This window comes from Rhinoderma darwinii, unplaced genomic scaffold (assembly GCF_050947455.1).
Source record: "Rhinoderma darwinii isolate aRhiDar2 unplaced genomic scaffold, aRhiDar2.hap1 Scaffold_927, whole genome shotgun sequence".
NCBI lineage: Eukaryota > Metazoa > Chordata > Amphibia > Anura > Rhinodermatidae > Rhinoderma > Rhinoderma darwinii.
This window is the reverse complement of record NW_027464500.1, coordinates 463-131,963: the sequence shown is the minus strand read 5'-3', so window position 1 is coordinate 131,963 and position 131,501 is coordinate 463. Positions and strand designations below refer to the sequence as shown.

Below are 131,501 nucleotides of genomic sequence, written 5' to 3'. Positions count from 1 at the left end.
GGTGTGAGGGGGTTTATATTTCCGGTGATTGCGCGGTGTGGGGGGGTTTATATTTCCGGTGATTGCGCGGTGTGAGGGGTTTATATTTCCGGTGATTGCGCGGTGTGAGGGGGTTTTATATTTCCGGTGATTGCGCGGTGTGAGGGGGTTTATATTTCCGGTGATTGCGCGGTGTGAGGGGGTTTATATTTCCGGTGATTGCGCGGTGTGAGGGGGTTTATATTTCCGGTGATTGCGCGGTGTGGGGGGGTTTATATTTCCGGTGATTGCGCGGTGTGAGGGGTTTATATTTCCGGTGATTGCGCGGTGTGAGGGGGTTTTATATTTCCGGTGATTGCGCGGTGTGAGGGGTTTATATTTCCGGTGATTGTGCGGTGTGAGGGGGTTTATATTTCCGGTGATTGCGCGGTGTGGGGGGGTTTATATTTCCGGTGATTGCGCGGTGTGAGGGGTTTATATTTCCGGTGATTGCGCGGTGTGAGGGGGTTTTATATTTCCGGTGATTGCGCGGTGTGAGGGGTTTTATATTTCCGGTGATTGCGCGGTGTGGGGGGTTTATATTTCCTGTGATTGCGCGGTGTGGGGGGTTTTATATTTCCGGTGATTGCGCGGTGTGAGGGGGTTTATATTTCCGGTGATTGCGCGGTGTGAGGGGTTTTATATTTCCGGTGATTGCGCGGTGTGGGGGGGTTTATATTTCCGGTGATTGCGCGGTGTGAGGGGGTTTATATTTCCGGTGATTGTGCGGTGTGAGGGGTTTTATGTTTCCGGTGATTGCGCGGTGTGGGGGGTTTATATTTCCGGTGATTGCGCGGTGTGAGGGGTTTATATTTCCGGTGATTGCGCGGTGTGAGGGGTTTATATTTCCGGTGATTGCGTGGTGTGAGGGGTTTATATTTCCGGTGATTGCGCGGTGTGAGGTGTTTATATTTCCAGTGATTGCGTGGTGTGAGGGGTTTATATTTCCGGTGATTGCGCGGTGTGGGGGGTTTATATTTCCGGTGATTGCGCGGTGTGAGGGGTTTATATTTCCGGTGATTGCGCGGTGTGAGGGTTTTATATTTCTGGTGATTGCGCGGTGTGAGGGGTTTTATATTTCCGGTGATTGCGCGGTGTGAGGGGTTTTATATTTCCGGTGATTGCGCGGTGTGAGGGGTTTATATTTCCGGTGATTGCGCGGTGTGAGGGGTTTATATTTCCGGTGATTGCGCGGTGTGGGGGGGTTTATATTTCCGGTGATTGCGCGGTGTGAGGGGTTTTATATTTCCGGTGATTGCGCGGTGTGAGGGGTTTTATATTTCCGGTGATTGCGCGGTGTGAGGGGTTTTATATTTCCGGTGATTGCGCGGTGTGGGGGGGTTTATATTTCCGGTGATTGCGCGGTGTGAGTGGTTTTATATTTCCGGTGATTGCGCGGTGTGAGGGGTTTTATATTTACGGTGATTGCGCGGTGTGAGGGGTTTATATTTCCGGTGATTGCGCGGTGTGAGGGGTTTATATTTCCGGTGATTGCGCGGTGTGAGGGGTTTTATATTTCCGGTGATTGCGCGGTGTGAGGGGTTTTATATTTCCGGTGATTGCGCGGTGTGGGGGGGTTTATATTTCCGGTGATTGCGCGGTGTGAGGGGGTTTTATATTTCCGGTGATTGCGCGGTGTGAGGGGGTTTTATATTTCCGGTGATTGCGCGGTGTGAGGGGTTTATATTTCCGGTGATTGCGCGGTGTGGGGGGGTTTATATTTCCGGTGATTGCGCGGTGTGAGGGGTTTTATATTTCCGGTGATTGCGCGGTGTGGGGGGTTTATATTTCCGGTGATTGTGCGGTGTGAGGGGGTTTATATTTCCGGTGATTGCGCGGTGTGGGGGGGTTTATATTTCCGGTGATTGTGCGGTGTGAGGGGGTTTATATTTCCGGTGATTGCGCGGTGTGGGGGGGTTTATATTTCCGGTGATTGCGCGGTGTGAGGGGTTTATATTTCCGGTGATTGCGCGGTGTGAGGGGGTTTTATATTTCCGGTGATTGCGCGGTGTGAGGGGGTTTATATTTCCGGTGATTGCGCGGTGTGAGGGGGTTTATATTTCCGGTGATTGCGCGGTGTGAGGGGGTTTATATTTCCGGTGATTGCGCGGTGTGGGGGGGTTTATATTTCCGGTGATTGCGCGGTGTGAGGGGTTTATATTTCCGGTGATTGCGCGGTGTGAGGGGGTTTTATATTTCCGGTGATTGCGCGGTGTGAGGGGTTTATATTTCCGGTGATTGTGCGGTGTGAGGGGGTTTATATTTCCGGTGATTGCGCGGTGTGGGGGGGTTTATATTTCCGGTGATTGCGCGGTGTGAGGGGTTTATATTTCCGGTGATTGCGCGGTGTGAGGGGGTTTTATATTTCCGGTGATTGCGCGGTGTGAGGGGTTTTATATTTCCGGTGATTGCGCGGTGTGGGGGGGTTTATATTTCCGGTGATTGCGCGGTGTGAGGGGGTTTATATTTCCGGTGATTGTGCGGTGTGAGGGGTTTTATGTTTCCGGTGATTGCGCGGTGTGGGGGGTTTATATTTCCGGTGATTGCGCGGTGTGAGGGGTTTATATTTCCGGTGATTGCGCGGTGTGAGGGGTTTATATTTCCGGTGATTGCGTGGTGTGAGGGGTTTATATTTCCGGTGATTGCGCGGTGTGAGGGGTTTATATTTCCAGTGATTGCGTGGTGTGAGGGGTTTATATTTCCGGTGATTGCGCGGTGTGGGGGGTTTATATTTCCGGTGATTGCGCGGTGTGAGGGGTTTATATTTCCGGTGATTGCGCGGTGTGAGGGTTTTATATTTCTGGTGATTGCGTGGTGTGAGGGGTTTATATTTCCGGTGATTGCGCGGTGTGGGGGGTTTATATTTCCGGTGATTGCGCGGTGTGAGGGGTTTATATTTCCGGTGATTGCGCGGTGTGAGGGTTTTATATTTCTGGTGATTGCGCGGTGTGAGGGGTTTTATATTTCCGGTGATTGCGCGGTGTGAGGGGTTTTATATTTCCGGTGATTGCGCGGTGTGAGGGGTTTATATTTCCGGTGATTGCGCGGTGTGAGGGGTTTATATTTCCGGTGATTGCGCGGTGTGGGGGGGTTTATATTTCCGGTGATTGCGCGGTGTGAGGGGTTTTATATTTCCGGTGATTGCGCGGTGTGAGGGGTTTATATTTCCGGTGATTGCGCGGTGTGAGGGGTTTATATTTCCGGTGATTGCGCGGTGTGAGGGGGTTTATATTTCCGGTGATTGCGCGGTGTGAGGGGTTTTATATTTCCGGTGATTGCGCGGTGTGGGGGGGTTTATATTTCCGGTGATTGCGCGGTGTGAGTGGTTTTATATTTCCGGTGATTGCGCGGTGTGAGGGGTTTTATATTTACGGTGATTGCGCGGTGTGAGGGGTTTATATTTCCGGTGATTGCGCGGTGTGAGGGGTTTATATTTCCGGTGATTGCGCGGTGTGAGGGGTTTTATATTTCCGGTGATTGCGCGGTGTGAGGGGTTTTATATTTCCGGTGATTGCGCGGTGTGGGGGGGTTTATATTTCCGGTGATTGCGCGGTGTGAGGGGGTTTTATATTTCCGGTGATTGCGCGGTGTGAGGGGGTTTTATATTTCCGGTGATTGCGCGGTGTGAGGGGGTTTATATTTCCGGTGATTGCGCGGTGTGAGGGGGTTTATATTTCCGGTGATTGTGCGGTGTGAGGGGTTTTATGTTTCCGGTGATTGCGCGGTGTGGGGGGTTTATATTTCCGGTGATTGCGCGGTGTGAGGGGTTTATATTTCCGGTGATTGCGCGGTGTGAGGGGTTTATATTTCCGGTGATTGCGCGGTGTGAGGGGTTTATATTTCCGGTGATTGCGCGGTGTGAGGGGTTTATATTTCCGGTGATTGAGCGGTGTGAGGGGTTTTATATTTCCGGTGATTGCGCGGTGTGGGGGGTTTATATTTCCGGTGATTGCGCGGTGTGAGGGGTTTATATTTCCGGTGATTGCGCGGTGTGAGGGGTTTATATTTCCGGTGATTGCGCGGTGTGTGAGGGGTTTATATTTCCGGTGATTGCGCGGTGTGTGAGGGGTTTTATATTTCCGGTGATTGCGCGGTGTGTGAGGGGTTTATATTTCCGGTGATTGCGCGGTGTGAGGGGTTTATATCTCCGGTGATTGCGCGGTGTGAGGGGGTTTATATTTCCGGTGATTGCGCGGTGTGAGGGGTTTTATATTTCCGGTGATTGCGCGGTGTGAGGGGTTTATATTTCCAGTGATTGCGTGGTGTGAGGGGTTTATATTTCCGGTGATTGCGCGGTGTGGGGGGTTTATATTTCCGGTGATTGCGCGGTGTGAGGGGTTTATATTTCCGGTGATTGCGCGGTGTGAGGGTTTTATATTTCTGGTGATTGCGCGGTGTGAGGGGTTTTATATTTCCGGTGATTGCGCGGTGTGAGGGGTTTTATATTTCCGGTGATTGCGCGGTGTGGGGGGTTTTATATTTCCGGTGATTGCGCGGTGTGGGGGGTTTATATTTCCGGTGATTGCGCGGTGTGAGGGGTTTTATATTTCCGGTGATTGCGCGGTGTGGGGGGGTTTATATTTCCGGTGATTGCGCGGTGTGAGGGGGTTTTATATTTCCGGTGATTGCGCGGTGTGAGGGGGTTTTATATTTCCGGTGATTGCGCGGTGTGAGGGGTTTATATTTCCGGTGATTGCGCGGTGTGGGGGGGTTTATATTTCCGGTGATTGCGCGGTGTGAGGGGTTTTATATTTCCGGTGATTGCGCGGTGTGGGGGGTTTATATTTCCGGTGATTGTGCGGTGTGAGGGGGTTTATATTTCCGGTGATTGCGCGGTGTGGGGGGGTTTATATTTCCGGTGATTGTGCGGTGTGAGGGGGTTTATATTTCCGGTGATTGCGCGGTGTGGGGGGGTTTATATTTCCGGTGATTGCGCGGTGTGAGGGGTTTATATTTCCGGTGATTGCGCGGTGTGAGGGGGTTTTATATTTCCGGTGATTGCGCGGTGTGAGGGGGTTTATATTTCCGGTGATTGCGCGGTGTGAGGGGGTTTATATTTCCGGTGATTGCGCGGTGTGAGGGGGTTTATATTTCCGGTGATTGCGCGGTGTGGGGGGGTTTATATTTCCGGTGATTGCGCGGTGTGAGGGGTTTATATTTCCGGTGATTGCGCGGTGTGAGGGGGTTTTATATTTCCGGTGATTGCGCGGTGTGAGGGGTTTATATTTCCGGTGATTGTGCGGTGTGAGGGGGTTTATATTTCCGGTGATTGCGCGGTGTGGGGGGGTTTATATTTCCGGTGATTGCGCGGTGTGAGGGGTTTATATTTCCGGTGATTGCGCGGTGTGAGGGGGTTTTATATTTCCGGTGATTGCGCGGTGTGAGGGGTTTTATATTTCCGGTGATTGCGCGGTGTGGGGGGTTTATATTTCCTGTGATTGCGCGGTGTGGGGGGTTTTATATTTCCGGTGATTGCGCGGTGTGAGGGGGTTTATATTTCCGGTGATTGCGCGGTGTGAGGGGTTTTATATTTCCGGTGATTGCGCGGTGTGGGGGGGTTTATATTTCCGGTGATTGCGCGGTGTGAGGGGGTTTATATTTCCGGTGATTGTGCGGTGTGAGGGGTTTTATGTTTCCGGTGATTGCGCGGTGTGGGGGGTTTATATTTCCGGTGATTGCGCGGTGTGAGGGGTTTATATTTCCGGTGATTGCGCGGTGTGAGGGGTTTATATTTCCGGTGATTGCGTGGTGTGAGGGGTTTATATTTCCGGTGATTGCGCGGTGTGAGGGGTTTATATTTCCAGTGATTGCGTGGTGTGAGGGGTTTATATTTCCGGTGATTGCGCGGTGTGGGGGGTTTATATTTCCGGTGATTGCGCGGTGTGAGGGGTTTATATTTCCGGTGATTGCGCGGTGTGAGGGTTTTATATTTCTGGTGATTGCGCGGTGTGAGGGGTTTTATATTTCCGGTGATTGCGCGGTGTGAGGGGTTTTATATTTCCGGTGATTGCGCGGTGTGAGGGGTTTATATTTCCGGTGATTGCGCGGTGTGAGGGGTTTATATTTCCGGTGATTGCGCGGTGTGGGGGGGTTTATATTTCCGGTGATTGCGCGGTGTGAGGGGTTTTATATTTCCGGTGATTGCGCGGTGTGAGGGGTTTTATATTTCCGGTGATTGCGCGGTGTGAGGGGTTTTATATTTCCGGTGATTGCGCGGTGTGGGGGGGTTTATATTTCCGGTGATTGCGCGGTGTGAGTGGTTTTATATTTCCGGTGATTGCGCGGTGTGAGGGGTTTTATATTTACGGTGATTGCGCGGTGTGAGGGGTTTATATTTCCGGTGATTGCGCGGTGTGAGGGGTTTATATTTCCGGTGATTGCGCGGTGTGAGGGGTTTTATATTTCCGGTGATTGCGCGGTGTGAGGGGTTTTATATTTCCGGTGATTGCGCGGTGTGGGGGGGTTTATATTTCCGGTGATTGCGCGGTGTGAGGGGGTTTTATATTTCCGGTGATTGCGCGGTGTGAGGGGGTTTTATATTTCCGGTGATTGCGCGGTGTGAGGGGGTTTATATTTCCGGTGATTGCGCGGTGTGAGGGGGTTTATATTTCCGGTGATTGTGCGGTGTGAGGGGTTTTATGTTTCCGGTGATTGCGCGGTGTGGGGGGTTTATATTTCCGGTGATTGCGCGGTGTGAGGGGTTTATATTTCCGGTGATTGCGCGGTGTGAGGGGTTTATATTTCCGGTGATTGCGCGGTGTGAGGGGTTTATATTTCCGGTGATTGCGCGGTGTGAGGGGTTTATATTTCCGGTGATTGAGCGGTGTGAGGGGTTTTATATTTCCGGTGATTGCGCGGTGTGGGGGGTTTATATTTCCGGTGATTGCGCGGTGTGAGGGGTTTATATTTCCGGTGATTGCGCGGTGTGAGGGGTTTATATTTCCGGTGATTGCGCGGTGTGTGAGGGGTTTATATTTCCGGTGATTGCGCGGTGTGTGAGGGGTTTTATATTTCCGGTGATTGCGCGGTGTGTGAGGGGTTTATATTTCCGGTGATTGCGCGGTGTGAGGGGTTTATATCTCCGGTGATTGCGCGGTGTGAGGGGGTTTATATTTCCGGTGATTGCGCGGTGTGAGGGGTTTTATATTTCCGGTGATTGCGCGGTGTGAGGGGTTTATATTTCCAGTGATTGCGTGGTGTGAGGGGTTTATATTTCCGGTGATTGCGCGGTGTGGGGGGTTTATATTTCCGGTGATTGCGCGGTGTGAGGGGTTTATATTTCCGGTGATTGCGCGGTGTGAGGGGTTTATATTTCCGGTGATTGCGCGGTGTGAGGGGGTTTTATATTTCCGGTGATTGCGCGGTGTGGGGGGGTTTATATTTCCGGTGATTGTGCGGTGTGAGGGGTTTATATTTCCGGTGATTGCGCGGTGTGAGGGGTTTTATATTTCCAGTGATTGCGCGGTGTGAGGGTTTTATATTTCTGGTGATTGCGCGGTGTGAGGGGTTTTATATTTCCGGTGATTGCGCGGTGTGAGGGGTTTTATATTTCCGGTGATTGCGCGGTGTGGGGGGTTTTATATTTCCGGTGATTGCGCGGTGTGGGGGGTTTATATTTCCGGTGATTGCGCGGTGTGACGGGTTTTATATTTCCGGTGATTGCGCGGTGTGGGGGGGGGTTTATATTTCCGGTGATTGCACGGTGTGAGGGGTTTTATATTTCCGGTGATTGCGCGGTGTGAGGGGTTTTATATTTCCGGTGATTGCGCGGTGTGAGGGGTTTTATATTTCCGGTGATTGCGCGGTGTGGGGGGGTTTATATTTCCGGTGATTGCGCGGTGTGAGGGGTTTTATATTTCCGGTGATTGCGCGGTGTGAGGGGTTTTATATTTACGGTGATTGCGCGGTGTGAGGGGTTTATATTTCCGGTGATTGCGCGGTGTGAGGGGTTTATATTTCCGGTGATTGCGCGGTGTGAGGGGTTTTATATTTCCGGTGATTGCGCGGTGTGAGGGGTTTATATTTCCGGTGATTGCGCGGTGTGAGGGGTTTATATTTCCGGTGATTGCGCGGTGTGAGGGGTTTTATATTTCCGGTGATTGCGCGTTGTGGGGGGTTTATATTTCCGGTGATTGCGCGTTGTGGGGGGTTTATATTTCCGGTGATTGCGCGGTGTGGGGGGGTTTATATTTCCGGTGATTGCGCGGTGTGAGCGGTTTATATTTCCGGTGATTGCGCGGTGTGAGGGGTTTTATATTTCCGGTGATTGCGCGTTGTGGGGGGTTTATATTTCCGGTGATTGCGCGTTGTGGGGGGTTTATATTTCCGGTGATTGCGCGGTGTGAGGGGGTTTATATTTCCGGTGATTGCGCGGTGTGAGGGGTTTTATATTTCCAGTGATTGCGCGGTGTGAGGTGTTTTATATTTCCGGTGATTGCGCGTTGTGGGGGGTTTATATTTCCGGTGATTGCGCGTTGTGGGGGGTTTATATTTCCGGTGATTGCGCGGTGTGAGGGGTTTATATTTCCGGTGATTGCGCGGTGTGAGGGGTTTTATATTTCCGGTGATTGCGCGGTGTGAGGGGTTTATATTTCCGGTGATTGCGCGGTGTGAGGGGTTTATATTTCCGGTGATTGCGCGGTGTGAGGGGGTTTATATTTCCGGTGATTGCGCGGTGTGAGGTGTTTTATATTTCCGGTGATTGCGCGGTGTGGGTGGTTTATATTTCCGGTGATTGCGCGGTGTGAGGGGTTTTATATTTCCGGTGATTGCGCGTTGTGGGGGGTTTATATTTCCGGTGATTGCGCGGTGTGAGGGGGTTTATATTTCCGGTGATTGCGCGGTGTGAGGGGTTTATATTTCCGGTGATTGCGCGGTGTGAGGGGTTTATATTTCCGGTGATTGCGCGGTGTGAGGGGTTTTATATTTCCGGTGATTGCGCGGTGTGAGGGGTTTATATTTCCGGTGATTGCGCGGTGTGAGCGGTTTATATTTCCGGTGATTGCGCGGTGTGAGCGGTTTTATATTTCCGGTGATTGCGCGGTGTGAGCGGTTTATATTTCCGGTGATTGCGCGGTGTGAGCGGTTTATATTTCCGGTGATTGCGCGGTGTGAGGGGTTTATATTTCCGGTGATTGCGCGGTGTGAGGGGTTTATATTTACGGTGATTGCGCGGTGTGAGCGGTTTATATTTCCGGTGATTGCGCGGTGTGAGCGGTTTTATATTTCCGGTGATTGCGCGGTGTGTGGGGGGTTTATATTTCCGGTGATTGCGCGGTGTGGGGGGTTTATATTTCCGGTGATTGCGTGGTGTGTGAGGGGGTTTTATATTTCCGGTGATTGCGCGGTGTGGGGGGTTTATATTTCCGGTGATTGCGCGGTGTGAGGGGGTTTATATTTCCGGTGATTGCGCGGTGTGAGCGGTTTATATTTCCGGTGATTGCGCGGTGTGAGGGGTTTTATATTTCCGGTGATTGCGCGGTGTGAGGGGTTTATATTTCCGGTAATTGCGCGGTGTGAGGGAGGTTTATATAACCGGTCGGCGTCGCGCAGTTTCTCCGGAGGACAGAGGAAGCCGCGATCTCTAACTGATCAGATGCCGCGGTCACTATTAATCACGAGGGGTTAAGGGGCCGGGATTGCGCTGTCTCTGATCTTGGCGGTTGCCGGCTGCTGTGAGAAGCCGTGTACGGTGCAGGCTCCGCTCCTTCTAGTGTGACGGCGCACGTACAGCATAATACTATAGATCTGATGTCACCAAGGGGTTAATCCCTCCTGTATTTTATATTTACACCACTTAAAATAAATAATAATAATTACCAACACTGTGCCAGACAAAAACGCACCAAAACCGGACAGAAATGACCTCATGTAACCTTACTACTGCATCATGGGAAATCTCCTGACTGATAACAGAGAGAACACTAAACAACAGCGGTGACCGGAAGTCACGTACACCCGACCAGCGCTGCTCTCTACATCATACATGGAAAGGACCTCTGATGACGTCACCACCATGTGACCGGGAGAAGAGAGGCGGAGCTTATAACTGGAGAGGAGTCATAGCCCCACCCCTCATGTGACGTAATCATGAACGCTTCTCAACATAGCACAGGAGACCGGACCACTCACAGAGCTCCGCCCCCCACATGTCACGTGATCAGCTTCATAGGTCTTTCCTCCACCACTTTTCTCATATGATAAGCTCCACCCGTCCCAGTCACGTGGTAGTGATGTCATCACAGGTCCTTTTACCACAACACATTATATTTTGCACTGTTATGACCGATCACTCCTTCATCGATCATATGATGCTCAGGACCCCTCATGTCACTTGATCATCACACAGGTCCTTCATACATCGCTCAAACCTCTAAGCTCCCCGCCCCTGATGCCGCGGTCACGTGACCTTGATATCCAAGGTCCTTCCACCTCCGCCTCTCTCCACTAATAGGCTCCGCCTTTTCCTGTCACTTGGTGGTGACGTCATCACAGGTCCTTCAGCTGTTACGTGATGAGGTAGAGAGCAGCGCTGGTCGGGTGTTCTCTCTGTTGTCAATCATTGACTGACCCCGCCCACTGGACTCCTAGCCCGGATTTAACCCCTCCAGTGCCGGCCTCTTTGGGGTAAGTTGTTATTTCTGGTCTTTGTAGTGCTCGGATGGTTTGTGGGACGAGTCGTGTTTTGTAATGACATAATATTCGGGACTTACAACTTATTCACTGACTTTTAAACATTTCTTGTTAATGTCGTTCACCGTGCGGTTTAAGGGAATGTTCACACGTAGCGAATACGACCCACAACACGCAAGGAAATCACCCCGAATATTCACCCCAAATGGTGGACGTATAATCCCCCTGAATATCTACTACAGAAATACAACCAGGCCGATCCTCACCGCTCCGAGCGTTACCATAGCAACACGTCCCTGCTCTTCCGGCTGTGTCCAGGTGACCCCTATAATGACATGTGACCTCTCCGGCCTGTGATTGGCTGCAGGGGTCACATGACGCCTTCTTTTTTATATATGTGTAACCTGCAGCGTTGCTGTGAACACGCGGTGGAGCCGCAGAGGATTCTGGGAACAATGGCGGTTGTTGCGGAACTTGACTTTCCATTTCACTTAATGGGGAAATTCTGCAACAAATGCGCAGCGAATCCGCGGTATAAATGCGATATCCTGCGTGTCTATAATCCGCACCGCAGGTTAACCCCTTAATCACCAGGACGGGTTTAGTTGTGCCCTCAGATCTATTTCTTGTTTATTTTTCTGCCGGTCCCGCGGTGCGAGGATTACATTCTGCCGGACGATACCAAATTTCTATGGTTTTTTTCATGATGTGCGATATTTACATAGAAATAACTTTTTGTTAGAAAACAATGTTATTTAGTGTCGCCATATTCTCATAGTGGCCAACAGTCCTGAATTTGCCGGGACTGTCCCAAATTTACAGAGACAGTCCCGGCAAATAACTGTCCCGGCCATTTTCAATTGTATTTGCATCCTCAGGACGCAGGTACTACTGAATACTGTGGCGGAGCAGGAAACTCTCCGCTCCCTGCTCTGCCATTCACTCCTCCGGGAGCGGAATACCCGGCCAGAGCGTCGGCAACCCTCTGACTGGGGATTCTACACTTAGCCTGGGCTCAGCCACTGACACATTAACGTTACTGAAGTGTTTAGACAGTGAATAGACATTCCTTCCAGCCAGGACGCGATGTCTATTCACAATCCCGACACTTCGGTAACGTTTCTGTGGTACTTACAGCAGAGCAAAGTGTAATCTCGCGAGATCTCGCTGTTAATGACCGGTTACAGGGAGATTACGCTTTGCTCTGCTGTAAACGTTAGTGAAGTGTCGGGATTGTGAATAGACATCGCGTCCTGGCTGGAAGGAATGTCTATTCACTGTCTAAACACTACAGTAACGTTAATGTGTCAGTATAAGACAGCAGATCGTGAACAACGCAGTGTCACTATGCACTGACTAAATGAATGGAGAGAAGTGCATGACGCTGATTGGTCAGTGATTGGTCAGCGTGATACACTCCTCTGTACAACGCCCACTTGGTCTAAAGTAAAAACACGCCCACTTGGGCATTAAGAAACTCATTAGCATAAATGTAAAATCGCTCCTAACGTGTTAAATATAGAACGTTTTTCTAAATATAAAGCATTACTGTCACCGACATTACAGCGCCGATCTCCTGATGTAGGAAATGGGGCACTTCTGCCAATTAACCCTAAGCCCAGAAAATGGCAATAAGGCATCTAACAAGCGGACAGCGTGACCAAAAGACTCATGAGGGCTGCGCAGGAAAAGGACCTTCTCGTCAGCGTACAGGCCCACCACAGCAGACCCTCCCTCCCACTGCACACCAGTTACCATAGGGGTGGATCTCAATCTAATAGCTATAGCTTCAATGGCAATAGCAAATAAAAGCGGTGAGAGGGGACATCCCTGCCGCGTACCCCGTGCCAGAGGAGAAGAATCAGAGGGGATGCCATTGACCACCACAATAGCCATAAGGGATTTATAGAGAAGTTGGATCCATGAGATAAATGTAGGAGCAAAGCTGTGAAGGCCGGCCAGAAGGAAGGAGCACTCAACAGAGTCGAACGCCTTCATAGTATCTAATGAAGCGACAGCCCAAGGCAAATGCCGCATTCTACCCATCTGCATAAGTGTCTGTACACGTGTAATGTTTATAGATGTAGATTTACCGCGCATGAATTCAGTTTGGTCAGGGTGAATAATTGTTAGAACAACTTGATTCAGTCGCTTTGCCAGGATCTTAGGTAGGATTTTATAGTCCACGTTAACTAGGGAAATTGGTCTATAAGAACCTCAATCAACAGGGTCTTTATCCGGCTTCAGTAGCACAATGATAGAAGCATCATCAAATGTAGAGGGAAGTGAGTGGCTGAGTAAAGCCTGGTTAAGAGTATCTAACAACATGGGGCCCATATGTTCCCGATACCTCCTATAACCTTCAATAGGGAGCCCATCAGGACCTGGGGATTTATGGAGAGACATTTCCTGAATAGGGGAGTCAAGCAATGTAACCTGCGATGAAGGGAGGGTATCAGCAGGGAAACCCCTCTAGAATAAAAAGTGTGAAAGGAGTGGCACGCCCATTGTATCCAAGGTTTCTTAAGGTAACTAGATCTTTCACTAACGAGGTGAGTCTCCTGTAAACAGATTAGGTGGGGACGGGATCGCCTAATATGAGGGAACACCGAGGCCCGTCATCAAGGATCAATTGCCAGTCCTGGGCAGTACAGCAGCATACAATGGATGAGCAGAAAAAGGTATGGACAGAGTTATCAGAGTCAGTGGCATAGACATACACATGAACAACAATCAAACATAACAAAGTAACCGAGGAAAAGAACCCAGAAATGTCCCCACCAAGAACCATAGGTAGGGCAGACATTTGGGGTAGAAAAATTAGATTGGGGAATACTCGACTACGTCTTGGTCAGGCATCCATCCTGGCATCAGTAAGCATATAAGAAAAATGTTCTGGGTCTTTTTGTTTGTTTTTTACCAGTGAATCAGATGAGAACAATATATAGAAAGGAGAGAGATCCCCCTCTGGATCAACTGACCTGAATAGCCAATGGTAGATATAGCGACATAAGGTACGGTATAACATCATAAAATATACAACATATCACCCAGTAACGTTCATCATGTGAAGAATGTCAGGCTGATCAACGGAGCATTCTCGAAGGGCCCACAGGTGAATGCTGAAGAGTCACTCAAGCCACCGGAGGATGCATCTGGAGCCACTCTCTCGCCGGGCTATGCAAGAAGACCACTTTGTCATCATAGGCAATTCGGAGACGAGCAGGGTATGCCATTGAGTATGGAATGTTTCACTCCTTAAACTTTCTTTTGACCTCCATAAAGGTGGCGCGCTGCTTCTGGAGGTCTGCAGAAAAGTCAGGGAATATGGAAATAGTGGAATTGTTGAATTTGAATGGAGCTTTCAACCTGGACTGACGCAAAGACGTGTCTCGATCTCTGTCATTTAGAATCCCAACCAGGAATTGCCGAGGGGCTGCACCTTGAGGCGGCGGCTTAGCCGGAACACGATGTGCCCTCTCAACCACAAAGCAAGGGGAAAAGGCTGACGCCTCTAAGTTACTCTTGAGCCATTGTTCAATAAACGGTTCAGGAGTTTTGCCCTCAGATTTTTCCGGTAAGCCAATTATACGTAAATTATTACGACGCAGTCTATTTTCAAGGTCATCCGTTTTGGATTGACAAGCATCCGCCTTCCGTGTAGTAGCAGCCAGGGTAGTAGCAAGAGGACCAATCCTGTCCTCTACTTGAGAAAGTCGCCCCTCCATCTCTCCCATACAGCCTTTCAGGTTCTGCATGTTGTGAAGGAGCAAACTGACATCAAGGTTTATCTCATCAATCTGGCCTGTTAAAGAAGTTTTGCAAGCATCAATGGCCGATAGAAGTTGCAATGAAACCTGACGTAACGTAGGTTTAGGCTCAGTGTCGGAATCCATGCCGCCACTCGGTCGGGCATCGTCCTCTTTATTTTTGAGGTGAGTAGATCACGTTTTACGTGGAGAGGAATTATCTTCGTCCTGATCAGTACGAGCAAAATCTTTTAGCTTATCCACTGCAGACTGAGGTTTAGATTTACGCATGGTGCACAGTATAGCTGAAATAGGTAGGTCGCACCCCACCAATAGTGTAGCAGGAAAAGTAAGGCAGCAGATACAGTCTCCTTTTAACAGAGTATGGCACACTGGTATGAAGTTATATATGGTAAGTAAGCTCTATAGACAAAGAACCGGGTAGGCAGGCAGTCCCAGAAAGTATAGTGAGCAGGTGAGCCAAATCAGTGACATAGATGTATAACATGCATATATGCAAAATGGCTCCGTTAGGCCGCAACTCACCACCCAGATACTGGTAACAATGGAATCTCAGGGTCTCGCCTGAGAGAAATCAAAACTGTCGTCCCCAACTGAGCCTGAGGTCTGTACCTTCACCGACTGTCAGGGGAGACAGATAAAGAATGTTTCACCATGCGTGCCTTGCAGACACAGACAGGCCGCCATTAAACACCAGCCGCCACGAGGAACAGAAGCCCATGCAACCAGGACCACGGAGTCTGACAGAGAGGACCAAAAGACACCTGGGAGAAGCAAGAGATGTCGGGCATAAACAGTGTACCTCCGATGCAAGTGGATGCAAGTCCTTCGTTGTCTCCTGGGCTGGGTTAATATCAAGTGGAAGTGCGTCGAGTGCAGGCTGCAGCAGAACACCAGGCCGTCGTGCACTGTTTCCGTCCGCAGGGCCGACTAAGTCACCGAAGAATGTCCCCGGGTAGCCTGCGAGGGGTAGAGGTATGCCCAGAGTTTGTCTGGTCCCAGTAAAAAGATTTACCAGCCAGGATGACAGGATAATCAGCAGGAGAAGTTACGGTCCCCGGGAGCTCAGCTCAGATACGACTATCCATGCTGCTTGCTGGCCACGCCCCAAAAATAATAATAATATTTAATAATATAATATATTATTACCCCTTTAAGGACACAGTATTTTGTCCTCTAATTGTGCCCACACAGTGTTTTGCCCCCTAAGTGCCATACACAGTAGATTTCCCCCTGTAGTGCCCTTACACAGAATAATGTCTGCTTAGTGGCCTTCACACAGTATAATGCCCCCCTCCCCTCGCTGGCACACACACAGCCCCCCTTGTAGATAGTGCCCCCTGTAGATTGTGCCATACAGCCTCCCTGTAGACTGTGCCATAATCCGCCACCCCTCCTTGTTGACAGTGTCATACAGCCCACCACCTCCCCCTTGTAGACAGTGCTGTTCATTCCCCCACCTCCCCCTTGTAGATCGTGGCATACAACCCCCCACCTCCCCCATGTAGACAGTGCTATACAGAGCCGCAACTCCCCCTTGTAGATCATGCCATATAGCCCCCCACCTCCCCCATGTAGACAGTGCCATACAGCCCCTCACCTCCCTCTTGTAGACAGTGTCATACAGCCCCCCACCTCCCGATGTAGACAGTGCCCCAAACACAAAAAAATTGTACTCCTCTAGGCCCCGTTCCCAAGACGAACTGAGCTGCTCCGCGACGGGATCCTTGCGTAGGCCGGCGTGATCCTGTAGCCTAGTGCAGAGTTTCCCAACCTTTTCGGACTCGAGGCACCACTGGAGAAATAAAATTTCCTCAGGGCACCCCTACCAAAAATTGTTTCGAGAAAGACAGAAAACAGCTAAAAACAAGCACTACACTGAGAATATGTTCACACAGCGTTTTTTGTAAGGCAGAAAATATCTTCCTCAAAATTCCTTCAGGAATTTTATAATGCCCCCCTCCCCTCGCTGGCACACACACAGCCCCCCTTGTAGATAGTGCCCCCTGTAGATTGTGCCATACAGCCCCTCACCTCCCCCTTGTAGACAGTGCCATACAGCCCCCCACCTCCCGATGTAGACAGTGCCATACTCCCCCCAAAATTCCTTCAGGAATTTTAAGGCAGATTTTAAATTGACAGCGTTGTTTGACTTTTTTTTTAAGCCGTTGAAGCTAACGGAAAAGACGTAGGCAAAGAAAGCTCCAAACGAACGCCACAGGTATTTTCTGCCTCCTATTAACTTTAATTGGAGGTCAGAGGTGAAAACCACTTGAAGACCATCAGCCCGCCACTCTCACTTAAATGACCATCAGCCCACCACTCACAGATTCCCCTGTAGATAGTGCCACACAGCCCCATTGTAGATGATAGAACCCCCCCCCCCCCTTCCTGTACATAGCGCTACTGTAGCTCCCTGAAAGAGCGGAATCCCCCTGTGGCTGGAGATTCCGCTCCTGGACGGAGCACTTGATGACTCTGTCTATTTATGGACAGTGACGTCAAGGGCCTCTACTGAAGTGGAATCCCCGGTCACTGCATCGGCAACGCTGTGGACGGGGATTACGCTTCAGGAGTTGCCCCTGATGTCACTGTCCATATATGGACAGAGACATCAAGCGCTTCATCCAGGAGCGGAATCCCCAGCCACACAGTGGCGCTAGCAGATAGCAGAGCTGGGAGATACCTTCCTGATTTGCTATAGTATTTAATAGTACCTGTGTACTGATCACGCAGACACTATTGAATGTGGCGTTGCTACAGCTGTAGCAGCTGCTAGCGGTGCTGCCGGCCATGGGGGGCCGATCCCGACTGGCAGCATGGGCGTCCTCATTCCCGGTGTCGCCGCTATGGCCGCTATGGGCGGAAAGGTGGATGCTGAGTCACCGGTCACCGGGCGCTTCTGAAACAAGCAGGGGAAAGGTAGCCAGTGCAGCGCCCCCTTCCACCTGCTAGAGTGATGCACCCAGTGCAATGGCACACCGTTCTGGCCGGCCCTTTGTGGCACTATGTACAAGGGGGGTGTGGCGCTTTCTACAAGGGGATGTTTGTGGCGCTATCTACAAGGGGGGTATGTGGCGTTATCTACAAGGGGATGTGTGTGGCATTATCCACAAGGTGATGTGTGTGGCTCTCCCTACAAGGGGGCTGTGTGTGGCGCAATCTACTGAAGGGCTGTGTGTGGCGCAATCTACAGGAGGGCTGTGTGTGGAGCAATCTACAAGGGGGTGTGGTGCTTTCTACAAGGGGGGGTGTGGTGCTATCTACAGGGGGGCTGTGTGTGGCCCTATCTACAGGGGGGCTGTGTGTGGCCCTATCTACAGGGGGGCTGTGTGTGGCCCTATCTACAGGGGGGCTGTGTGTGGCCCTATCTACAGGGGGGCTGTGTGTGGCCCTATCTACAGGGGGGCTGTGTGTGGCCCTATCTACAGGGGGGCTGTGTGTGGCCCTATCTACAGGGGGGCTGTGTGTGGCCCTATCTACAGGGGGGCTGTGTGTGGCCCTATCTACAGGGGGGCTGTGTGTGGCCCTATCTACAGGGGGGCTGTGTGTGGCCCTATCTACAGGGGGGCTGTGTGTGGCCCTATCTACAGGGGGGCTGTGTGTGGCATTCCCTACAGGGAGCAGTGTGTGGCATTCCCTACAGGGAGCAGTGTGTGTGGTAATATCTACAGGGAGCAGTGTGTGTGTGTGGTAATATCTACAGGGAGCAGTGTGTGTGGTAATATCTACAGGGAGCAGTGTGTGTGGTAATATCTACAGGGAGCAGTGTGTGGTAATATCTACAGGGAGCAGCGTGTGTGGTAATATCTACAGGGAGCAGTGTGTGGTAATATCTACAGGGAGCAGTGTGTGTGTGGTAATATCTACAGGGAGCAGTGTGTGTGTGGTAATATCTACAGGGAGCAGTGTGTGTGTGGTAATATCTACAGGGAGCAGTGTGTGTGGTAATATCTACAGGGAGCAGTGTGTGTGGTAATATCTACAAGGGGCAGTGTGTGTGTGGTAATATCTACAGGGAGCAGTGTGTGGGGTAATATCTACAGGGAGCAGTGTGTGTGTGGTAATATCTACAGGGAGCAGTGTGTGTGTGGTAATATCTACAGGGAGCAGTGTGTGTGTGGTAATATCTACAGGGAGCAGTGTGTGTGGTAATATCTACAGGGAGCAGTGTGTGTGGTAATATATACAAGGGGCAGTGTGTGTGTGGTAATATCTACAGGGAGCAGTGTGTGGGGTAATATCTACAGGGAGCAGTGTGTGTGGTAATATCTACAGGGAGCAGTGTGTGTGGTAATATCTACAGGGAGCAGTGTGTGTGGTAATATATACAGGGAGCAGTGTGTGTGGTAATATCTACAGGGAGCAGTGTGTGGTAATATCTACAGGGAGCAGTGTGTGTGGTAATATCTACAGGGAGCAGTGTGTGTGGTAATATCTACAGGGAGCAGTGTGTGTGTGGTAATATCTACAGGGAGCAGCGTGTGTGGTAATATCTACAGGGAGCAGTGCGTGTGTGGTAATATCTACAGGGAGCAGTGCGTGTGTGGTAATATCTACAGGGAGCAGTGCGTGTGTGGTAATATCTACAGGGAGCAGCGTGTGTGGTAATATCTACAGGGAGCAGTGTGTGGTAATATCTACAGGGAGCAGTGTGTGTGGTAATATCTACAGGGAGCAGTGTGTGTGGTAATATCTACAGGGAGCAGTGTGTGGTAATATCTACAGGGAGCAGTGTGTGGTAATATCTACAGGGAGCTGTGTGTGTGGTAATATCTACAGGGAGCAGTGTGTGTGGTAATATCTACAGGGGGCAGTGTGTGGTAATATGTACAGGGAGCAGTGTGTGTGGTAATATCTACAGGGAGCAGCGTGTGGTAATATCTACAGGGAGCAGTGTGTGTGGTAATATCTACAGGGAGCAGTGTGTGGTAATATCTACAGGGAGCAGTGTGTGTGGTAATATCTACAGGGAGCAGTGTGTGTGGTAATATCTACAGGGAGCAGTGTGTGTGGTAATATCTACAGGGTGCAGTGTGTGTGGTAATATATACAGGGAGCAGTGTGTGTGGTAATATCTACAGGGAGCAGTGTGTGTGGTAATATCTACAGCGAGCAGTGTGTGGTAATATCTACAGGGAGCAGTGTGTGTGGTAATATCTACAGGGAGCAGTGTGTGTGGTAATATCTACAGGGAGCAGTGTGTGTGGTAATATCTACAGGGAGCAGTGTGTGGTAATATCTACAGGGAGCAGTGTGTGGTAATATCTACAGGGAGCAGTGTGTGGTAATATCTACAGGGAGCAGTGTGGTAATATCTACAGGGAGCAGTGTGTGTGGTAATATCTACAGGGAGCAGCGTGTGTGGTAATATCTACAGGGAGCAGTGTGTGTGGTAATATCTACAGGGAGCAGCGTGTGTGTGGTAATATCTATAGTGGGCTGTGTGTGGCATTATCTACAGGGGGCAGTGTGGTGATATCTACAGGGGGCTTTGTGTGGCATTATCTACAGGGGGCAGTGTGGAGCACCATCTAAAACGAGCACACCATCTACAGTGTGACACTATCTGCGCTGGTATTTACGCTGCCAGTAGTGGTCAGCACATATCACCTCGCCCTAGTGATAAAGTGAGACATCACCTGCCTGTAAACAACCAGATAACCAGAGAGAAACCGGCCACCATAGTGGTTGTCAGCCAAACTAGTGCAGACGTTTTTGTTTGCTTATTTGGATGCAGAAATTCTGGGAAGAAAACCATGCCCCATTAGCCAGACCCATGAGATAAACCACGCCCCATAAGACACCCACCGAAGAAGCCACACCCTAATTGTCCTTGGAAATTTTTTTTAAAGTTCGCGACTATGTATAATCAGAACCAGAATTTTTTTTATTTTTCCGTGGATGTAGCGGAGTGAGGGCTTATTTTTTGTGGGACGAGCTGCAGTTTTTGATCATTTTATAATATTTTTTATTTATATTTTTAGAGCTGCTAGTGTTTTTTATTTTATTTTATGTTTAAAAATGTTTTTTACGGTGTTCACCGTGCGGGTTAAATAACATTATATTGTAATAGTTCTGACTCTTACGGATGCGGTGATACCAGTTATGTTTATGTTTTTTACGGTGTTCACCGTGCGGGTAAATAACATTATATTGTAATCGTTCTGACTCTTACGGATGCGGTGATACCAGTTATGTTTTTACGGTGTTCACCGTGCGGGTAAATAACATTATATTGTAATCGTTCTGACTCTTACGGATGCGGTGATACCAGTTATGTTTATGTTTTTACGGTGTTCACCGTGCGGGTAAATAACATTATATTGTAATCGTTCTGACTCTTACGGATGCGGTGATACCAGTTATGTTTATGTTTTTTACGGTGTTCACCGTGCGGGTAAATAACATTATATTGTAATCGTTCTGACTCTTACGGATGCGGTGATACCAGTTATGTTTATGTTTTTACGGTGTTCACCGTGCGGGTAAATAACATTATATTGTAATCGTTCTGACTCTTACGGATGCGGTGATACCAGTTATGTTTATGTTTTTACTGTGTTCACAGTGCGGGTAAATAACATTATATTGTAATCGTTCTGACTCTTACGGATGCGGTGATACCAGTTATGTTTATGTTTTTACGGTGTTCACCGTGCGGGTAAATAACATTATATTGTAATCGTTCTGACTCTTACGGATGCGGTGATACCAGTTATGTTTATGTTTTTACGGTGTTCACCGTGCGGGTAAATAACATTATATTGTAATCGTTCTGACTCTTACGGATGCGGTGATACCAGTTATGTTTATGTTTTTACGGTGTTCACCGTGCGGGTAAATAACATTATATTGTAATCGTTCTGACTCTTACGGATGCGGTGATACCAGTTATGTTTATGTTTTTACGGTGTTCACCGTGCGGGTAAATAACATTATATTGTAATCGTTCTGACTCTTACGGATGCGGTGATACCAGTTATGTTTATGTTTTTTACGTTACTTTAGAGAAAAAATGGGAAAAGGATTTGTGGAGGTTTTTTTTTACATTTTAAATAATTTTTATTCATAAATGAAAACTTTATTTACTGTTTTTTCTAAAAAAAATGTATTCCTGTTCTGGGGGACTTGAACTAGTGATGATTAGATCTCCGGTACAAATCACTGTAATACTAATGTATCGCAATATATCGTGATTAATATTAAGGGGTTTATAGGAGCAGAAAGATGGCGGACATTCATTGCCCCCCATGCTGCCATGACAACTGATATGGAAGCCTGGACTTCTATCCTCCATTTTGTATATTATTCTCAAGTTTTAAAACTACTGATACAGTAATGTAATACTTTAACCTTTGTTCTTCCTTTTAGATGTCTCACCGCGAGCTAAAATGATCCTTCCTCTTTCTTAGACAGATGATGAATCTGCTGGCATAGCTAAAATATAGAATGTCTGAGCACGAAGCTAAAAAATATGCTGATTACCAATATTACAAAACATGTGATATAAATTGATACAATGTGATATAATGTATACGTGTTCTTTTATGATAAACTGCCACGTGATTTAGAGGCGGAGGAGACCTGGTCAATATTGATTGGATAGACTGAAGGCCATGGCCCCTCTTATGTGATTGGAGAGGGAGACATGGCCAACACCCCTTTTAATGATATATAATCTATGTATTGTTTGCTAATAAACTAGAGAATCTGATTGCACTTACAATATGTGTGAAGTGTGTAGTTTCTCTCCGATGCATCGTCAAGCTCTCCCACATATTTGAAACCAGATAAGAGACATCGAGGTCCAGTTGATGACCTGCCTAAATTGATGACCCTTAACACAACCATCCATCGTGTTGCGTGGGGACTATGAGCTGTCAGGGAGGACCCCCGTCTTTCTTACAGCTTAGTTTCTGCAGTCGCTGTTGACCACAGAATCTAAGTATATAAATGGCCTTAATCACAGTTCTCTCAGGTTTCCAGCCTTTGCAGGTTTCCAGCCCAGGGTGTCAGGTGTTCCCTATGTCGGTAAATGTCCTGTTCAGGAAGGGGTTAAATGAGTAAAAAACAAGTTTATACTGAATCTTATTCCACAAAACAATGTATCACTCTGCTCTGCTCCACCTGCGCTATAACATGATGATAAGAGATCACACTGCATGTTTCCTTTATATATAATGTCACCTCAGCTGCTGCAGAACCTCACAGTTCATATCAAAACACTGACTGCATAGTGTGCACCACGTCTTGTGCGATGTCAGCAGTGTCTCCCCAGTATCCGCCATGTGTCAGGTTGTCAGGAGTCAGGTCTTCATTGTCTGGGGGGGGAATGTCTTCATTTTACTCTTCTCATCTGAGAGATATGCTATAAATGTCTGATATATGGGGGTCCCACCTCTATGTGGAGAACAGAAAATCTACATCTTATCAGCCCCGTGTGCACATACCCTTAAAGTGACACGTCAGATTTGAGCAATGGATCTGTCTTAAACAGGTCAAAAATAGGCCATGGATTCCACTCCCAGAGGAGTCCCTGTCTTGACTGTCCATATATGGACAGAGACGTCAGGGGCTCCCTCTAGGATCACAATTCCCAGCCAAGTTGACGGCAACGCTCTGGCAAAGCATTCTGCTCCTAGTGGGAGCTTCAGTGGCGCTATCTACAGGTGCTGAGGTGCTATCTGCAGGGGTTTGGCATATAAGTTTGATTAAACTAAGGGGGAGATGTGCCAGCACTTGTGGAGAGAGCCGGCGGACAGGAAAGTGCAGCGCTGCACACATTAAACCCCTTTCCATTCTGCCAAGGTTTATTTATGTGACAACTGCCCGGGGCATCAGCGGTTTGAACGAATATTGCCGTATGGCCGTTGTGAAGGGGTTAATAAAAGCGTATAGAAAATATTGTCTATAAAGGTGTACACAGCCTTTAAGAGGCTAATAAGCATTTGACACACTCACAATTTTTTTGGGTTGCAGGGCACTCTCAAAATAGAGGCCCCTGTGTCCCGCCACTTTCATTTGTATTTTTGTCCACAGAGCGCAGATACAGGTAAATACTATGGTGGAGCAGGGAGCCAGTTACGCCCCGCCGTACGCTCTGGTAGGGCACAGTCTCCTTTAGGCCTGTGGCTTACAAGGTGCAGGGACCTCGACACCGGTAGTGAGGACCTCAACATTGTAATTCCGGCTCTGATCAGTAAACATAGAAGTGTAGAGAGAAGTGTCTGATATATAGACAGATATACAGTAGTCATGTATTCAGTCCCTGTGTGTTTCCTACAGATGGATCCAGTAGGAGAAATCCACCAGAGAGATGTCCCAGTCCTCTGTATTCCCAGGACTGTCCAGAGGAAAATCACAATGTCCCAGAGAATCATCAGGTAGATGAAGCTGAGCCGTATACCAGATCTATATAGGGGTGTGGAGGTTTTTGGTCCTGCGGTCATAGATGTGGTCATAGATTTTGGTGGTTTCTTATGTTGATCTGTTAGATTCTTCGCACTCTCTGCTGTATTGTACTGAATTGTTACATTTGTGAAATCAGGGGGAAGATCTGACTGATATTAAAGCGGAGGATGAAGCAGAAGAAGAGCGGGTGAGGGGCGATCAACCGTGTAAGAGTGAAGTGGAGGAGGAAATTCCAGGAGGTGTTACCAGAGGTTAGTAATAATGAATTTAGAAAGTGAATTGGGAGGTTTGTTAAGGTGGGGTTCCTCCTTAGTTCTACATTACAGTAACACGTCAGACAATGTGTTATACATAGTGCAGGACCTGAGGGAGCTGTGACTGCACATAGAAGTTCTCTACAAGGTGTTCTATGGATCCGGTCATGCACTAGGCTTAGTGTCAGATTTTGGAGGCACCAGCTGCGATTAACAGCCGGGATCTGAGGAAACTCCGTTTAACCACTTATAGGGCGTGTGTCATCAGAAAATGACCTATTGTTTAAAGTTTTTATGTTAAAAATATTTTTACGATTTCTTTTTTTTTTTAAGTCATCTTTATTTAAAAATAATCCTAAAATCTTGCATTTTTCCCTCTGGCCACTGAGTCTTAGGGTATGTGCACACACACTATTTACGTCCGTAATTGACGGACATATTTCGGCCGCAAGTACCGGACCGAACACAGTGCAGGGAGCCGGGCTCCTAGCATCATACTTATGTACGATGCTAGGAGTCCCTGCCTCGCTGCAGGACAACTGTCCCGTACTGTAATCATGTTTTCAGTACGGGACAGTAGTTCCACGGAGAGGCAGGGACTCCTAGCATCGTACATAAGTATGATGCTAGGAGCCCGGCTCACTGCACTGTGTTCGGTCCGGTACTTGCGGCCGAAATACGTCCGTCAATTACGGACGTAAATAGTGTGTGTGCACATACCCTTATAGTAGAATTATCCTTCCTGTTCTGTAGAGATCAATTCTCAGCATACATCTCATTATCATTACATGCTGGATTACACTGACAGGTAACACCTATATATAGATATCACATGATCAGGACTGGCCTTAGGTTGGATGGCGCCCTGTGCGGGACTCCCTGTTGCCGCCCCCTACACAAACCAAATATGAACCACATATATAGACACGCACATACTGGAACATCTATACTGTACATACATAGAGACAGATATTTAGACATACAGGCAATTATACATACATACAGGTAAATATGTAGGCACACAGACACACACACACACACACACACACACACACACACACACACACACACACACACACACACACACACAGGCAGATAAATACACAGACAGGAACATATACAAATACATAAAAGGCACAAAGACACATTCACAAACAGACCCATATATACCCAGTACAGATAATGTAGCAGATTTCGCATGCAGTCCTATGTAACACAACAGATAATACAGTGATAACATCCACTACATTATCTGTACTCTGTTATCACTGAATTATCTGTTGTGTTACTTAGGACTGCAGGTAACATCTACTACATTATCTGTACTCCGAGTTATCTACAATCCTATGTAACACCACAGATAACACACAGTGATAACTCTCTGAGTACAGATAATGTCGTAGATGTTACCTGCAGTCCTATGTAACATCACAGATAACACAGTGATAACTCTCTGAGTACAGATAATGTCGTAGATGATAACTATACCCATAGACACATATAAACTCACCCACACACAGAGGCATATTTATAAGGGGCAGCAGAGTATATAAGGGGAAGCAGGGTATATAGGGGGCAGCAGGGTATATAAGGGCCAGCAGGGTATATAGGGGCTGCAGGGTATATAGGACGCAGCACAGATATCTTCATTTTATCTGTTCTACTTTAATATTGAACACACACTTTTACAAAGAGACATAAACACATACAGGCGCACACACACACACACACACACACACACACACACACTGTAACATATACACACATACACACACACACAGAGACACATAGATTCTCACCATCTCTCCTTGCTGACAGGATCACAGGTTTCTTGCAGGACAGGCTGTGGGCGGAGCTTCCTCCTTTTCTCTTGCTCCTCGGCTCTATTTACTCCGTGTGTGTAACTAAGAGAAGAGCACAGAGTAGAGGCAGAGCCCAGTGGCGCCCCCTACATGCTTGGAGGGGGCAGCACCCTGTGTGCTCGCGCACCCCTAAGATCGGCCCTGCACAGGATACACCATTCACAATAGACTGACACTTGCAGTTCTGTAGAGATCACTTCTCAGCAGTCATCTCACTTTCATCACAGGCAGGATTACATAAAGAGGAAAAAAAATTTAACCCCAATGTTGCCGTTATGTGCGGAAAATGAAGGGGGGAATTATTAATGTGAGGCACAGAGTCTTATGAATTTTGAACCTCGACGTGCCTCATATTAGTAGTAATTAATCCCATCATGTACCTCACACATTAACTCATGTAAGGAGAAAGAGGCAGCACTCTAGGCTGCCTCTTTCTCCTTACATTTGTATACCATTGGGGATTTACAAGTCGGATCCCTGGAGGCCGGCACCCTTATGCCCTGGAGGTTTTTGTTCTACTGTGCTGCCCATACACCTTCTCTCGCACATTAACTCAATGTTGCCCATTATGACTGTGAGCTACATAATGGGATTAATTACTATTAATGGAGGTTCAAAATTCATAAGACCATGAGGCTCAAATCAGAAAGTGGAAGGACTTTTTCTTTTTGTGCGTTTTTTTTATTTATTATTATTGTTAGCAAAGTATCGTTTTGGTATTTCAAATTGCAATTCTACACGAAGTATCGGTATCGAAGTCCAAATTCTGGTATTGTGACAACCCTATTGTAGAAATCGCTTCTCAGAAGTCACCTCATTATCATCACAGGCAGGATTACACTGACAGGTAACCCCTATATATAGATAACACAGGATCCACCATTTATAAGAGACTGATCCTTCCTGTTCTTTAGAGATCGCTTCTCAGCAGTCATCTCCGTATCATCACAGGCAGGATTACACTGACGGGTTACACCTATATCCTCAACACTAAAATTGCAACACCAAGGAGGAAACGTTTTGGAATTGTGGAAATCACAGGCAGGACTACACTGACAGATAACCCCTATATATAGATAACACAGGATCCACCATTTATAAGAGACTAATAGACCTCCATTCCATCCTCCATTGCCGTCTTGCTGTGCACCATGATAGCCTTTGAGAGCAGTGGTGTGTAATCTCTGGAAATATACACCCCCACACCGCGCAATCACTGGAAATATAAAACCACTCACACCGCGCAATCACCGGAAATATAAACCCCCTCACACCGCGCAATCACCGGAAATATAAAACCCCTCACACCGCGCAATCACCGGAAATATAAAACCCCTCACACCGCGCAATCACCGGAAATATAAACCCCTCACACCGCGCAATCACCGGAAATATAAACCCCTCACACCGCGCAATCACCGGAAATATAAAACCCCTCACACCGCGCAATCACCGGAATTATAAAACCCCTCACACCGCGCAATCACCGGAAATATAAACCCCTCACACCGCGCAATCACCGGAAATATAAACCCCCTCACACCGCGCAATCACCGGAAATATAAATCCCCCACACCGCGCAATCACCGGAAATATAAAACCCCTCACACCGCGCAATCACCGGAAATATAAATCCCCCACACCGCGCAATCACCGGAAATATAAACCCTCTCACACCGCGCAATCACCGGAAAAATAAAACCCCTCACACTGCGCAAACACCGGAAATATAAAGACCCTCACACCGCGCAATCACCGGAAATATAAAACACCTCACACCGCGCAATCACCGGAAATATAAAACCACTCACACTGCGCAATCACTGGAAATATAAACCCCTCACACCGCGCAATCACCAGAAATATAAACCCCTCACACCGCGCATTCACAGGAAATCTAAAACCCCCTCACACCGCGCAATCACCGGAAATATAAACCCCTCACACCGCGCAATCACCGGAAATATAAACCCCTCACACCGCGCAATCACCGGAAATATAAAACCCCTCACACCGCGCAATCACCGGAAATATAAAACCCCTCACACCGCGCAATCACCGGAAATATAAACCCCTCACACCGCGCAATCACCGGAAATATAAAACCCCTCACACCGCACAATCCCCGGAAATATAAAACCCCCCACACCGCGCAATCACCGGAAATATAAACCCCTCACACCGCGCAATCACCGGAAATATAAACCCCTCACACCCCGCAATCACCGGAAATATAAACCCCTCACACCGCGCAATCACCGAAAATATAAAACCCCTCACACCGTGCAATCACCGGAAATATAAAACCCCCACACCGCGCAATCACCGGAAATATAAAACTCCTCACACCGCGCAATCACCGGAAATATAAACCCCTCACACCGCGCAATCACCGGGAATATAAACCCCTCACACCGCGCAATCACCGGAAATATAAAACCCCCTCACACCGCGCAATCACCGGAAATATAAACCCCACACACCGCGCAATCACCGGAAATATAAAACCCCCCACACCGCGCAATCACCGGAAATATAAAACCCCTCACACTGCGCAATCACCGGAAATATAAAACCCCTCACACCGCGCAATCACCGGAAATATAAAACCCCTCACACCGTGCAATCACCGGAAATATAAACCCCTCACACCGCGCAATCACCGGAAATATAAACCCCTCACACCGCGTAATCACCGGAAATATAAAACCCCTCACACCGCGCAATCACCGGAAATATAAAACCCCTCACACCGCGCAATCACCGGAAATATAAAACCCCCTCACACCGCGCAATCACCGGAAATATAAACCCCCCACACATCGCGCAATCACCGGAAATATAAAAGCCCTCACACCGCGCAATCATGGAAATATAATCCCCCCCCCACACCGCGCAATCACCGGAAATATAAACCCCTCACACCGCGCAATCACCGGAAATATAAAACCCCTCACACCGCGTAATCACCGGAAATATAAAACCCCTCACACCGCGCAATCACCGGAAATATAAAACCCCTCACACCGCGCAATCACCGGAAATATAAAACCCCCTCACACCGCGCAATCATGGAAATATAATCCCCCCCCCACACCGCGCAATCACCGGAAATATAAACCCCTCACACCGCGCAATCACCGGAAATATAAACCCCTCACACCGCGTAATCACCGGAAATTTAAAACCCCTCACACCGCGCAATCACCGGAAATATAAAACCCCTCACACCGCGCAATCACCGGAAATATAAAACCCCCTCACACCGCGCAATCACCGGAAATATAAACCCCCCACACATCGCGCAATCACCGGAAATATAAAAGCCCTCACACCGCGCAATCATGGAAATATAATCCCCCCCCCACACCGCGCAATCACCGGAAATATAAACCCCTCACACCGCGCAATCACCGGAAATATAAAACCCCTCACACCGCGCAATCACCGGAAATATAAACCCCTCCACACCGCGCAATCACCGGAAATATAACCCCCCCCCCACCCCGCGCAATCACCGGAAATATAAACCCCCTCACACCGCGCAATCACCGGAAATATAAAACCCCCCCACATCGCGCAATCACCGGAAATATAATCCCCTCACACTACGCAATCACCGGAAATATAAACCCCCCACACCGCGCAATCACCGGAAATATAAACCCCCCCACACTGCGCAATCACCGGAAATATAAACCCCCTCACACCGCGCAATCACCGGAAATATAAAACCCCCCCACATCGCGCAATCACCGGAAATATAATCCCCTCACACTACGCAATCACCGGAAATATAAACCCCCCACACCACGCAATCACTGGAAATATAAACCCCTCACACCGCGCAATCACCGGAAATATAAACCTCTCACACCGCGCAATCACCGGAAATACAAAACCCCCCACACCGCGCAATCACCGGAAATATAAAACCCCCCACACCGAGCAATCACCGGAAATATAAACCCCTCACACCGCGCAATCACCGGAAATATAAAACCACTCACACCGCGCAATCACCGGAAATATAAAACCCCTCCCACCGCGCAATCACCGGAAATATAAAACCCCTCACACCGCGCAATCACCGGAAATATAAACCCCCTCACACCGCGCAATCACCGGAAATATAAACCCCTCACACCGCGCAATCACCGGAAATATAAACCCCTCACACCGCTCAATCACCGGAAATATAAAACTCCTCACACCGCGCAATCACCGGAAATATAAAAACCCTCACACCGCGCAATCACCGGAAATATAAAACCCCCTCACACCGCGCAATCACCGGAAATATAAAACCCCTCCCACCGCGCAATCACCGGAAATATAAAACCCCCTCACACCGCGCAATCACCGGAAATATAAACCCCCTCACACCGCGCAATCACCGGAAATATAAAACCCCCTCACACCGCGCAATCACCGGAAATATAAACCCCCTCACACCGCGCAATCACCGGAAATATAAACCCCCTCACACCGCGCAATCACCGGAAATATAAACCCCTCACACCGCGCAATCACCGGAAATATAAACCACACACACCGCGCAATCACCGGAAATATAAACCCCTCACACCGCGCAATCACCGGAAATATAAAACCCCTCACACCGTGCAATCACCGGAAATATAAACCCCTCACACCGCGCAATCACCGGAAATATAAACCCCTCACACCGCGCAGTCACCGGAAATATAAACCCCTCACACCGCGCAGTCACCGGAAATATAAACCCCTCACACCGCGCAGTCACCGGAAATATAAACCCCTCACACCGCGCAGTCACCGGAAATATAAACCCCTCACACCGCGCAATCACCGGAAATATAAACCCCTCACACCGCGCAATCACCGGAAATATAAACCCCTCACACCGCGCAATCGCCGGAAATATAAAACCCCTCACACCGCGCAATCACCGGAAATATAAACCCCTCACACCGCGCAATCACCGGAAATATAAAACTCCTCACACCGCGCAATCACCGGAAATATAAAGACCCTCACACCGCGCAATCACCGGAAATATAAAACCCCCTCACACCGCGCAATCACCGGAAATATAAAACCCCTCACACCGCGCAATCACCGGAGATATAAAACCCCACACCGTGCAATCACCGGAAATATAAAACCCCTCACACCGCGCAATCACCGGAAATATAAAACCCCTCACACCGTGCAATCACCGGAAATATAAACCCCTCACACCGCGCAATCATCGGAAATATAAACCCCCTCACACCGCGCAATCACCGGAAATATAAACCCCCCCCACACCGCGCAATCACTGGAAATATAAAACGTTCTGTCTTTCAAAATGGCGTCGCAAAACTGTTTTCTATTCTTTCCTTGTCGGAGATAAATCTATACATTTGGTGTCGTCGTAATCGTATTGACCCGGAGAATAAAGGTAACAAGTCATTTTCACCGCATGGTGAACGCTGCAAAAACGAAACCTAAAAATCAATAGGATTCACTGCGTTTTCCGCTATTCCAGCCCACAATTGTTTCCTCTTTCCCAGCACATTATAGGGGACATTAAAGGGGTTTTCCACGATCGGACAACTGATGACCTTCACCAGATAGGTCATCGGTATATGATCTGTGGGGGTCTGACACCCGGACCCCACACCGCTCAACTGCTCCGGCTGCCTCCGGGCACCAGACGTCCATGCTGAAAGCAGATGCTCCGGTCACGGAATAGAGCGGTCGTGCTGCAGTGTTAAAGTGAATAGGAGCAGAGCCTTTAGTTCTGCAGAACGGCCGCTGTTCAGTGGTCGGAGCCATTTGCTTCCGGCTCCAACTGCTGCATACCGTTCAAAACATCCGGCAGCCGGAGCAGCTGATCTGTGCGGGGTCCGGGTGTCGGACCCCCACCATCATATACTGATGACCTATCCAGTGGAGGTCATCCGTTGTCTGATCGTGTAAAACCCCTTTTAAAATTACTTCACGTCCAGCACAAGACATGTTCTCATACGGCTATGTCAACGGAAAAACAAAAAAGTTCTGGCTTTTGGAAGGAGGGAGGAAAAATTTGAATTGGCTGCGTGTCCAAGGGGTTAAGTACATAAGAAGAGACAAACATTAATGAATGACAGACTGGTCCAGAGGGAGAGAGACCCTGCCCTCGTAGACTACTAGGGGAAGCACGGGAGAAATCTAGACGATGATGTGAGGAACAGATAAAATGAGAACAAAGAAGGTCTTGTGAGGACCGGAGATTAGGTGTGGGTAGGTATTGGGAGATTAGGGCAGAGATGTATGGAGGGGATGGTTTGTTGACAGCCTTGCATGTTATTTTTAATATGTATAACTTAATTTAGTAGGTAATGGGTGGCCAGTGACCGCAGAGGTGGAATGAGGGGAGTGGTAGATTTACCCTTGCAGCTGAGTTGAGAATGGGTAGGAGGGGTGCAATAGTCTTAGATGGGAAGCCACAGAGAAGGATGTTGGAGTAGTCTAAACAGTAGATGATGAGGACATATATACTGGCATGTTTGTCTGTTCGAGGAAAGACTGACTTCAAGAGAGTTTATGAGGTTGAGGCAGCAAGAAGTGGTAAGCGCTTGGCTGTGCTATTTGAAATTAAGGGTTATCCCAATGCAGCGGACCTGTGAGACCGGGAAATGTGTGGAGCCATTAACTGTGATTTGATAGTTCTGGTAAGGGGGTTGAGTGAAATGGGGAAAAGATGATTCCGTTTTCTCCATGTTAATCTTAAGGAAGCCGGAGGAGAAGGAGGAGATAACTGTTAGACACTCTAGATAGCAGGGAGGTAACATCAAGACCAGAGGTAAATTTGACCAAAGATTTAGATGGAGAAGAGTAAGGGATCCAGAACACTGAGACCCATAAGGGAGCGATAGTAAATCTTAAGTTGGTAAGGTATGAGTAGATCAAGGAGAGGGCCAAGTCTGTGATGTCAAGGGACTAGAGAATTTGTATCAGGAGGGTGTGATCGACTGTGCCGAAGGTGGTGGACAGGTCTAGAAGGAGGAGCACAGAGTAATGTAGAAGCAGAGGACAGGTCTAGAAGGAGGAGCACAGAGTAATGTAGAAGCAGAGGACAGGTCTAGAAGAAGGAGGAGCACAGAGTAATGTAGAAGCAGAGGACAGGTCTAGAAGGAGGAGCACAGAGTAATGTAGAAGCACAGGACAGGTCTAGGAGGAGGAGCACAGAGTAATGTAGAAGCAGAGGACTGGTCTAGAAGGAGGAGCACAGAGTAATGTAGAAGGAGAGGACAGGTCTAGAAGAAGGAGGAGCACAGAGTAATGTAGAAGCAGAGGACAGGTCTAGAAGGAAGAGCACAGAGTAATGTAGAAGCAGAGGACAGGTCTAGAAGAAGGTGGAGCACAGAGTAATGTAGAAGCAGAGGACAGGTCTAGAAGGAGGAGCACAGAGTAATGTAGAAGGAGGAGGACAGGTCTAGAAGAAAGAGGAGCACAGAGTAATGTAGAAGCAGAGGACAGGTCTAGAAGGAGGAGCACAGAGTAATGTAGAAGCACAGGACAGGTCTAGGAGGAGGAGCACAGAGTAATTTAGAAGCAGAGGACCGGTCTAGAAGGAGGAGCACAGAGTAATGTAGAAGCACAGGACCGGTCTAGAAGGAAGAGCACAGAGTAATGTAGAAGGAGAGGACAGGTCTAGAAGAAGGAGGAGCACAGAGTAATGTAGAAGCAGAGGACAGGTCTAGAAGGAAGAGCACAGAGTAATGTAGAAGCAGAGGACAGGTCTAGAAGGAGGAGCACAGAGTAATGTAGAAAGAGGAGGACCGGTCTAGAAGAAAGAGGAGCACAGAGTAATGTAGAAGCAGAGGACAGGTCTAGAAGGAGGAGCACAGAGTAATGTAGAAGGTGGCAGACAGGTCTAGAAGGAGGAGCACAGAGTAATGTAGAAGCAGAGGACAGGTCTAGAAGAAAGAGGAGCACCGAGTAATGTAGAAGCAGAGGACAGGTCTAGAAGGAAGAGCACAGAGTAATGTAGAAGCAGAGGACAGGTCTAGAAGGAGGAGTACAGAGTAATGTAGAAGCAGAGGACAGGTCTAGAAGGAGGAGCACAGGGTAATGTAGAAGCAGAGGACAGGTCTAGACGGAAGAGCACAGAGTAATGTAGAAGCAGAGGAGAGGTCTAGAAGGAGGAGCACAGAGTAATGTAGAAGCAGAGGACAGGTCTAGAAGGAGGAGCACAGAGTAATGTAGAAGCAGAGGACAGGTCTAGAAGGAGGAGCACAGAGTAATGTAGAAGCAGAGGACAGGTCTAGAAGGAGGAGCACAGAGTAATGTAGAAGCAGAGGACAGGTCTAGAAGGAGGAGCACAGAGTAATGTAGAAGCAGAGGACAGGTCTAGAAGGAGGAGCACAGAGTAATGTAGAAGCAGAGGACAGATCTAGAAGGAGCACAGAATAATGAAGAAGTGGGGGAACAGGTTTAAAAGGAAAAGCACCAAGTAATGTAGACGATGGAGGACAGGTCACGCTTTACAGAAGTCTGTGTGTAAGATGTGACTGCTAAGTGATAAGATGATGCAGAGATCCTGCACACACCGCACAATACATGCTGCTTCCTCACACTAAACTACCAGGACCTTCCATAGATACACACTGGACTGGCGGGACCTTCCGCGCCTGCACACTGGTCTGGCGGGACCTTCCTCGCCTGCACACTGGTCTGGCGGGACCTTCCGCTCCTGCACACTGGTCTGGCGGGACCTTCCGCGCCTGCCCACTGGTCTGGCGGGACCTTCCGATCCTGCACATTGGTCTGGCGGGACCTTCCGCACATGCTCGCAGGACTGGCCGGACCTTCCGCACATGCTCGCAGGACTGGCGGGACCTTCCGCACATGCTCGCAGGACTGGCGGGACCTTCTGCACATTCACACGTGACCGCCGGTTCCCATTAACCATGGTTAGTATCTGTCTTTCAGATGTGAATAAAGTTACTATCCGGTAAAATAATCTACAAGGAAAAGGGGAATACTATAATAATTAAGAATTTTAGATGTCTCTGAAGATCCAGGATCTCTGAGGTAACTTCTAATATCTGTAAAAACTTATATTAGGGGTGTATTCATTCATAAAGGGCATCTGTCACATTGACCACCCGTCTGATCTGTTGGCAGCAAATTATATAGCAGGAGGACCTGAGCAGATTGTGTCTCTCCATTCACTTCTATAGGAGCTACGGAAACCGCCTAACAAGGCCACCCAGAGGTGGAGCCGCATCTATCAGACATTTCCGGCATATCCTGGGGAGAAATGTCCGTGTTGGGAATACCCCTTTATTCCATGTGGTGACGGCTCTGAGAAGATGTTTCTCTCAATGATCAATAAGTGGGGTTCTGTATGTCACACATGATGTCCCCTGTATGATTTCCATCTTCTCCTTTCTTCATAAAGACATCTGCAGTACTAGATCCTCCAGTTCCTCCAGTTTTCTCATCTTCTCCTCCACAACGTTCCTTCTGCTGAATGACCCACCAAGGATGGACAAGGACAGGAATGAGATGAGCAGAAGAATATTAGACTTCACCTTGGAGATCATCTACCTGTTGAGCGGAGAGGTAAACTTTTCTACATTATAGAACAAGTCCCACATAGGGAAGGGACAATACATAATAGGAGGAATCCAGTGTCCTGTATAACAACGTCCAGATCTTCCAAGTGACGTCAAGAAGCTGAAGGTCAGCCACCAATATGGTCAGTTATGTGTCATGTCACCAATGCAGCAATAGTAATGTAGAGCAATGAGAATGACCAGGAACCAGGAGGATCAGGATGACATCTATATAGAAACATAGGAGATGATGGCAGGAGGAGAGCACATGGTCCATCTAGTCCCCCAATATTATTTCCTTTTTAGTTTTGGCCTCGTTCTATTTTCTCAATGTCTTTTTGTAGGTGAGGTCTCCAGTATTACAGATGTGGGGTCACTAGAGCTCTATACAGCGGGGTCACAATCTCCCTCTTTCTACTGAGGGGGGAATACTGTGTTCAGTTCTCTAAGTGTCTCTCTCCATACACAGGAGTACACAATAGTGAAGAAGACATCGGGTGACTGTACGACTCCCATCATCCATGAGTCAGGAGGATGGAGCAGTAGTCCCATCACAGAGCCTCCCCCTCACTCCCGGATACATGAGAAGATCTTAGAACTGATCTACAAGATGACGGAGCTGCTGACTGGAGAGGTGACACTGCTGGGAATGCTGGGAAATTCTACAGTAACAGCACTGGAGGTGTCTGGGTAATGACTGTATCATTGTGTGTGTCAGGTTCCTATAAGGTGTCAGGATGTCACTGTCTATCTCTCCATGGAGGAGTGGGAGTATCTAGAAGGACACAAGGATCTGTACGAGGAGGTCATGATGGAGGACTACCGGCCCCGCACATCACAAGGTGAGAAGAGACAGATCTATATTGGCATTACTGTGGGCACAGGCTGGACTGGCGGTCATGTTGAGGCCTTAATACCGTCATGTGCAGTACATATACACGTGTGTACAATGACATGTAATGTAGGAGCTCCACAATTTCGGCTCCTTTTACATGACATTAGATCCCTGTGTTTCGTGCTGCCGGCTGCTCATAACTCTGCATTACAGGTCACATTACATTGTACAGCGCTGGCGGCCGTTCTGGATACAGGAGCCATGAAGACGAGCAGGACGCGCTGTCTCCTAATGCAGAGTTATGGGCAGCCGGCAGCGAGGACTATGGGCAGTCGTGCTGTAGTCAGAAGTAAACCTGGTAATACAAGTCATGTAGAAAGACGATTATCGGCACACTCCGGCAGTATAATAGTTTCCTATATAATGTCAGTATAATCGGAGGTTCTCTTTAATATTACAAGTTATGGGCACTAGATTCTGGAGATGGGACGCTGATCCAGTAGGAGAAATCCACCAGAGAGATGTCCCAGTCCTCTGTATTCCCAGGACTGTCCAGAGGAAAATCACAATGTCCCAGAGAATCATCAGGAAGATCAAGCTGAGCCGTATACCAGGTCTATATAGGGGGTGCGGAGCTTTTCGGTCCTGCGGTCATTAGGGATGTCACGATACCAGAATTTGGACTCCGATACCGATACTTCGTGTAGTATTGCGATTTCGATATCAAAACGATACTTTACCAACAGTAATAAAAAATAATAAAAAAGTTCTTCCGTTTTCTGATGTGAGACGCGAGGTGCGATGATGAATGTAACCTCCATGTACCTCATTAATAGTAATTAACCCCATCATGTTTCTCAGTCATAATGGGTTAATGTGTGAGGTACATGAAGGGGTTAATTACTATTACTGAGGTACATGGAGGTTAAATTCATCATCGTACCTCGCGCCCCACAATAATAAGTGATAGAAATATATACTGATAGTACACAGGCATATATCTATATACTGATAGTACACAGGCATATATCTATATACTGATAGTACACAGGCATATATCTATATACTGATAGCACACAGGCATATATCTATATACTGATAGTACACAGACATATATCTATACACTGATAGCACACAGGCATATATCTATATACTGATAGTACACAGGCATATATCTATATACTGATAGTACACAGGCATATATCTATATACTGACAGTACACAGGCATATATCTATATACTGATAGTACACAGGCATATATCTATATACTGATAGCACACAGGCATATATCTATATACTGATAGTACAGAGGCATATATCTATATACGGATAGTACACAGGCATATATCTATATACTGATAGTACACAGGCATATATCTATATACTAATAGTACACAGGCATATATCTATATACTGATAGTACACAGACATATATCTATACACTGATAGCACACAGGCATATATCTATATACTGATAGTACACAGGCATATATCTATATACTGATAGTACACAGGCGTACATCTACATACTGATAGTACACAGGCATATATCTATATACTGATAGTACACAGGCATACATCTATATACTGATAGTACACAGGCGTCTATCTATATACTGATAGTACACAGGCATATATCTATATACTGATAGTACACAGGCATATATCTATACACTGATAGTACACAGGCATATATCTATACACTGATAGTACACAGGCATATATCTATATACTGATAGTACACAGGCATATATCTATATACTGATAGTACACAGGCATATATCTATATACTGATAGCACACCGGCATATATCTATATACTGATAGTACACAGGCATATATCTATATACTGATAGTACACAGGCATATATCTATACACTGATAGCACACAGCCATATATCTATATACTGATAGTACACAGGCATATATCTATATACTGATAGTACACAGGCATATATCTATATACTGATAGTACACAGGCATATATCTATATACTGATAGTACACAGGCATATATCTATACACTGATAGAGCACAGGCATATATCTATATACTGATAGTACACAGGCATATATCTATATACTGATAGTACACAGGCATATATCTATACACTGATAGCACACAGGCCTATATCTATATACTGATAGCACACAGGCATATATCTATATACTGATAGTACACAGGCATATATCTATATACTGATAGTACACAGGCATATATCTATATACTGATAGTACACAGGTATATATCTATATACTGATAGCACACAGGCATATATCTATATACTGATAGCACACAGGCATATATCTATATACTGATAGTACACAGGCATATATCTATACACTGATAGTACACAGGCATATATCTATACACTGATAGTACACAGACATATATCTATACACTGATAGCACACAGGCATATATCTATATACTGATAGTACACAGACATATATCTATATACTGATAGTACACAGGCGTATATCTATATACTGATAGTACACAGGCATATATCTATATACTGATAGTACACAGGCATATATCTATATACTGATAGCACACAGGCATATATCTATATACTGATAGTACACAGGCATATATCTATATACTGATAGTACACAGGCATATATCTATACACTGATAGCACACAGGCATATATCTATATACTGATAGCACACAGGCATATATCTATATACTGATAGTACTCAGGCATATATCTATATACTGATAGTACACAGGCATATATCTATATACTGATAGCACACAGGCATATATCTATATACTGATAGTACTCAGGCATATATCTATATACTGATAGTACACAGGCATATATCTATATACTGATAGTACACAGTCATATATCTATATACTGATAGCACACAGCCATATATCTATATACTGATAGTACACAGGCATATATCTATATACTGATAGTACACAGGCATATATCTATATACTGATAGTACACAGGCATATATCTATATACTGATAGCACACAGGCATATATCTATATACTGATAGTACACAGGCATATATCTATATACTGATAGCACACAGGCATATATCTATATACTGATAGCACACCGGCATATATCTATATACTGATAGTACACAGGCATATATCTATATACTGATAGTACACGGGCATATATCTATATACTGATAGTACACAGGCATATATCTATATACTGATAGTACACAGGCATATATCTATATACTGATAGCACACAGGCATATATCTATATACTGATAGCACACAGGCATATATCTATATACTGATAGTACACAGGCATATATCTATATACTGATAGCACACAGGCATATCTATATACTGATAGTACACAGGCATATATCTATACACTGATAGTACACAGGCATATATCCTTCAATGGACCCTGGGCTGTCTGCCCATATATGGTATGTCCCTCAATCGCGTAACAGGGATTCCTGTGACGCGATCCAGGGGCATCCCCCCTTCACATTTTCCCCTGAATGCTGCAGTCCGCTGTGATCGCAGCATTCAGGGGAATAGCGGCGGAGATGAGAGGTTTCTCTGATCTCCGCCGTTATAGAGGGGGGCTGTGGCTGTGTAATACAACCATTGCCCCGCTCCTGACAATAAGTGAGAGCGCGGTCAGCATGAGGTGATGCGGCCGGTGCAGACACTGAAGACAGAACATGGGGTTGTTTTGCAGCGCGCCTGCCATGTTCTGTCTTCAGTGCCGGCAATCATTAGTGCAGCGCTGGCCGCATCGCATCATCCTGACCCCGCGCACTCGTCATGACTCAGGAGCCGGGCAATGACTATCACACAGCCGCAGCCCCGCTCTCATACATTCATGTGTTACTATACTGAGCTGTGCGGCCGCACAGCCAAGTATCGAAATACATGACATAACGGTATCGAAACAGTATGGAAGTTTCGAGGCATCGTGCATCCCTAACGGTCATAGATGTGGTCATAGAGTTTGGTGGTTTCTTATGTTGATCTGTTAGATTCTTCGCACTCTCTGCTGTATTGTACTGAATTGTTACATATGTGAAATCAGGGGGAAGATCTGACTAATATTAAAGTGGAGGATGAAGAAGAAGAAGAGCGAGTGAGGGGCGATCAACCGTTTAAGAGTGAACCGGAGGAGGAAATTCCAGGAGGTGTTACCAGAGGTCAGTAATAATGAATTTAGAAAGTGAACTCCGTGGTTTATTAAGCAGGACCTGCTGTGTTATTTGTTGTTGTTTTTTTAACCACATTCCTCCCCTTATACTTGGCGTCCTCCAGATTCCAACGCTGTCTTTTTCTTTTTTGCCCCCCTCCATGTTGTTCCACTACAGCCCTTACTCCGTTTTGCACCTAACATATGCGTGTTGTAATTAAAGGTACAAAGAGGAGACACCATCTCTCCTCAGTAGGCGTTGCCTCACTTTTTGTTGTGACGCTGTCCAATCAGAGCGGACCGCTTCACAGCGATGCAGAAAACCTGCTGATTTTGAGAAATTTCCTGCAGGTCTTTTGCATCGCTGTGAGGCTGTCCACTATGATTAGATAGCGTCACAGCAATGAGCGAGTCAACATCTACTGAGGAGAGAAAAGGTCTTCTCCTTTCTGTTCTCTTTAAGGTGGGGTTCCTCCTTAGTTCTACATTACAGTAACACGTCAGACACTGTATTATACATAGTGCAGGACCTGAGGGAGCTGTGACTGCACATAGAAGTTCTCTACAAGGTGTTCTATGAATCCGGTCATGCACTAGGCTTAGCATCAGATTTTGGGGGGCAGCGGCTGCGATTAACAGCTGCACTCTAGGCCGAGGTCTAGGAAAGCTCAGCTCAACCACTTACAGAGAATGTGTCATCAGAAAATGATCTATTCTTTAAATCAAGTTTCTGTTAAACATATTTTTTATGACTTTTTGGTGGTTTTTTTTAATATTATTTTTTTATGTCTTTATCTAATCTTGCAGTTTTCCCTCTGGCCAATGAGTCTCATAGTAGACTGCTCCTTACAGTTCTCAGCAGTCATCTCATTATCATCACAGGCAGGATTACACTGACAGGTAACATCTATATATGTAGATAACAAAGAATCCACCATTCATAATAGACTGACCCTTCCTGTTCTGTAGAGATCATTTCTCAGCACTCATCACATTATCATCACAGGCAGGATTACACTGACAGGTAACATCTATATATGTAGATAACAAAGAATCCACCATTCATAATAGACTGACCCTTCCTGTTCTGTAGAGATCATTTCTCAGCACTCATCTCATTATCATCACAGGCAGGATTACACTGACCGGTAACATCTATATATAGATAATACAGAATCCACCATTCATAATGGACTGACCCTTCCTGTTCTGTATAGATCACTTCTCATCACACCTCTCATTATCATCACAGGCAGGATTACACTGACAGGTAACATCTATATATGTAGATAACAAAGAATCCACCATTCATAATAGACTGACCCTTCCTGTTCTGTAGAGATCATTTCTCAGCACTCATCTCATTATCATCACAGGCAGGATTACACTGACAGGTAACATCTATATATAGATAATACAGAATCCACCATTCATAATAGACTGATCCTTCCTGTTCTGTAGAGATCATTTCTCAGCACTCATCTCATTATCATCACAGGCAGGATTACACTGACAGGTAACGTTTATATATAGATAACACAGGATCCACCATTCATAATGGACTGATCCTTCCTATTCTGTAGAGATCGTTTCTCAGCAGTCATCTCATTATCATTACAGGCAGGATTACACTGACAGGTTACACACACACATATATATATATATATATATATATATATAGAACAGGGTATAGGAGCAGCACTGTGTAGATAGCCAAGAAATGGTTGGTGCTAGCTTCAAAAATTAAGGAGTGACGTACTCCTCATACATATATCCAAGAAAAGAGACTAGAAGCAGCACTCAGCAAAAAATGTGAATTTATTCACCCAACACAGCCCTGTGTTAGACAACATATAGGCTAAAATGGCCAGAAAGATATAACTGACAATAGCTGGACGCAATAGTACAATCATGTAGAGGCTGAAAAAGCTAGCACATACCCTGGGACATGATAAGGAGTGCAGGAGATCAAAAAAGTGGATGGATGAATGAACGCCTCGACGCGCGTTTCGCCCTGTAGACCGGCTTCGTCAGAGTTATATCTTTCTGGCCATCTGAGCCTATATGTTGTCTTTGGATGCTTCTAGCTTCACTTTTCATGTATTGCTATATATTTTGTAGGCAATGATAGACCTTATTGTCTATCTCTGCATATTGTCATAATCAGCTGGTAGCTCTATACTACGTGTGGGCCTTATTACCTTATACCCATGGGTTTATAATTCTGTCATATGAACTATCTGAGCGTGGTTTGGTCATCCTTGTATGGTTGACTCTGTTTGTCTATGGTCTATTCCATCTGACCCTGCTGTATATATCTCCGTGTATGATGTATCCCATCTTTTATTCCCGCTGTGCTGGGGGAGAGAATTCTAGCTGGGGTGGCGGAGTATTTAAACTAGGGCTGAGGAGGGAGGTCAATGTAGAAAAAAAAGGGGTAGCCAGGTTAGAGAGGGGTCAGACTATATTGGTGGGGGGAGAAACAGAATGTGGGGAGAGGACTAGACAACAAGATAAGGAGATCCTTTCGTTACAAAACATCAGTGTAAATAAAAAGGACCGATTAATGTCAAATCACATTTCTGATAATAAAAGTGAAAAACTGACAGGCAAGTTAAAGTGTATGTTCACAAATGCCAGAAGTCTAGCAAGCAAAATGGGGGAGCTGGAGGCCTTGATACTGGAAGAAAATATAGATATAGTTGGTGTTGCTGAAACATGGCTGGACTCTTCACATGACTGGGCTGTAAATCTACAGGGTTTTACACTTTTTCGTAAAGACAGGACAAATAGGAAAGGTGGTGGTGTATGTCTGTATGTGAGAAGTGATATGAAGGCGAGTGTGAAAGAGACAATAGTGGGTGAAGACTGTGAGGAGGTTGAAACCTTGTGGGTGGAACTAGAAAGGGAGGTAAACACTGAAAAAATTACTTTTGGTGTAATCTATAGACCCCCCAATATAACTGAGGAGATGGAAGGTCAGATATATAAACAGATGGAGCGGGCTGCACAGGCGGGTACTGTAGTGATAATGGGAGATTTTAATTTCCGGGATATTAATTGGTGTCATGGTTCGGCTTCAACTGCAAAGGGGAGACATTTCCTCAACCTGTTGCAGGAAAATTTTATGGGCCAGTTTGTGGAAGACCCGACTAGAGGTGAAGCTCTGTTGGATCTGGTCATTTCTAATAATGCAGATCTTGTTGGGAATGTCAATGTTCGTGAAAACCTCGGTAACAGTGATCACAATATAGTTACATTTTACCTATACTGTAAAAAACAAACGCAGGCTGGGAGGGCAAAACCATTTAATTTTAAGAAAGCCAATTTCCCCAGGATGAGGGCGGCAATTCAGGATATGGACTGGGAAGAACTAATGTCAAATAATGGAACAAATGATAAATGGGAGATTTTCAAATCTACTTTGAGTTATTATAGTGCAAAATTTATTCCTACAGGTAATAAGTATAAACGACTCAAATTAAACCCCACATGGCTTACACCTTCTGTGAAAGGGGCAATACATGACAAAAAAAGGGCATTTAAAAAATACAAATCTGAGGGTACAGCTGTAGCCTTTGTAAAATATAAAGAGCTTAATAAAATCTGTAAAAATGTAATAAAATTAGCAAAAATACAAAATGAAAGGCAGGTGGCCAAGGATAGTAAAACAAATCCTAAAAAATTCTTCAAGCATATAAATGCAAAAAAGCCCAGGTCTGAACATGTAGGACCCCTAGATAATGGTAATGGGGAGTTGATCACAGGGGATCAAGAGAAGGCAGAGTTACTAAATGGGTTCTTTAGCTCTGTATATACAACTGAAGAAAGAGTAGCTGATGTAGCCGATGCCAGTGCTGTTAATATATCGGCTGATATACTGAATTGGATGAATGTAGAGATGGTCCAAGCTAAATTAAATAAAATAAATGTGCACAAGGCCCCGGGACCAGATGGGTTACACCCTAGAATTCTTAAAGAGCTTAGTTCAGTTATTTCTGTCCCCCTTTTCATAATATTCAGAGAATCTCTAGTGACTGGTATAGTGCCAAGGGACTGGCGCAGGGCAAATGTGGTGCCTATTTTCAAAAAGGGCTCTAGGTCTTCCCCGGGTAATTATAGACCAGTAAGCTTAACATCCATCGTGGGGAAAATGTTTGAGGGGCTATTGAGGGACTATATACAGGATTATGTGACAATAAATAGCATTATAAGTGACAGCCAGCACGGTTTTACTAAGGACAGAAGTTGTCAAACTAACCTAATCTGTTTTTATGAAGAGGTGAGCAGAAGTCTAGACAGAGGGGCCGCTGTGGATTTAGTGTTTTTGGACTTTGCAAAGGCATTTGACACTGTCCCCCATAGACGCCTAATGGGTAAATTAAGGACTATAGGTTTAGAAAATATAGTTTGTAATTGGATTGAGAATTGGCTCAAGGACCGTATCCAGAGGGTTGTGGTCAATGATTCCTTCTCTGAATGGTCCCCGGTAATAAGTGGTGTACCCCAGGGTTCAGTGCTGGGACCACTATTATTCAACTTATTTATTAATGATATAGAGGATGGGATTAATAGCACTGTTTCTATTTTTGCAGATGACACCAAGCTATGTAATAATGTTCAGACTATGGAAGATGTTCATGAATTACAGGCAGATTTAAACAAACTAAGTGTTTGGGCGTCCACTTGGCAAATGAAGTTTAATGTAGATAAATGTAAAGTTATGCATCTTGGTACCAACAACCTGCATGCATCATATGTCCTAGGGGGCGCTACACTGGCGGATTCACTTGTTGAGAAGGATCTGGGTGTACTTGTAAATCATAAACTCAATAACAGCATGCAGTGTCAATCAGCTGCTTCAAAGGCCAGCAGGATATTGTTGTGTATTAAAAGAGGCATGGACTCGCGGGACAGGGATGTAATAATGCCACTTTACAAAGCATTAGTGCGGCCTCATCTAGAATATGCAGTTCAGTTCTGGGCTCCAGTTCATAGAAAGGATGCCCTGGAGTTGGAAAAAATACAAAGAAGAGCAACGAAGCTAATAAGGGGCATGGAGAATTTAAGTTATGAGGAAAGATTGAAAGAATTAAACCTATTTAGCCTTGAAAAAAGACGACTAAGGGGGGGACATGATTAACTTATATAAATATATTAATGGCACATACAAAAAATATGGTGAAATCCTGTTCCTTGTAAAACCCCCTCAAAAAACAAGGGGGCACTCCCTCCGTCTGGAGAAAAAAAGGTTCAAGCTGCAGAGGCGACAAGGCTTCTTTACAGTAAGAACTGTGAATCTATGGAATAGTCTACCGCAGGAGCTGGTCACAGCAGGGACAGTAGATGGCTTTAAAAAAGGGTTAGATCATTTCCTAGAACAAAAAAATATTAGCTCCTATGTGTAGAAATTTTTCCTTCCCTTTTCCCTTCCCTTGGTTGAACTTGATGGACATGTGTCTTTTTTCAGCCGTACTAACTATGTAACTATGTAACTATATGTTATTGGTGATTATATTTAATAAAGATTTTTTGTACTTTTGTATATCATTCAGTATACTATTTCTTTAAGGGCTATGTCCCTTCATGGTTCGCTTCTAGGTTGTATACTTGCAATAAGGGACCCCAGCATACACCATTTTTTGGTGTGAGGTTTTGTTTAGGTTGTCTCAGCTTGAAGAATAGGCCAATGTTTTTGCAGTATTTAGAAAATCTGAGGAGAGCATATATCAAAATTGCCTATGCATCTAATTTGGGGTGATAATGGAGCATTTATCTTCCCTCTTCCATAAAGTAACTCACCTCTAGTGATGGCTCTAGCTCTGGCATAAGCTCTATGTAGGGACTTTGTCATAAAGTTTGTCACATTCAGATTGGAAGGACTTCTCATCGGAGCAGTTTCTTTTCGCTCTGAGATACTGTCCTATGGGAATACCCTTTTTCAGGGCCGGAGGGTGGAAACTTTCCCAATGTAGGAAATTGTTGGTAGCAGTAGTCTTCCGATAGATGTCGGTGTGCACACTGCCACCAGGGTCCAGCGAGATTTTGAGATCCAGGAAATTAATTTCTTTCTCGTGTATTTCGTAAGTGAATTTCATGCCTATGTCATTGATGTTGAGAATCTCCATAAAGTCCAAGAAAAGTGATTTCTCCCCATCCCAAAAAATAAGAATATCATCAATGTATCGACCCCAGAATAAAATGTGACAGGTAAAAAAACATAAATCATCCGTGAAAACAAAACTATCTTCCCACCACCGTAAAAAAAGATTAGCATATGTGGGTGCACAAACTGTGCCCGTGGCACTGCCTTTTATTTGATGGTAAAATTCGCCATGGAACATAAAATTATTGTGGGATAAAAGAATTTTAAGTAGTCAAATAATGAATTCATTGTGTGCTTGGAACTGAGTGCCCTTCGTGCTCAAAAAATATTGAACAGCAGTTAAACCAAGATCGTGTCTAATGTTAGTGTATAGAGATTCAACATCAATGCTGGCTATTAAGGTGGTGGCTGTAACAGAAATCCCCTGGATCCTGGTGACAGTGTCCTTAGTATCTCTAAGATAGGGGGCAAGGCTGTGACAAAGGATGAGAGCATCTTATCTACTTATAACTAATCCCTTGCGTGAGGTTATCGTTCCCCGAAACGATAGGTCTGCCTGGTATTGGACGAGATGTTTTATGAACCTTAGGCAAGGCGTAGAATGTTGAAAGGGTTGGATTAGGATTAAACATTCTTTTAAACTCATCCTGTGTGATGAGAAACTGTGATTTCGCCTCCGAAAGTAAGGAATGTAATTCACTAGTGAACTGTTCGGTAGGATTTTTTGCAAGAATGGTATAAGTGGACACATGATCTAAAAGTCTGTGGACCATAGATGTGTAATCATCCCTATCCATAACGACAGTGTTACCCCCCTTGTACGATGGCTTAACAATGATGGATTCATTCTTAGAGAGTTCATCCAATGCAACCTGCTCCATATGACTGAGGTTACCAAAGACTTTGGATTTAGCGTATTTTAACCCTCGTAGATCTGCACTGACCATCTTGACAAATATGTCGATGTGGCCATATTGGGAGAACGGTGGTGTCATGTGTGACTTTGGTCGCAAAGACGAGAAAGGACCCGTGGCCATAGTAGCTCCAAATTCATTTTCATTAAGAAGTGCTTCGAGGTCAGTAAGAGTCCTCAATTCATTGGGAGTATTTGGAGTGTTCGGAGAAGGGTTAACTTTAAAATGTTTAAGTAGAGCTAACTTCCGTGCAAATAAATGTAGATATTTGGTCCAAGTGAATTCGTCATAGCCAGGGGTGGGAGGGTATGAAAGGCCTTTCTGTAGAAGCGCCATCTGATATGGGTTCAGTTGGAAAGAAGATAAATTATATAGCTGCATTCTGTCATTTTTAGTCATCAGGTCCCCTGACTTCAAGTCCCTCAACTCACCTGATTCCATCCCAAATTGGGTGGTCCTAGAAAAGGAAACGGAGTATTTAGAGTAGATGGACTCTTCCCAGTGCCACTTGACACTGTAATGCTTGCTCCCAATGGTCCAGTGTTTTTCCCCGCTGTGAAGGGGGTGGTAACCATATTGGTCGTGAACATAGTGGGTAAAGCTTAGGAGGAGGAAGAAGAGGGAACCGACATGGGTACTCTGGATGGATTTTCTTGGCCAGGTTGTATAGGGCATATTTGTTTATTTACTTTGAGGTAAAAAGGTTCTTTTTGGAGGATTATATCTCCTGTTATTGGTTTTTCGCTTTGTCCCCAGTCTCTTATCCTCAAGGGATGGCCTAGGGTCATCTGTACCGGAGATATCAGATTCAGAGTAGTCAGTAGATCTAATTTCACGATGGATAACAGGGGGTGTGTGTGTTTACGGAACGAATACGCTTGTCCCGTTTCAAAGTCTTTGCGGTCTCGTATATATTTACGGTGTTGCGTTCCTTCATTTCTCTTTGCAGGCTTTCGATATTTCTTTGTAGTTTGATTTCACAGTTGTTATATTCGGATGTGGTACTGAAGATTTTAATATCCTCAATTTCCTTTTGCAACTGGAGGTTAATTTTATCAAAGGCACTTTTTTCAAAGTCCAAGGGGTAGTGAAGCATGCGTAGAGAATTATCGGTTAGAAGGTCTTCCCACCCTTTAAGGATGTGCGCCGACTTTTTGTGCGCAGGCGCGCCCTCCTGGATTTCTGATTGGTGCAGTCCATTGGCCATTCTGATTGGCCTTACGACCCGCTCGTCTCACTATTGACGGCCGGTCTGTTTAGCCTCTTTTCATTGGGTCCCTGCGGACCGACGCCCACTGTCATGGCGGACCGAGGCTTTAAAAGGGTGTGGACCCACAATACGCCGTCAGTAGCCCCATATGAACCCCTGAGGACGCTACGTTCGTAGCGAAACATGTCGGGGGGGCTTCTCGCTATGTTTTATACGCAATGTCTCACTGACTGTCAGCCGCTGCTATGATCTTGTTTTGCAATTTCAGCGTACTGCAGACGCTGTCTAAACACTGACCCATTACACTGGACTGACTGTTTGCATCTCAGCATGCAGATCTTCTACTGCCAGTGAGCATTGGCTCGTTTTTAAACGAGTGTCGTTTTGTCTTTGATCATTTACTTATTTAATCATACCTAATAAAAGTTATATTTTATCTTATTGAATACTCCTGTATCTGGCTGGAAACAAGGGCAACCCTTCTCTATTTTGCCTAACCGCAGATTAGTTTCACTTTGTTACAGTGTTGTGCCTGCCAGCCAGCGGGGTCTCCCTTTCCCTTTTTTGCTATAAAAACCACATCAAAAACCGCTTGATTACACTTGATTTTGCGTGTTTGTGTGTGTGTGTGTGCGGGGGGGGGGGGTGCTTGCCGCTTATTCTTCAAAAGAGCTGATAAGCGGCTATGAAGTATCAGCGGCGCGAGTTAACACTCCGCTCTGTCACACACACACACACACACACACAGCACTGCAGACACGAGAAAAGTGTTAAAGGGGTCGTCCAGGAAAACATGGCGCCGCACCTGTCCTCAGGTCGGGTGTGGTATTACAGCTCTGTCCTATTCACTTCAATGGAGGTGAACTGCAATACCAGACACAACCTGAGGACAGGTGCGGCACTGTGTCTCCAATACGGTCACCCCTTCTGTCCTGAGATGACCCGACGGGGGAGGCGGGTGTCAGAGCCACCCACCGCCATCACTGCAGACAGAACCACAACTACGGCATGAGGGCAGGGCTTGTCCTGAGTGCACTGTCTCTTGTTATGGACAGATTTATAGTCATATGAACCCCGTCTGATGAACCGGTAACCTAGGTCCGATCACATGACAGAGGGGGATCACCAAAAACCCTGTGCACCCTCAGTCCGTCAATCCAGCCCTTTCCTGGTTATATCTACTTCTGGGAAAGCTGGGTGACCACCATTACCCCTCCTACTGGAGTGTGAGAGGTTCATTAGTCACATCCCCAAACACACTCCAGTAGGAGGGGTAATTGTGGTCACCCAGCTTTCCCAGACCCCTGAACGGTAAATCTCTCTAGTTGTGCTGAGACTGTTTGGGAATGTGACAGGGGTCTGGGAAAGCTAGGTGACCACACTAACACCGGGCATATTATCACCCAGCATTCCCAGGACAGTTACATCATGTGTCCTTTATACAGAGTCTCCTGCACGACTACAGGGGGGGCCGTCGGGGGGGGGGGGGTCACGAGAGCGGGGTTCTGTGAGATAGAGAGTGGGACAGACACACACACCTTACATGCAGCGCAGCCGGTCTTCATGATGGCGCCTGCTCTCTCCCTGCAAACAGCTGCTCTGCTGTGTGACTCTGACCTGCGTCTGCGCAGTACAGAGCCAGAGAGCAGATACAATGGACGGGAGCCGTTCATTGACTCCTATGCACTGTAGCTGCCGTATTCCATCTCTGTATGTGTCGTTAATCAACACATACAGAGATGAAAAAAAAAATGGTAGCCCCCATAGAGACGTAAAAGAAAGAAAAAAATAAAAAGTACTACACAAATAAATACAATTTATTTTAATGACCTACTAAAAGCAATATTATATAAAAAATACAATTTTCCGTGACACAGCCTAGATTTTTCAAATCTGACATATTTCACTTTATGTGGTAATAACGTCGGAATGCTTAAACCTACCCAAGCGATTCTGAGATTGTTTTCTTGTGACACATTGGGCTTTATGTTCGTGGTAAAATTTGGTCGATATATTCAGTCTTCATTTGTGAAAAATTGCTAAATTTTGAGAAAATTTACAAGAAATAGCATTTTTCAGAATTTAAATGCATTTGCTTGTAAAACAGACGGTTATACCACCCAAAATAGTTACTAGTTCACATTTCCCATATGTGTACTTTAGATTGGCATCGTTTTTTGAACATTCTTTTATTTTTCTTGGACGTTACAAGGCTTAGAACATAAACAGCAATTTCTCATATTCTTAAGAAAATTTCAAAAGCCTTTTTTTTGAAGTTACCAGTTCAGTTCTGAAGTGGATTTGAGGGGCCTATGTATTAGAAACCCCCATAAAACACCCCATTTTAAAAACTAGACCCTTCAAAGTATTCAAAACAGCATTTAGAAGTTTTTTAACCCTTCAGGCATTTCACAGGAATTAAAGCAAATTGGAAATGAAATTTGCAAATTTAATTTTTTCTGCTGAATTTCAATTTTATTCAATTTTTTTCTGTAACACAGAAGGTTTTACCAGAGAAACACTACTAAATATGTATTGACCAGATTCTGCAGTTTTTAGAAATGTCCCACATGTGGCTCTAGTGCGCTCGTGGACTAAAACACAAGCCCCAGAAGCAAAGAAGCACCTAGTGCATTTTGAGGCCTCTTTTTTATTAGAATATATTTTAGGCAGCATGCCAGGTTTGGAGAGGTGTTGAGGTGCCAAAACAGTAGGAATCCCCAAAATGTGACCCCATTTCGGAAACTACATCCCTCAAGGAATTCATTTATGGTTGTTGTTACCATTTTGACTGCACAGTTTTTACACAGCACGTATTTGAATTGGGCTGTGAAATTAAAAAAATGAAATTTTTTCCAATAAGATGTCATTTTTGATAAAAATTTCTTATTTTCACAGGGAACAAAATAACCCATTTTGTTGCCCAATTTGTCCTGAGTGCAGCAATACCCCATTTGTGGTGATAAACTGCCGTTTGGGCCCATGGGTGGCCTCAGAAGGGAAGGAGCGCTGTGTGTTCTTTGGAGTGCAGATTTTGCTGGATTGGTTTTCGGGTGCCATGTCGCATTTGCAGAGCCCCAAAGGTATCAAAGCAATGGAAACCCACCAGAAGTGACCCCATTTTGGAAACTACATCCCTCAAGGAATTCATTTATTGGTGTTGTGACCATTTTGACCCCATAGTTTTTTCACATAACTTATTTGAATTGGACTGGGAATTCAAACAAAATTAATTTTTTCCAATAATATGTAGTTTTGGGTGAAAATGTCTTATTTTCACAAGAAATAAAATACCCCATTTTGTTGCCCAATTTGTCCTGAGTGCGGCAATGCCCAATTTGTGGCGATAAACTGACGTTTGGGCCCATGGGAGGGCTCAGAAGGAAAGGACCACCATTTGGCCTACTGAAGCTTTTCTGGTGCTAAGTCATGTATGCAGAAGCCCCTGAGGTACCAGTACAGTTGAAACCCCCGATAAGTGACCCCATTTTAAAAACTACACCCCTTAAGACTAGAGGTGTAGTGAGCATTTTGACCCCACAGGTACTGTGTAAAAGATAATGCGCAGCAGATGGTGCAGAGTGAGATTTGCAATTTTATATATATATATATGGCATGTCAGTGTCCGATATAGTGTGCCCAGCATGCGCCACCGGAGATATACACCCCTTAAATTGTAATGTGTGTTCTCCTGGGTACGGCAATACCCTACATGTGGCTGTTATCAGCTGCCTGGGCACACAGCAGGGCTCAGAAGGGAAAGACGAGGGGGGATAAGCTGTGCGGAGTGCATCAGGGTAAGTAAAACTGGGCTAAATTAAAAATCAAGGGATGTATGATCAATTTTAAAACACTCTTTCATACAGAGCTCTGGTTATTCGGGACACGTGTCACATTGATATATTGTGTTCTTCCTTATCCCCCTCTTATAGCAGACTTTGCACCTCTTTTGACTCTTTCCCTTTCCACCGGTTTGGGGAACTTCTCCTGGAAAGTGTTGCCGCCCTGGTACGATGCGTGTGGCCCCGCTTCCAGAAGTACTGGGTGCCCCCCCCTTCTTGGTCCCTAAAGATTAGGTTCTTGATAATCACCTCTTGAAATTCCAGGAAAGTTCCCCTCTGGCCTGCACATCGACGTAGCACGTAACGCATTGTACAATGCCCTCTGTATGATGTGCCCGGCCAGCTTCTTATACCACACCGCATGGCACTGTAGGGCTTCAGGACTTGATCTGATAAGTCCATCCCTCCCATGTACCTATTGTAGCCCAGGATGCAGTCTGGTTTGGGGGTGGCCTTTCCTTCATATATCCTAAACCTGTAGGTATACCCGGATGCACTCTCACAGCTTATACATCTTCACGCCATACCTTGCCCTCTTACCCGGCAGGAACTCGCGGAATTGAACCCTCCCTTTAAAATGTATCAAGGACTCATCAATAGAAATACACTTCTCGGGGTGTATGCTTGGGAAAACCGGGCACTGAAACGGTCTAATAGGGGTCTCCGTTTATACAAACGGTCAAAACTGGGGTCATCTCGGGGTGGGCACGGCTCATTATCAGTATAATGTAAGAAGCGAAGTATTGCCTCTATTTATTTATTTTTTGGGGTTCCAGTTCAGTTCTGAAGTTGCTTTGAGGGGCCCATATATTAGAAACCCCTATCAAATACCCCATTTTAGAAACTAGACCCCTCAAAGTATTCACAACAGCATTTAGAAAGTTTATTAACCCTTTAGGTGTTTCACAGAAATTTAGAGCAAAGTAGAGGTGAAATGTACTTTTTTTTTTTGTCAGAAAATCCTTTTTATACCATTTTTTTTACAACACAGAAGGTTTTACCAGAGAAACGCAACTCAATACTTATTGCCCAGATTCTGCAGTTTTGAGAAATATCCCACATGTGGCCCTAGTGCGGTAATGGACTGAAGCACTGGCCTCAGAAGCAAAGGCGCACCCAGTGGATTTTGAGGCCTCTTTTTTATTAGGCACCATGTCCGGTTTGAAGAGGTCTTGTGGTGCCAAAACAGTGGAAACCCCCCAAAAGTAACCCCAGTTTGGAAACTAGACCCCTTGAGGAATCCATTGTAGTTTTCTTGGGGTGCATGCGGCTGTTTGATCAGTTTTTATTCTATTTTTAGGTGGCGCGGTCACTAATAAACAGCAATTCTACTATTGTTTTTTCATTCTATTTTTTTTACTGCGTTCACCGTGCGCTATAAATGACACATTCACTTTATTCTGCGGGGCGATACGATTACGGCGATACCAGATGTTTATAGTTTTTTTGATGTCTTATGGCGTTTGCACAATAAAATACGTTTTGTAAACAATCATTCACTTTTTGTGTTACCTTATTCTAAGAGCCAGAACTTTTTTATTTTTCCATCAATAAAGCCGTGCGAGGACTTATTTTTTGCGTAACGAACTGTAGTTTCAATCATTACCATTTTTCGGTACATGCGACTTTTTGATCTCTTTTTCTTCCATTTTTTGGGAGGTGAAGTGACCAAACAATTGTGATTTTGGTACGGTCTATTATTATTTTATTTTACGGCGTTCACCGTGCGGGATAAATAATGAAATAATTTTGTAGTTCAGGCCGTTACGGACGCGGCGATACCAATTATGTATAGTTTATTTGTTTGTTTATATATTTTTATTAATAATAAATGACTGATAAGGGAAAAAGGGGGATTTTTACTTTTATTACTCTTAAAACTTTTATTTTCTTATTTTTACACAACTTTTTTTAACTTTTTTTTTACTTTATTAGGGCATGACCACACGTGGCGGTTTTCCTCCGCAACTGTCCGCATCAATGCCGCACAGAATCTGCGTTGCAGATTCTGCTGCGGATCTGCACAAAATGTGCAGAAAATTGATGCGGACTGGCCGCTGCGGACTGCGGTAAAAGTGCTTCCCTTCTCCCTATCAGTGCAGGATAGAGAGAAGGGACAGCACTTTCCCTTGTGAAAGTCAAAGAATTTCATACTTACCGCCCGTTGTCTTGGTGACGCGTCCCTCTTTCGGCATCCAGCCCGACCTCCCTGGATGACGTGCCAGTCCATGTGACCGCTGCAGCCTGTGCTTGGCCTGTGATTGGCTGCAGCCGTCACTTAGACTGAAACGTCATCCTGGGAGGCCGGACTGGAGACAGACGCAGGGAGTTCTCGGTAAGTATGAACTTCTATTTTTTTGACAGGTTGCTGTATATTGGGATCGGTAGTCACTGTCCCGGGTGCAGAAACAGTTACTGCCGATCGCTTAACTCTTTCAGCACCCTGGACAGTGACTATTTACAGACGTCTCCTAGCAACGCTCCCGTCATTACGGGAGCCCCATTGACTTCCTCAGTCTGGCTGTAGACCTAGAAATACATAGGTCCAGCCAGAATGAAGAAATGTCATGTCAAAAAAGCAATACGCTCCGCAGCACACATAACATGTGCATGACAGCTGCGGACTTCATTGCGGAAATTAGAATCTCCATTGAAGTCAATGGAGAAATTCCGCCATGAGTCCGCCACTGCTCCGAAACAGAGAGAGCATGCTGCGGACACCAAATTCCGCTCCGCAGCCTATGCTCCGCAGCGGAATTTTACGCATCGTCTAAACGAACACTGCTAAATTAAAGTGTAAGTCAATGGACAAACGGCTCCGCTGCGGATTAACGCTGCGGAGTGTCCGCAGCGGAATTTAAGTGTGAACCCAGCCTTACTTTGTCCCACTAGGGGACTTGAGGGCAGGAGGCCCTGATCGCTATTCTAATACACTGCACTACATGCGTAGTGCAGTGTATTAGAACTGTCAGCTACTCACTGACAGCAAGCATGGTGGGTCCTGACGTTGTCAGGACCCACTAGGCTTCCGTCGTTGGCATAGCCGGACGCCATTGTTTGGTGTCCGGTTGCCATAGTCACCATCGCCGGCCGCTATCGTGTAGCAGGCCGGCGATGGCGGATTAACCCCTAAGAAGCCGCGATCGCTATTGAACGCGGCTTCTGAGGGGTTAATCTGCGGGGACCACCGCGATCGGTCCCTGCACATTGAGCTGTGATAGCCTGCTTTCGGAAACAGCAGCTATCACAGCTCATGAACGCGCCCCGCGCGAACGGCGCCGTGTTTACTCCATGACCTACTATTAGGTCACTGAGCGCGAACGCTACAGTTAGCATGACCTAATAGTAGGTCATGGAGCGTTAAGGGGTTAAAGAACTGCAACAGTGTGTATATATGTATATGTGTGTGTATGTGTGTGTATGTATGTGTATATATGTATGTATGTGTGTGTATGTATGTGTATATATGTATGTATGTGTGTGTATGTATGTGTATATATGTGTGTATGTATGTATGTATGTATGTGTGTATGTGTGTGTATATATGTGTGTGTGTGTGTGTGTGTGTGTGTATATATGTATGTATGTGTATATATATGTGTATATATGTATATATATATAACACATGCACACACACATAAATAACATGGGTAAATCTATTTTAAAAAATTACAAAATTGTTTCTTTTTCAATTTTTTGGGTGATTTTTCTGCTCATAATAAAATTGTAAAACATGGAATTAATTAAACTAATCTAGAAAATGAAAGCCTCATAAGTCTTGTAAAAACCAAAGTTAAAATAGTTGTGATATTCAAAGCGGTTGCAAAGTTATTATCGTCTAAAGAAGTGCAAATCAGAAATGGAAAATTTGACCTGGACGCAGGGGCATCAATGACCCCTGGTCATGAAAGGGTTAATTATGTACCAAAAATACAATTGACAAAATCTACAATCAATATATATATAAAGTATTTTTCGGACTATAAGACGCAGTTTTTAGCAAGAATAAATCTTGCTAAAAAGTCCCTGCGTGTTCTAGTCGGGCCCCCTGACCGCTCCTTACTTAACCCCTTCCCGACCCGTGATGTGCCAGCACATCATTAGGCGGGGAGGGGATGATGTATGGAGCGGGCTCACGCGCTGAGCCTGCCCCATACACTGCAGGTGTCCGCTTCTGACACGCTGCACTACCGGCTAGGAACAGAGATGGCGCTGTTTAACTAGTTAAATACTGCGGTCAATAGCGACCGCGGCATTTATATTGGTTTTCCTACGAAGGACATTTATGACATATGCACAGGTGTAATATCTCTAGAACGGGGCCCCCTAAGCCCCATTCCATCTTACCCGGCTCCGCGGTCTTCCGGCCACTTCACTTTCTGGTTACATGTTCGAGGTACGCAGTTTCCGAAACTCCCATAGAACTGAATAGTAGTTACGGCTACAGAGTAGCACGCTACGCTGCTTCTATAACTGACATTCACTACTATGGGAGTTCCGGAAACAGCGTAGCTCAGCGAGTTACGCTGTTTCCGTAACTCATCCATGTATTGCAGTGTATTGTACCAGTGATCTAATGATCACTGGTTCAAGTCCCCTAGGGGAACTAATAAAATGGGTGTAAAAAAAAAAAACATTTCCCATTTTTCCCCAAGAACAATGTAAAAACAAAATAATAATAAAATTGGTATCGCTGCATCGGTAAAAGTCCGGAACTATTACAACATAGCATTATTTGACTCACACAGTGAACGGTGTAAAAATGTTTTATTTAAAACCCCCGACTGTCTGTATTCTTCTACCATATTACGTTATAAATGGCCGCTCTGTTGTAACGGTTCACTGGGATACGCTTCTTGTGATGTCATCTAGAATGTGGGCAGATTCTATTTCTCTGAGCGTGACGTCCTCTAGAGAATCTGAGCGTGATGTCATGTGAAGGGCGGGGCCTGTGATCTGCATGTGTTCCGTTTGCACATAATGGCCCTCAGGTTGTGACATCATCAAGTTTATAAATTGGGGTCACACATTGACCGCGGTGTCAGTTTCTCTTGCTGGCTCTCATCATGGACGTGTCTCATATGAAGAGGAGGATGGTGATGTTTCCAATGATGAGTGTTGTAGAGAAGATGGAGGTTGGCGGACGCCAATTTCCGGAGGACGTGGAGATGGAGGAGGAGGATGAGAAGATGGAGGTTGGCGGACGCCAATTTCCGGAGGACGTGGAGATGGAGGAGGAGGATGAGAAGATGGAGGCTGGCGGACGCCAGTTTCCAGAGGACGTGGAGATGGAGGATGGGAAGATGGAGGTTGGCGGACGCCAATTTCCAGCTCCTGATGTGGAGATGGACGACCTTTCGGGGGCTACGGTTAACATCAGGGCCTCCAACCCCCGAAAGAGAAAGTGGCCATTTTAGTAACATCTGCCACTTGGGGCCCATTTACCATCAGGGCCCCCAACCCCCGGGAGAGATAGCGGCCATCTTATTTCCATCTGCCGCTCGGGGCCCATTTACCATCTTTAGGTGAGGTAAGTGCCGTCCACTGATGATCTTCTCACCTCACGACTCTTCTACAGCCGCCTGGACACTGAATTTCTGGTTTGTTTTGCAGTTGTCACCCCAACATCGTGGTCTTTACCACCTAAACCATCAGAAATTCCCATGAAGACTCCTCCAGTGATGAGCAGACGTGAGATCCGGTAAGTCTGACGTCTTCCGCTCGTCTTCATCTTCTCCTTGTGGTGAAGGTTTTGTGAATTTTTTTGCTTATTTGTATTTTTTCCTTTTCTAGGATCCGACTTTGAAAAATATGAAAAAAGTTTCCGGTTTCTTCTGATCCAGGATCGAGCTGTGTAAGGGTGGACTGGCGGCCATATCCACGGGTGAAGAAGGACCCTCCCCCTCTTCATCTCACCGATCATCGCATGTTAAAGGGCCGGAGCCACAGAAAACCGCACAGAAATTCTACCAGATTCTATAATAAACAGATTTATTTTTACCATTTTTAGTGTTTTCATTTCTAGATTGGGGAATTTATCCAGGGAACCTGTGTTCTATGGGGGTCCGAAGGTTATAGGTGTAATACTCTGCAGAATATATCACACTGTATCTGTCAGGAGGTGGAGAGGACAGAGCAATGTTCTGCAGATCTCTAGACAGGTCAGTGGTGTAATACTCTGCAGAATATATCACTCTGTATCTGTCAGTAGAGGACAGAGCAATGTTCTGCAGATCTGTAGAGAGGTCAGTGGTGTAATACTCTGCAGAATATATCACTATGTATCTGTCAGGAGGTAGAGGAGCAATGTTCTGCAGATCTGTAGAGAGGTCAGTGGTGTAATAATCTGCAGAATATATCACTCTGTATCTGTCAGTAGAGGACAGAGCAATGTTCTGCAGATCTGTAGAGAGGTCAGTGGTGTAATAATCTGCAGAATATATCACCCTGTATCTGTCAGTAGAGGACAGAGCAATGTTCTGCAGATCTGTAGAGGTCAGTGGTGTAATAATCTGCAGAATATATCACTCTGTATCTGTCAGGAGGTGGAGAGGACAGAGCAATGTTCTGCAGATCTGAAGAGAGGGTAGTGGTGTAATACTCTGCAGAATATATCACTATGTATCTGTCAGGAGGTAGAGGAGCAATGTTCTGCAGGTCTGTAGAGAGGTCAGTGGTGTAATAATCTGCAGAATATATCACTCTGTATCTGTCAGTAGAGGACAGAGCAATGTTCTGCAGATCTCTAGAGAGGTCAGTGGTGTAATAATCTGCAGAATATATCACTATGTTTCTGTCAGTAGAGGACAGAGCAATGTTCTGCAGATCTGTAGAGAGGTCAGTGGTGTAATAATCTGCAGAATATATCACTCTGTATCTGTCAGTAGAGGACAGAGCAATGTTCTGCAGATCTGTAGAGAGGTCAGTGGTGTAATAATCTGCAGAATATATCACTCTGTATCTGTCAGTAGAGGACAGAGCAATGTTCTGCAGATCTCTAGAGAGGACAGTGGAGTAATAATCTGCAGAATATATCACTATGTATCTGTCAGGAGGTGGAGAGGACAGAGCAATGTTCTGCAGATCTGTAGACAGGTCAGTGGTGTAATAATCTGCAGAATATATCACTCTGTATCTGTCAGTAGAGGACAGAGCAATGTTCTGCAGATCTGTAGAGAGGTCAGTGGTGTAATAATCTGCAGAATATATCACTATGTATCTGTCAGTAGAGGACAGAGCAATGTTCTGCAGATCTGTAGAGAGGTCAGTGGTGTAATAATCTGCAGAATATATCACTCTGTATCTGTCAGTAGAGGACAGAGCAATGTTCTGCAGATCTGTAGAGGTCAGTGGTGTAATAATCTGCAGAATATATCACTCTGTATCTGTCAGTAGAGGACAGAGCAATGTTCTGCAGATCTGTAGACAGGTCAGTGGTGTAATAATCTGCAGAATATATCACACTGTATCTGTCAGTAGAGGACAGAGCAATGTTCTGCAGATATCTAGAGAGATCAGTGGTGTAATAATCTGCAGAATATATCACTATGTATCTGTCAGTAGAGGACAGAGCAATGTTCTGCAGATCTGTAGAGAGGTCAGTGGTGTAATAATCTGCAGAATATATCACTCTGTATCTGTCAGGAGAGGACAGAGCAATGTTCTGCAGATCTGTAGAGAGGTCAGTGGTGTAATAATCTGCAGAATATATCACTCTGTATCTGTCAGTAGAGGACAGAGCAATGTTCTGCAGATCTGTAGAGAGGTCAGTGGTGTAATAATCTGCAGAATATATCACTCTGTATCTGTCAGTAGAGGACAGAGCAATGTTCTGCAGATCTGTAGACAGGTCAGTGGTGTAATAATCTGCAGAATATATCACTGTGTATCTGTCAGTAGAGGACAGAGCAATGTTCTGCAGATCTGTAGAGAGGTCAGTGGTGTAATAATCTGCAGAATATATCACTATGTATCTGTCAGTAGAGGACAGAGCAATGTTCTGCAGATCTGTAGAGAGGTCAGTGGTGTAATAATCTGCAGAATATATCACTATGTATCTGTCAGTAGAGGACAGAGCAATGTTCTGCAGATCTGTAGAGAGGTCAGTGGTGTAATAATCTGCAGAATATATCACACTGTATCTGTCAGTAGAGGACAGAGCAATGTTCTGCAGATATCTAGAGAGATCAGTGGTGTAATAATCTGCAGAATATATCACTATGTATCTGTCAGTAGAGGACAGAGCAATGTTCTGCAGATCTGTAGAGAGGTCAGTGGTGTAATAATCTGCAGAATATATCACTATGTATCTGTCAGTAGAGCACAGAGCAATGTTCTGCAGATCTGTAGAGAGGTCAGTGGTGTAATAATCTGCAGAATATATCACTATATCTGTCAGGAGGTGGAGAGGACAGAGCAATGTTCTGCAGATCTCTAGAGAGGACAGTGGTGTAATAATCTGCAGAATATATCACTCTGTATCTGTCAGGAGGTGGAGAGGACAGAGCAATGTTCTGCAGATCTGTAGAGAGGTCAGTGGTGTAATACTCTGCAGAATATGTCACTATGTATCTGTCAGTAGAGGACAGAGCAATGTTCTGCAGGTCTGTAGAGAGGTCAGTGGTGTAATAATCTGCAGGATATATCACTCTGTATCTGTCAGTAGAGGACAGAGCAATGTTCTGCAGATCTGTAGAGAGGTCAGTGGTGTAATAATCTGCAGAATATATCACTATGTATCTGTCAGTAGAGGACAGAGCAATGTTCTGCAGATCTGTAGAGAGGTCAGTGGTGTAATAATCTGCAGGATATATCACTCTGTATCTGTCAGTAGAGGACAGAGCAATGTTCTGCAGATCTGTAGAGAGGTCAGTGGTGTAATAATCTGCAGAATATATCACTATGTATCTGTCAGTAGAGGACAGAGCAATGTTCTGCAGATCTGTAGAGAGGTCAGTGGTGTAATAATCTGCAGGATATATCACTCTGTATCTGTCAGTAGAGGAGCGATGTTCTGCAGATCTGTAGAGAGGTCAGTGGTGTAATAATCTGCAGAATATATCACTATGTATCTGTCAGTAGAGGACAGAGCAATGTTCTGCAGATCTGTAGAGAGGTCAGTGGTGTAATAATCTGCAGGATATATCACTCTGTATCTGTCAGTAGAGGACAGAGCAATGTTCTGCAGATCTGTAGAGTGGTCAGTGGTGTAATAATCTGCAGAATATATCACTATGTATCTGTCAGTAGAGGACAGAGCAATGTTCTGCAGATCTGTAGAGAGGTCAGTGGTAATAATCTGCAGAATATATCACTATGTATCTGTCAGTAGAGGACAGAGCAATGTTCTGCAGATCTGTAGAGAGGTCAGTGGTGTAATAATCTGCAGAATATATCACTATGTATCTGTCAGTAGAGGACAGAGCAATGTTCTGCAGATCTGTAGAGAGGTCAGTGGTGTAATAATCTGCAGAATATATCACTCTATCTGTCAGTAGAGGACAGAGCAATGTTCTGCAGATCTGTAGAGAGGTCAGTGGTGTAATAATCTGCAGAATATATCACTCTGTATCTGTCAGGAGGTGGAGATGACAGAGCAATGTTCTGCAGATCTGTAGAGAGGTCAGTGGTGTAATAATCTGCAGAATATATCACTATGTATCTGTCAGTAGAGGACAGAGCAATGTTCTGCAGATCTGTAGAGAGGTCAGTGGTGTAATAATCTGCAGAATATATCACTATGTATCGGTCAGTAGAGGACAGAGCAATGTTCTGCAGATCTCTAGACAGGTCAGTGGTGTAATAATCTGCAGAATATATCACTCTGTATCTGTCAGTAGAGGACAGAGCAATGTTCTGCAGGTCTGTAGACAGGTCAGTGGTGTAATAATCTGCAGAATATATCACTATGTATCTGTCAGTAGAGGACAGAGCAATGTTCTGCAGATCTGTAGAGAGGTCAGTGGTGTAATAATCTGCAGAATATATCACTCTGTATCTGTCAGGAGAGGACAGAGCAATGTTCTGCAGATCTGTAGAGAGGTCAGTGGTGTAATAATCTGCAGAATATATCACTCTGTATCTGTCAGTAGAGGACAGAGCAATGTTCTGCAGATCTGTAGAGAGGTCAGTGGTGTAATAATCTGCAGAATATATCACTCTGTATCTGTCAGGAGGTGGAGAGGACAGAGCAATGTTCTGCAGATCTGTAGAGAGGACAGTGGTGTAATAATCTGCAGAATATATCACTCTGTATCTGTCAGGAGGTGGAGAGGACAGAGCAATGTTCTGCAGATCTGTAGAGAGGTCAGTGGTGTAATAATCTGCAGAATATATCACTCTGTATCTGTCAGGAGGTGGAGAGGACAGAGCAATGTTCTGCAGATCTGTAGAGAGGTCAGTGGTGTAATAATATGCAGGATATATCACTATGTATCTGTCAGTAGAGGACAGAGCAATGTTCTGCAGATCTGTAGAGAGGTCAGTGGTGTAATAATCTGCAGAATATATCACTATGTATCTGTCAGTAGAGGACAGAGCAATGTTCTGCAGATCTGTAGAGAGGTCAGTGGTGTAATAATCTGCAGAATATATCACTCTGTATCTGTCAGGAGGTGGAGAGGACAGAGCAATGTTCTGCAGATCTGTAGAGTGGTCAGTGGTGTAATAATCTGCAGAATATATCACTATGTATCTGTCAGTAGAGGACAGAGCAATGTTCTGCAGATCTGTAGAGAGGTCAGTAGTGTAATAATCTGCAGAATATATCACTATTTATCTGTCAGTAGAGGACAGAGCAATGTTCTGCAGATCTGTAGAGAGGTCAGTGGTGTAATAATCTGCAGAATATATCACTCTGTATCTGTCAGTAGAGGACAGAGCAATGTTCTGCAGATCTGTAGAGAGGACAGTGGTGTAATAATCTGCAGAATATATCACTCTGTATCTGTCAGGAGGTGGAGAGGACAGAGCAATGTTCTGCAGATCTGTAGAGAGGTCAGTGGTGTAATACTCTGCAGAATATATCACTCTGTATCTGTCAGGAGGTGGAGAGGACAGAGCAATGTTCTGCAGATCTGTAGAGAGGACAGTGGTGTAATAATCTGCAGAATATATCACTGACACACACACACACACACACACACACACACACACACACACACACACAGCACTGATACACAGACACACACTCAGCTCTGCTGCACAGACACACACTCAGCTCTGCTGCACAGACACACACTCAGCGTTACTACACAGACACACACTCAGCACTGCTACATACAGACACACACTGTAATGACCGGGGGTAGGGAAACTGACAAGTGAGCCCTAATCTACCCGCCACTCAGTCCCTGCCTACTTGCAACGACCCGCCCTAGGCGACAGGTTACAACTGGGCGACGGTCCCTACGCTCAATAAGTGCACGACAGACAGACAAGGGAACACAGAAGGGAAATGGGGCCGTTGCCCACGGAAACGCCGTGAGCAACAAGAGTAGTGAACGAGCCGAGTCAAACCAGGAGTGTACGAGGTACCAAACGCAGAGCAGGAGAGTAGTGAACAAGCCGAGTCAACCAGGAGTGTACGAGGTACCAAACGTAGAGCAGAAGAGCAGTCAGTAAGCCGGGGTCGATATGAAGCAAGGACAAATAGTTCAAGAAGCTGCAGCAGGGCAAGGAAACCAAACGAGAAGAATCACAAGCAAGGAGGAACAGGAAAGGCAGGTATAAATAGACAGAGGTCGGGAGCTAGCTCCGTCTGGCCAGGCTGTGATAGGATGGCAGGCTTAGGAGTGGGAGAGCCTGAGTGGTGGAAGATGGAGTCAGTCTCACAGACATAGAAGCAGGTGCAGACTGATTACCTATGGGCGTTGATACAGAAGCTGTGCCTGGCAGATCCTTTACACACACACACTCAGCACTGCTACATACGGACACACACAGACGTGCTACATACATACACACAGTCAGCACTACTACATACATACACACACAAACACTCAGCACTATTACACAGACACACTCAGCTCTGCTACACAGACACTCAGCTCTGCTACACAAACACACTCAGCTCTGCTACACAGACACACTCAGTTCTGCTACACAGACACACTCAGCTCTGCTACACAGACACACTCAGCTCTGCTACACAGACACATACTTAGCTCTACTACACAGACACACACAGTCAGCACGGCTACATACAGAAACACACACACTCAGTACTGCTACATACAGACACACACAGCACTGCTACATACATACACACGGTCAGCACTGTTACATACATCGACACTCAACACTGCTACACACACACAAACACACACTCAGAACTCCTACATACATACACATACACATACACACTCAGCTCTGCTACACAGACACTCACTCAGCTCTGCTACACAGACACACACACTCAGCTCTACTACACAGACACACACACTCAGCTCTACTACATCTGACAAGCTTAGCTCCGCACACCGTCCACACTGACAATACATCTAGCGCCAGGGGGGGGCCGGGGGTCCGCCAGGGGGGGGTAGTCAGGGGTCACGAGAGCGGGTGTCTGTGAGGGGGACAGACAGAGACACACACTCAGCTATACTACATCTGACAAGCTTAGATTCGCACACTGTCCACACTGACAATACATCTAGCGACAAGGGGGCAGGGGCCCTACGGGGGGCCGTCGGAGGTCACGAGAGCGGGGGTCTGTGAGAGAAAGGGATAGACAGACACACACACACACACCTTACATGCAGTGCAGCCGGTCTTCATAATGGCGCCTGCTATCTCCCTACAAACAGCTTCTCTGCTGTGTGACTCTGACCTGCGTCTGTGCAGTACAGAGCCAGATAGCAGAGGCAATGGACAGGAGCCGTTCATTGTGTCCTATGCATTGTGCTGCCGTATTCCATCTCTGTATGTGTCGTTAATCAACACATACAGAGATGGAAAAAAAAATCGGCAGAGAAATTATAGAAGTAAAAGTATGAATACATTAAAAAGTAGAAAGTGACAACACAAATAAATAAATTTTTTCTTTACATTATATTAAAAGCAATATAATAATAATAATAATAAATAAAAATCATGACACCTGCCTATTGTAGGTCTTTAGGGCCAAGCATTTTTTGATTTTTCATCCTCACATTCCAAGAGTCATATTATTTTCATTTTTCCATCAATGTAGGAGCGCCTGTTTTTGTGTGGCAAGTTGTATTTTTCAATGCCACTATTTGGGGGTACATAACATTTTTTCATTAGCTTTTAATTTTGGGACGAAAGAAAGAAAACCCCCACAATTCCACCATTTGTTTCTGATTTTTTTTACCATACATCAAAATGTTACTTTATTCAATGTGTCTGCATGATTATGGGAATACCAAATATCACATTTTTTTATGTTTTATTACTTTTACACAATAAAAACATGTTTTATGGAAAAAAAAAAGTCATTTTTGTGTTGATGCATTCCGAAATACATAACTTTTTATATTTTTCATAGATAGGGCTTGTTTTTCGCGGGATGAGTTGTAGTTTTCATTGGTACCATTTTCGAGTACATATAATTTCTTGAAAAATTTTTATTAAAAAAAAATTGTGAAACAATTTTTTTTTCATTTTATTTTTAATTAAAATATATATTTTTTAAAACGGCTTACCGCCTGCACCACGTAAATGAACAAGCTAATAGACTGGTCCCCGCACCTGCAGCCTGTCAATTTACGCGCTGTATTTAATAGAACAGCGTGCTTCTGCACACAATGCCATTTGCGGGATCGGGGTGTCACACTGCCAGCTCCATCCTGTACTGTGAATTTATCCCGGTCACAAAAACCCTAAACACAGTTTGTAGTGATTTACATGGGGAAACGGCAGGGAACGCACAGATCATGTGTCCTCTGCTAACCTGTGCCACCGCAGTAAAAAAAATAATAATAAATCATAAAAACAGGAAACCATAACTATACGTTTAGCAGCAATTTCCCACATTTTCAATAACATTTCAATAGTCTATTTTTAGGGAACAGTTCAGTCCTGACGAGGCTTTGAGGGGCTTATATATTAGAAACCCCCATAAATCACCCTATTTTCAAAACCGCATTTACAACGCTTTCTAACCCTTTAGGCGTTTCACAGGAAATAAAGCAAAGTGGAGGTGAAATTTACTAATTCAATTATTTTTGCAGAAATTCAATTTGAATCCATTTTATTTTTGTAACACAGCAAGTGATAACAGAGAAACACAACTCAATATTTATTGTCCAGATTCTGCGGTTTTTAGAAATATCCCATATGTGGCCCTAGTGTGCTACTAGACCCAAACACAGGCCTCAGAAACAAAGCAGTATCTAGCGGGTTTTGGGCCTTCATTTTACACTCAACATTGCAATTGCAACACCAAGTAGGACAAGCCATAAGGTTATGCAAATCGAGGAAGTAGCAGGTGTCGAAGATCTGCAAATTATCACATTTTCAAGTACCTACGTAGCTCCAATGTGTGGCATGTGGGACAGGCATGAACGCCAGATTGAGAGCAAAGTTTTTCAGCCACATGAAACCTCAAAAATCGGATCAAGTGTTATGGGATGATTGTGCAATGTCTCCTGTTCATTGACGTGCCCGTTATCGCCACTTGTCGCAAACTGAGAGAGACAGAATCCTTGAACTGAGAGACATTGGTTTATCACTCCGGCAGATCGCTACGCACCTAGGCCGAGATGTCAGCACTGTTCAACGTTGAGTGTCCCGGAGGTTAGGAGAAAAACAACGAACGGGAATGACAGAAAGAGGTGCGCGGATGCGAATATATGCACGAACAGATCGTCTGATTGGAAGAATGGCGCATAATGATTGACTCTGTACTGCAAGTGAAATTGGACATCACATCAAAAAGCCTAGGGCCGCAACCAGTGTCGACACAAACCATCAAAAGGTATTTGAACGACATTGGGCTATGAGCCAGACGTGCCATTGACTACACACCACTGCTCTCAAAGGCTATCATGGTGCACAGCAAGACGGCAATGGAGGATGGAATGGAGGTCTATTAGTCTCTTATAAATGGTGGATCCTGTGTTATCTATATATAGGGGTTACCTGTCAGTGTAATCCTGCCTGTGATTTCCACAATTCCAAAACGTTTCCTCCTTGGTGCTGCAATTTTAATGTTGAGGATATAGGTGTAACCCGTCAGTGTAATCCTGCCTGTGATGATACGGAGATGACTGCTGAGAAGCGATCTCTAAAGAACAGGAAGGATCAGTCTCTTATAAATGGTGGATCCTGTGTTATCTATATATAGGGGTTACCGGTCAGTGTAATCCTGCCTGAGATGATAATGAGATGACTGCTGAGAAGCGATCTCTAAAGAACAGGAAGGATCAGTCTCTTATAAATGGTGGATCCTGTGTTATCTATATATAGGGGTTACCTGTCAGTGTAATCCTGCCTGAGATGATAATGAGGTGACTGCTGAGAAGCGATTTCTACAATAGGGTTGTCACAATACCAGAATTTGGACTTCAATACCGATACTTCATGTAGAATTACAATTTGAGATACCAAAATGATACTTTGCTAACAATAATAATAAATTAAAAAAACGCCCAAAAATAAAAAGTCCTTCCACTTTCTGATTTGAGCCTCATGGTCTTATGAATTTTGAACCTCCATTAATAGTAATTAATCCCATTATGTAGCTCACAGTCATAATGGGCAACATTGAGTTAATGTGTGAGAGAAGGTGTATGGGCAGCACAGTAGAACAAAAACCTCCAGGGCATAAGGGTGCCGGCCTCCAGGGATCCGACTTGTAAATCCCCAATGGTATACAAATGTAAGGAGAAAGAGGCAGCCTAGAGTGCTGCCTCTTTCTCCTTACATGAGTTAATGTGTGAGGTACATGATGGGATTAATTACTACTAATATGAGGCACGTCGAGGTTCAAAATTCATAAGACTCTGTGCCTCACATTAAAAATTCCCCCCTTCATTTTCCGCACATAACGGCAACATTGGGGTTAAAAATGTTTTCCTCTTTATGTAATCCTGCCTGTGATGACTGCTGAGAAGTGATCTCTACAGAACTGCAAGTGTCAGTCTATTGTGAATGGTGTATCCTGTGCAGGGACGGTCTTAGGGGTGTGTGAGCGCACAGGGCGCTGCCCCCTCCAAGCATGTAGGGGGCGCCACTGGGCTCTGCCTCTACTCTGTGCTCTTCTCTTAGTTACACACACGGAGGAAATAGAGCCGAGGAGCAAGAGAAAAGGAGGAAGCTCCGCCCACAGCCTGTCCTGCAAGAAACCTGTGATCCTGTCAGCAAGGAGAGATGGTGAGAATCTATGTGTCTCTGTGTGTGTATATGTGTGTGTATACAGTATGTGTCTCTGTGTTTGTATGTGTATATGTGTGTGTGTGTGTGTGTGTGTGTGTGTGTATATGTGTGTGTGTGTGTGTGTGTGTGTGTGTGTGTGCGCGCGCCTGTATGTGTTTATGTCTCTTTGTAAAAGTGTGTGTTCAATATTAAAGTAGAACAGATAAAATGAAGATATCTGTGCTGCGTCCTATATACCCTGCTGCCCCCTATATACCCTGCTGCCCCTTATATACCCTGCTTCCCCCTATATACCCTGCTGCCCCTATATACCCTGCTTCCCCCTATATACCGTGCTGCCCCCTATATACCCTGCTGCTCCTTATATACCCTGCTTCCCCTTATATACCTTGCTACCCCTTATATACTCAGCTGCCCCTTATATATATGCCTCTGTGTGTGGGTGAGTTTATATGTGTCTGTGGGTATAGTTATCATCTACGACATTATCTGTACTCAGAGTTATCACTGTGTTATCAGTGGTGTTACATTTGACTGCAGGTAACACTACAACATTATCTGTATTCAGAGGGTTATCACTTTGTTATTGGCTGTGTTACATAGGACTGCAGGTAACATCTACGACATTATCTGTACTCAGAGAGTTATCACTGTGTGTTATCTGTGGTGTTACATAGGATTGCAGATTAATCTGAGTACAGATAATTTAAATATAAAGACTCACCAGGTTAAGTTGCAAGCTAGGTGCCATTAGCAAGTGTCCGAGCACCTCAATGTATACTAATAACATAGCAAACTTCATTAAATCATAGAAAACTTGGAGAAAAATAAGTCATTACGCCACAAATATGATAAAAAATTACAAATTTTATTAGGACATACAACGCAAAATAATACATATATAAAATTCAAAGGGAATCCGAAGAAAAAGGCAGTGTGGTGACTTCAAGCAAATAGAAATTGCCCACCAACAGAAATCCCTGGCAATAGTTCTATGTCTGATAACGACCATAGGTAACAAAATCTAAGTAATATAGTAAGGGCGTATCTGCAACCTGGTGGTAACAACACAATTGTAAAGATTACAACTCGTCAGCTTTATGCACAATCTGAATATTAATACTTGGAACATAAAGTTGATGTTTGTCCATGACAGACAAAGGGTGGACTTTTTAGATATATCTATTGCAGCAGATCAGGAGGGGAGATTACAGACCGACGTCTATAGGAAAGAGACGTCGGTTAACTCCCTGTTACATGCGACAAATGGGAACAACTTTCTACCACTTGTTCACGTTGCTACATGGATCTTTTGATTCAGTCCAACAACACATCATTGAAGATAATAGAGAAAGAAATAGATGATATAAATGTGACCCTGATAAAAGATCTCTCTACTGAGGCCCTCGAAAAATTGAATATTGATCTGGAATTAGAATTAAAAAAATGGGAAAATGAGATTTGTTCTATTAAAACTAAGAAATTCCAGAGAGATAATAATGATTATTTACAAGGTAGGGTCTACAAGTGGAGGAATGGTAGAACACGATCTGGATTTCGATCCAGATCGGGGTCTATTTCTTCCCAAGCCTCTAATGATGAAGGTATAGAAACAAGATTGAACGGGGATACAGCACCTGGACTAAATCCAAACCTCCCTCAGAGAAATAGGGAGAGACAAGCAACTAAACTAAAGTCACCATCCCCGTACTCTGGGGGTAAAAAATCAAGAAATCTAGAGGTAATCAACCTATCGACACATATCCTCTCTGACACGCAATGTGATATCTTAAGCAAGGGACTTACATTCTCCCCAAGTAATCAATTTGATTTCTTTACAGCGGTAAAAGATTTGTTTCTTTTCTCATGGAAGTTGGTACTGCGGAAACTCCATGGGAGGGGTGCTAGTCACACGGGTTTGGATAGCCCTTTGGAACAAGAAACTCTACTAGCTCTGGAGGAACTTCTGCGGGAACAAATCCCCTTAGAGTAAGGTGGGTTCCCGAACTGGATTGTACCCAGATCCAAAAGATTCCCCCCCTTGTCCCTGTGTCCACAAGTGGAGATTTTCACAAAACTTGTGATGGAGGATTTTAAACAGATCTCCATCAATAAGAAATATGACAATCTTACAGCTGCACAATGTACAGCACTGAAGTCTCTGCAATCACTCGAGGATGTGGTATTCAAGGCAGCGGACAAGGGGGGTAATATTGTGATCTGGCCAACCAAACAATATGAGAAAGAAGCATTCCGCCAACTACGGAATAAAGAGACATATTGCAAACTGAGCCACAATCCCATAGGCTCCTTTATCTTGGATTTAACAAAAATCTTGAATAGCGCCTTTGAAAAAGGGATTATCCCCAAAAAAAACACTGGATGGTTTAATTGTGGAATTTCCCAAAATGCCAACCTTTTACCTCCTCCCTAAAATCCATAAAAACATCAGGGACCCTCCAGGCCGCCCAATAGTGTCAGGGATTGGAGGTTTATGTGAACCAGTATGCAAGTTCATTGATTTCTATTTGAAGCCTCTAGTTGAGTGCCTACCATCATATGTTAGAGATACCACTGAGGTACTCAAAAGAATTGATGGAATATATTTGGAGGCGGACATGCTACTGGTCACAGCAGATGTGGAGTCCTTGTATACGTGCATTAGACACCAAGATGGCATTGAAGCGGTCCGCTTCTTCCTCGGAATGAGCAACCGGGACAGCCAGTTATGTGACTTGATAATTGATCTGTTGGAGTTCATCCTGACGCATAATTTGTTTGTCTTTAAGGACACCTTTTATGTCCAAAAACTAGGCACGGCCATGGGCCTCTGGGAGAGGCGGGTTGTGCATGGTGACGGCGCCTACGCCGCTAACCATTTGCAGTGCTGGCTACGTTACATTGATGACGTATTTATCATCTGGCAGGGCACTGAGTTACAACTCGTCAGCTTTATGCACAATATGAATATTAATACTTGGAACATAAAGTTGACGTTTGTCCATGACAGACAAAGGATGGACTTTTTAGATATATCTATTGCAGCAGATCAGGAGGGGAGATTACAGACCGACGTCTATAGGAAAGAGACCACGGTTAACTCCCTGTTACATGCGACATCGGCACATACTTATTCTAGAGTTAAAGCTGTCCCGGTTGGTCAGTTTCTGAGGATGAGGCGGATCTGTTCTTCGGACTGTAGGTTTGAAAATTAAGCACAAGACCTAAAGGAATGTTTTAGGGAGAGAGGTTACAGCCATCGTTGTATCAAACAGGGCTACAATCGGGCTAAGAGAGTGGAACGGAAACATCTACTTAATCCACTGCCCTTCGAACAGAAGGAAAACATGCCTGGTGTGATTAGGTTCATCTCGACCCATAATAACCAATGGCAAACTATGAGAGAGATTCTGCAGAAACACTGGCCCATTCTGCAACTAGAGGCAACACTTAACCCAGCCCTACCCCCTCATCCCCAAATGACAGCGTGAAGAAGCAGGAACCTAAAAGATATCCTGATACAGAGCCACTATGTCCCCAAACGAGAGAACCCTTTCTCGGCTAGAGGCCCGGTCCAAGGTTGCTTCCCCTGTGGTGAAATGTGTAGCGTGTCCGAACATTCTGCGGACCACAACTTTTGACTCTGTCAAGACTGATAGACGCTTTAAAATGTTGCAATATATCTCTTGCAGTACCACTCACGTGATATATTATGCTACATGTGACTGCCCAAAGGTCTATGTGGGTCTAACCTCCAGGCAATTAAGATTGCGGGTTCGGGAACATGTACGGCACATATCTGCAGCAAAGGACGTAGTTGACCTGACGACCCTAAAAACCATCCTAAGACATTTTAAATTAAAACATGAATGTGATCCCAAAACTTTCCGCGTACGAGGTATCGACCGAATACATTGCGGTGTCAGAGGTGGAGATGTTAAAAAGATACTTGCACAAAAAGAGTGCAGGTGGATTATTACATTGGGTACCATGACTCCTCATGGCCTCAATGAAAATCTAAGTTTCTCTGCTTACTTATAACATTCTGCTACCTGTCTGAATACTATTTGACTCATCTAGCAAATTTCTCTCCTATATCAACACTCCCTTGAATTTTAAGTGTTTTTAATTGTTACTAATGCCTGTTTCTTTTGCATTGTCATGTTTAGACGACCGGGTGATTCCAATTTTCTGTCCTTTTGATAGACCCTGCAACTACATCTTCGATGTAATGACCAACTACTACGGACAAGAAGAGTTCTATTCTATTATATTCATTATATCTGTCTATAGTGTTTTTAGTCTGTCTCTGATATTCTCTCATTTCTCACTAATGGTCACCCTGTAAAATAGTAGGATAATATCCTCTGTGACTTTCTTTCTCTCCAATGGCTTCACATTTAAATGGTGTACTTTTTAAAATGTGTTCATTATTATTATTTTTCGTGGATTTCACTCATCGCAATATATATATTTATTTATATGCGTCTTCGATTCATGTTATTCATGATCTTCTTATTTCACATGGTATTTGTGTGTTTTATAACAAATTAGTAGCACTTTGATTAACTCAGCATCAGTGATCTCTAATATTACTGTATTTTACTGTATGGCATTTTAATACATCCTTGTGTCATAAGATGTACTTTTATATAATTGTCATAATTATTGTGATTATCTATTTTTGAATACTTGTACTTACGGTGTCTCTTCACGCCTTGCGGTCTTTTTCTTCTTTTTCTTTCTTCCCTCTTTCTTTCTCCTTTCTTTTTCCTTTTTTTCTTCTTTTCTGGCCGTTTTTCTTTCTTCTTTATCTTCCCTTTTCTTCGTTTTCTCTTTTCCTTTTCTTTCTCCTCTCTTTCTTTCCTAAGAAGCGACATAACATTATACTTTTTAATTCTTTATTCACAACTAAGTCCAAGTACAGACTACGTCTTTTACATTCACTTCAATACCTCTTCTTGTCCCGGGGTTGCGTATGTGTGAGAGAGTCTGGGAGCCTCGCCCTGGCTCTCTGTCGTCTCTACGCTCACGCTGTGCCTGCTCTGTCTCCATGGACACGCTTCCTTGGGGGCACGCAGGCGCACTGCGAGCGTGACGACAGATAGTGGGGATCTCGCTGCTTAAGTCAGACTCCCGCACATGCGCCGTGGACCGGAACTAGAGGACAGACACCGGAGCCCAATAATCACTATTGACCCAGCCATATAAAAAGCATGACCATGTCAGTATTCAATATACTACCCCCTGAGGAAGCTAGATTGGCAAAACGCTCGTCGGGGCGCTACCATTTCAGGCTGCAGTGTGGGGCCACTATAACATTCATCCTTATGGGTAAGCCTACCTCAATATCTCTTACGCTGTAAACAGATCCATTTTTGATCTATACATGCTCTGTACATCTGACTTCCTTTCTGGCAACTTTGTTCTGACTATGACACTCTGGTCCTGATCTATCCTTACTATTTTGGCGTAAACCTGCTTTGTAATCTCTTGAATTTGGGCACTTTGGATACATATGGTCACATTTTGACTTTTTTGTTCCTTGTAATCTTTACAATTGTGTTGTTACCACCAGGTTGCAGATACGCCCTTACTATATTACTTAGATTTTGTTACCTATGGTCGTTATCAGACATAGAACTATTGCCAGGGATTTCTGTTGGTGGGCAAGACACCCCAATTTCTATTTGCTTGAAGCCACCACACTGCCTTTTTCTTTGGATTCCCTTTGAATTTTATATATGTATTATTTTGCGTTGTATGTCCTAATAAAATTTGTAATTTTTTATCATATTTGTGGCGTAATGACTTATTTTTCTCCAAGTTTTCTATGATTTAATGAAGTTTGCTATGTTATTAGTATACATTGAGGTGCTCGGACACTTGCTAATGGCACCTAGCTTGCAACTTAACCTGGTGAGTCTTTATATTTAAATTATCTGCAATCCTATGTAACACCACAGATAACACACAGTGATAACTCTCTGAGTACAGATAATGTCGTAGATGTTACCTGCAGTCCTATGTAACACCGCCAATAACACAGTGATAACCCTCTGAATACAGATAATGTTGTAGTGTTACCTGCAGTCAAATGTAACACCACTGATAACACAGTGATAACTCTCTGAGTACAGATAATGTCGTAGATGATAACTATACCCATAGACACATATAAACTCACCCACACACAGAGGCATATATATAAGGGGCAGCTGAGTATATAAGGGGTAGCAAGGTATATAAGGGGAAGCAGGGTATATAAGGAGCAGCAGGGTATATAAGGAGCAGTAGGGTATATAGGGGGCATCACGGTATATAGGGGAAGCAGGGTATATAGGGGGCAGCAGGGTATATAAGTGGCAGCAGGGTATATAGGGGGCAGCAGGGTATATAGGAGGCAGCACAGATATCTTCATTTTATCTGTTCTACTTTAATATTGAACACACACACACATATACACATACAAACACAGAGACACATACTGTATACACACACAGAGACACATAGATTCTCACCATCTCTCCTTGCTGACAGGATCACAGGTTTCTTGCAGGACAGGCTGTGGGCGGAGCTTCCTCCTTTTCTCTTGCTCCTCGGCTCTATTTACTCCATGTGTGTAACTAAGAGAAGAGCACAGAGTAGAGGCAGAGCCCAGTGGCGCCCCCTACATGCTTGGAGGGGGCAGCACCCTGTGTGCTCGCGCACCCCTAAGATCGGCCCTGCACAGGATACACCATTCAAAATAGACTGACACTAGCAGTTCTGTAGAGATCACTTCTCAGCAGTCATCACAGGCAGGATTACATAAAGAGGAAAAAAAATTTAACCCCAATGTTGCCGTTATGTGCGGAAAATGAAGGGGGGAATTATTAATGTGAGGCACAGAGTCTTATGAATTTTGAACCTCGACGTGCCTCATATTAGTAGTAATTAATCCCATCATGTACCTCACACATTAACTCATGTAAGGAGAAAGAGGCAGCACTCTAGGCTGCCTCTTTCTCCTTACATTTGTATACCATTGGGGATTTACAAGTCGGATCCCTGGAGGTTTTTGTTCTACTGTGCTGCCCATACACCTTCTCTCGCACATTAACTCAATGTTGCCCATTATGACTGTGAGCTACATAATGGGATTAATTACTATTAATGGAGGTTCAAAATTCATAAGACCATGAGGCTCAAATCAGAAAGTGGAAGGACTTTTTATTTTTGTGCGTTTTTTTAATTTATTATTATTGTTAGCAAAGTATCATTTTGGTATCTCAAATTGTAATTCTACATGAAGTATCGGTATTGAAGTCCAAATTCTGGTATTGTGACAACCCTATTGTAGAAATCGCTTCTCAGCAGTCACCTCATTATCATCTCAGGCAGGATTACACTGACAGGTAACCCCTATATATAGATAACACAGGATCCACCATTTATAAGAGACTGATCCTTCCTGTTCTTTAGAGATCGCTTCTCAGCAGTCATCTCATTATCATCTCAGGCAGGATTAGACTGACCGGTAACCCCTATATATAGATAACACAGGATCCACCATTTATAAGAGACTGATCCTTCCTGTTCTTTAGAGATCGCTTCTCAGCAGTCATCTCCGTATCATCACAGGCAGGATTACACTGACGGGTTACACCTATATCCTCAACATTAAAATTGCAGCACCAAGGAGGAAACGTTTTGGAATTGTGGAAATCACAGGCAGGATTACACTGACAGGTAACCCCTATATATAGATAACACAGGATCCACCATTTATAAGAGACTGATCCTTCCTGTTCTTTAGAGATCACTTCTCTGCAGTCATCTCAGTATCATCACAGGCAGGATTACACTGACATATAACCCCTATATATAGATAACACAGGATCCACCATTTATAAGAGACTAATAGACCTCCATTCCATCCTCCATTGCCGTCTTGCTGTGCACCATGATAGCCTTTGAGAGCAGTGGTGTGTAGTCAATAGCACGTCTGGCTCATAGCCCAATGTCGTTCAAATACCTTTTGATGGTTTGTGTCGACACTGGTTGCGGCCCTAGGCTTTTTGATGTGATGTCCAATTTCACTTGCAATACAGAGTCAATCGTTATGCGCCATTCTTCCAATCAGACGATCGGTTCGTGCATATATTCGCATCCGCGCACCTCTTTCTGTCATTCCCGTTCGTTGTTTTTCTCCTAACCTCCGGGACACTCAACGTTGAACAGTGCTGACATCTCGGCCTAGGTGCGTAGCGATCTGCCGGAGTGATAAACCAATGTCTCTCAGTTCAAGGATTCTGTCTCTCTCAGTTTGCGACAAGTGGCGATAACGGGCACGTCAATGAACAGGAGACATTGCACAATCATCCCATAACATTTGATCTGATTTTTGAGGTTTCATGTGGCTGAAAAACTTTGCTCTCAATCTGGCGTTCATGCCTGTCCCACATGCCACAGATTGGAGCTACGTAGGTACTTGAAAATGTGATAATTTACAGATCTTCGACACCTGCTACTTCCTCGATTTGCATAACCTTATGGCTTGTCCTACTTGGTGTTGCAATTGCAATGTTGAGTGTAAAATGAAGGCCCAAAACCCGCTAGATACTGCTTTGTTTCTGAGGCCTGTGTTTGGGTCTAGTAGCAGACTAGGGCCACATATGGGATATTTCTAAAAACCGCAGAATCTGGACAATAAATATTGAGTTGTGTTTCTCTGTTATCACTTGCGGTGTTACAAAAATAAAATGGATTCAAATTGAATTTCTGCAAAAATAATTGAATTAGTAAATTTCACCTCCACTTTGCTTTATTTCCTGTGAAACGCCTAAAGGGTTAGAAAGCGTTGTAAATGCGGTTTTGAAAATAGGGTGATTTATGGGGGTTTCTAATATATAAGCCCCTCAAAGCCTCGTCAGGACTGAACTGTTCCCTAAAAATAGACTATTGAAATGTTATTGAAAATGTGGGAAATTGCTGCTAAACGTATAGTTATGGTTTCCTGTTTTTATGATTTATTATTATTTTTTTTACTGTGGTGGCACAGGTTAGCAGAGGACACATGATCTGTGCGTTCCCTGCCGTTTCCCCATGTAAATCACTACAAACTGTGTTTAGGGTTTTTGTGACCGGGATAAATTCACAGTACAGGATGGAGCTGGCAGTGTGACACCCCGATCCCGCAAATGGCATTGTGTGCAGAAGCACGCTGTTCTATTAAATACAGCGCGTAAATTGACAGGCTGCAGGTGCGGGGACCAGTCTATTAGCTTGTTCATTTACGTGGTGCAGGCGGTAAGCCGTTTTAAAAAAATATATATTTTAATTAAAAATGAAAAAAAAATTGTTTCACAATTTTTTTTTAATAAAAATTTGTCAAGAAATTATATGTACTCCAAAATGGTACCAATGAAAACTACAACTCATCCCGCGAAAAACAAGCCCTCATACAGTTCTATCTATGAAAAATATAAAAAGTTATGTATTTCGGAATGCATCAACACAAAAATGACTTTTTTTTTCCGTAAAACATGTTTTTATTGTGTAAAAGTAATAAAACATAAAAAAATGTGATATTTGGTATTCCCATAATCATGCAGACACATTGAATAAAGTAACATTTTGATGTATGGTAAAAAAAATCAGAAACAAATGGTGGAATTGTGGGGGTTTTCTTTCTTTCGTCCCAAAATGAAAAGCTAATGAAAAAATGTTATGTACCCCCAAATAGTGGCATTGAAAAATACAACTTGCCACACAAAAACAGGCGCTCCTACATTGATGGAAAAATGAAAATAATATGACTCTTGGAATACGAGGATGAAAAATCAAAAAATGCTTGGCCCTAAAGACCTACAATAGGCAGGTGTCATGATTTTTATTTATTATTATTATTATTATATTGCTTTTAATATAATGTAAAGAAATAAATTATTTATTTGTGTTGTCACTTTCTACTTTTTAATGTATTCATACTTTTACTTCTATAATTTCTCTGCCGTTTTTTTTTCCATCTCTGTATGTGTTGATTAACGACAGAGATGGAATACGGCAGCACAATGCATAGGACACAATGAACGGCTCCTGTCCATTGCCTCTGCTATCTGGCTCTGTACTGCACAGACGCAGGTCAGAGTCACACAGCAGAGAAGCTGTTTGTAGGGAGATAGCAGGCGCCATTATGAAGACCGGCTGCACTGCATGTAAGGTGTGTGTGTGTGTGTCTGTCTATCCCTTTCTCTCACAGACCCCCGCTCTCGTGACCCCCGACGGCCCCCCGTAGGGCCCCTGCCCCCTTGTCGCTAGATGTATTGTCAGTGTGGACAGTGTGCGAAGCTAAGCTTGTCAGATGTAGTATAGCTGAGTGTGTGTCTCTGTCTGTCCCCCTCTCACAGACACCCGCTCTCGTGACCCCCGACTACCCCCCCTGGCGGACCCCCGGCCCCCCCTGGCGCTAGATGTATTGTCAGTGTGGACGGTGTGCGGAGCTAAGCTTGTCAGATGTAGTAGAGCTGAATGTGTGTGTCTGTGTAATAGAGCTGAGTGTGTGTGTGTCTGTGTAGCAGAGCTGAGTGAGTGTCTGTGTAGCAAAGCTGAGTGTGTGTGTGTATGTGTATGTATGTAGCAGTTCTGAGTGTGTATTTGTGTGTGTGTAGCAGTGTTGAGTGTCGATGTATGTAACAGTGCTGACCATGTGTATGTATGTAGCAGTGCTGTGTGTGTCTGTATGTAGCAGTACTGAGTGTGTGTGTGTTTCTGTATGTAGCCGTGCTGACTGAGTGTGTCTGTGTAGCAGAGCTGAGTGTGTCTGTGTAGCAGAGCTGAGTGTGTCTGTGTAGCAGAGCTGAGTGTGTCTGTGTAGCAGAGCTGAGTGTGTCTGTGTAGCAGAGCTGAGTGTGTCTGTGTAGCAGAGCTGGATGTGTCTGTGTAATAGTGCTGAGTGTTTGTGTGTGTATGTATGTAGCACGTCTGTGTGTGTCCGTATGTAGCAGTGCTGAGTGTGTGTGTAAAGGATCTGCCAGGCACAGCTTCTGTATCAACGCCCATAGGTAATCAGTCTGCACCTGCTTCTATGTCTGTGAGACTGACTCCATCTTCCACCACTCAGGCTCTCCCACTCCTAAGCCTGCCATCCTATCACAGCCTGGCCAGACGGAGCTAGCTCCCGCCCTCTGTCTATTTATACCTGCCTTTCCTGTTCCTCCTTGCTTGTGATTCTTCTCGTTTGGTTTCCTTGCCCTGCTGCAGCTTCTTGAACTATTTGTCCTTGCTTCATATTGACCCCGGCTTACTGACTACTCTCCTGCTCTGCGTTTGGTACCTCGTACACTCCTGGTTTGACTCTGCTCGTTCACTACTCTTGTTGCTCACGGCGTTTCCGTGGGCAACGGCCCCATTTCCCTTAGCTTCTGTGTTCCCTTGTCTGTCTGTCGTGCACTTATTGAGCGTAGGGACCGTCGCCCAGTTGTAACCTGTCGCCTAGGGCGGGTCGTTGCAAGTAGGCAGGGACTGAGTGGCGGGTAGATTAGGGCTCACTTGTCTGTTTCCCTACCCCCGGTCATTACAGTGTGTGTCTGTATGTAGCAGTGCTGAGTGTGTGTCTGTGTAGTAGCGCTGAGTGTGTGTCTGTGCAGCAGAGCTGAGTGTGTGTCTGTGCAGCAAAGCTGAGTGTGTGTCTGTGTATCAGTGCCGTGTGTGTGTGTATAAGTAGCATTGCTGAGTGTGTATGTACGTAGCAGTGCTGGCTGTATGTGTGTATGTATGTAGAAGTGCTGACTGTGTATGTATGTGGCAGTGCTGTGTGTGTATCTGTATGTAGCAGTGCTGAGTGTGTGTGTGTGTGTGTGTGTGTCTGTATGTAGCAGTGCTGAGTGTGTGTGTCTGTATGTAGCAGTGCTGTGTGTGTGTGTATATGTAGCAGTGCTGAGTGTGTGTGTGTGTGTGTGTGTGTGTGTTAATGTATGTATGTAGCAGTGCTGACTGTGTGTGTATGTGTGTAGCAGTGCTGTGTGTGTGTGTGTAGCAGAGCGGAGTATGCACAGGCGTCGCTGATACTTCATAGCCACTTATCCGCTGTTTTGAAAAATCAGCGGCAAGCACCCCCCCCACACACACACACACACACACACACAAATCCCCCCAAATATGCAAAATCAAGCGTAATCAAGCATTTTTTTATGCAGTTTTTGGCACGTAAAATGCACACAAAAAAACTTGTCAAATACACGCCGTGTGAACCGGTCAACAAAAGTCATTCACTTCACTTTCATTATTCTAAGGGTATGTTCACACGCAGTGTTTTCAGCTGTTTTTCGGGCCGTAAACGTCCCGAAAAAAAGCCTAAAAAATCGGAAACAACGCCTACAAACATCTTCCCATTCCGACGGGGCGTTTTTTACACGGCCGTTTTTCAAAAACGGCACGTAAAAAGACGCCCGCCAAAAGAAGTGCATATCACGTCTTGGGACGTTTTTTTAACCTCTTCACGCGCTGCTCCGCAATAGTACGTCCTGCAGAGGGGTTAGTTCCCGCATCCAGACGTACTATTGCGGAGTAGTTCCCGGCGCACACTGTCCTAACGGACAGTGTCCGGGAACCGGGAGGTCAGCTGTCCCCGACAGCTGACACTCCAGCCTTGCCGGTAAGCGGACCATCGCTGCTGATTTCGGCAATTAACCCCATAAATGCGGCGACGGATTGCCGTCGCCGCATTTAAGTGGTTTGAAGCACATCAGCAGCCCCCACGAAGTGATCGTGGGGGCTACCGATGCTTGTCACGGCAATCGGAGGTCAGACAATGACCTCCGGGTTGCCATGTACGGAAGCCTCGGAGGAGCAGCCTCCGGCCGCTCCTCTGAGGCTTCCTGTCAGTGTGACTGTCACGTCACAATGACAGTTAGAGTACATCACACTACGTGTGTAGTGTAATGTACTCTAGCAGCGATCAGAGCTGCAAGTCTAAGTGTCCCCTAGTGGGACAAGTGAAAAAAGTTAAAAAAAAAAGATAATAAAAATGTTTTAAAAAAAGTGTAAAAATAAAAGTTAGAAGTTCTATAAACACTAAATGCTTTTTTTGCCTATAATAAGTCTTTCATTATAGGAAAAAAAATGAACCCGTTAAAAAAAGTACACATATCTGTTATCACCGCGTTCGTAACGACCCCAACTATAAAACTATAATGTTATTTTTCCCGCACGATAAACAGCGCAAAAAAAATCAATAAAAAACGACACCAGAATCGCTATTTTTTGGTCACCACCCTTCCCAAAATAGAGAATAAAAAGTGATCAAAAAGTCGCATGTACCCGAAAATAATACCGATAAAAACTACAACCCGTCCCGCAAAAAACAAGCTCTTACACAGCTTTTTTGACGGAAAAATAAAAAAGTTATGGCTCTCAGAATATGGTGACAGAAAATAAATTATTTTATAAAAAAGTGATTTTATTGCGCAAACGCTGCAAAACATAAAAACCCTATATACATCTGGTGTCGCCGTAATCGTACCGACCCGCAGAATAAAATATAATGGTCATTTATAGTGCACGGTGAACGCCGCAAAAAATAAACTAAAAAACATTCTCAGAATTGCTTGTTTTTGGTCACCCGGCTTGCAAAAAAATGTAATAAAAAGTGATCAAAAAAATCGCATATACCCCAAAATGGTACCAATGAAAAGTACAGATTGTCCCGCAACAAATAAGCCCTCACGCGGCTCCGGTGGTGAAAAAATAAAGAAGTTCTGGCTCTCAGATTATGGCGATACAAAATGTGCAGTGTTTTCTAAAAGCGGATAAGATCCGACACCATTTATCAGTGCGACACCGGCCACACATCTATTATGAATAAATGTCTCACAGGAGAGAGTAAGCGGTTAGGTACGACCAACATATATGTACACAGTACCCCCAAAATGTCAAATCAAAGAGTAGCAGGACTCCACTACATCATATAAAGAAATTGAGAACCAAGAGTCACAAGGCTACACATAATGTAAAAAATAAATGTTATTGCATATAAATATATCACCATATTTACATAGTTACATAGTTACATAGTTACATAGTTACATAGTTACATAGTTAGTACGGCTGAAAAAAGACACATGTCCATCAAGTTCAACCAAGGGAAGGGAAAAGGGAAGGAAAAATTTCTACACATAGGAGCTAATATTTTTTTGTTCTAGGAAATGATCTAACCCTTTTTTAAAGCCATCTACTGTCCCTGCTGTGACCAGCTCCTGCGGTAGACTATTCCATAAATTCACCGTTCTTACTGTAAAGAAGCCTTGTCGCCTCTGCAGCTTGAACCTTTTTTTCTCCAGACGGAGGGAGCGCCCCCTTGTTTTTTGAGGGGGTTTTACAAGGAACAGGATTTCACCATATTTTTTGTATGTGCCATTAATATATTTATATAAGTTAATCATGTCCCCCCCTTAGTCGTCTTTTTTCAAGGCTAAATAGGTTTAATTCTTTCAATCTTTCCTCATAACTTAAATTCTCCATGCCCCTTATTAGCTTCGTTGCTCTTCTTTGTATTTTTTCCAACTCCAGGGCATCCTTTCTATGAACTGGAGCCCAGAACTGAACTGCATATTCTAGATGAGGCCGCACTAATGCTTTGTAAAGTGGCATTATTACACCCACACCAACTATATCTATATTTTCTTCCAGTACCAAGGCCTCCAGCTCCCCCATTTTGCTTGCTAGACTTCTGGCATTTGTGAACATACACTTTAACTTGCCTGTCAGTTTTTCACTTTTATTATCAGAAATGTGATTTGACATTAATCGGTCCTTTTTATTTACACTGATGTTTTGTAACGAAAGGATCTCCTTATCTTGTTGTCTAGTCCTCTCCCCACATTCTGTTTCTCCCCCCACCAATATAGTCTGACCCCTCTCTAACCTGGCTACCCCTTTTTTTTCTACATTGACCTCCCTCCTCAGCCATACGTATTTAAAAACAAAGCGAGGTTTCTAAAAAAAGGAAAGTTATATATGGATCACTCCACAGTATATTGAATCGCAGGAATGGTATAAATGCTATACCTTACCAAAGGGACATGGTATACATAACACAAGGGCATATATGTGATAGACAAAAGTAGTATACAAAAAACCCATGACGTCAGTAAGTAAGCTGCAATAGTGCATTATCAATATAATCTGCTGCCCATCATGCTACAAAATCACACAGTCATGTCTCCACATATAATGAGCGTATCAATTGGCCGTCTAAATAAAGTACTCCGAGGAAATCCCCGGTGCCATATATCCAAAGGGAATATACCGTGAATGTACCCAGTGGTGAAAAGATTGCCAATCTGGAAAAAACCAGAAGGAGCCAATAAATCAGATCTTACCCATAAATGTAATGGTGAGCCTGCGATCCACGTGGTCCACGTAACAAAGAATAACACCCCAACGCGCGTTTCGCTGTTCTAGCTTCCTCAGGGGGTATAATCTAAACTATATCCTGTCCTCCTTATATATTGTCCCTCATCATACTAGATTGAACGTTCCGTGTAGATTCACTCCTCATTGGTCCACGGCGCATGCGCGAGATTGTGTCAAAGGTCACAATACCTCGATCGCCTGTCTTCACACCGCTGTTGCGCCCGCGCGTCTCCATGGAGATGGCGCAAGCGCACAGACGGCGTATTGACGAGAAGAGACTGAGGGACAGACCCGACATCCCTGCAGCATGCGCAGCCCCAAAGTGAGGTAAGTATCTTACAACTACGTATGTCTCTATCTCTATTAGTGATCGATGCTACTCCTCTGGAAAAACTCACACGGTATATACCCCTTATGATACATGTAAAAAAAGGAGATGCCCCAGGGCAAATTATATATATCAGCGAAATATAACGCAAACATAAAGTGTACAATGTAAAAATGTGAAAAAGTGATATGAAAATGGACAAAACTAGGTATATTCAAAAAATAATAAGAATATATGCAGAACAGTGAAAAAAAGTGAAAATATTACTCATAATAATCACATCATAAATCGTTATAAAAATTATAACGAAAAAATGAGTTAAGATATAAAGTGACAATAAGTCAGTGAAATAAATATATATATAAATATTAAATACAGCAAATATGTGGAATAAACGTAAATCGTGAATCGTGACTAAGTGAAAAGAAAAAGGGGGGGGTGAAAAAGTGAAATTATACTGTTTATTATAAAATACAGAGTATATCTCTATAGTGTACAGAAAAAGCACATATTAAATCAATAATTAAGAACAAAAAAAAAAGGGGGGGAGGGGAAATTGTTACAATAATATTCAAAAGAGTAGCATCATGAAGTAACATACAAGATATTTGTTTCAGACATAGTTGATATTTTAGTATAAGGACTGAATGTTCGTTCTCTCATCACTATATCAATCTGTGATCGAATATTTATTTTCCAGATGTTTCCAATAACGTCACAGCCGTCCGGAAGAACACCTCACATTGGAAAAAGTTCAACAGAATCTAAACCTGGACACAAGAATATGCAGTTAATAGCAAATCAAGGTAGGACATGTATATAGTATAAATTAAAATCGCCTAAAATATTTTATTTGCAATGGACGAGGCTACCATTATTTATATTTTATAGAAAAGCAGAGAAGCTCAATTTCTCATTAAGACCTAGGGGGGTCATAGTTCCAAGGGTAGTGATCCATCTGCACTCCTTTTGTGCCAAGATCTTATTCGCATTTCCCCCTCTAACACCACAATGTACCATGTCTATGCCCCACGCCAAAAAGGTTTTAGGGTCACATCCACGGTGTCATTTAAAATGTTTCGGGATCGTCTTCAAAAGTGTTAAATCGCTGACATCCTTCGCAGCCAGGATATCCCTCACATGTTCACGAATCCGGACCCTGAGTTGTCTAGATGTTAAGCCAACGTAGACCTTTGGGCATCCACATGTTGCGTAGTAAATAACATGGGTTGTGCTGCATGATATATAATGCAGGATTTTAAAATGACGTTTGTTTTTAACGGAATTAAAAGAGGTTGTCCGCGCTATGTTGGCACATGCCACACAGTCACCACAGGGGTAACACCCCTGAATAGGGCCTCGTGTAGAGAAAGGATTAGATTGTAATGGTACATAATGGCTCTTCACCAATAAGTCTCTCAGATTTTTATTCCTTCTAGCCGTCATCTGAGGATTAGTTGGTAAAGCCTTTGAGAATGCAGGTTCTGTATGTAAAATCGGCCAATGTTTCTCCAGAACTGATCGCATTTGCCACTGGTTGTTAAAAGTGGAGATGAATCTAATTTTATTATCCTTCTGATCTTTCTTTTTTATACCTGTCGAATGTAACAGGTTCTTTCGTTCCGTATTTTTGGCACGACTGTATCCCTGCTTGATGCATCTGTGGCTATATCCCCTGGCTAGAAATCTCTCTTTGAGGTCCTGTGATTGCTCTTCAAATTTATCCTCAGAAGAGCAGATCCGCTTCATTCTCAGAAATTGACCAACTGGGACAGCCCTAGTAGTGGAATGTGGATGTGCTGAGGTAGCGTGCAGAAGGGAATTGACCGACGTCTCCTTTCTATAGACATCAGTCTGTAATACTCCCTCTGTATCAGCCTCAATTGTCACATCCAAAAAAATCCACTCTATATCTATCACAGGTATATGTCCATTTGATATTGAATGTATTCACATTCAGTACCTCCATGAACTCAATCAGCTGTTGTTCCGTACCTTGCCAAATGATAAGTACATCATCTATGTAGCGCAACCAGCACTGCACATGGTCAGCGGTGTGGGCGCCGTCACCCTGCAGAACCTGTCTCTCCCAGAAACCGAGAAACAGGTTCGCATATGCCGGAGCACACGCCGCACCCATCGCAGTGCCCTGCTTTTGTACATAGAAGGTATACTTGAACACGAAGAGATTGTGGGTAAGAATAAATTCTAAAAGTTCAATAATCAAATCTCTCATCTGGCTGTCCCAGTTGCTCATCTCCAAGAAGAAGCGGACCGCCTTCACCCCGTCTTGGTGTCGAATGCTTGTGTATAGTGACTCGACATCAGCCGTTACCAACAGCATATCCGACTCCAATATTATCCCATCAATTCTTGTAAGCATGTCAGTTGTGTCCTTTATGTGAGAGGGCAACGTTTCAACCAAGGGTTTTTGGTAAAAATCAATAAACCTGCATATCGGGTCACATAGGCCCTCTATCCCCGAAACTATAGGTCTCCCCGGGGGTTCAAATGCGTTTTTGTGAACCTTGGGTAGCAGATAGAAAGTAGGAATTCTAGGGTATTGGACCATAAGGCCATCAAACACCTTTTTTGGGATTATCCCTTTCTCCAAGGCTCTATTCAATATTTTACCCAATTCAGAGGAGTAGGTACTCATCGGATTATATGAGTTTCTCATATGTCCGTTTATCCCTCAGCTGACGGAAAGCCTCCCTCTCATAGAGGTTAGTTGGCCAGATCACAATGTTCCCCCCCTTGTCCGCTGGTTTATATCCCACATCTTTATAAGATTGTAGTTGTTTCAAAGCTGACCTTTGATTTGCTGTCAAATTGTCATACTGTTTAATAATTGAAATTTGTTGGAAGTCCTCCATCACAAGTTTAGTGAAAATCTCCACTTGTGGACACAGGGACATGGGGGGAAACCTTGTTGACCTAGGGACTATCGAGGTTGGAAACCCACCTTGTTGAGGGGAAATTTGTTCTTGTAATAACTCCTCTAGAGCTGCTAGAGTTTCGTTTTCCAGGGTGCTATTCAAGCCCACATCTAAGTCTCCCCTACTGTGAAGTTTTCTCATCTATGAATTATTATTTATTTACCGCATTATTATACCCTCTTATTATGCCCTGATGTTCTCTGCACAGATTACATATACCCTGATGTACTCCTCACATATTACATATACCCTGATGTACTCCTCACATCTTACATATACCCTGATGTACTCCTCACATATTACATATACCCTGATGTACTCCTCACATCTTACATATACCCTGATGTACTCCTCACATATTACATATACCCTGATGTACTCCTCACAGATTACATATACCCTGATGTACTCCTCACAGTTTACATATACCCTGATGTACTCCTCACAGCTTACATATACCCTGATGTAATCCTCACAGCTTACATATACCCTGATGTTCTCCTCACATATTACATATACCCTGATGTACTCCTCACATATTACATATACCCTGATATACTTCTCACATATTACCTATATCCTGATGTACTCCTCACATATTACATATACCCTGATGTACTCCTCACATATTACATATACCCTGATGTACTCCTCAGATTACATATACACTGATGTACTCCTCACATCTTACATATACCCTGATGTACTCCTCACAGCTTACATATACCCTGATGTACACCGCACATATTACATATACCCTGATGTACTCCTCACATATTACATATACCCTAATGTACTCTTTACATATTACATATACCCTGATGTACTCCGCACATATTACATATACCCTGATGTACTCCTCACATCTTACATATACCCTGATGTACTCTTCACATCTTATATATACCCTGATGTACCCCTCACAGATTACATATACCCTGATGTACTCCTCACATCTTACATATACCCTGATGTACTCCTCACATCTTATATATACCCTGATGTACCCCTCACAGACTACATATACCCTGATGTACTCCTCACAGATTACATATACACTGATGTACTCCTCACATCTTACATATACCCTGATGTACTCCTCACAGATTACATATACCCTGATGTACTCCTCACAGATTACATATACCCTGATGTACTCCTCACCGATTACATATACCCTGATGTACTCCTCACATATTACATATACCCGAATGTACTTGTTAGGGATCTGCCAGGTACTACGTCTAGGTATACTCCTGGGATTAATCAATCCACACCTGAGGCCAGACCTGTTCGACTGACACCATCTCCCACCAACCAGGGTGGCAGGCTCAGAAGTGGGAGAGCCTATCGCGGCCTGGTCAGTCGGAGTTAGCTCCGCCCCCTGTCCTTTATTACCTGCTGTGTTCTCCTCCTCAGTGCTTGTAATTCTTTTGGATTCCTGGCCCCACTGCTGCTTGCTCCAGCCTGCTTCTGCCGTGCTTCTGCCTTGCTGCTGTTCTGCTTAACCCGCTTGCTTTGCCTCCGGCTTGCTTCCTCCTCCGTGCTCACTTGGGTATACTCCACTTCATCCTGGTCCTGACAACTCTTCACCGCTCCGTTTCCTCGCGGAGTTCCGTGGGCTACTGCCCCTTCCCTTGCGTGTTCCCTGTTTGTTCTCCCGTGCACTTAGACAGCGTAGGGACCGCCGCCCAGTTGTACCCCGTCGCCTAGGGCGGGTCGTTGCAAGTAGGCAGGGACAGGGCGGTGGGTAGATTAGGGCTCACCTTTCCTTCACCTCCTTCCTGCCATTACATAATTACAAGCCACTTACCTAGTCTACCATTTCCCCTACGCTGACGCTATCATGGACCCCCTTGAGACCCTGACCCAGCAGATGCAGGGCCTCTCCCTACAGGTCCAGGCCCTGGCCCAGAGGGTCAACCAGGGTGACGCTGCCATAGTAGTTCCCCTCACCTCACCTCTAGAACCCGACGTCAAGTTACCTGACCGGTTCTCAGGAGACCGTAAGACGTTTCTCTCCTTCCGGGAGAGTTGCAGACTGTATTTCCGCCTTAAACCCCACTCCTCAGGTTCCGAGAACCAGCGGGTGGGTATCATCATATCCCGACTCCAGGAAGGGCCCCAAGAGTGGGCCTTCTCCTTGGCTCCTGACGCCCCTGAACTTTCCTCTGTTGATCGCTTTTTCTCTGCCCTCGGACTCATTTACGATGAGACTGACAGGACTGCTTTAGCCGAGAGTCAGCTGGTGACCTTACGTCAGGGTAGGAGACCGGTTGAGGAGTACTGTTCTGATTTTAGAAAGTGGTGCGTAGCTTCTCGGTGGAACGATCCGGCCCTAAGGTGCCAGTTTAGGTTAGGATTATCTGACGCCCTGAAGGATCTGCTGGTTAGTTACCCCTCTTCTGACTCCCTTGACCAGGTTATGGCCCTAGCAGTACGACTTGACCGACGTCTCAGGGAACGTCAGCTTGAACGCTTCAATGTGCTCCCCTCTGACTTTTCTGCGATTCCCCCCGAGGTCCCGTCTCCTCGCCTCTCCACGGAGGACTCGGAGGTACCTATGCAACTCGGGGCCTCCATGTCCCCTCGACAACGTAGGGAGTTTTGCAGAATGAATGGTCTCTGCTTCTACTGTGGGGACGACAAGCATCTTCTGAACACCTGTCCCAGGCGCAAGAATAAAAAGCCGGAAAACTTCTGCGCCTAAGTGATCATCGGGGAGGTCACTTGGGCGCACAGGTATTTCCCGTTAATGTGAAACGCAATAAAATTTTGCTTCCCTTTCAGGTCTCGTTTGCTGGCCGGTCTGCCACTGGCAGTGCCTTCGTGGATTCTGGCTCATCTGCTAATATCATGTCTGTGGAATTTGCTATGTCTCTAAAAATGCCTTTTATTGATTTACCTTATCCTATCCCTGTAGTAGGTATCGACTCAACTCCCCTTGCTAATGGTTATTTTACTCAGCATACTCCTGTTTTTGAACTCCTGGTTGGCTCCATGCATTTGGAGCAGTGCTCTGTACTGGTGATGCAGGGATTATCGTCTGATCTGGTATTAGGTCTTCCCTGGTTGCAGTTGCATAATCCCACGTTTGATTGGAATACTGGGGATCTCACCAAATGGGGTAGTGAATGTCTTATGTCATGTCTTTCTGTTAACTCTATTTCTCCCCGGGAGGAGGTAAACATGCTTCCTGAGTTTGTTCAGGACTTCGCCGATGTGTTTTCTAAGGAGGCCTCCGAGGTGTTGCCCCCCCATAGAGATTACGATTGCGCCATCGATTTGGTGCCTGGTGCCAAGCTTCCTAAGGGTAGGATATTTAATCTTTCATGTCCTGAACGTGAAGCTATGAGGGTGTATATCCAAGAATGCCTGGCCAAGGGTTTCATTCGCCCCTCGACTTCTCCTGTAGGTGCTGGCTTCTTCTTTGTGGGGAAGAAGGATGGTGGTCTTAGGCCGTGCATTGATTATCGTAACCTGAATAAGGTCACCGTAAGGAACCAGTACCCACTTCCTTTGATTCCGGATCTTTTTAATCAGGTTCAGGGAGCCCAATGGTTTTCTAAGTTCGATCTACGGGGGGCATATAACCTTATCCGCATCAAACAGGGGGATGAGTGGAAAACTGCGTTCAACACACCCGAGGGTCATTTCGAATACCTGGTCATGCCCTTTGGGTTGTGTAATGCCCCTGCGGTCTTCCAGAATTTTATTAATGAAATCCTGAGAGATTACCTGGGTAATTTTCTTGTTGTGTACCTTGATGACATACTGGTGTTTTCCAAGGACTGGTCCTCCCACGTGGAGCATGTCAGGAAGGTGCTCCAGGTCCTTCGGGAGAATAATCTGTTTGCTTAGACTGAAAAATGTGTCTTTGGGGTACAGCAGATACCATTTTTAGGGCAAATCCTCACTCCTCATGAATTCTGCATGGACCCTGCCAAGGTTCAGGCTGTGGCGGAATGGGTCCAACCTGCCTCCCTTAAGGCGTTGCAGTGTTTTTTAGGGTTCGCCAACTATTACAGGAGATTTATTGCCAACTTCTCGGTCGTCGCTAAGCCTCTTACAGACCTTACTCGCAAGGGTGCTGATGTCCTCCATTGGTCCCCTGAGGCCGTCCAGGCCTTTGAGACCCTCAAGAAGTGCTTTATCTTGGCCCCCGTGCTGATTCAGCCCAACCAAGAGGAGCCATTTATTGTGGAGGTTGACGCATCCGAGGTGGGAGTGGGGGCGTCTTGTCCCAGGGTACCAGCTCCCTCACCCATCTCCGCCCCTGTGCTTACTTCTCTAGGAAGTTTTCGCCCACGGAGAGTAACTATGATATTGGCAACCGCGAACTTCTAGCCATTAAATGGGCTTTTAAAGAGTGGCGGCACTTCCTGGAGGGGGCCAGACACCAGGTAACGGTCCTTACGGATCACAAGAATCTGGTTTTTCTAGAATCGGCCCGGAGGCTTAATCCTAGACAAGCTCGGTGGGCACTATTCTTTACCAGATTTAATTTCTTGGTTACCTATAGGGCTGGGTCCAAGAATATTAAGGCTGATGCCCTGTCACGTAGTTTCATTGCCAATCCTCCTTCCGAGAAGGATCCTGCTTGTATTTTACCCCCTGGTATAATCGTTTCTGCCACGGATTCTGATTTAGCTTCTGATATCGCGGCTGATCAGGGTGCAGCTCCCGGGAACGTCCCTGGGGACAAACTGTTTGTTCCCCTGCAATACCGGCTAAGGGTACTCAGGGAAAACCATGACTCCGCTCTATCTGGTCATCCTGGCATCTTGGGCACCAAACACCTCATTACCAGAAACTATTGGTGGCCTGGGTTGCCTAAAGACGTTAGGGCTTACGTCGCCGCTTGTGAGGTTTGCGCTAGGTCCAAAACCCCTAGGTCCCGACCTGCGGGCCTACTACGTTCCTTGCCCATTCCCCAGAGACCTTGGACCCATATCTCCATGGATTTTATCACCGATTTGCCTTCATCTCAGGGCAAGTCGGTGGTGTGGGTGGTAGTAGACCGCTTCAGCAAGATGTGCCACTTTGTGCCCCTTAAGAAGCTACCTAACGCCAAGACGTTAGCTTCTTTGTTTGTGAAACACATCCTGCGTCTCCATGGGGCCCCAGTCAATATAATTTCTGACAGAGGGGTACAATTTGTTTCCTTATTTTGGAGAGCCTTTTGTAAAAAGTTGGAGATTGATCTGTCCTTCTCCTCCTCCTTCCATCCCGAAACTAATGGCCAAACGGAGAGGACTAACCAGTCCCTGGAACAATATTTAAGGTGTTTCATCTCTGACTGTCAATTCGATTGGGTCTCATTCCTTCCCCTTGCTGAATTTTCCCTGAATAACCGGGTCAGTAACTCGTCAGGGGTCTCCCCGTTTTTCTGTAATTTCGGGTTTAACCCAAGGTTCTCCTCCGTTTCCCCTGGTTGCTCCAATAATCCTGAGGTAGAGGATGTTCATCGGGAACTGTGCACTGTCTGGGCCCAGGTTCAGAAGAACCTAGAGGTGTCCCAGAGCGCACAAAAGATTCAGGCGGATAGTAGACGTTCTGCTAACCCCCGGTTTGTCGTCGGGGATTTGGTCTGGTTGTCGTCCAGGAACTTGCGCCTTAAGGTCCCGTCCAGGAAGTTTGCTCCCCGATTTATTGGGCCTTATAAGATCATTGAAGTCCTCAACCCTGTATCCTTCCGTCTGGAGCTGCCCCCATCCTTTCGCATACATGACGTCTTCCATGCCTCCCTCCTTAAACGCTGCTCCCCGTCCTGGTTCCCCTCGAGGAAACCTCCTGTTCCCGTTCTCACCCCTGAGGGGGTGGAATTCGAGGTGGCAAAGATTATGGACAGTAGGATGGTCCAGGGCTCCCTCCAGTACCTGGTCCATTGGAGAGGGTACGGGCCGGAGGAGAGGACTTGGGTACCTGCCCGTGATGTTCACGCTGGGGTATTGATCAGGAGGTTCCACCTTCTCTTCCCTACTAAACCGGGTCCTCTTAGTAAGGGTCCGGTGGCCCCTCATAAAAGGGGGAGTACTGTTAGGGATCTGCCAGGTACTACGTCTAGGTATACTCCTGGGATTAATTAATCCACACCTGAGGCCAGACCTGTTCGACTGACACCATCTCCGACCAACCAGGGTGGCAGGCTCAGAAGTGGGAGAGCCTATCGCGGCCTGGTCAGTCGGAGTTAGCTCCGCCCCCTGTCCTTTATTACCTGCTGTGTTCTCCTCCTCAGTGCTTGTAATTCTTTTGGATTCCTGGCCCCACTGCTGCTTGCTCCAGCCTGCTTCTGCCGTGCTTCTGCCTTGCTGCTGTTCTGCTTAACCCGCTTTGCTTTGCCTCCGGCTTGCTTCCTCCTCCGTGCTCACTTGGGTATACTCCACTTCATCCTGGTCCTGACAACTCTTCACCGCTCCGTTTCCTCGCGGCGTTCCGTGGGCTACTGCCCCTTCCCTTGCGTGTTCCCTGTTTGTTCTCCCGTGCACTTAGACAGCGTAGGGACCGCCGCCCAGTTGTACCCCGTCGCCTAGGGCGGGTCGTTGCAAGTAGGCAGGGACAGGGCGGTGGGTAGATTAGGGCTCACCTTCCCTTCACCTCCTTCCTGCCATTACAGTACTCCTCACATCTTACATATACCCTGATGTACTCCTCACAGATTACATATACCCTGATGTACTCCTCACAGATTACATATACCCTGATGTACTCCTCACAGATTACATATACCCTGATGTACTCCTCACAGATTACATATACCCTGATGTACTCCTCACAGATTACATATACCCTGATGTACTCCTCACAGATTACATATACCCTGATGTACTCCTCACAGATTACATATACCCTGATGTACTCCTCACAGATTACATATACCCTGATGTACTCCTCACAGATTACATATCCCCTGATGTACTCCTCACATCTTACATATACCCTGATGTACTCCTCACAGATTACATATACACTTATGTACTCCTCACAGATTACATATACACTGATGTACTCCTCACAGATTACATATACCCTGATGTGCTCCTCACAGATTACATATACCCTGATGTACTCCTCACAGATTACATATACACTGATGTACTCCTCACATCTTACATATACCCTGATGTACTCCTCACAGTTTACATATACCCTGATGTACACCGCACATATTACATATACCCTGATGTACTCCTCACATATTACATATACCCTAATGTACTCCTCACATATTACATATACCCTGATGTACTCCGCACATATTACATATACCCTGATGTACTCCTCACATATTACATATACCCTGATGTACTCCTCACAGATTACATATACCCTGATGTACTCCTCACAGATTACATATACCCTGATGTACTCCTCACCGATTACATATACCCTGATGTACTCCTCACATATTACATATACCCTAATGTACTCCTCACATCTTACATATACCCTGATGTACTCCTCACAGATTACATATACCCTGATGTACTCCTCACAGATTACATATACCCTGATGTACTCCTCACAGATTACATATACCCTGATGTACTCCTCACAGATTACATATACCCTGATGTACTCCTCACAGATTACATATACCCTGATGTACTCCTCACAGATTACATATACCGATGTACTCCTCACAGATTACATATACCCTGATGTACTCCTCACAGATTACATATACCCTGATGTACTCCTCACAGATTACATATACCCTGATGTACTCCTCACATATTACATATACCCTGATGTACTCCTCACAGCTTACATATACCCTGATGTACTCCTCACAGATTACATATATCCTGATGTACTCCTCACATATTACATATACCCTGATGTACTCCTCACAGATTACATTTACCCTGATGTACTCCTCACATCTTACATATACCCTGATGTACTCCTCACAGATTACATATACACTGATGTACTCCTCACAGATTACATATACACTGATGTACTCCTCACATCTTACATATACCCTGATGTACTCCTCACAGATTACATATATCCTGATGTACTCCTCACAGATTACATATACCCTGATGTACTCCTCACAGATTACATATACCCTGATGTACTCCTCACATATTACATATACCCTGATGTACTCCTCACAGCTTACATATACCCTGATGTACTCCTCACAGATTACATATATCCTGATGTACTCCTCACATATTACATATACCCTGATGTACTCCTCACAGATTACATTTACCCTGATGTACTCCTCACATCTTACATATACCCTGATGTACTCCTCACAGATTACATATACACTGATGTACTCCTCACAGATTACATATACACTGATGTACTCCTCACATCTTACATATACCCTGATGTACTCCTCACAGATTACATATACACTGATGTACTCCTCACATCTTACATATACCCTGATGTACTCCTCACAGATTACATATATCCTGATGTACTCCTCACATATTACATATACCCTGATGTACTCCTCACATATTACATATACCCTGATGTACTCCTCACATATTACATATACCCTGATGTACTCCTCACAGATTACATATACCCTGATGTACTCCTCACAGATTACATATATCCTGATGTACTCCTCACATCTTACATATACCCTGATGTACTCCTCACAGATTACATATACCCTGATGTACTCCTCACAGATTACATATACCCTGATGTACTCCTCACATATTACATATACCCTGATGTACTCCTCACAGACTACATATACCCTGATGTACTCCTCACAGATTACATATACACTGATGTACTCCTCACATTTTACATATACCCTGATGTACTCCTCACATATTACATATACCCTGATGTACTCCTCACAGATTACATATATCCTGATGTACTCCTCACATCTTACATATACCCTGATGTACTCCTCACATATTACATATACCCTGATGTACTCCTCACATATTACATATACCCTGATGTACTCCTCACATCTTACATATACCCTGATATACTCCTCACGGATTACATATACCCTGATGTACTCCTCACAGATTACATATACCCTGATGTACTCCTCACATATTACATATATCCTGATGTACTCCTCACATATTACATATACCCTGATGTACTTCTCACAGATTACATATATCCTGATGTACTCCTCACAGATTACATATACCGTGATGTACTCCTCACGGATTACATATACCCTGATGTACTTCTCACAGATTACATATATCCTGATGTACTCCTCACGGATTACATATACCCTGATGTACTTCTCACAGATTACATATATCCTGATGTACTCCTCACAGATTACATATACCCTGATGTACTCCTCACATATTACATATACCCTGATGTACTCCTCACATATTACATATACCCTGATGTACTCCTCACAGTTTACATATACCCTGATGTACTCCTCACATATTACATATACCCTGATGTACTCCTCACAGCTTACATATATCCAGATGTACTCCTCACATATTGCATTTACCCTGATTTACCCATTTTTCTTCAAAAGTAATGTAAAAAAATAAACCGAATTGATATCGCTACGTCCGTAAAAGGCCGAACTATTACAATATACCATCATTTAACTCGCACGGTGAACACCGTAAAAAACTTAAATAATTTAAACCGCCAAAATCGCTGTCGTTTTCATTTTTACTGCACGGCGAAAGCTGTAAAAACGAAAACCCTGAAAAATGGAATCAGATTTTTTTCCTATATTCCTATATTTAACTATTTTTTTTTCAGTTTCCCAGTACTTTTTATGGCACTTTAAATGGTGTCAGTAGAAACTACAGCTCCTCCCGCAAGAAATAAGCCCTCACATCTCTCTACTGACGGAAAAAGAAAAAAGTTATGGCTCTTGGAAGGCGGGTAGTGAAAAACTAAAATAAGAAAGCAAAAAATGGATCAGTCCTTAAAGGGTTAATTCATTTCTAATGAAAAAAATGTATGACTCCATGTGGGGTATTTCCGTACCCGGGACAAATTGCTTTACAAAAATTGGTTGTTTATTTCTCCTTTATCCCTTGTGAAAATGAGAAAATGCAACCTTTTAGTGGAAAAAAATTGTGATATTAATTCTCTCCGCCTAATTCTAATAAATTCTGCAAAAGACCCGTGGAGTCTAAATGCTCACTATACCCCTATAAAAATTCCTTGAGGGGTGTAGTTTCCAAAATGGGGTAACTTGAGGGGCTTCCACTGTTTTGGTCCCTCCAGGGTGTTGCAAAGGCGGCATGGCACCGAAAAACAATGCAGCAAAATCCGTGCTCCAAAATCCAAATGGCGCTACTTCCCTTCTGAGCGCTGCCATGGGTCCAATCAGCAGTTTATTACCACATATGGGGTATTGCCGTAATCAGGAGAAAATGCTTTACATATGTTGTGGTACTTTATTCCTTGTAAAAATTAAAAATTTCTATGCTTTTTCAGAAAAAAAGTTGATTTTCATTTTCACTGCCTAATTCCACTAAATTCTGCAAAAAACCTGTGTGGTCAAAATGCTAACTATACCCCTAGATAAATTCCTTGAGAGGTGTAGTTTCCAAAATGGGGTCACTTTTGGAGGGTTTCCCCTTTTTTGGTCCCTCCAGGGTGTTGCAAACGCGACATGGAACCGAAAACCAATTCAGCAAAATCCATGCTCCAAAATCCAAATGGCGCTCCTTTTCTTCTGAGCCCTGCTGTGGGTCCAACCAGCACTTTATTACCACATATGGGATATTGCCGTAATCGGGAGACAATGCTTTACAAATGTTGGGGTGCATTTTCTTTATTATCTCTTGTAAATATTAAAAATTTCTATGTTTTTTCAGAAAAAAGTCGATTTTCATTTTTACAGACTAATTCTGATAAATTTAGCGGAAAAACCTGTGCGGTCAAAATGCTAACTATACACCTAGATAAATTCCTTGAGGGGTGAAGTTTCCCAAATGGGGTAACTTTTGGGGTGTTTCCACTGTTTTGGCACCACAAGACCTCTTCAAACCTGACAAGGTGCCTAAAATATATTCTAAAAAAAAAGGAGGCCCAAAATCCACTAGGTGCTCCTTTGCTTCTGAGGCCTGTGCTTCAGTCCTTTATCACACTAGGGCCACATGTGGGATATTTCTAAAAACTTCAGAATCTGGGCAATAAATATTGAGTTGCGTTTCTCTGGTAAAACCTTCTGTGTTACAATTTTTTTTTTATTAGAAATGAATTTCGGCAAAAAAAATTAAATTTGTAAATTTCACCTCTACTTTGCTTTAATTCCTGTGAAACGCCTAAAGGGTTAAAACACTTTGTTGATGCTGATTCGAATACCTTGAGGGGTGCAGTTTTCAAAATGGGGTGACTTCTGGGGATTTTCTAATATATAAGGCCCTCAAAGCCACCTCAGAACTGAACTGGTTCCTGAAAAAATAGCCTTTTGAAATTTTCTTTAACCCCTTAATGACCGCCGATAAGCCTTTTCACGGCGGTCATTAATGGGCTTTATTCTACAGCGCCGCCATTCTATGTAGAATAAAGTAAACGGAGCAGGGAGCCGTCAAATCTCCCTGCTCTCAGCTGCCAGAGGCTTTGCCGGGTGAGATCGATATTCGTATCCATCTCACCCGTTTAACCCTTCAGATGCGGTGCACAATAGCGTGCACCGCATCTGAATGGTTTTGGAGAGAGGGAGGGAGCTCCCTCTCTCTCCCACCGACACCCGGCGATAAAATCGCCGAGTGTCAGTGTCTTCTATGGCAGCCGGGGGTCTAATAAAGGCCCCCAGGTCTGCCTGGAGCGAATGCCTGCTAGATAATGCCGCAGGCATGACCTAGCAGATGCCTGTCCGTTTTAAACGGACAGGCAGTAATACACTGCTTACAAAAGTATTGCAGTGTATTTCAATAGCGATCGGAGGATAGTGAAGTCCCCTAGTGGGACTAGTATAAAAGTAAAAAAAGTTTAATAAAGTTAATTTTAAAAAAAAGTGAAAAAAAAATGAAAAACCCACTTTTTCCCCTTACAAAATGCTTTACTATTAAAAAAAAATACAATAAAGCAAAAAAGTTAGACATATTTGGTATCGCCGCGTCCGTAACGACCCCGACTATAAAGCTGTTACATTATTTAACCCGCACTGTGAACGCCGTAAAAAATAAAATAAAAAACAATGGAAAAATTGCTGTTTTCTGTTAATCCTGACTAAAAAGTGATCAAAAGTCGCATCTACTCTCAAATGGTACCAATAAAAACTGCAAGTCGTCCCGCAAAAAACAAGACCTTATACAGCTATGCCGACGCAAAAATAAAAAAGTTACAGCTCTTCGAATGTGACAATGGAAAAATGTAAAAAATGGCTTGGACATTAGGGCCCAGAATGCAAGCAGGGGGAAGGGGTTAAAATATGAGAAATTGCTGCTAAAGTTCTAAGCCTTGTAACGGCCTAGAAAAATAAAAGGACGTTCAAAAAATGATGCCAATCTAAAGTAGACATATGGGGGATGTTAATTAGTAACTATTTTGTGTGGTATTACTATCTGTTTTACAAGCAGATACGTTTAAATTTAGAAAAATGCTAATTTTTGGAAATTTTTTCTAAATTGTGGTGTTTTTCAGAAATAAATACCAAAATTATCGACAACATTTTTTCACTAACATAAAGTACAACATGTCACGAGAAAACAATCTCAGAATCGCTTGGATAGGCAAAAGCATTCCAATGTTATTACCACATAAAGTAACACATGTCAGATTTTAAAAAATTGGCTGGGTCCTGAAGGCCAAAACAGGCTGGGTCCTGAAGGGGTTAAGCGGTTTTTCATTGACTTTATAGAAAAACCGCTCCAAAAACTATTGTAAAAAACAGCGCCAAAAACGTGAGTTTGATTAAAAAATGGCTGAAAATCAGGAGCTGTTTTCCCTCTGTTTCGTAAGCGTGTGAACGTACCCTTAGCCTTTTGGTGTGTCCTATAGCTTCTGCCATTTGGACAATCACACCCAAAATGGCAGCCGGACACTGCTTAGCAATTTGAAGACACCTTTTCCTGGCTTGTATGAGAGGGGGTGAGATTCCCTCCCACATTTACGGCAGCTGTGAGTCAGGTTGCTTTGCCTTATTCACCTTGCTGTAATTCTGGGAAGTGCTCCCTCTGGTGGCCAACATAGGAAAACATGTCAAATTATTATTTAATTTTTAATACTTTCCACCATGTGGAAGAAAAAAAAATACAGCAAAAAACGTAAAAAATATAATAGAAATAAGTAACTTACTTTAAAAAAAAAAGGTTTAATTCGCGACACATTTCCATTAAGGGTTAACCTCTTCCCGACATCCGCCGTGTATATACAGTGCACATTGCATGGAGGAGTATGGAGCTCCATTGAACGAGCGTGTCGGCTGTATCTATCTCGAGCGCGATGTCGCTTGTTTAACGCCTTAAACGCCACGGTCATAGCGACCGCGGCATTTCAGAGGTTAGAAATAGGGGCGGCCCCCTGTAATGTGCATAATAATTAGGAACATCGTGTATGTAACCCGCAAGGTGAACGTTGAAAAAATGTAAGCGCCAGAATTGCTGTTTTTTTGGTCACTTCATCTCCCACATAAAATTTAACAAAAAGTCTCATGTACCCCAAGGTGGTACTAATAGAAACTACAAAATAAGCCCTCATACCGATCAATCGACGGAAAAAAAAGTTATGGATTTCCGAATATGGCGACAGATTTCATATTATATTTGTAACAATCAGTTTTTTCCTTGTAAAAGTAGTAAAACAAAAAAAACCGATATAAATACTATAAAACTATATAAATTTGGTGTCGCCGTAATCGTATTGACTGGTAGAATAAAGTAAACATTCCGCTTTTACCGCACGGTGTATGCCGTAAAAATGAAACCCCCCAAAAGATTGAGGAATTGCTGTTATTTTCCTATTCCACCCCGCAAATGCCAGTGAAATGGTGGTGTGAAAATCAAGCACTTGTCCTGCAATATACAAGCCATTGTACGGATATATTGATGGGAAAATAAAAAGGTTATGGGTTATGAAAGGTGGGGAGGAAAAAACGAAATCTGAAAAATGGCTGCGGCGGGAAGGGGTTAAATACCATATCAACAATTCCCTAATATATATATTCGAGGTCCTTTCGTTAACCCCTTCCCGCCGCAGCCCTTTTTCAGATTTTCATTTTGTTTTTTTCCTCTCCACTTTCCAGATGCCATAACGCCTTTATTTATCCATCGATATAGTACTATGAGGGCTTGATTTTTGCGGGACGAGTTGTAGTTTTTTGTAGCACCATTTATTTTGCCATATAATGTACTAGGAAACGGGAAAAAAATTATTTGTGGGGTAGAAAATGAAAAAAACAGCGATTCCTTCATGGTTTATTGCCCGCCGTTTTTACGGAATTCACTGTACAATTAAAACAACATGATAACTTTATTCTGCGGGTCAATACGACTACAGCGATACCAAATATATATAGTTTTTTCTATATTTTACTACTTTTACAAGTAAAAACCTAAGTGTAAAAAAGAGAATTTATTTTGCGTCGCCAAATTCCGAGAGCCACAACTTTTTTATTTTAACGTCGATTAAGTGGTATGAGGGCTTATTTTTTGCGGGATAAGCTGTCGTTTTTAATAATACCATTCAGTGTGTAAATGCGACGGTTTGATCACTTTTTATTTCATTTTTTGTGGGAGATTAGGTGAGCAAAAAATAGAGATTCTGGCGTTTTACAATTATTTATTTTTACGGCGTTCACCATGCGGGTTAAATAGAGATATATTGTAATATTTCAGACCTTTACGGACGCGGCGATAACAATTATGTTTATTTATTTCTTTACTATGCTCTAGGGGAAAAATGGGAAAAGGTTTTTTTTTTTACTTTTAATATACATATATTTTTTTTACATAAAAAAAAACTTTAACTCATTTTTACTTTTTTTTTTATTAGTGCCCCTAGGGGGCTTCAACCAGCGATCGCTAGATCACTTTCACGATATACTGCAAGGGTATGTTCACACGTAGTCAACAAAAATGTCTGAAAATCCAGAGCTGTTTTCAAGGGAAAACAGACCCTGCTTTTCAGACGCTTTTTTACCAACTCGCATTTTTCGCAGCGTTTTCACGCCGTTTTCGCGGCGTTTTTTACGTCCGTTTTTGGAGCTGTTTTCATTGGAGTCTATGAGAAAACCGCTCCAAAAACGTCCAAAGAAGTGTCCTGCACTTCTTTTGACGAGGCTGTATTTTTGCGCGTCGTCTTTTGACAGCTGTCAAACGACGACGCGTAAATAACAGGTCGTCTGCACAGTACGTCGGCAAACTCAAATGAATGGGCAGATGTTTGCCAACGTATTTGAGACGTATTTCCAGACGTAAAACGAGGCAAAATACGCCTCGTATACGTCTGAAATTTGGCCGTGTGAACATACCCCAATACTAATGACTGTCAGAATTACGATGTACTGCAATACAACTATTAAGCCCTGCCGGAGGCAGGTCTTAATAGGTGTACAAAGATGGCCGACCTGGGGGCCTTCATTAGGCCCCCAGGCAGCCGTAGCAACCATCGTCCTCCCATGATTGTGTTGCGGGGGCGCGATAAGCTGTTAGAGGGGGTCGCCCCCCTCTTTCTAACTATTTAAATGCTGCGGTCTCTGTTGAGCCCGCTCCATACTTCGCCTACCCGACTTTGGCGTATGGATACGTAAAATGTCGCAAAGGGGTTAATGCTCATCAGTGTTTGTAGTGCTAGAGCAGGTGCTTTCAGCAGAAAACTCCATTACATTCCGTTGTTGGTACGATTAAAGCCTAGTTTGGGCCTTTAGGCTCAGAGCCCATTTTTCAAATCTGACAAATTACAATTTATGTGGTAATAACGTCGGAATGCTTAAACCTATCCAATCGATTCTGAGACTGTTTTCTCGTGACACATTGGGCTTCATGTTAGTGGTAAAATTTGGTCGATATATTCAGTGTTTATTTGTGAAAAATTGCAAAATTTAGAGAAAATTTAGAAAAAAAATTTTTTTTCTGAATTTAAATGCATCTGCTTGTAAAACAGATGGTTATACCACCCAAAATAGTTACTTTTTTTTAAGGTACTTGCTCAGTTCCGAAGTGGCTTTGAGGGGCTTATGTATTAGAAACCCCCATAAAACACCCCATTTTACAAACTAGACCCCTCATTGTATTCAAAACAGCATTTAGAAGTTTTTTTTACCCTTTATGCATTTCACAGGAATTAAATCATAGTGGATGTGAAATTTGCAAATTTCATTTTTCTTGCTGAATTTCAATTTTATTAAAAAAAATTCTGTAACACAGAAGGTTTTACCAGAGAAACACTAATAAATATGTATTGTCCAGATTCTGCAGTTTTTAGAAATGTCCCACATGTGGCTCTAGTGCGCTCGTGGACTAAAACACAAGCCCCAGAAGCAAAGAAGCACCTAGTGCATTTTGGGGCCTCCTTTTTTATTAGAATATATTTTAGGCAGCATGCCAGGTTTGAAGAGGTGTTGAGGTGCCAAAACAGTAGGAATTTCCCAAAAGTGACCCCATTTTGGAAACTACACTCCTCAAGGAATTAATTTATGGTTGTTGTTCCGATTTTGATCCCACAGTTTTTACACAGCACGAATTGGGCTGTGAAATTTAAAAAATTAAATTTTTTCCAATAAAATGTCATTTTTCTTCAACATTTCTTATTTTCACAGGGAAGAAAATACCCCATTTTGTTGCCCAATTTCTCCTGAGTGCAGCAATACCCCATTTGTGGCTATAAACTTCCGTTTAGGCCCGTGGGAGGCCTCAGAAGGGAAGGAGTGCTGTGTGTTCTTTGGAGTGCAGATTTTGCTGGATTGGTTTTCGGTGCCATGTCACATTTGCAGAGCCCCAGAGGTATCAAAGCAATGGAAACCCACCAGAAGTGACCCCATTTTGGAAACTACACCCCTCAAGGAATTCATTTATGAGTGTTGTGACAATTTAGACCACACCATTTTTTCACAGAATTTATTTGAATTGGGCTGTGAATTAACAAAAATGTAATTTTTTCCAATGATATGTCGTTTCGGCTAAAAATGTAAAATTTTCACAAGGAATAAAATACCCCATTTTGTTGCCCAATTTGTTCTGAGTGCGGCAATATCCCAGTTGTGGTGATAAACTGCCGTTTGGCCCATCGGGGGCTCAGAAGGAAAGGACCACCATTTGGCCTACTGGGGATTTTCTGGTGCTAAGTCATGTATGCAGAAGCCCCTGAGGTACCAGTACAGTTGAAACCCCCAAGAAGTGACCCCGTTTTAAAAACTACACCCCTTAAGGCATTCATCTAGAGGTTTAGTGAGCATTTTGACCGGAAGCCTACACCCCATAAACTGTAATGTGGGTTCTCCTGGGTATGGCAATACCCTCAATGTGGCTGTTATCAGCTGCCTGGACACACAGCAGGGCCCAGAGGGGAAAGACGAGGGGGGATAAGATGTGCGGAGTTCATCAGGGTAAGTAAAACTGGGGTAGATTAAAAATCAAGGGATGTATGATACATTTTAAAACACTTTCATACAGAGCCCTGGTTTTTCGGGGCACTCGTCACATTGATATATTGTGTCCTTCCTTATCCCCCTCTTATATCAGACTTTGTACCTCTTGACTTTTTCCTTTCTTGCCAGTTTGGGGAACTTCTCCTGGAAAGTGTTGCCCTGGTACGATGCGTGTGGCCTCGCTTCCAGAAGTACTGGGTATCCCCCTTCTTGGTCCCTAAAGATTAGTTTCTTGATAACCACCTCTTGAAATTCCAGGAAATTTCCCGTCTGGCCTGCACATCGACGTAGCACGTACGCATTGTACAATGCCATCTGTATGATGTGCACGGCCAGCTTCTTATACCACACCGTATGGCGCTGTAGGGCTTCAGGACATGATCTGATAAGTCCACCCCTCCCAAGTACCTATTATAGTCCAGGATGTAGTCTGGTTTGGGGGTCTCTGTACTGGTACCTCGTACAGGTACATGGGTACTGGTGTGACATCTCTCTTGTCCTTGTACTTGACACACAATATGTTGCTGCTAGATTGTGCCCTGCTCTCACCCCTTCTGAGTGTTTGCCCTGCAGAGTCTTAGGGAGGCCTCTCAGATTTCTTCTAGCGGTGCCGCATGCCGCAGTACTTCTGGAAGCGAGGCACTTGAAGAGAGGGATGCTGTTATAAAAATTATCCAGGTAGAGGTGGTAACCCTGGTCTAGCAGTGGGTGCACCAAATCCCACACAATTTTTGTATTAACTCCCAGTAAGGGGGGGGGGCATTCTGGGGGCTGAATACTGGTGTCCTTCCCTTCATATATCCTAAATCTGTAGGTATACCCTGATGCACTCGCGCACAGCTTATACATCTTCACGCCATACCTTGCCCTCTTACCCGGCAGGTACTGGCGGAATTGAACCCTCCCTTTAAAATGTACCAAGGACTCATCAATAGAAATACACTTCTTGGGGTGTATGCTTGGGAAAACCGGGCACTGAAATGGTCTAATAGGGGTCTCAGTTTATACAAACATTTAAAACTGGGGTCATCTCGGGGTGGGCACGGCTCATTATCAGTATAATGTAAGAAGCGAAGAATTGCCTAATTTATTTATTTTTTGGGGTTCCAGTTCAGTTCTGAAGTTGCTTTGAGGGGCCCATATATTAGAAACCCCTATCAAGCACCCCATTTTAGAAACTGGACCCCTCAAAGTATTCACAACAGCATTTAGAAAGTTTATGAACCCTTTAGGTGTTTCACAGGAATTTAGAGCAAAGTAGAGGTGAAATTTACATATTTATTTATTTTTGTCAGAAAATCCTTTTTATACGATTTTTTTCTAGAACACAAAAGGATTTACCAGAGAAACGCAACTCAATACTTATTGCCCAGATTCTGCCGTTTTGAGAAATATCCAATATGTGGCCCTCGGGCGGTAATGGACTGAAGCACCGGCCTCCGAAGCAAAGGAAGACCTAGTGGATTTTGAGGCCTCTTTTTTATTAGGCACCATGTCCGGTTTGAAGAGGTCTTGTGGTGCCAAAACAGTGGAAACCCCCAAAAAGTGACCCCATTTTTGAAACTAGACCCCTTGAGGAATCCATTGTAGTTTTCTTGGGGGGCATGCGACTTTTTGATCAGTTTTTGTTCTATTTTTAGGTGGCGTGATGACTAAAAAACTGCAATTCTACTATTGTTTTTTTATTCTATTTTTTTTACAGCGTTCACCGTGCGCTATAAATGACATATTCACTTTATTCTGCGGGGCGATACGATTACGGCGATACCAGATGTTTATAGTTTTTTTATGTCTTATGGCGTTTGCACAATAAAATACTTTTTATAAAAAATCATTCCCTTTTTGTGTTACCTTATTCTAAGAGCCAGAACTTTTTTGTTTTTCCATCAATAAAGCCGTGCGAGGACTTATTTTTTGCGTAACGAACTGTAGTTTCCATCATTACCATTTTTAGGTACATGCGACTTTTTGAACTAATTTTATTCCATTTTTTGGGAGGTGAAGTGACCAAACAATTATGATTCTGGTACGGTTTATTATTATTTTCTTTTATGGCGTTCACCGTGCGGGATAAATAACGAAATAATTTTGTAGTTCAGGCCGTTACGGATGCGGCGATACCAATTATGTATAGTTTATTTGTTTATTTATTTTAATAATAAAGGACTGATAAGAGAAAAGGGGGGATTTTTACTTTTATTACTCTTAAAACTTTTATTTTCTTATTTTTACACAACTTTTTTTTTACTTTTTTTTACTTTGTCCCACTAGGGGACTTGGGGGCAGGAGGCCCTGATCGCTATTCTAATACACTGCATTACATGCGTAGTGTAGTGTATTAGAGCTGTCAGCTACTCACTATGTCAGGACCTACTAGGCTTCCGTCGATGGCGTAGCCGGAGTCCATTGTTAGGACTCTGGTTGCCATAGCCACCATCGCTGGCCGCTATCATGTAGCGGGCCGTCGATGGCGGTTTAACCTCTAAGAAGCCGCGATCGCTATTGAACGCGGCTTCTGAGGGGTCAATCTGCGGGGACCACCGCGATTGGTCCCTGCACACTGAGCTGTGATAGCCTGCTGTCGGAAACAGCAGCTATCACAGCTCATAAACGCGCCCCGCGCGAACGGCACCGTGTTTCATCCATGACATACTATTATGTCATGGAGCGGGAATGATGCACTTACCATGACATAATAGTACGTCCTGGAGCGTTAAGGGGTTAAGGTGAATTTGATGACCTTGCTGCTGCACGCCTCTTTTATTTGAGATGACCCCTATTATAAAACAAAGCATTCCATTAGGCGGTGTGTCGGACCCTTATTCAGCTGACTGATGTCTCTGATTTGATTCTCAGTTAAACGGCTACAATATTTTTATTTGTTGGTCTTTGACGTTTTCTATTATTAATGCTTTTGCTTTTTCAGCATTTTTAGGCTTATATCTTGAAGAGAAAACTAGACTTTTTATTTGTGATCGTCATTATCTACCGTAAATGTAATTGTGTCAATGGCCAATGGCAATGATTGGGGGGGGGGGGGGGCTGATATGTGTGATTATCTATTTTTTTACCTTTTTATTTTAATGGCCTTTCCCTCAAAGGTAAGAAAAGACATTTGGGGAATTTTTATTACATTTTATTTTTATTACACTATACTTTTCCTCTGTAACTGGTTGTGCACAGAAGGGGAGATCAGCCGTGTTACACTGACTATGGTCACTGATACGGCTGTGCTGGGTCTAGCTAGACCCTGCAGCAGGCTCCTACTACCCGCATCTCGGCAATCATGTGACCAGTCACATGACCACCGGGACCAATAGCGGAAGCAACCTCTACTCTATAAATGTGTACATGAGTACAGAGAAGACAGAAGTGGTGAAAACCACCGGGATCTTCTCTCCGGGGTCCCTGGCAGTCTTTGACGGACGGGCACCCAAAATTCAGCTGCCCAATTGCTTGTGTAGGAAGCTTAAACCTGAACCTTGTGTGTATATATAATATATGCGTGTGTGTGTGTGTGTGTATATATATATATATATATAATCCCCCCCAAAAAGAAGAGGCAGCACTCCAAGAAAATTGGTGAGAAAAGGTGGTGTGTTTATTCACCCCAGGCAGGCAATGTTTCGATCCGTCGCTATGGGATCTTTGTCAAGCAATGACCAACAATCTTAACGGTATATATAAACCAGTGTGGTAATACAATCAGTGATTCAACCTGAGTTAACAAGTAGGAACAGGTGATACATTAGTGGTTACCGTGGTTACAACATAACAACCTCAGGGTATGTTCACACGCAGTGTTTTCAGATGTAATTCGGGCGTTTTACGCCTCGCATTACGCCTGAAAAAACGCCTACAATCATCTGCCCATTGCTTTCAATGGGTTTTACGGTGCTCTGTTCCCACGCGGTGTAATGTTACGCGTGGCTGTCAAAATACGGCGCTTAAAAAGACGCCCACGAAAAATAAATGCATGTCACTTCTTGGGATGCGAGTTGCTACAAAAACGTCTGAAAATCAGGAGCTGTTTTCGCCTGAAAACAGCTCAGTATTTTCAGACGTTTTTGGTCACTGCGTGTCAACATACCCTCAGTGAGCATGAGGCATCTGCGCAGAGAGCCCTCTGTTATAGCAGTGTGTATAGCAGTACAGTGTATACAGTGTTTAACCCTTTCAAGACCGAGCTCATTTTGGCCTTCAGGACCAGCCCCATTTTTTCAAATCTGACGTGTCACTTTATGTGGTAATAACTCTGGAATGCTTTTGCCTATCCAAGCGATTCTGAGATTGTTTTCTCGTGACATATTGTACTTTATATTAGTGGAAAAATTAGGTCAATAAATTCATTGTTTATTTTTGAAAAACACAAATTTAGAGAAAATTTGCAAAAATTATGATTTTTCTCATTTTAAATGTATCTGCTTGTAAAACAGATAGTAATACCACACAAAATAGTTACTATTTCCCATATTCCATATGTCTACTTTATATTTGCATAGTTTTTTAAACATTATTTTATTTTTCTAGGCCGTTACAAGGCTTAGAACTTTACCAGCAATTTCTCACATTTTCAAGAAAATTTCAAAAGGCTATTTTTCAAGGACCAGTTCAGTTCTGAAGTGGCTTTCAGGGCCTTTTGTATTAGATAGACCCAATAAATCACCCCATATTAAAAACTGCACCCCTCAAAGTATTCAAAACAGCATTCAGAAAGTTTCTTAACCCTTTAGGCGTTTCGCAGGAATTAAAGCAATGTAGAGGGGAAATTGACAAATTTTATTTTTTTTGCTGCAATTCATTTGTAATACATTTGTTTCTGTAACACAGAAGGTTTTACCAGAGAAACGCAACACAATATTTATTGCCCAGATTCTGCAGTTTTTAGAAATATCCCACATGTGGCCCAAGTGTGATAATGCACTGAAATACCACCCTCAGAAGCAAAGGAGCACCCAGTGGATTTTGTGGCCTCCTTTTTTTAGAATATATTTTAGGCACCATGTCGGGTTTGAAGAGGTCTTGTAGTGCCAAAACAGTGGAAATCCCCCAAAAGTGACACGGTATTGGAAATTGCACACCTCAAGGAATTTATCTAGGGGTATAGTTAGCATCTTGACCCCACAGGTCTTCTGCTATATTTATTGGAGTTTGAATGTGAAAGTGAAAATTACTTTCTGAAAAAATATATAAAAAAAAAATATTTGCAAGGCATAAAGAATAAAAAGCACCCCAAAACTTGTAAAGCTACTTCTCCCAATTTTAGCAATACCCCATATGTGGTACTAAACTGCTGTTTGGACCCACGGCAGAGCTCAGAAGGGAAGGAGCGCCATTCGGATTGTGAAGCGCAGATTGTGCTGGATTGGTTTTCAGTGCCATGTCGCGTTTGCAACGCCCTGGAGGGAGCAAAACGGTGGAAACCCCCCAAAAGTGACCCCATTTTGTAGACTACACCCCTCAAGGAATTTTTCTAGGGGTATAGTTAGCATTTTGACCCCACAGTTTTTTTTGCTGAATTTAGTGGAATTAGGCCGTGAAATTGAAAATCTACTTTTTTCTAAAAAACATAGAAATTTTAAATTTTTACAATGAATAAAGGAGAAAAATCACCCTAAAATTTTTAAAGCAATTTGTCCTGATTACAGCAATACGCCAGATGTGGTAATATACTGCTGTTTGGACCCACGGCAGGACTCAGAAGGGAAGGAACAATATTTGGCTTTTGGAGCTCAAATGTAGCTGGAATGGTTTTCGGGTGTCATGTCGCATTTGCAAAGCCCCTGAGGTACCAAAACAGTGGAAACCTCCCAAAAGTCCCTTTAGGGGACTGGAACGAGCGATCATTAGGTCGCTGGTACAATACACTGCAGTACTAATGTATTGCAGTATATCATCATTTATACAGACTCCTGTAACAGCGCGATCGCTGTTCCTGTCCATTAGTCCCGGGTGTCAGCTGTAATACACAGTGGACACCTGCAGAATATGGAGCGAGCGCAGCGCATGAGCCCGCTCCATATATAACCCCCCGCACCACAACATGCTATTAAGTCGTGGTGCGCGAAGGCGTTAATGCGCAGCGGATGGTGCAAAGTGAAAATTTAAATTTTCCACTGATATGCCATTTTAATGCACAATATCTTGTGCCCAGTTTGTGCCACTGAAGACAAATACCTCATACAATGTTGAGCGGGTTCTCCCGGATATAAAATATCATATATGTGGACGTAAACTGGTGTTTGGGCACGCTGTGGGGCTCAGAAGGGAGGGAGCGCCATTTGGCTTTCGGAGCGCAGAGTTTTCTTGGTAACTGTTCTGTTTTGGGTTTTGCTGGTATTTCAGTTTATGATTATGCAGCATCCCAGAAGATACCCTTCTGGTTCCCTGTTATTTGTATGTCATGCATTGTATGTGTTTTACATGTCTTTATTATTTTTCACACAGTGTGCTGTTCACCAGCTGAAGAGAAGGATGAAGGTATCAGTGGGGAGCCACTAGAGGGTGCATTGTACATCTAGCATTGTTTGAAAAGGGGGTGGAGCCTGGCTACAGCCCGAGAGCCTCACTCTGACTCTGTCTCACAGTCTACACGGAGGAGTCGGGTCGTGTCTGTGAGGAGACAGACATGTCTGCTAGCTGCTCTGACACAGCAGATTAATACAATCCTTTCAACTGGCAACAGGTCTCAGCACCTGCAGCCCAATGCAAGAGGAGGAACAGTAAGGAGATTGTAACCAGCATATCATCTCTATCATCACCACAGCAAGTATTATTTAGCTGAAAAGCTGTCTGTCTGTTTCTGAGGAGAAGTCTATATAATATTGGGCCTCAGAACTCCTGCTGGCGCTGTTACCGGTTCTGCCGCACGCCACAATTAATATAAGAAGTGTCTATCAAGTCACTCAACTACAACCCTCATCACTGAGAAAAGTGAGTTCATTTATTACACACGCTGCTGGAAAAGTGAATGATTTCTAGATATAGCTGGACAATTGAAACCCTCCTTGGTCACCCACTGGTCCCTTCTTCCCCTCAACTGTTGAAGTGGACAGAAGATAACGTGCCTCCATTTTGGAAGACTGTATAAAGTTCTTCAGTAAACGTGAGTTATTCAAATCCCCTGTGTCGTCTGGTCCCTGCACTGCATAACATCAAGGGCACCCCACATACCACCTTGCCAGGCGCACACATACTACTACCACCATCACGGGAGTTGCTACGGGGGAAAAGACTATCACCACCATCATCCATAGTGCAGCCCCCCTGTCACTGTGCCAGCCCGAGAAGGAGCGAGGGAGGAGAGGTAGAGATTCCTACAGATACCTCAGGCCATACACCGTGCACTTCACTACTGCTCCCATCCTCCTGGGAAGCTCTTCCTCGTGGTTGCTGCAATGTGGGGGTATGTGCAAATTGGGCAGAGTACATCAAATAAATAAATAATAATCCGCAGATATGTGGCCAATGTCGCACTGATAAATGGCGCCCGATCTTATCTGCTTTTGGACACTGCACAATTTCTGTCGCTATATTCTGAGAGACAGAACTTTTTTTCTTCACCGGAGCCGTGCGAGGGCTTTTTTTATCACTTTTTATTAGATTTTTTTTGGCAATCAAAGTGACAAAAAAACAAATTCTGACAATGTTTTTTGTCTTTTTTTTTTTACACTTTTCACCGTGCGCTATAAATGACATTTTACTTTATTCTGCGGATTGATACGATTACGGCGATACCAGATGTATATAGTTTTTTTATGTTTTGTGGCATTTGCGCAATAAAATCACTTTTCCATAAAATAATTTTTTTTTTGGTCGCCATATTCTGAGAGCCATAACTTTTTTATTTTTCAGTCAAAAAAGCTGTGTAAGGGCTTGTTTTTTGCGGGACAGGTTATCGTTTTTATTGGTACTATTTTCGGGTACATGCAAATTTTTGATCACTTTTTATTCTATATTTTTGGAGGGTTGATGACCAAAAAAATTGTGATTCTGACATTGTTTTTTAATTATTTTTTTGCGCTGTTCACTGTGCGGGAAAAATAACATTATAGTTTTATAGTTGGGGTCGTTGTGAACGCGGTGATACCAAATATGTGTACTTTTTTTTAACATTTTCATTTTTTTCCTATAATAAAAGTCTTCTTATAGGAAAAAAGCATTTTTTGTTTTGTAACTTTTATAACTTGTTTTTACACTTTTATAAAACATTTTTATTACTTTATTTTTTACTTCAAGACTGGCAGCACTGATCGCTGCTATAATACATTACACTACCTAGGTAGTATAACGTATTATAAACTGTCAGTGTGACGCTGAGAGTCACACTGACAGGAAGCTTATGAGGACCGGCCTCCGGCTGGTTCTCATAAGCTGCTGTGCATGGCAGACCCGGGGGCTGTTGTATGGCCCCCGGTTTTGCCTTTTAACCGATTGCAGCACCTCCAATCGGTCCCCGGGAAAGTTTGTTGTAGCAACAAACTTTCCAGTTCGTTGCTACAACAAACTTTCCCTACGATCACATGACCAGGATCTGAACCAATTAGGTCCCGGTCATGTCTCCGGGACCAGAGGCAGGGGTTAACAGCGCGATCCAGGTGTCAGCGCTAGTCTGAGACACCCGGATCGTGCTTTTAACACCCACCGTGAATTATGAACCCCTTGAGGAAAAAGCTTATTTTGGCCTTCAGGACCAGACCCATTTTTTCAAATCTGATATGTGTCACTTTATGTGGTAATGACTTGGGAATGCTTTTACCTATCAAAGTGATTCTGAGATTGTTTTCTCGTGACTTATTGTACTTTATGATAGTGGAAAAATTTGGTCGATAAATTCGATATTTATTAATGAAAAACACCAAAATTTCGTGAAAAATGCCAAAAATTAGCATTTTTCTAAATTTAAATGTATCTGCTTGTAAGACAGGCCGTTATACCACACAAAATTGTTGCTAACTAACATCCCCCATATGTCTACTTTAGATTGGCATCGTTTTTTGAACATCCTTTTATTTTTCTATGACATCACAAGGCTTAGAACTTTAGCAGCAATTTCTCACATTTTCAAGAAAATTTCAAAAGGCTATTTTTACAGGGGCCAGTTCAGTTGTCAAGCGGCTTTTAGGGCTTTCTATATTAGAAACCCCCATAAATCACCCTATTTTAAAAACTTCACCCCTCAAAGTATTCAAAACAGCATTTAGAAAGTTTCTTAACCCTTTAAACGTTTCACAGGAATAAAAGAAACATAGAGGGGAAATGTTCAAATTTTTTTTTTGCAGAAATTCATTTTTAATCTATTTTTACTAGGTTTTACCAGACAAACGCAACTCAATATTTATTGCCCAGATTCTGCAGTTTTTAGAAATATCCCACATGTGGCCCTAGTGTGGTAATGGACTGAAGCACTGGCCTCAGAAGCAAAGGAGCACCTAGAGGATTTTGGGGCCTCCTTTTTATTAGAATATATTTTAGGCACAATGTCGGGTTTGAAGGGCTCTTGTGGTGCCAAAACAGTGGAAATCCACCAAAAGTGACCCCATTTGGGAAACTACACCCCTTGAGGAAATTATCTAGGGGTATAGTGAGCATTTTGACCCCGCAGGTTTTTTGCAGAAATTATTGAAAGTGGGCCATGAAAATCTACATTCTTTCAAAGAAAATGTAGGTTTAGCTAATTTTTTCTAATTTCCACAAGGACTAAATAAGAAAAAGCACAGCTACATTTGTAAAGCAGTTTCTCCCGAGTAAAACAATACCCCACATGTGGTAATAAACGGCTGTTTGGAGACACAACAGGGCTTAGAAGATAAAGAGCGCCATTTGGCTTTTGGAGCTCAAATTTAGCAGGAATGGTTTGCGGAGGCCAGGTCAGGGACCAAAACAGTGAAAACACCAAAAAAGTGACTCCATTGAGAAAACTACACCCCTTGAGGAATCCATCTAGGGGTGTAGTGAGCATTTTGACCCCACAGGTGTTTCATAGATTTTATTAGAATTGGGCAGTGAAAATAAAAAATCATTTTTCTTCAATAAGACGTAGCTTTAGTTCCAAATTGTTCATTTTCTCAACAAATAAAAAAAAAGAAAAGTACCCCAACATTTGTAAAGCAGCTTCTCTCGGCAATACCCCACACGTGGTCATAAACTGCTGTTTGGGCACATTTGCAATGTCCCTGTGGGACCAAAACAGTGGAAACCTCCCAGAAGTGACCCCATTGTGGAAACAACACCCTCAAGGTATTCACCTAGGGGTGTAGTAAGCATGTTAACCCCACAGGTGTTTTGCAGAAATTCGTGTGCACTCGATGTGGGATAGTGAAAATGGGAATTTTTCCTTAGATACGCCAATATGTGGTGCCCAGCTTGTGCCACCATAACAAGACAGCTCTATAATTATGCTGTGTTTCCCGGTTTTAGAAACGCCCTACATGTGGCCCTAATCTTTTGCCTGGACATTCGACAGGGCTCAGGAGTGAAAGCGTACCATGTAAAATTGAGGCCTAATTTGGCAACATATAAAGTATTGGTTCAAAATTGCAGAGGCTTTGATGTGAAATAATAAAAGAAACCCCTGACTAGTGACCCCATTTTGGAAACTGCACCCCTCAAGGCATTTATTAAGGGGCGTAGTGAGCATTTTCACCCCACGTGTCTTTTCCATAAATGATTGCGCTGCGGAAGGTGCAAATTAAATTTTTTCCCTAGATATGCCAATTCCATGGCAAATATGTCGTGCCCAGCTTGTGCCACTGGGGACACACACCCAAAAATTGTTAAAAGGGTTCTCCCGGTTACGGCGATGCCATATATGTGGAAGTAAACAGCTGTTTGGGCACACTGTAGGGCTCAGATGGGTGGGAGCGCCATTTGGCTTTTGGAGCGTGGATTTTGCTTGGTAATAGTTTGTTTGGAGTTTTACTTGTGTTTCCGTTTATAATCTGGGGCATATGTGAGCTGGGCAGAGTATATCAGGGGCATAGTCAGGTAGTATAATAATAAGGTAAAAAAAAAAATTTTGCCGGGAAAGTGTTGTCCTGGTATAATACGTGCGCCCTCGCTTCCAGCGGATATATTTGGGCCCTCCCCTTCCTGGTTCCCTAATTTTAGTGCCTTGATACATCGCCTTTTGAAACAGAAGAAATTTTCCCCTCGGGCTGCACAACTGGATATTTTTCTTTCCTGACTTATTGGAGCCTTAAATTATTTTATTTTTTCATAGACGTAGTGGTATGAGGGCTTTTTTTTTTTTTGCGGAACGAGCTGTAGTTGTTATTGGTACCATATTGGGGTACATGAAACTTATTGGTCACTTGTTATCCTTTTTTTGGGAGGCAACGTGACAAAAAAAACAGCAATTCTGGCATCGTTTTTTAGGGTTTTTTTTATACAGTGTTCAACATGCGTTATAAACGACATGTTACCTTTATTCTGCGGGTCAGTATGATTCCGGCGATACCTAATTTATAGAACTTTTTTATAACTTTTTGCACAATAAAATTACTTTTGGAAAGAGAATGTATTTTTTTCTGTCGCCATGTTGTGAGAGACATAACTTTAATTTTTTTGTATTTTTTTCTGCCATTATTTTTTAGTTGTTTTTTTTACGGCATTCACTGCGCTGGATAAATAACATAATATATTTATAGTTTAGGTCATTACGGTCGCAGCGATACCAAATATGTATTGTTTATTTATTTTTTTCAATAATAAATGACTTGATAAGGGAAAAAGGGGGAGATTGTGTTTTATTTTATTACTTGAAACTTTTATTGTATTTTTTACAACTTTTATTGAAACTTTTTTTTGTTACACTTTTCTTTAGTCCCACTAGGGGACTTGAAGGTCCAACTGTTTGTTTGATGTTCTAATACATTGCACTACCTATGTAGTGCAATGTATTGGAACTGTCAGTTGTTCACTGACAGCAAGCCAATCAGGCTCCGCCTCTGGGCGGGGCCTAATCAGCTTCCGTAATGGTAGACAGGAGGCCATTGTTACGGCTCCTGTTGCCATAGTAGCAGTCGCCAGCCTAGCGATCGCTTGGCAAGGCTGCCGATTTGTTACAAATCCCTAGGATGCAACGATCACAATGGATTGCTGCATCGAAGGGGTTAATGCCAGGAATCGGAGCTATCTCTAAGGGTCTAAGAGTATTCAGCCTGAATATCCATTCGAGTTCCCTTTTTTTTTTTAAAAAGCCACTTTGTCACCACCTCAACCTAGGGGTGGGATGTGGTCAATTATCCTGAATTTTAACTGTTTCTCCGTATGGTTCATTTCAGCGAAGTGCTTGGAGACAGGTAAGTCTAACTGTCACGAAGGGTCTGTGAACCCACTCGGCCGTACCGCCTTGGCAGTAAGGCAGCTGGCCAACAGAGAGCAGGTGAGAGTCTATAGGTCTATAGGTACCTGTGGCAGCTCAGACAGCAGCAGGGCAGGCTTGGCTGGGACTTAGGTAGCAGGCAGACGTCAGGAAAGGTGGAGCAGGTCAGACGTGGATGTAGCGCAGCATGACTTTGGCACGGCTCGGTGCTAAACCTGGAATGTATGGATTGCTAGGTACAGGAACTGGAAACAAGTATAGATACAGGGACAGGGACTGTTTAAGAGCGGGCACGAGCGTGCGCGCGCACCCTACGGGGTTCGGCAGATGTGAGTGGATCCGAGCACTGGCGTCTCCTGAGGAGGCTGGGGCCAGCACTTGCCGACTCGTGGCTGCGGCTGTCAACGGGAGGTTGGAGCTGACAGCCCGCAGCCACGGACATAACAGTATCCCCCCTCTTATTGGGACCAGAGCGAGAGAGAAACTTCAGAAGAGTAGGGGCATTGAGGTTCTCCTCTGGCTCCCAGGACCTCTCTTCAGGACTAAACCCCCTCCAATCCACCAAATAAAAAGGGGAGTCTTGGAATAGCGGTTCAGGATCACAGGTTTCAGGAGGGAGACATGGAAGGCGTTGGGAATCCTGAGGGTAGGAGGCAGCCGGAGCTTGTAGGCGACAGGATTGATCTGCTGCAGAACCTCGAATGGTCCGAGGAACCTGGGGAAAATTTACATGACGGCACCCTCAGTCGGATATTCCTGGATGACAGCCAGACCTTAGTGCCAGGAAGAAACCGAGGAGGCTCTCTTCGCCTTGTGTCAGCCTTCTGTTTCATGCGGTTCCACTGCCATTAGGATGGAGGATCGAGTCTGCTGCCAGATCTTCAAAAAGTCTCTAAACGTGGAATCAGCTGCAGGTACCTTGGAAGTATCAGGCACCGGGAGAGGAATTCGTGGGTGTTGGTCGTAGACAATGCAGAACGGTGTATTCCTAGTAGACTCGCTGGTGTGGTTATTGTAGGAGAACTCCGCCCACGGGAGCAGCTTCACCGAGTCATCATGCTACTTGGAGATGAAGTGGTGTATGTAGTTCTCCAAAATCTGGTTGATCCTCTCGACCTGACAATTAGACTGAGGATGGTAGGCAGAAGAAAAGTCCAACTTCACGCCAAGAAGTCCGCAGAGGGCTCTCCAGAACCTCGAGGTGAACTGAACCCCCCGATCAGACACAATATGCTGCGGCAAGCCGTGCAGGCGGAAGATGTGTTGGATAAATAACTTGGCCAACTGAGGAGCAGAAGGAAGACCGGTAAGAGGAACAAAGTGGGCCATCTTCGAAAATCGGTCCACCACCAGCAGAGAGAGGCAGGTCCGTGATAAAGTCCATCGCTATATGCTGCCAGGGAGCATTGGGCACAGGCAATGGCTGGAGCAGGCCAGCAGCTCTGGAGTGGGTGGCCTTGTTGGCTGCACATACAGCACAGGAAGAAACGAAGTCCACAATATCTTTGGGCAGAGTGGACCACCAGAAATGACGAGCAATCAAATCCCGGGTCTTGCGTAACCCTGCATGACCTGCCAGTCTAGAGTGACCCCAGCGGAGGATTCTTCCACGATCAGCCAGGTGCACAAAAGTCCTCCCAGGAGGAATGTCCCCAATTTGCAGGGGGTTGACCGAGACAATGCAAGATGGATCGATAATGTTCTGTGGACTCTCAATGGTGTCTTCTGTCTCGAAAGACCTGGACAAGGCATCGGCCATCACATTATTGTCGGCCGGGCGATAATGAAGCTCAAACTGGAACCTTGCAAAGAACAGTGACCACCTGGCCTGACGAGGGTTCAACCGTTGGGCCGTCTGGAGGTAGGTCAGATTCTTGTGGTCCGTAAAAATCAAGATTGGATGAGCTGTGCACTCTAGTAGATGTCTCCACTCCTCCAGGGCCAATTTGATGCGAGTAGTTGCGTTCTGCGGAAGAGAAGAGCTTGGAAAAGTAACCACATACCATTTACTTGCCCTTGGGACCTCTCTGGAACAGGAGTGCACCAGCGCCTCTGCAATATGAGCAGTGTCTGAAACCATTCCCCCTGTCTCTTTTTAATCTTTGGGATAAAAGTCTTCGCTTGTTGTTTGCGAATTAAGGCCGTCATCATTTTATTCCCCTTGTCACCATGAGCATATTGCTTATATTTTGAAATTTGGATGAGGTGGGCGGATTTAACATTAAGAATGTCTTTCACCTTATCTCTAAGACTAGTCAATTCCGCTAATGAAGAGATGGCTACTGTCTTCTTGTGTACTCCCTCCAAAAGGGCAATCTGAGAAAATAAAGAATTTAGTACAGCATTGGTCTTTTTCTTTACATGCGTTCCCAGGGAAATAAGCTCACCTCTGATCACCGATTTATGAGCCTCCCACACAATCGGATTCGAAATAGAATCTGAAACATTATGAGTGAAATATTGAGATAAATGGTTTTCAATAATCTGGGCATTAGTCTTATCCGCTATAAGAGTGTCATTAAGTCTCCAACACCAATCTCCCTTAGGAATACCTACTAAACTTATAGACACTAAAATCGGGGCAAGGTCTCATAATAAAATATGGCCTATATCCGCAGAACGGACTAGTGAAGTATACTGCTGCGAAAGAAAAATATAATCTAATCTGTGATATGTATTGTGGGTGGGTGAGAAATAAGAATAATCCTTATCTAACGGATGCAGCAGTCTCCTGACATCTGTCAAGTGCAGGGAATTCAAAGCCTTGTTCAAGTGTGCTAGCGTCTTATACAAGGCATGCTGTGATCCCGTGGTGTCTAAAATCAGATTAAGGGGTAAATTCAGGTCTCCCCCACCACCAAAATCCCTTCAGAAAAATCACGTAACATGTTCAGAGTCCGAATAAGCCAACATTAGGAGAATATAGATTAGCGAAGGTATACATCACTGTATTTTAACGATATATATTGTGCTCCCACAAATATGAACATTTGAAAATTCACTGAAGTGATAAATGAGTAAAATGTATAATTGCGGACTTGGCGGATCAGATAACACAATGGCCTTCAGTCACGTTCCGTAGAGGTAAAAACATCAGGGATAGGGTGATGCAGAGTTGTTTTGATCCAATAATCCAAAAGGGTACTTGGTTAGACAGGCAGATACCGGGTACACACAGATGTGGTAGTTGTAGAGCCTGTGATTTCATTCAAAGTGGAAAAAAATTCAAAAGTGTTACCACCAAGGTTGAGTATGATATCCGAGATTTTGTGAACTGCAAAACGGCTGGAGTTGTCTATTTAATCACATGTCCGTGCCCACTGAATTACGTGGGCAAGACGATACGGCAGTTTCGGCGCCGGATTAGGGAACATGTTGGAGATGTTACAAATGAAAGAGATACTTCCATATCAAAACATGTGCATGCAAAACATCAAGGCAGGGCAGAATGTTTAAAATTTCAGGCAATTGAATTGGTACGTCCTCCCAAACGGGGAGGGGATTGGGATAACCTCATTCTGCGTAAAGAGGCCCAATGGATCTACAGACTGGCTTGCGTACATCCTGAAGGTTTAAACGAGCAAACAAATTATACCTGTTTTATTTAATACACAATCCATATCAAGTCATAGGGCTTTTTTGGTCCTCTGGGTGGGGGTATGGTAATGCATTCCTAGTCCCAGTGTAGTCACTTGAAATATATCAATCAATAAGTAGCAGGTATGGCAATTGAGTCCGGGAGTGTGTCAAATGTTTTAAGTGAGGTTTACAATTACGTCGTTCTTCTATCCATATATTATGTATTTTCAGGGTAGGTGCTCCTATCGTGGTAGTCCAATTGCGGCCCTGAGCTGATCCGCAACATATATCCAACCTTATAGTGTTATACTCCATCCTTGAATAGCATGAGGCTTTGTGTAGTAAATAGATACTTCTACAGCCTCCCATTGAGTCTGCATGCTCTGTGTTGTTTACATTGTTACTTCCGGGTATGTCAGCTGACAGCCGGGAGTCACATGGTTGAGCATCATGGATGTGCTGGGCCAGTGTGATTGGCTGTTTGATGTATGCTGCCGGAGCCAGGGGGCGGAGTATTCAGTTCATAGTGACTCAGAGTCCCAGAGTGAAGCATGCCGCTGACATCTATGCGTGCATGCTTCCGTGTTGTGCAGTAGAATATCTGCTGCTGAAGATATATCGCTGGCATCCTGGCCAGACTGACAGACCCCTGATGATAAGTATAGAAACGCGTAGGGTCGCGTGAAGTGAGGGAATTTTGCGTAGGGGGCAGTGGCATTGTTGTGCATCTGTACATTGGAAGAATCTGGTGCGGTTAACGCAGGCTCCTGTGTGAACGAGGGTCCAAACCACTGCTTTACCAATGTTATACGCTGATTCCATATTTTGATATCTCTGTTTACATACCCAGTCATTAAGGGTTCGCAAACGAACTAGGACTGGGAGTATTCTGTTTAATACGTTTTTAAATACACGGTTGGGCTTTTCACAGTGGTGATTGTACCCCTGTTTTTAGATAGCTATGAAATAAAAATTATACATTTTACTCATTTATCACTTCAGTGAATTTTCAAATGTTCATATTTGTGGGAGCACAATATATATCGTTAAAATACAGTGAATTATTACAAATTAGTACAGTTCATTATACAATTTAATATATCTGGGTATGGCAGCCTTTGCACTCTCTGACCTAAATACAGAAGGATGGATCAGTGAGGCAAAAAGCGTCTTCTCTGAGTGTGAACTGACGTATACAACGCAGGGTGTGTCCCTTAAATCCACTTTTAAAAACCTCACTAGATTACACAAGGATTATACAAGAAGTTGGTGGGAAATCCAGAGTCTAGAGAACTATCTTAAGAACAAAATAGTGCCTAGAGGCCTCAGAGTCCCTATTACCCCAGCCCCCAGATTAAAGACACCTAACATTAAAGAGAGGTGGGAGCAGGAGATTACAGGGAGTTCACTGAGATTTATGCAAATTTTGGTTGAGGAAGAGATTATTCAGTTTGATCACATCAGTGTGGAACTGAAAAAAGAGATTGAGACAGTCAAGACTCTGGTTGATACCCCAGGTTTTGATAAAAAGGATAAAACCTTGCAACAATCCTTAGAGAGGTTTACTTGTCATCTAAAAGAGCGTAAGCACTTCCAGTTCCAGAGTGATCTGCAGGAATTTAGGGAGAAAAAAGCTTATGATTTTGTTAATCAGCAGCAACAACAACATCAGCAGCAGGGAAATAGGGGTCAAAGAGAATCTGACCCCTCTACATCTGAGAGTGAAACAACAGACTCTGAAAGAGTAGGCCCATTCTCTGGGACTGGTGGTGGTAGACAAAAAGGTAGACAAAAATTTAGGGGAGGTGCCAGAGGTAGGAATAGAGGCCGAGCCAGAGCTTCTTCCAACAGTGGCAGTAATAATTTTTTATCCAACAATCCCCCCATTTCCCGCTACATGCTGAGGGGACAAAAGGATTTATAAAGGGAATAGGAACGGATAAGTTACAAATAATTAATTTATCGGAACATATTCTGAGTCCATCTGAGATCATGCTTTTAGAGAAGGGACTTTCATTTGTCCCCACAGTAAAATTTGGTTCATTTACCTGGATCAAGGATTTGAATTTGTTTGCTCGTAAATTAAAATGGATTAAGTTTTTCAAACATTACAACAGGAAAAAATGTCTGGAAATGGGTCTAGAGGAATCTGATTTAGAAGGACTAGAAGCACTGGAAGGGTTACTTGAAGAATCAAGTAGAACCCCAGGACTGGGTCCTTTTACTAATCTAAGAACTAGAAGTAGGAAGTTGCCGCCATTGGGAGATTTTACCAACGTAGATCTGTTCGTAGATTTGGTGGGTGAAGAGATCAAAGCTTTGAGTCAGGATATGAGGGGCATTGATAACAATCTGTCTTGGTCTGAACGTGTAGCTCTTACCACTTTGGAAAAAAGACGTAATATCATTCTAAAAGCATCCGATAAGGGTGGGAACATTGTGGTCATGAGTCGAGAAGACTATAAGAAAATGTGTGAGGACATTTTGCTCAATCCTGACTGTTACACCATTCTAAAAGATAACCCCACAGCAGTGTTCAAGAAGGAGCTTTTAGGTATCCTGCGGGATGCAAAGAGCAGGTCTTTGATCAGTGCTAGCGAATTCAACTTTCTATTTCCTCAATTTCCTATTATGGCATGCTTTTATAGCCTGCCAAAAATCCACAAGGGCTATCCTCCCCTACGTGGTAGACCCATTGTATCAGGTATTAATAATCTTACCCAGAATGTGAGTACATATATAGACCAGGTGCTGCGTCCGTTTGTGCTAGGTCTCACATCATATGTACGGGATACCATGGATGTTTTAAAACAAATTGAGGGTATCACTTTGGAACAAAATAAATTTCTGGCGAGTTTGGATGTGGAGGCTTTGTATTCCTCCATTCCACATAGACTTGGCTGTGAAGCAGTGGAATACTTTCTAAAATCTAGGGGCACTCAATATGTGGCTCATAACCAGCTTATTTTGCAATTATTACACTTTGTGTTAGAAAGGAATGTTTTTATCTTTGAAGACCGTATTTTTCATCAGCAACGTGGTACAGCAATGGGGAGTCCCACTGCTCCAACTTATGCAAACTTGTCTCTTGGTTGGTGGGAAGAGACAGTTGTCTTTGGGGATACATTTGTCAAATGGACTTCATCAATAGGTATCTGGATTAGATATATTGATGACGTGTTGTTGCTCTGGAATTCCACAGTGGAGGAATTCAATAATTTTGTGGCAGCCCTTAATACAAACGATCTAGGGCTCAGGTTCACATGTGAAATCAGTGATCAGGAATTATCTTTTTTAGATCTTAAGATAATTAAAACTAAGGAAGGCACAATACGTACTAAAGTACACCGAAAGGAGACCGCAACCAATAGTTTCCTACAATGGAACAGTTGTCACCCTTATCCCCTCAAACGTGGGATTCCCAGAGGCCAATTCATGAGAGTACGCCGAAATTGTAGTTCAATGGACGATTTTGAGTCACAGGCACATGACCTCACAAACAGATTGAAGGAGAGGGGATTCCCTAAGGGGGTAATTAGAAAGGCCTATGAGGGAGCGAGGGATGCAGATAGGCAGAGCCTTTTAGTCCCTAGACAACGTCAAGAGGAAAGGGTCACTAGGCTCATAGGTACTTTTGACTCCAAACAATCTGAGATCATGGAAATCCTCAAGAGGTATTGGCGTATCCTAGGAGCCGATGCGGACTTGGCGGATCAGATAACACAATGGCCTTCAGTCACGTTCCGTAGAGGTAAAAACATCAGGGATAGGGTGATGCAGAGTTGTTTTGATCCAATAATCCAAAAGGGTACTTGGTTAGACAGGCAGATACCGGGTACACACAGATGTGGTAGTTGTAGAGCCTGTGATTTCATTCAAAGTGGAAAAAAATTCAAAAGTGTTACCACCAAGGTTGAGTATGATATCCGAGATTTTGTGAACTGCAAAACGGCTGGAGTTGTCTATTTAATCACATGTCCGTGCCCACTGAATTACGTGGGCAAGACGATACGGCAGTTTCGGCGCCGGATTAGGGAACATGTTGGAGATGTTACAAATGAAAGAGATACTTCCATATCAAAACATGTGCATGCAAAACATCAAGGCAGGGAAGAATGTTTAAAATTTCAGGCAATTGAATTGGTACGTCCTCCTAAACGGGGGGGGGGGGGATTGGGATAACCTAATTCTGCGTAAAGAGGCCCAATGGATCTACAGACTGGCTTGCGTACATCCTGAAGGTTTAAACGAGCAAACAAATTATACCTGTTTTATTTAATACACAATCCATATCAAGTCATAGGGCTTTTTTGGTCCTCTGGGTGGGGGTATGGTAATGCATTCCTAGTCCCAGTGTAGTCACTTGAAATATATCAATCAATAAGTAGCAGGTATGGCAATTGAGTCCAGGAGTGTGTCAAATGGTTTAAGTGAGGTTTACAATTACGTCGTTCTTCTATCCATATATTATGTATTTTCAGGGTAGGTGCTCCTATCGTGGTAGTCCAATTGCGGCCCTGAGCTGATCCGCAACATATATCCAACCTTATAGTGTTATACTCCATCCTTGAATAGCATGAGGCTTTGTGTAGTAAATAGATACTTCTACAGCCTCCCATTGAGTCTGCATGCTCTGTGTTGTTTACATTGTTACTTCCGGGTATGTCAGCTGACAGCCGGGAGTCACATGGTTGAGCATCATGGATGTGCTGGGCCAGTGTGATTGGCTGTTTGATGTATGCTGCCGGAGCCAGGGGGCGGAGTATTCAGTTCATAGTGACTCAGAGTCCCAGAGTGAAGCATGCCGCTGACATCTATGCGTGCATGCTTCCGTGTTGTGCAGTAGAATATCTGCTGCTGAAGATATATCGCTGGCATCCTGGCCAGACTGACAGACCCCTGATGATAAGTATAGAAACGCGTAGGGTCGGGTGAAGTGAGGGAATTTTGCGTAGGGGGCAGTGGCATTGTTGTGCATCTGTACATTGGAAGAATCTGGTGCGGTTAACGCAGGCTCCTGTGTGAACGAGGGTCCAAACCACTGCTTTACCAATGTTATACGCTGATTCCATATTTTGATATCTCTGTTTACATACCCAGTCATTAAGGGTTCGCAAACGAACTAGGACTGGGAGTATTCTGTTTAATACGTTTTTAAATACACGGTTGGGCTTTTCACAGTGGTGATTTTACCCCTGTTTTTAGATAGCTATGAAATAAAAATTATACGAAGGTATACATCATTACATATTTTCCCTTTTATAAATAAGTATCTAACATCCGAGTCTTCCAATTGCGTTAACAACGAAAATGGAATGCATTTATGTATAGCTATGCTAACACCTCGAGCTGCAGACTGATAAGGGCAATGGAACCATAAATTAAAATCTCTGGTAGGAAGAGTAGGGAGTTTTGTACGATTGAAATGGGTTTCTTGTAAGGGGACCACGTTTGCAGTCTGCTTTTTCAACATTCTAATAACTTGACTATGCTTCTGTGTATAACGGTTCTCACCTGTTTGTTCGTGGATCCTCTGTGTCGTCTGGGAGATGGTGCTTGGAACCCAGGCAACGCTTGGCACAGCGGGTAGAGGTGGTCGGATGGATAGGCAGAAGTCAGGACAGGCAGCAGACGTCATAACGGGTATGGCAGCAATAGGTCAAGGCAGGCGTCGTAACCGGTATGGATAGCAATAGGTCAAGGCAGGCGGCAGACAAGGATGGTGAAGTTCAGGCAGAGGTCAGTAACGGGAAATCCAGACAAAAAGGCAGAAGGGACGGAAACAGGGAACCAGGGCACAGGGAAAATCATGGGGAACTTCGTTCAACAAGCATGGATTCAGGGAAGGAGGAACCTTAAATAGGAAGTCTTAGGAATTAAGGCGCGCGCTGGCCCTTTAAGACAGGACAAGTCAGCGCGCGCGCCCTCTAGTGACTGCAGCCGCTCATTGAGGATGACGGCCGCGGAGGGAGGTAAGGGCTGCACTTACCTGACGCCATCCAGAGCCAGCAGAGCGTTTGGATCGGGTAAGTGGAGCTCGGGATGAGCATGTGGTAATGGAGGACGCCGGAGCAGAGGCCGTGGGGAAGGTGGGGAACGGTGCGGCAGCCATTACAGTACCCCCCATTTACGCCCCCTCTTTTTAGGCTTGCTTGGAAACCTTCGCTCAAAGACCTTGATAAGAGCTTGGGCGTTGATATTCTCCACGGGCTCCCATGACCTCTCCTCAGGACCATAATCTTTCCAGTCCACTAGGTACCATAATCTCCCCCGTGAACTTTTGACATCCAGGATCTCTTGAATTTCAAATTTGGCATTATCCTGCCAGCGGAGGATGGACAGGAATTTTCTTTGAAAAACGGTTGAGTATAGTGGGTTTCAGCAGAGAAATATGGAAGGAATTAGAGATTTTCAGAGACTGAGGAAGGCGAAGTCTGAAAGTTACTGGATTGATTTGTTTTGTTATTTCATAGGGGCCCAGAAACCGAGGAGCTAGATTGTAACAAGGGGTCTTCAGACGTATGTACCGGGTGGACAGCCAGACTTTATCCCTAGGAAGGAGCTGCGGCGGGAAACCTGCCTCTTTTATCCGTGTCTCTCTAAAACCTGGCTACGGCTTTCTGGATGGAGTCCTTGGCCTTTTGCCATATCCATACAAAGTCGCGGTGGACCGTGTTAGCAGCTGGAACCTCAGAAGGTGCAGAGACTGGTAGGGGAATTCCTGGATGCTGGCCAAACACCAAGAAGAAGGGAGAAGAGCGGATAGATTCCCCCGTATGGTTGTTGTAGGCAAATTCGGCCCATGGAAGCAGACTTGCCCAGTCGTCTTGTTGCGGAAACACGAAATTCCTGAGGAAACGTTCAAGTATTTGGTTTATCCGCTCTACTTGACCATTGGATTGAGGATGGTACGCGGAAGAGAAGTCTAGTTTGACCTCCAGCAGTTTTCACAAGGCTATCCAGAACTTTGATGTGAACTGAACTCCTCTGGCAGAAACAATATGCTTAGGAAGACCATGCAGGCGAAAGATGTGCTTGATAAACAGCGTTGCCAGTCGGGAAGATGACGGAAGGCCTGAGAGAGGTACGAAGTGCGCCATCTTAGAAAAGCGATCCACTACAAACCAGATCACTGTACACCCAGCAGAACTAGGCAGATCAGTGATGAAGTCCATGGCAATGTGCGACCAGGGAGAGTCAGGCACGGGCAGAGGGTGCAAAAGGCCAGCAGGTCTTGAATGGGAGACTTTATTTTGAGAGCAGGTGGAGCAGGCTGAAACAAAGTCTTTAGTGTCTTGGGACATGGAAGGCCACCAGTACTGACGGCCAATCAAATTGAGGCATGACCCCAATGAAGAACACAATCCCTTTGTTTAGGGGGTACGTAGGTCTTTAATCGAGGAATGTGTACCACTTCAGCTGGAGCAGCATTCACAATACGTTTAGGATCTATAATAAACTGTGGGCTGGGCTATTGGTCTGTGGGGTCAAAACATCGAGATAAAGCGTCAGCCTTGGTATTCTTTCCAGCGGGTCTGTAGTGAAGCTGAAAATCGAATCTGGAGAAGAATAATGCCAACCGAGCTTGACGAGAGTTTAGGCGTTGAGCAGTCTGTAAGTATAGGAGGTTCTTATGATCTGTGTAAATGATGATGGGATGCCGTGCACCCTCAAGCAAATGTCTCCATTCCTCCAGGGCCAATTTAATAGCTAAAAGTTCTTTATCTCCAATTCCATAATTTTTTTCAGCGGATGTGAACGATTTGGAGAAAAACGCAGGCCACCAGTCTCCCTCCACAAGTCTTTTGTGAAAGGATAGCTCCGACTCCCACAGATGAAGCATCGACCTTTAGAACAAAGGGTTTGGTGGAATCCGGTCTATGTAGGACTGAAGCAGAAGAGAAGGCAACTTTAAGAGCTTGGAATGCAGTTTCAGCCTCCGTGGTCCAGTCTTTAGCATTAACCCCTTTTTTGGTCAGAGCAGAAATAGGAGCTATCATAGAGGAGAAATGAGGAATAATCTGGTGGGGTAATAATTTGCAAATCCCAGCAGGCGTTGGACCGCTTTGAGTCCTTGTGGACGAGGCCAGTTGAGAATAGAAGATAGCTTGGCTGGATCCATTTGAAGTCCCTGGTCGGAAATGACATACCCCAAGAAAGGCAGGCTGGTTCTCTCGAAGAGGCATTTCTCTAGCTTGGCAAACAGAGTGTTCTCACGCAGCCGCTGTAACACTTGGCGCACATGCACACGATAAGTTTGAATATTGGGAGAAAAGATTAAAATGTCATCTAGGTATACCACCACACAGCTGTACAACAGATCTCGAAATATGTCATTAACAAAAGCCTGGAAAACTACAGGAGCATTACAAAGTCCAAAGGGCATGACAAGGTATTCAAAATGCCCATCACAAGTGTTGAAGGCGATTTTCCATTCGTCACCCTCGCGGATGCGGATGAGGTTATAAGCTCCACAAAGGTCTAGTTTGGTGAAGATTTTCGCCCTCTGTAGGCGGTCAAAGAGTGCCGAGATCAATGGTAACGGGTACTTGTTCTTCAACGTGATATTATTCAATCCTCGGTAATCAATACAAGGACGCAAGGAGCCGTCTTTTTTTCCCTCAAAGAAAAACCCTGCGCCAGCAGGAGAGGAGGACTTACGGATGAATCCTCTCTCCAGATTTTCTTGGATATACAGAGACATGGTCTCCGTCTCGGGCAAAGACAGAGGGTAGACTCTGCCTCTGGGAGGCGTCGAGTTGGGGACCAGGTATATGGCCTGTGAGGAGGCAGCGATTTAGCTTGTTGTTTACAGAAAACATCCGAGAAGCTTTTGTATGGAGTAGGAAGTCCTGCTGAGTTAGGTTCTGTAGACTGAGGCATGGGTGGGCGAATAGATTGTAGACAATGTTGGTGATAGAAGTCACTCCAGCTGGTAATTTGACCTCCAGTCCAGTCAATAACAGGAGAGTGCTTCTGCAACCACGGTAGACCTAGTAGCAAAGAGTTCAGAGAGTTCTTTAAAACATAGAAGGAGATACGTTCCTGGTGCAGTGCCCCAGTTAACAGGAGAATGGGTTCGGTGACGAGATAGTTTCCTGTAGAAGCCTCCCATCTACAGAAGCAATGGACAACGGTTTTGTTAGTTTTTGCACTGGGATTTGGTAGCGATTTACCAAGGACTGGCACAGAAAATTCCCAGCGGATCCGGAATCTAGGAAGGCTTGAATGCAGAAAGTGGTTTCTGCAAAGGACCGCTTCGCTGGTATGGTCATCTTCTGAGAGGAAGGTTTTCCACCTAGTGTAGCCTCTCCTACTTGCCCTAGGCATTGGAGTTTTCCGGCCTCACTGGACAGTCTCTAAGGAAGTGCGTTTTACCACCACAATACAAACATAAATTCAACTTGCGTCTTTTCTGACGCTCCTCATGCTTGAGTCTTGTTCTCTCCACCTGCATGGGTTTGTCCGACCGATATGAAGATGAGGCCAGAAAAGGTCTTTGGAAGGTTGGTGCCAACCGTGATGTCCGATTGCTTCGAGCAGATTCTTGTTGTCTCTCACGGAAACGTATATCTATACGATTGGCAAGAGTAATCAAGTCATCCAAGGACAGTGGAAGGTCTCGGCCAGCAAGTTCATCCTCGATTCGGCCCGCCAGACCCTCCCAGAAGGTAGATACCAAAGCCTCATTATTCCACTGGAGTTCAGTAGCCAGGGTGCGAAACTGAATGGTGTATTGGTCTACAGTGGAGGTTCCTTGCCGGAGCTTGAGTAGAGAGGAAGCTGCAGAAGAGGCTCGACCTGGTTCTTCAAACACCCTTTTAAACGTGGAGAGAAAGTTCTGAATGTTGTACATGATGGGGTCGTTTCTCTCCCACAAGGGAAATGCCCAAGCCAGCGCTTCACCAGACAGCAGGGACAGGATGTAGGCCACCTTAGCCTGGTCTGAGGAAAAATGATGCGCCATGACTTCAAAGTGGATGGTGCACTGTTTAAAAAATCCCCTGCAGGTCTTGGGGTCTCCCTCATAGTGGGCAGGCGTAGGTAAATGTAGTCCCGGACTGTAGACAGTAGCTTGCGGTGGTGGTATCGGAGGCGCTAGTTCGTTCAAACGAGTGGACACATTCTGCAGTAGCTGAAACAGCTGATCTTGGCGGACTCGTTGTCTGGAAAGCTCCTGAGCCATATCAGCCGTGTCAATCAGGGCTGTGTCAAGGGGATCCATGGCTTGTTCAACCAATAGCGGTTCTCACCGGGTTGTTCGTGGCTCCTCGGTGTCGCCTGGGAGATGGTGTTTGGAACCCAGGCAACACTTGACACAGTGGGTAGAGGCGGTCGGATGGATAGGCAGAAGTTAGGACAGGCAGCAGACGTCGTAACGGGTATGGCAGCAATAGGTCAAGGCAGGCAGCAGACGTCGTAACGGGTATGGAAGCAATAGGTCAAGGCAGGCGGCAGACAAGGATGGTCAAGTTCAGGCA

The 131,501-nt window shown here is 44.3% G+C and overlaps 1 protein-coding gene across 18 annotated transcripts; it reads left to right on the top strand.

Annotated features, from left to right (window-relative positions):
• Window positions 1-10,332: 10,332 nt before the first annotated feature.
• LOC142732886 (gastrula zinc finger protein XlCGF66.1-like) lies at window positions 10,333-105,650 on the top strand. Of its 18 annotated transcripts, none has more exons than XR_012879718.1 (12): window positions 10,333-10,644; window positions 23,709-23,806; window positions 23,971-24,085; window positions 34,562-34,995; window positions 35,145-35,529; window positions 35,992-36,156; window positions 36,241-36,364; window positions 36,819-36,984; window positions 40,402-40,516; window positions 41,314-41,406; window positions 68,809-68,913; window positions 73,086-74,710. XR_012879718.1 is itself a non-coding variant. In XM_075849500.1 (8 exons), the coding sequence occupies exons 5-8, from the start codon at window positions 35,335-35,337 to the stop codon at window positions 37,013-37,015; spliced, it is 681 nt and encodes a 226-aa protein (XP_075705615.1). In that variant the 5' UTR covers window positions 10,333-10,536; window positions 23,709-23,806; window positions 23,971-24,085; window positions 34,562-34,995; window positions 35,145-35,334; the 3' UTR covers window positions 37,016-37,152. The 18 variants fall into 18 exon arrangements, 9 of the variants coding, with proteins under 9 accessions (XP_075705615.1, XP_075705614.1, XP_075705613.1 ...); XR_012879717.1 differs by lacking the exon at window positions 73,086-74,710 and adding an exon at window positions 70,758-70,904; XR_012879720.1 differs by lacking the exons at window positions 41,314-41,406; window positions 68,809-68,913; window positions 73,086-74,710 and adding exons at window positions 85,342-85,447; window positions 104,289-105,650.
• Window positions 105,651-131,501: the final 25,851 nt, after the last annotated feature.

Coding starts and splice junctions, on each gene's coding strand:
- LOC142732886 (XM_075849500.1), top strand. CDS start 35,335: ATGATTTCCATCTTCTCCTTTCTTCATAAAGACATCTGCAGTACTAGA. Junction 35,530..35,991: donor TCTACCTGTTGAGCGGAGAG/GTAAACTTTTCT, acceptor CTCCATACACAG/GAGTACACAATAGTGAAGAA. Junction 36,157..36,240: donor CGGAGCTGCTGACTGGAGAG/GTGACACTGCTG, acceptor TGTGTGTGTCAG/GTTCCTATAAGGTGTCAGGA.